We start from the raw sequence: 144179 nt of genomic DNA, 5'->3' as shown, positions 1-144179 counted from the left end.
TTGCCTTTAAATCCCTTCTATATTGGAATGGTGGAGGTTCTACTTCTGCATATATTTTCACAGTGCTTAATTTTTTTAACAAACAAACAAAAAAAGCACATCAAAATTATTTATTTATTTATTTTTGAGACAGGGTCTCACTCTGTCACCTAGGTTGGAGTCCACTAGCAGACACAGCTCACTGCAATCTCAATTTCTCAGGCTCAAGTGAGCTTCTTGCCTCAGCCTCCTGAGTAGCTGGGACTACAGGCATGCACCATCATGCCTGGCTAATTTTTTATTTTTTATGTATGGGATCTCACTATGTTGTCTAGGCTGGTCTCAAACTCTTGGGCTCAAGCAATCCTCCTGCCTTGGCCTCCTAAATTGCTGGGATTACAGGTGTGAGCTACCATGCCCAGCCTAAAAATAATATTAGTAAAAGGTTTTTATAGCATTGGAGGGATAAAAAGAAATAAGAACTACCTAACTATGCCAAAAGTGTTAATTAAATGTGGTTGATATTTTTCCTGGGCTCAAGCTATCCTCCCACCTCAGCCTCCCAAGTACCTGGGACTACTGGTGTGCATCACTATACCTGACTAATTTTTAAAAAAATTTTAAAAAATTGTTTTAAAGAGATGGTGGTGTTGCTATGTTGCCTAGGCCAGTCTCAAACTCCTGATCTCTAGCAATCTTCCTGCCTCAGCCTCCCAAAGTGCTGGGATTACAAGCATGCACCACTGTACCTGGACAGATGTGGTTGATTTTTTAAGGCTGTGATTCAACTTGTAAGCAGGGAGAGCAGAGAGAATACTAGCCTTTGAGTAAATCTGATAATACCCCCTTGGATGATGTCTTTATTGGCTTTGTTCAGCTAGCTGCAGTGGACTTTTGATCATAGGAATCTACTGTTACCTTGCCCTTGAAGAAACTGTAGAGGTCCTCTGAATGAGCCTGCCAACCTTTATATCTGCCCTATTTTTAATATTTACATGTATGTGTTGTGATTTAAATATACATACATTTAGAAAAAACTTAATACCTGGTTTTCTGTCATTTCCAGAATTTATTTTGCACTAATATTGGATCTTGCTTTAAGCAGTATCCTTAGGTACAAACAAAATGCTTGTGAAACAAATGCTGCATGTAGTAATGATGAAGGCTACAGTTTCTTGAGAGCTAGACTCTGTTCTGTGTGCTTTAAGTTTACTAGCATGTACACCCTGACAACAACCCATTTAGACAGGGGTTCTTATTATCCCCTTGATATGATTTATTTGTGTCCCCACCCAAATCTAATCTTGAATTGTAGTTCCCATAATCCCCACGTGGAGGGATCTGGTGGGGGGTAATTTAATCAAGGGGGCAGTTACCCTCATGCTGTTCTTGTGATCGTGAGTGAGTTCTCACGAGATCTGATGGTTTTATAAGGGGCTTTTCCCCCTTTGCTCAGCACTTCTCCTTGCTGCCACCCTGTGAAGAAGGACAAGTTTGCTTCCCCTTCCACCATGATTGTAAGTTTCCTGAGGCCTCCCCAGCCATGCTGAGCTGTGAGTCAATTAAACCTCTTTCCTTTATAAATTTCCCAGTCTTGGGTATATCTTTATAAACAGTGTGAGAATGGACTAATACACCCCGGTATACAAAGAGAGAAACTAAAGCACGTAAAAGTTAAGTAATTTGTCCCCGATCAACCTGATATAAGAGGCAAAGGTAATGTTGAAACACAGGTGGTCTGGCTCCATTCTCTTAGCCATTCTATTAGGCAGCTATACCCTTCACTTAGGAAACTAGTGGAAGGTTGTTTTTCAATCACAACTCTGATCGCTGTCAGTAACTTATTCTAATGTTATTCCATTGCTCACCAAAAAACAAAACAAAACAAACAAATAAAACAAAAATCTAAAAATGTACAGTCTAAATGCTAATCTCTAATATAACCCTATGTTTCACTTATTTCCAACTAAGGCCACCCTAAATGCCCTATTTCCAGAACGAGTTATTTCAGGCCTCTGTGTCTTTGTTCTTGCTCTCAGGATACCTTACCTTCTTCTCTACTTGACTAACATCTACCTAGTCTTTAAATCCTAGTTTAATGTCAATGTCTTTGGAATGCAGTCTCCAGTTTCCTAAGCAGATCTTGTCTCTGTCCTGTGTGCTCTGCAAACTCTTGTTCTGACCTTTAATTAAACACTCTCCCACTGAAGTTTAATTATCTCCCTATCAGAAGGTGTCTTGAAACTGTGATCCCCTTGTAAATAGGAATCTGATGTTCTCCTCTCTGTATTTCTCTCTCATTTCCTTCAGTTCCTAGGGGAGTAACCAGAACATATTGTGTGTTTGACAAAAGTTTTATAACTAAATGAATGAGCAAATGAATAATGAGTAAAATTGTACTTAAAGGAGTTCTGTAAATAACTTTTATTGTGAAAGCATCCACCTCCAACTTTTCTTTGGTAATGTTGATATTTGCTGCCCAAATATCACCAAGACAAGCTATGTTGGAGGTGCCCAAGACAACCACAAGGTTGTTCACCAGAAGGACTCACAGGGCTCAGATATAGTCATATTCACATCTGTGACTTACTATGGTGAAAGAATACAAAGAAAAGCAGCAAAGGGAAAAGGCACATGAAGCTAAGTCCAGAGGAAACCAGTTGTCTTCTCTCATTTGAGTCACACAGGACACTCTTAATTCCCCAAACTACAATTTGTAGCGACATATGTGAAATGATGTCTACCAAGGACGTTCATCAGGGACTCAGTACCCAGGGTTTTTATTGTGGATGGTAATGTAGGCACACTTTACCTAGCAGGTACCAAAATTCCAGACCCCCAGAAGCAAAGCAAGTGTTTAGCATAAATCATAAGATCTGCACAGTTTAGGCACAGGTTGCCATTTTTATCAGGAATGGTGGGAACCCTCCTAAAATCCAAGTTCACAACTGCAGCGAGGGACAACCCTTCCAAGCTGGCCTTTCTAAGGATAGCAGTCTCAGGTCTGCTGTGTTAACTTTTCTTTGCAACACAACCTATCAATAAGGCAAGCTGAGTTTTTGCTTACCATGGTAAGGAAGACCACCATCTTGGTAAAACTTGGCAGCATCCCAGAGAAGAAAGGGCAAGGTCAGAATGTATTGATATTGGGAGTTTTGTTCAGGTAGGTCTTTCAATGTGAGGCCTAGATTAGGATTGATGGAAACAGCAAGGCAAGGATTTTTGAGACAAAGGATTCAAAGAATTTTAGGGCTCAAACTATCTTTGTTTTTTTGTTTGTTTTCTTTTGTTTTGTTTTTTTGTTTGTTTGTTTGTTTGTTTTTAGAGACAGAGTCTCACTATGTTGCTCAGACTGATCTTGAACTCCTGGGCTCAATAAATCCTCCTGCCTTTGCCTCCCAAAGCGCTGAGTTTGCAGGTATGAGCCTCTGTGTCTAGCCTTCTGATGCTTTTTATTGAAGAGTTGGTAGGTCATTCAGAAAGTTTCTATAATGAACATTAAGTGATTTGACTAGACAAGAGTCTACTAGAATAGTAAAGTTATACCAGTGAAGACACTGAAATAGTAAAGTTCATGCAGTTAGATGTGGGAAAGTAGGTAGGTTCTTTTCTCAGTAAATATACATTTTTTAAAAAAATCAAACATCTTAATCAGAAAGTACAGTTGACCTTTGAACAACATGTGTTTGAACTGCATGGGTTCACTTACATGTGGATTTTTTTCTACCTCTGCCACCCCTGAGACAGCAAGATAAACCCCTCCTCTTTCTCCTCCTTCTCAGCCAACTCAGTGTGAAGACAAGAAGGATGAAGGTTTTTATGATGATCCACTTACACTTAAAAGAGTAGTAAATATATTTTCTCTTCCTTATGATTCTTCTCAATAACACTTTCTTTTCTCTAGTTTACTGCATTGTAAGAATACAGTAATACATATAGTATTGAATGTACTGAATACAGTAATACATATAAAATACATATACATATAGTATATGATACATAACATACCAAATATTTGCTAATTGACTGTTATCAGTAAGGCTTCTGGTCAACAGTAGGCTGTTAGTATTTAAGTTTTTGGAGAGTCAAAAATTATACTCAGATTTACAACTGTGAGGAAGGCTGGCGCCCTTAAATCCCACTTTGTTCAAGGGTCAACTGTACATTCTTTGCTAGTGAAAGTTGAAGTTAATTTATACCTGAAGTTTCTTTTTTTTTTTTGAGACAGAGTTTCAGTCTTGTTGCCCGGGCTAGAGTGCAATGGTGCAATTTTGGCTCACTGCAACCTCCACCCCCCAGGTTCAAGTGATTCTCCTGCCTCAGCCTCCCAAGTAGCTGAGATTCCAGGAACCTGCAACCACTCCTAGCTAATTTATACCTGAAGTTTCTAAGAAACAGTAATACCAGTCAACTCAATGTACTCTGTGGTCATGGGGAAATTAGACTGTTTTCTTCCAGATATTTGATATCCAATCTACCATCATTACAATCTGGGAATGACCTTCAACAACAAAGTGAATGTGTTCTTCTGATATGAAAAATGATTTGCAGGAAGAAGAGAAATTATGAACGACAACACCAAGCATTTACAGAGACCCTACAACACAACAAACACACACTTTATTATATTGCCTCCATCTTTACCCAACCCCGACAGGTAATTATCATCTTTATTTTACAGATGAGGAAGCTGAGATTCAGAGGAGCTAAATAACTCACTCATCTTCCCATAGCTAGTAAACAGAAGAATTGGGATTTGAACCCAGGTGTCTTTATACCTCCAGAGCTCATGATTAATTTGCTTTTACATAGTTACATCCCATCAACTCAGAGCACTTTGATTTTCATACATACCCACAGGTGCTGCATTGCTTGGACAATATTCAACGATGTGACTTTTCTCCACCTTCCATTTGACCTCTGCACAAAAAATTCACCTGTCCTCTGTTTGATTGGCTTATTAATAAATCACACTGTGAAAAAGGGTACCAAAATGCTAAAGCGGAGGATTTTCTTTCCACTGAACTAAACATGTATCTACCACCTATTGTGTATCAGGGACTTTATCAGGCAAAATCCTGGTCTGTGATGAGAACAGGTTCATGGAATGTGAGGCTATGGTGGTGATTAAAAATGTATATACTTAATTATAATGCATTGGTATTATACAGCTTGTGCTGTTTTATATTATTTTTAAGAAAGTTTTTAAATTTTATAACTATATAAGTATATAATTCAATTTTTGTTTGTTTTTCATTTTAACAGAAAACTAAAATATCCAAGGCTAATTTAATTTCATATGCTGGACAAATTCAGGAACTAGAGTGCAGGAACTGAGGTTTAACAAGTTATATAGGCTGGACACAGTGGCTCACGCCTATAATCCCAGCACTTTCAGAGGCTGAGGTGGGAGGATCACTTGAGCTGAGGAGTTTGAGACCAGCCTGGGCAACATGGTGAAACCCTGTATCTACAAAAAGAAAAAAAAAAAAAATTAGCTGGATGTGCTGGTGCATGCCTGTAGTCCTAGCTACTCGAGGGGCTGAGGTGGGAGGATGGCTTGAGCCTAGGGAGGTTGAGGCTGCAGTGAGCTGTGATTGTACCACCACACTCCAGCCTAGGCAACAGAGTGAGATCCTTTCTCAGAAACAACGTGTATCACTCTGCTGCTGGACTGGGTGAGAGGAAAGAGTGAGTGATGGCAGTTGCTGAAGTAAAAGGAAAATAAGCCAAATCCCTAAACCTGTGGCAGAGAGAAAGAATGGAGTGAACAGGTCTGGGCCTGCAGAGAGGCCTGTGGCTCAACCCTCGAAACCTATGTTAGTTTCCTAGGGCTGCCATAACAAATTACCACAAATTGAGTGGCTTAAAGCATCAGAAATTTATGCCCTCACAGTTGGAAATCAAGGTGTTGGCAGGACCATGCTCCCTCTGAAGGCTCTGGGGGAAAATCCTTCCTTGCTTGATGTGGTTTGCTCTGTGTCTCCACCCAAATCTCATCCTGAATTGTAATCCCCACATGTAGAGGGAGGGATCTGGTGGGAGGTGATTGGATCATGGGGGCATTTTCTTCATTTTTTTTTTTTTTTTTTTTGAGATGGAGTCTCGCTCTGTTGCCCAGGCTGGAGTGCAGTGGCGGGATCTCAGCTCACTGCAAGCTCCGCCTCCTGGGTTCACGCCATTTTCCTGCTCCAGCCTCCCAAGTAGCTGGGACTACAGGTGCCCACCACCATGCCCAGCTAGCTTTTTTTTTTTTTTTTTGTATTTTTAGTAGAGACGGGGTTTCACCGTGCTAGCCAGTATGGTCTCGATCTCCTGACCTCATGATCCGCCCGTCTCGGCCTCCCAAAGTGCTGGGATTACAGGCTTGAGCCACCGCGCCCGGTGGGGGTGTTTTCTTCTATGCTGTTCTCATGACAGTGAGTGAGGTCTGATGGTTTAAAGTGTTTTACAGTTCCCTCACTCTCTCTCTCCTGATACCTGTGAAGAAAGTGCTTGCTTCCCCTTCCCCTTCCAACATGATCATGAGTTTCCTGTGGCCTCCCCAGCCATGCAGAATTGTGAATCAATTAAACCTCTTTTCTTGGCCAGGCATGGTGGCTCACGCCTATAATCCCAGCACTTTGGGAGGCCAAGGTGGGCAGATCACTTGAGGTCAGGAGTTCAAGATCAGTCAGGCCAACATGGTGAAATCGTCACTACTAAAAATACAAAAACAAATTAGCTGGGCATGGTGGTGGGTGCCTGTAACCCCAGCTACTTGGGAGGCTGAGGCAGGAGAATCACTTGAACCTGGAACACCAAGGTTTGCAGTGAGCAGAGATTGCGCCACTGCACTCTAGCCTGGGCAATAGAAAAAGACTCCATCTCCAAAAAAAAAAAAAAAAAAAAAAGCCTCCTTTCTTTATAAATTACCCAGTCTCAGGGTGTATCTTTATAGCAGTGTGAGATCAAAACTAATACAGAAAATTGGCACCAGGATAGTGGGGTGCTGCTATAACGATAATCCAAAAATGTGGAAGTGGCTTTGGAACTGGGTAACCAGCAGAGATTAGAACAGTTTGGAGGGCTCAGAAGAAGACAGGAAGATGAAGGATGAGGGAATATTTGGAACTTTCTACAGATTTGTTGAATGGTTTTGACCAAAATGCTGACAGTGATATGAACAGTGAAGTCCAGGCTGAGGTGGTCTCAGATGGAGATGAGAAACTTCTTGGGAACTGAAGTAAAGGTCATTCTTGCTATACTTTAGCAAAGAGACTGGTGGCATTTTCCCCATTCACTAGAGATCTGTGGAAATTGAAACTTGAGAGAGATTATTTAGGGTATCTGGCGGAAGAAATTTCTAAACAGCAAAAGCGTTCAAGAGATAACCTGGCTTTTTCTAAAAGCATACAGTCATATGTGTTCACAAAGAGATGGTTTGAAATTAGAACTTAGTTCGAAAGGGAAGCAGAGCATTAAGGTTTGGAAAATTTGCAGCCTGACCTTGTGGTAGGAAAGAAAAACCCATTTTTGGCTGGGTGTGGATGGATCACCTGAGGTTGGGAGTTCGAGACCAGCCTGACCAACGTGGAGAAACCCCGTCTCTATTAAAAATACAAAACTAGCTGGGCATGATGGTGGATGCCTGTAATCCCAGCTACTCGGGAGGCTGAGGCAGGAGAATCACTTGAACCTGGGAGCTGGAGGTTGCAGTGAGCCAAGATTGCATCATTGCACTCCAGCCTGGGCAACAAGAGTGAAACTCTGTCTCAAAAAATAAAAAAAGAAAAGAAAAACTCATTTTCTGGGGAGGAATTCAAGCTGGCTGAATAAATTTGCATAAGTAATGAGGAGGCAAATGTTAATCTCCAAGACAATGGGGAAAATGTCTTCAGGGCATTTCAGACCTCTTAGCAGCAGCCCCTCCCATCACAGGCCCAGAGGTCTAGGAAAGAAAAAATAGTTTCACAGGCCAAGCCCAGGGCCCTGCTGCTCTGTGCAGCCTCAGGACGTGGTGCCCTGTGTTCCAGCCATTTCACCTCTAGCCGTGGCTAAAAGGGGCCAAAGTACAGCTTGAGCCATGGCGTCAGAGGGTCCAAGTCTCAAGCTTTGGCAGTTTCCACATGATGTTGGGCCTGCAGGTGCACAGAAGACCAGATTTGAGGTTTGAGAACCTCTGCCTAGATTACAGAGGATGTATGGAAATGCCTGAATGTCCAGGCAGAAGTCTGCTGCAGAAATGGAACTCTCATGGAGAGCCTCTCCTAGGGCAATGCAGAGGGAAAATGTGAGGTTGGAGCCCCCACAGAGTCCCCATTAGGGCACTGTCCAGTGACCTGTGAGAAGAGGGCCACCATCCTTCAGACCCCGGAATGGTAGATCCACTGACAGCTTATATCATGCACCTGGAAAAGCTTCAGGCACTCAATGCCAGCCTGGGAGCTGTACCCTGCAGAGCCACAGGGGCAGAGCTGCCCAAGACCTTGGGAGCCCAGCTCTTGTATCAGCATGCTCTGGATGTGAGACATGGAGTCAAAACAGATTATTTTGGAGCTTTAAGATTTAATGAGTGCCTGGCCAGGTTTTGGACTTGTATGGAGCCTGTGGCCCCTTTGTTTTGGCCAATTTCTCCCATTTGGAATGGGAACATTTACCCAATGCCTGTACCTGCATTGTATCTTGGAAGTAGCCAACTTGCTTTTGATTTTACTGGCTGCTGGGGGAAGGGACTTGCCTTGTGTCAAATTAGACTGTGGACTTGGACTTTTGGGTTAATGCTGGAATGAGTTAAGACTTTGGGGGACTGTTGGGAAGGCATGATTATGTTTTGAAATGTGAGAAGGACATGAGATTTGGGAGGAGCCAGGGGCAGAGTGATATGGTTTGCCTCCGTGTCCCCACCCAAATCTCATCTCAAATTGTTATCCCCACATGTTGAGGGAGAGACCTGGTAAAAGGTGATTGGATTATGGGGACCATTTCCCCCATGCTGTTCTCATGATACTGAATGAGTTCTCATGAGATATGATGGTTTGAAAGTGTTTGGCAGATCCCTCCTACCTCCTGCTGCCCTGTGAAGAAGGTGCTTGATTCCCCTTCACCTTACATCATGATTCTAAGTTTCCTGAGGCCTCCCAGTCATGCAGAACTGAGTCAATTAAACCTCCTTTCTTTATAATTACCCACTCTCAGGTAGTGTCTTTACAGCAGCATGAGAATGGCCTAACACATTGCCTCTTCCCAGCTTCTGGTGGCTCCCAGTAATCCTTGGTGTTCCCTGGCTTGTAGATAATCCCTCTAATCTCTGCTCTGTTGTTACATGGTCTTCTCCTCTCTGTGGATCTCTGTGTGTCTTCTCCTCTTCTTATAAGGAAATCAGTCATTGGATTTAGCTCCCACCTTAGTCCAGTATGACCTCATCTTAAGTAATTACATCTGCACAGACCCTATTTCCAAATAAAGTCAAGTTCTTGGGTTTCCAGGGGACATGAATGTGAGGGGGAAGCTATTCAACCCATTATAAAAACGTGTTGCAGTAACTACCTGTTATTATCAGATAGACAGTCTCATCAAAAGCCTCAGTGTGTCATTAGTATAACTTTCCTAGAATCTGTGACTATCACAGAAAGAGAACCACTGAGCAAACCTAAGAAGTGGTCACAACAAAGACAGTGAGCGTAAGAAAAAACACTTCCTGAATGTGACCAGATTTATGCTGTTTCATGGATGAAAAGATCATGATTCCAAATTCTGAGAACAAAAGCTCTTTGTTGAAAGAAACCTTCCATAAAATCTGCCTATGAAGTACTGGATACTGAATGTAGTTCCGTGAACTCTGCAGAACATCTTGGATGTGCTCAGAGCTTCATCAGCAGGGTCCCTTCCCTACTGGGTGTGTGACAGGCCTACTCCAAGGCAGGATAGGGAGAGAACAAGGTGTACACGTTTCTAAACATCCTAGACCCACGAAGATGCCCCAGCTACGCTAACAACGTGAAAATTTTCTTCTGCTAAGCTTTCTTATCAAGCTGGCTTCAGGATAAAAGAAAACTTAATTTGTCCAGGGAAGCTCTGGCAATGGAAACTGACACTCTTGGCTTCGAGGAAACACTCCACAGTGGCTGCAGAGTAGTTTCTGCTCCTTGAATTAGACTTTTGGACTCTGACATAGGTTAAAAACTAACCTTACATGATGATACTATTTTTAACTTCTAATCTCAGAGTTGGTATTATTGGGCAATGGATTAGATTAGATGCAAAAGAACATCAGAAGTACAGTCATAATCATTCCTGTTTGATAAGAAATTTTCAAATGGCATTTTAATCTATTAGTTGTCAACATGTACAGAACTTTCCTAATGACTTCATCTATATGGATCCATACATTCCTAAACCCTTAACCATGTTGATTCAACTTCTGAAATATCTTTTGAATCATCTGCTTTTCTTTCTCCCTACCACTACCACCATAGTCCAAGTCATCATCATATCTGTCCTGACCACTACAACTGTCTCTGAACTGAATCTCACTTCCACTCTAGTCCTGCAAATAGTTAGGAAGCCATGGGCAGCAAAAGCAGATATCTTGATTCCAGTTGGTTTAAAGGAAATGTATTATCTCACATAGGAGGAAGGCCAGCAATAGGGCAAGTTTGGGAGCTGGCCGACTCAGCAATTCATCATTGTCACCAGAGTCCCAGGTTCTTTCTATCTTTTAACTCATCTATGCTTAGTTTGTCATCTTTACTCTCAGGCTGCTACCCTCATGGGTCAAAGATGGCTGCAGCTGTTGTCAGCAGCTTCACACCCAGACATGGCCACATTCAGATGCAGGAAGAGACTGCCTCCTAGTGCGTTCCTATGAATGAGGATACTTTTCCCAGAAGTCTCCCACAATAGATATTCCCCTCAAAGCTCACTGGTCAAAACAGGTTCACATGCCTACTACTAAACCAATCAATTACTAACAAAGAGAATGAGACCATCTCTACTAACTTAGACCAATCAGGATTTATCCCCAGTGTTGGGAATATGATCCTATTTCTGTGAGTTATCTGGAGAAAAGATGGATACCTTAACAAAACTATAATTTTGCCTGTGAGAGCTAAGAGAGGAAAAGATATTGGACAAGAAACTAAAGGTGTCATCAAGACCCTCTGCCACAAATCTCTTTTCTGTTGAGCAAGCTTGTCCAACCTGCAGTCCGCACATGTCCGAGAATGGCTTTGAATGCAACCCAACACAAATTCATAAACTTTCTTAAAACATTATGAGGTTTTTTTGTGACTTTAAAAAAAATTTTTTTAGCTCATCAGCTATCATTCATGTGTTTTATATGTGGCCCAAGACAATTCTTCCAATGTGGCCCAGGGAAGCCAAAAGATTGGACACCCCTGCTACAGAGCAACCAGAATAATTTTCTCAACTTGTATATCCAATTATGTTCTTCCTCTGCTAAAAGCTTCAGTGGCTTCCTGTGGTACATAGAATGTAATCCTGATATCCTATTTGGGTTTACAAGGCCTTGTGGACTCTGCACACTGCTTTCCTCATTAATTATAAGCCAGTCCTTCTGGCTTCCTCTCCATCTTAGGGCTTGTGTGTATCCCTGAACTTGGACTGTACAGAAACAGAACCAATAGGATATATTAGATTGGTGCAAAAGTAATTGCAAAAGCCTCAATTACTTTTATACCAACCTATAAAAGATTTATTTCAAGGAATTGGCTTATGTGATTGTGGGGGCGGGCAAGTTCAAAATTTGTAGGGCAAGCTGGAAACTCAGGCAGGAGTTGATGCTGCAGTCTTGAGGCAGAATACCTTCCCTGAGAAACCTGTTTTTGCTCTTTTGGCCTTTCAGTAGACTGGATGAGGCCCACCTACATTGTGGAAGGTAATACCCTTTACTTAAAATTAACCAATTGTAGATGCTAACCACATCTACAAAATACCTTCACAGCAACACTTGGATTCGTGTTTGATTAGACTGGACACTATAGACTAACCAAGGTGTGATACTATTTTTTATATATATATATATATATGTATAGAATGTATATATATGTAGGTTTTTATCCATGGTTCCTGGTTTATAACTCCCATAGCCATTGTAACAGCCTTGATATAATGTTGGTTGTGTTAGTGTGTTAGGCCTCAGATTAGGCCTCAGAAAACAGAATTCGTCTCTCTAATCTTTTCCTGCCCTCCTTTCACATGCCTCAAGGCAGGATTCTAATCATTCCCCTCCTTTCTTCTGGCCTATACTCCCAACTTTGTCGGGCCCTGTAACCTGGAGGAAGGAATCCTGCCGTCATGTAGCTTCCATAATGAACCAAGAGGACTGGTTACTGGTTTTGGAGAGCTTCTGGTTAGCTAAACACATGAGGGTTCCTGGAGGGTGGGGGTTCCAAGGCACGGAAGCTCCATGCACCTTGACCATACCTCACCCTATTTGTCTCTTCATCTGTATCCTTTGAAAAATCCTTTATAATAAGCTGATAAATGTGTTTCCCTGAATTCTGTGAGCTTTTCCAGCAAACTAATTGAACCCAAAAGGAGGGTTGTGGTAATCTCAAGTCGAAGCCAGTCATCAGACATTCCACAGGCCCAGACTTGTTACTGGTGGGGAAGGGGCAGTTTTGGGGACTGAGCACCCACCCTTGGGATCTGATGCTGTCTCTTGGTGGATAGTGCTGGAATTGAATTAGAGGACTCCCAGCTGGTGTCTGCTGCTTGGTGTGTGGGTAAAACTCCCCACATTTGGTCACAGAAGTCTTCTGAGTTGATTGTTGTTGTGTTGGTGTAAGAGTAGAGGATGAGAATGGTTTGCAAGATATCCCCCTTAAAAGATATCCCCCTCAAAGCTCACTGGCCAAAACAGGTTCACATGCCCACCATGAAACCAATCAATTACTAACAAAGAGAATGAATAAGACCATGTGTATTGATTTGGATCAATCAGGATTTATCCCCAGAGTTGGGAATATGATCCCATTTCCCTGAGTTACCTGGAGGAGACATGGACACCTTAACAAAACTATAATTTTGCCTGTAAGAGCTAAGGGAGGAAAAGATATTAGACAAGCAACTAAAGGTGTCACTAATTCTTTGCCACAAATTTGTTTTCTGTAGAGCAAGCTTGTCCAATCCTAAACACAAACTGACACATAACACTAATGAAGGAAATAAAAATATTTCACCAGAAAATATAGCTCCCTGGTATAATGAGTATTTTAAGGTAAAAACCCTTAAAGATCAACAAGCTCTGGAAGGAACTTTCCCCTATTTACATAAAGATAGGACTGGCCGCCAAGAAAAACAATTGCTCCTGTTCCCCTCCTTGTTATCTTATGATCCATTACAGGAAAGAAGACCAAGAATGTAACCACACCTGAGCAGACCTTATTCAAGGTATTGACTGTCTCAAGGTGTCATATACATTCCAAGGAGAACTATTTACAAGTTAATTTTTATTCTCCTATCCAGTCATTCTCCCTAGTAATCATTTATTGCCCCTCAATGAAATTCCCCTTCTCCCCATCCCATAATCCATTTCACCAGGATCCAGGCCCCTATTCTTTCAGTAAACTCAAGATGGTACATAAGCTTCTGTACCTCATTGGGAGGTTGAGTCTTCATTCTGAAGCCTCTTGTGTTAAATAAATTTGTATGCCTTTTCTGCTATTAATCAATCTGCCTCATGTCGGTTGATTTTTCAGCTAACCTTTAGGCGGCCAAGGACTTTGGCCCTGTAAACCAAAAATAAAATTCTAAGTACCCCCAACAGGCTGAATGGACCCCTCCTCCTAGTCAAGGGAATTCCAAAGAAACCTGAAAAACTAGTTCAGGCCATGATGGGAAGAGGGGTTGAATATGCCTTATTATACTCTCCTCCCTTTGGAATTCAGGCCCATTTGACCAGCATTAATATTAAAACAGAGATCTTAAGACCGAAAAAACAGGCTCTTTTTAGCAATAAGACACCAAATTCCAACCTGACTCTAGTATAGCATCACATCATTGATGACAGGCCTTGAAAGAAATTAAAGTATTTTACCTCAAAATATATATATATATTTTTTCCTTTCTTTTTGGTTTGAGATGGAGTTTCGCTCTTGTCACTCAGGCTAGAGTGCAATGGCGCAATCTTAGCTTACTGCAACCTCCACCTCCCAGGCTCAAGTGATTCTCCTGCCTCAGCCTCCAAAGTAGCTGGGATTACAGGCACCCACCACCCTGCCCAGCTAATTTTTGTATTTTCAGTAGAGATGGGGTTTCACCATGTTGCCCAGGCTGGTCTTGAACTCCTGACCTCAGGCAATCTGCCTGCCTCAGCCTCCCAAAGTGCTGGGATTATGAGCCACCGTGCCTGGCCTCTTTTTCTTTTCTTTCTTTTCTTTTTTTTTTTTTGTTTTTTTTTTTGTTTTGAGGAAATGTCTCACTCTGTCACCCAGGCTGGAGTGCAGTGGCATAGATCATGGCTCACAGCAGCCTTAACTTCTGGGCTCATGTGATCCTCCCACCTCAGCTTCCCAAGTACCTGGGACTGTAGGTATACGCACTACCATGCCTGGTTAATTTTTTTGTATTTTTTTGTAGAGACAGGGTCTCACCATGTTGTCCAGTCTGGTCTCCAACTCCTGGGCTCAAGCAATCTGCCGAGCTCAGCCTCCCAAAGTGCTGGGATTACAGGTGTGAGTCACTGCAACAACCTCCAAAATATATTTATTTGACATATTTTGAAAGGGCCCTGCAAAGCTGTCTCTTGTGGGGGAAATTTACATTCTGTAGAGAATCCTCTTCCCTTTCCAGGTCTTTTTCTGATCCTGAAGAGATTAGCTGGGAGTGTAGCACCTTTCAAAGGTCTGAGTAGGAAACATTTGCCATCTATTGCCTCTAAGATGCAATAAGGGCAGCCACTTATGAGACTTCAGCTACATAATAACCTTGGTCTCCACAACCCAGACACTCACTTCTGTTTATTACAGGTCTTTAGATAATAACTTAACTGTTTCAACTAATTGTCAATCAGAAAAGTTTTGAATCCACTTGTGACCTGTAAGCCCCCACTGGAGTTGTCCCACCTTTCTGAATTGAACCAATGTATACCTTACATGTAGTGATTGAGGTCTTATGTCTCCTTGAAACATATAAAACCAAGCTGTACCACAACCACCTTGGGCACAGGTTCTCAGGACCTCCTGAGGCTTTGTCATTGGTCGTGGTCTCCACATTTGGCTCAGAACAAATCTCTTCAAATATTTTATAGAGTTTGGCTTTTTCATCAACAGTTCCACACTATCACATGGATTATTCTTCTTTTCTTCTGTCCTGACAGAAGATGCCCACCCACTCAATGTTGTAGACCAACATTTCCTCATCCAGGTCTTAATGTCCGCTAGGAAGACCTCTGTGAGGGTCTCCTGCCCCATCCGGATTAGGTACCCTCTTTTGGCTCCAAAGATAACTCTCTACCTCCAACATATGCTAACATTATACAATTTTTTAATAACCTGTTTACCTATCTGTACTGCCAACTATGACATAAGCCAGAAGAACCAAAAAATGATGCTTAGTTCACTGTTATGCTCCCATTAGCCAGCACAAAACTAGTCACATAGTAGTCACTCAGTAAATATTTACCAAATGAATGTATCTCATCCAATTCCATTTTCTGGTTGAAGTAATGATTTAGAGATAATAAGCCCCTTATCCATGACTACATCATACACAGTAGTTAAACTGGGTTAGAATTTGCAACTCCTGCCTATAAATGTGGGCTCTTCTCCACTTTGCTAGTCCTCTTTGTGATGGAAGGTTAAGGTTCTCCAGATGTGGTGAGGTTTATTTTTAGAGGGGTGTCTGTGTTTGTGTGTGTGTGTGTGTGTATGTGTGTGTGTGGGTATGCCCAGCTCTTTTGTATTAAAAAAGAGAGGCACACTCAGGATCCTGCAAGTAATAGGATTTTTGGGGGGAGTTTCCTTGTTTTCTTTTTGGATATACCCATGTTAAGGATAATGGAAAGCACATGTGACAAGAATTGCCATCCAGCCAGGCCAGAAGGAAACCTGACCAGGAACTAGGTTTTCTCCTTGTCCCTGAGCAGCAAAATGTCACCAGTTCCCTGCCATCCTGAGGACTCAGCTCTGCCTTATTGCTTCTGTTCTTGTTGCTGCTATCTACCAGTGACCCGCCTTCTGTGCATGCCTTCCTGATGGCTGCTGCTTAATAGGAAGATGAGCTTGCACATGCCTTCTCTTTGCAAGTTTTTATCATCTCTTATTGCTACCCAACTGATTTTCTCTTCTGTATTTTCTAATTCTAGTTTCTGATCACGCTACTCTCATTGGCTCCTTTGGCTACAGTCTTTTCTGTTTTTTTTTTTTTTTTTTTTTTTTTAATGCCTGTCCACTCCATAGGTTAGCCCATGGGCTGGTGCTTTTGCAGTCAATTGGCTATGATGTGGGAGGACAAAAGGCCGGTCATATGGAATATAACATGTTTTTTCCATGAAGATTGTAGAGGAGGCATTTTTTTCTTTCCTTGTGATTGAGAGTGAGGCAGATAACATCACTGATGTATCCAGTACAGCAAAAACCAAAAAACAAAAGAACACTTCAAACCACAGTTTTTGGATAACAGTCCAACGTATTCTCTCATGGCAAGGTATAGTAGTATCTTTAAAAGGCTCAAATGCTTTCAGGTTAAGGGCCATGTGGTGGGTCCCAGTTTTCTTTTTCAGGTTAAGGGGCTGGGGAAAAAACATGCGAGGGGTGGTGTAAAGAAAATGGAAAGTAAAATAATTCAGATTGTAACATTATTTGACTTAGACAATAACAAGTGAATTTAAATGAAGCTAGATCTCAAAGTGATTTCTATGAAAACAGACAACTAAGGTTTATTTTTCTTTCTTTTTAAAAAAGATTTTAATCTAATCTGGTAGAGTAGGAGAAAATAACTCAATGTTCTGAAAATAAATTTCCCAGAGGAAGCCATTAAGGCAGCCCTTTTGTTTCCTGTCATACTCTGAATCAGCTACAAGGACAAACTCTATTTGTTTGGGTACATTAATTTTGCTCAATGGCCTTTCTATAAAATGAGCATCAAATTGATGGGACTGGACCTCAGTAAAGAAGAAGTTCCAATTTTCTCTGGATGGATTGTTCTGGACGTGCAGTGGAAAATTATTATTAATAGCAATTCATGTTTACTATCCAGTGAGCACAAGAGAAAGATGGAGTTTAGAAACACAGCTGTATCTGACTAAGCACTGAGCACCACAGGACAAGTTACTAGGGAATGATGAGCTCATCTTTGTCTTCGGTGTTGCTAGTCTACTTGGGCCATATTGGGTATGCTGGACCACAGGTTTTCTCTGACTGTGTCTTGGTTCAGTAACTTAAGGGAAGCAAGATAGGTTTTTAATATGATCTAGTCATTTGGGTTGGGTTGTCTTGTTGCAGGTACTATATGGTGCTGATGTGCTGGATGCCTCCATGTGTTAATTTCAATCATTCAACTGGACACATGGTGAGCGACTGAACAGACATGCTTCCTTCCCTCATGGAGTTTATACTGCGATTGAATCTGGTTCCTAGACCTTCCCGATTCTGATTCAGCCTTCTAAGTTCAAACCAAAGCAGAGGTATTCAATGGCTTTTGATTTTCCTTCTCAAGTTAAGGGGTTGGAAGTAAAGCATGCTGAAAGAATGTGTGAAGAAGGAAATTAATAGAAGGAAAATAGGCCAGGCACAGTGGCTCATGCTTGTAATCCCAGCAGTTCGAGAGGCCAAGTTGGGAGATCACTTAAGGTCAGGAGTTCAAGACCAACCTGGTCAACGTGGTGCAACTCCATCTCTACTAAAAATAAAAGTATTAGCCGGGTGTAGTGGCGCATACCTGTGGTCCCAGCTACTCGGGAGGCTGAGGCAGGAGAATCGCTTGCACCCTGGAAGTGGAGGTTGCAGTGAGCCAAGATCATGCCACTGCATTCCAGCCTGGGAACAGAGCGAGACTCTGTCTAAAAAAAAAGGAAGGGAAGCAAAATAACTTCATCTTCCTGGGGCTCAGTCAGAATCCAGCAAGTTCCTGCAGACAGTGAGGTATGGAGAGCTGCTATAATTCACATTTCTCATAAATGTATAAGACTTTGCCATTTGCATTCTGTGTGCTAAGCTCATTCCTGATTCTACTTATCTTCTCTTCCATGGAAATAAACAAAGACCCACTCAAATAAGAGCAGGCAAAAGCTCGTTATTTATAGCTGGTTATAGCAAGGGAGTCAGCCGCCATCACTTGGGTTTGGCAGATTCAAAGGCAGGTAGAGGAGTGGGAAAGTTTCATGGTAACAAAAAGGGAAGGCTTCCGGTACACCCTGATGGGAGGCTGTTGGCATGGAGAAGTTGGAGGCAGCAAAGCAGAAAGAGGGCATCCTATGTGATTGATTTGGGTATCATATTTGGCTTTCTCTGGTTGGCCTTGGGTTGGAAGCAGGGATTAAAATTAGGAAAGCTGGCAGTTATTAATCAAGTCTTGGCCGTTTTGGGCCAATGGCTACAGGGGTTATTGTTTAGCTTCCTGGGCTATTGGCTAGAGATAATGGGTTGTTTACTATAGACGGTGGGTCAGGAAGTTCTACTTAAAAAAAAAATATATATATGTATATATATACACACACACATATATATACACATACACATATGTATATATGTAAAGAGAAAGACAGGGAGTGTCTCACTCTGTCACCCAGGCTGGAGTGCAGTAGCTCAATCACAGCTCACTGCAGCCTAGACCTCCTGGACTCAAGTGATCCTCCTACCTCAGCATCCCGAGTAGCTGGAACTATAGGTATGCACCACCATGCACAGCAAATTTTTTTGTATTTTTTATAGAGATGGTGTCTTACTGTGTTGTCCAGTCTGGTCTCAAACTCTTGGGCTCAAGCGATTTGCCCACCTCAGCCTCCCATAGTGCTGTGATTACAGGAATGGGCCACCGTGTCCAGCCTCAGAGCTCTACTTTGATAGATGGTCTCGCCATTGTCTTGTATATTCAATATCTCACTTATCATTTTACCTAGACTGCTTCATGTATTTTAACTTTTAAATCCTTTATCTTACGCATATCTATTCATAGCCATCAATTCCACAACCTCCATAGTACATTTTCTAAAAATCTTTAATTATAAAAAGAATACATGTTCATCAAATTAAAAGTTTTAAAGATAGAGCTAAACGAAAGGAAAAATAATTTCATAAACTCCCACCAACCACATTTCTGCTCTATGTTCTTTCTAGGCATATATATCAATATAATCCCATAGTACTTTGTATATTTGTAACTCTCTTATAAATAGTTGTCGGTGTGTGCTTCCTCCCCCTCCCTGAACTGGGGATTTGCAGAGATAGGGAGTGTTCTTCATTTAACCCTTACTCTCCAAGCCTTACATGGTGTGTTAAACCTGATAGCATGTTTAATAAGCATTAAGCACAATTGGGAAATAGAGAAATTGCATGTGGTTAAACCCAGTGGATGGATGGATAAATGGATGAATGGATGGATGGATACATTGTAATACCTTTAACCATTGTCAATTCTATTCCACATAACTAATGATTTAAACATCAAACTTTTGAATGAACATGTGGCCTCTTGACAGCAATGGAGAAAATTCTGACTTCTGCTCTCAGCTTAGTTATTTCTCACATTCGTCTATGACTGATAGTTAGCCAATTACTAAATGACAGCGTCAATCCCTTTCATCCATACGTGCATTCAACATTTTTATAAAACTGCAATCTCCCTGTCACGAGTAGATAGATCATTTTCATTTTTCAATTATTTGAGATTCAGTTTAGGACTTTGGTTAATGGTTTTGCAAGACATTGATTGGAGAGGTCCTTTTCTTTCCTGATTAAAAGCATGTATGATGTCGTCTCTCTAGCTATCTTTTATTTGTATCTAGTAATTGTGAATCTAAATATATGACTATGGTGATCTGTCACATACTATATTATGTGAATTTTTCAGGAAGCAAAATAATTCTAAAAAAATCATTTCAGAAGATTGTCATTAGTCAGACTAAGGATATTGGAAATAAATCTTACGTAAAATAAATTGTTTTCAATAAAACATTATAATGGAAAATCACTGTTGCCAACTCCTATTCAATATTCCTCCTATTATAATATCTGTGTATCATATCTAAAGAGGAGTTTCTACATAAATTGTCTCTACGGCCATTGTCCTTGGGGCTTAGTCTTTGAAAAACTACAGTTGGTAGTAGCATGGAGAAGAGTACCAAGTCAGCCATCCTGAGCTCCCTCTCATTCTAGCTATCTCTTGCAGGTTTTGTGATCTCGGATATGTTATCTTCTCTGCTGGAGTCTTACTTACCTACCCTGTACAATGGGGATCAAATGTTATCTTATAAAAGATAGTCATTCATTGTTTTATTCAGCGTACACTAACTTATGTGCCCAAGCCCTATGGTAGGCAGAGCTATTGGGTGATAGCACAACTCCATGCACAATATGTTTCTGTTGTTTTTGATGCTCTGGGGATAAGTAGGATGGAGGCAGGCAAGGGGCTTCTTCAAATCTTCTGTTGTAGTGAAATTGGCAACTCAAAGATATAAGCCAGTTCCCGGTAACAACATGCTGTAGTTGGAGGTAGGAGTACTGGGACTCAAATCTTTGGCAACTTGATATTGGGAAACTCTGAACTGTTCCCTTTCAATTCTCTCCTGGGCAAAATGTAAATAATGGTTTCTGCTTCACTTACTGTCCAGAATTCTTTAGGCAGTTATATCTGCTAACAGTTTACATTGTTACCATATTCAAATGAGATCATCAAAAGGCATTATCTCTGCACATGACCTGTGTAAACTGTAAATATATAATTGGTGATTAAAATTCTTACTTTTTTATTTTTTAACTCAGGTTGGTTTGAGGAAAGCAATGTTTTTCAGTTTTTTGGTTAAACTTTCCCAGAGGAGTTTGAAACTCTTCCCTGCACCTACCCTAGAGTTTATCCACAGCATCGCATGTTTATTGACATCAACGAGGAAGCATTTCAAAAATCCCGAGGTGTCTTGCCCTAAGCAATTGAATTGTATGTAATCTCTGGGGGTGGAGCAGTCAAAAAACTCCCCAGGTGATCCGAATGTACAGCCAGGGCAGAGAAACACAGCCTCAAGAAATGATTTTCCAGTTTAGCACCTGAAGTTCAGCCAGAAAAACTCCTAAGCATTACATCTGTTCCAGGTGGGCGGGTAGTGGTTTATCCAACCTCCCTCTCATTTTCAGGAAAGTGGAGGCTGCAGCCATTCCGGGTGCTTAGACAGGCGGATAGAGGATCTGCCTCTGCCATTACAAAATGCCATTGCCGGCATTTAATATTTTCAACAGTAGTAATAAAATCACTTTTTATAATTGAAGTGCTTCACAGATTCCAGAGTGCTTTCAAATGCATCGACTCATTGAAATAAATTTACTTTGCCCCCACCAATACAAAGAAACAAGTGCTTTTTAATAGGAATTTTAGAAAGTATAGAAAAGCTGAAAGAAGACATCAAAAAATCTTCCAAATGCCATTACTTAAAGACAATCACATTTTGTAAATTTATTTCTAATTTTTTTAACAAATTAGTTAAAATTTTTATCATAAAATTATGCATGTTTGTTGTAAAAAAAAGTTAAATACCAAATTTATAGAGCAAAAAATGAAAGTCCCTATCCTCCCTCCAACCCCTCACCTATCCCAACTCCTACCCCACCTTATTAAATTACACTCTTCAGAGTCAGATGTTGTTAATAGTCTTTGTTTGTCCAATTTAGAAGATTTAAATTTTTTTTTTCATTTTTTAAAAAGTTTCCATAGGTTATTGGGGAACAGACGGTGTTTGGTTACATGAGTAAGTTCTTCAGTGGTGATTTGTGAGATTTTGGTGCACCCATCACCTGAGCAGTATATGCTGCACCCCATTTGTAGTCTTTTATCCCATACTCCCTTTCTACCCTTTCCCCCTGAGTCTCCAAAGTCCATTGCGTCATTCTTATGCCTTTGCATCCTCACAGCTCAGTTCCCACTTATGAGTGAGAACATACGATGTTAGTTTTCTATCCCTGAGTTACTTGACTTAGAATAATAGACTCCAATCTCATCCAGGTCACCGTGAATGCCATTAATCCATTCCTTTTTGTGGCTGAGTAGTAGTCCATCATGTATACATACCACAGTTTCTTTATCTGCTCGTTGATTGATGGGCCTTTGGGTTGGTTCTATGGTTTTGCAATTGCGAATTGTGCTGCTATAAACATGCGTGTGCAAATATCTTTTTCATATGATGACTTATTTTCCTCTGAGTAGATACCCAGTAGTGGGATTGCTGGATCAAATGGTAGCTCTACTTTTAGTTCTTTAAGGAATCTCCACAGTGTTTTCCATCGTGGCTGTACTAGTTTACATTCCCATCAGTCATGCAGAAGTGTTCCCTGATCACCACATCCATGCCAACATCTACTATTTTTTGATTTTTAGATTATGGCCATTCTTGCAGGAGTAAAGTGGTATCACGTTGTGGTTTTGATTTGCATTTCCCTGATCATTAGTGATGTTGGGCATTTTTTTGTATGTTTATTGGCCATTTGTATATCTTCTTTTGAGAACTGTCTATTCATGTCCTTAGCCCACTTTTTGATGGGATCACTTTTTTTTTCTAGCTAATTTATTTGACTCCCTTGTAGATTCTGGATATTAGTCCTTTGTCAGATGTATAGATTATGAAGGTTTTTTCCCACTCTCTGGGTTGTCTCTTTACTCTGCTGACTATTCCTTTTGTCATGAGAAAGCTCCTTAGTTTAACTAAGTCCCAGCAATTTATCTTTGTTTTTATTGCATTTGCTTTTAGGTTCTTGGTCATGAAATCCTTGACTAAGCCAATGTCTAGAAGGGTTTTTCCAATGTTATCTTCTAGAATTTTTATAGTTTCAGGTCTTAGATTAAGTCCTTAATCCATCTTGAGTTGATTTTTGTATAAGGTGAGAGATAAGGATCCAGTTTTATTCTCCTGTATGTGGCTAACCAATTATCCCAGCACCATTTGTTGAAAAGGATGTCCTTTCCCCACTCTGTTTTTGTTTGCTTTGTCAAAGATCAATTGGCTGTAAGTATTTGGGTTTATTTCTGAGTTATCTGTTCTGTTCCATTGGTCTATGTGCCTATTTTTATACCAGTACCATGCTGTTTTGGTGACTATGGCCTTAGAGTATAGCTTGAAATCAGGTAATGTGATGCCTCCAGATTTGTTCCTTTTGCTTAGTATTGCTTTGGCTATGCGGGCTCTTTTTTGGTTCCATATGAGTTTTAGAATTGTTTTCTCTAATTCTGTGAAAAATGATGGTGGTATTTTGATGGGGATTGTGTTGAATTTGTAGATTGCTTTTGGCAGTATGGTCATTTTCACAATATTGATTCTACCCATCCATGAGCTCCTCCTCAACATAGTACTGGGAGTCCTAGCCTGAGCAATCAGACAACAGAATGAAATAAAGGGCATCCAAATTGATAAAGAAGAAGTCAAACTGTTGCTGTTTGTTGATGATATGATTGTTTACCTAGAAAACCCTAAAGACTCCTCCAGAAAGCTCCTATAACTGATAAAAGAATTCGGGAAAGTTTTCTGGATACAAAATTAATATACACAAATCAGCAGCTCTTCTGTACATCAACAGCGACCAAGCTGAGAATCAAATCAATAATGCAACCCCTTTTACAATAGCTGCAAAAAAAAAAAAAAAAAAAACTTAGGAATATACCTAACCAAGGAGGTGAAAGACCTCTACAAGGAAAAACTACAAAACACTGCTGAAAGAAATCATAGACAACACAAACTAATGGTCTTTACATACAAACACTTTCTGGCTTTTCCTTTCTTTGTGCATAAGTTTAAAAAGCTTCCTTTTTCATGGTTGTATTCTTAAAGTATATGCAACTTTTATTCAGTTTTACCTCAATGAAAATTATATCATAAGTTTTCTTAAGTATGATTTTTAATGGCTGCTTAATATCCTATTGAATATATGTATTATAATTTGCTTAATTATGTAGTGTTGAATAATTACTTTTTTTCTAGCTTTTGACTATTATAAATCCTGCAGTAACCGTCTTGCACATAAAGCCTTTTCTGTTCTATTTAGGCAAATTCTTTCTTTCTTTTTTTTTTTTTTTTTTTGGAATAGAGAAAGGGTTCTCACTATGTTGTCCAAGTTGGTCTTGAACTCTTGGCCTCAAGTGATTCTCCCACCTCAGCCTCCCAAAGTGTTGGAATTACAGGAGTGAGCCACCGTGCCTGGGCTCTTTCCACAATTTCTCTAGATATATCCATACTCCAGGAGAGCATTCCTGGGTTGCGTTGATGATTCTTTCTGTGACCCTGGGAAGTTGGCTATGCAGGTACCTACCCATTGAATACTAACACAGGAAGGAGCATGGGTTTTGAGGGTCAGACAAACTTGTATTCAAATCCTAGCTTTGACCAAATGTGGTAATTCACACTTGTAATCCCAGCACTTTGGAAGGCTGAGACGAGTGGATCACTTTAGGTCAAGAGTTCAAGACCAGCTTGGCCAACATGTGAAACCCTATCTCTACCAAAAATACAAAAATTATCTGGGTGTGGTGGTTGCACACCTGAAATCCCAGCTACTTGGGAGGCTGAGGCATGAGAATCGCTTGAACCTGGGAGGCAAAGGTTGCAGTGAGCTGAGATCACACCACTGCACTCCAGCCTGGGTGACAGAGCAAGACTCTGTCTTAAAAAAAGAAAAAAAAAAAAACTGGCTTTGCCATTGATTAGCTGTGTGACTTTGGAAAATAACTTAACCTCTCTGACTCTCATATTGTGCATTTGTGATACAGAGATAATAACACCTACTTAATGGTGCTACTATATTATGAAGATGATTTTGTAAAGCACTTATGGAGATAACTTCCCTGAATTAACACAGAGTAAAAGATATTTCCTGTACTTCCTTGAAAACAACAATGTTGTGGGGACTTTTAAAAAAATAAAGTGTGGCTTATATACTGTAAGGTGCACATATTTTAAACACATAACTTGACGATTTTTAAGCATATGTATAAACCTAAGTAACTACAATTCAGATCAAGAGATAGAACATTTTCATCACCCAGAAAATTCTCTTATGCCTCCCGCTTCCCCATCAGTAACCATTTTCCTTCTCAGAGGTAAGTGCTGATGTCTACCAAAATGGATTAGTTTTTTATCTTAACCTTTATTATTTTTTCTTTTATTTCTTTAAATAAAGTCTCTGATAGATTTATTTCCCCAACAATTTTGTCATTAGGATAGCATTGGCTTTCACCTAGATGACAAGACTTTTCAGCACAAATATAAAGTTTTCTGTAAGTAGCAGTCCTATGCTGAATCCAAAACCTCTTATTTTGCATGTCATTCTTTCCTAGTCTTCAGTTGCACAGCAGAAGGGGAAAAGGGTGGAATTGCAGAGGAAGAGAGGGTGCTATTTTGTCAGGGACAATGAGAGTTCAACATGGCTGGGGAGGCCTCAGGAAACTTACAATCACGGCAGAAGGCGAAGGGGAAGCAAGGCACCTTCTTCACAAGGCTGCAGGAGGGAAAATCGTCAACCTTTATTTGAAGGAATCAAACAGTATATATTTCTGTGTTTCTGGTATCTTTTGCTCAATAATTATGTTTGTAAGATTTATCCATGCTGTTGTTTTAATAGTTTGTCCTTTTATATTGTGTCATATTTCAAGCTCTGAGCATCCCAACATTTGTTTATCTATTCTGCTATTGATGGACATTTGAGCTGTTTCCGGTTTGGATCTATTATGAACACTTTGGTGCATATCTCTAGTGGACACAGAACACTCATTTTTTGGGTACATATACCTAGGAGTAAAATTGCTGGGTCATGAGGTAAGTGAATATTTAGCTTTGGTAGATATTTCTATTATCGTCTATGAAAACAGATTTCAAAAAGTTGAAGTCGGTCAGGCGCAGTGGCTCACATCTGTAATCTCAGCACTTTGGGAGGCCAAGGAGGGCGAAATACCTGAGGTCAGGAGTTCAAGAGCAGCCTGACCAAGGTGGTGAAACCCTGTCTCTACTAAAAATATTTTTAAAAATTAGCCAGGCATGGTGGCAGGCACCCGTAATCCCAGATACTCAGGAGGCTGAGGTAGGAGAATCGTTTGAACCTGGGAGATGGAGGTTGCAGTTGTGAGCCGAGATCGTGTCACTTGCACTCCAGCCTGGGCGACACAGCAAAACTGTCTCAAAAAGAAAAGAAAAGTCGCTTAATTATTTATTTGATAAATGGTAAGTGCTACCATGCATCAGCTACTGTCCTAAGTCCTGAGTTGGGGAAGTTCCATGGTTAGTCAATTGAGAGAATCAAAGACGTTAGGGACCACTTTTTCTTTTTACCCTCTTTAGAGTGTTTTAGGGCACTGAACTTCATCTCCTTATTCCTACCCTCATGGTCTTAAGATGGTTTCTGCAGTTTCAGGTATTATATTAATATAATTACAAGGTCTCATCCACAAACAAAAAGCAGGTGAGGAGGAGGGGAACAGTTCTCCTTGTGTGTGTGTTTTATTTTGTTTTTTAATCAGAAAACTTTCTCATAACTCCCCAGCAAGCTTTCCCTGTGGCCCCATTGGCTGGGTTGGGTAATATGCTCATGCCATAGCAGCAAAGTCTGGAGGAAGAGTTTCCAATGACTGGGTGCGATGGCTCATGCATGTGATTCCAGTACTTTGGGAGGCTGAGGGAGGAGGATTGCTTGAGCCCAGGAGGTCAAGGCTGCAGTGAGCCGAGATAGTGCCACTGCACTCCAGCCTGGGGTGACAGAGTGAGACCCTGTTTCAAAAATTTAAAAAAAAAAAGTTTCCAGCATTTTCTTTCTTTTTGAGTTTCCAGCATTTTAAACTTCTTTAATAAGAAGCATGTTCAGCCAGCAAAGAAGAAGAAAAATGGTTACAGACAAGCAACCAACAGCATCTGCCAAAGCTATTTTATAGCTGTTTAAACCTAGGTAAGTAACTTACTCACTTTCTGGCTTTTCCATCAGAAAAATGGGAACAATAACAATTGCTTTAAAGATTAGGATCAGTATTAAGTGAAAAAAAAACATGTGATGTGATAGGTATCAAATAAATGCTAATACCCTCCCTTCATACTATTCCCACTCCTATGGTGCTTAACATTTGTGATTTCATCAGTTGTCCAAATGAAAGACCAATTGAGAAAAGTGAAGAGAAGAAACTAAGAGAATGTATTTCATGTTGTGATATGTGTATGTAATTTATAAATTATATGGCTAGAGAAATTGTAGTTTATTATTTTAGGATGCAAAATAGAATGTGGAAATCTGAATCAGTTACAGGGAGATGTATTGCAGTTAAATGAATTGTTTTGCTTCACAAATACATGAAAAAATATAGTCATCTGAAGGATATTGGATACCAAATGGACTTTATTTTTAACTGTTTGTTTTAATAGCTCATGAAAATATGGTGGTGCTTTTATGGCTGCAATGAATTTTAGGAATAGGAGACTTCACTGCAGCTTTCTAGCACTAAATCTTTTTAGCGGAGACATAAGAGACTTAGTATGCTGGTGTCTCTCCATGCATCCTGGTGGTCAGTTCCTCCTCTGCTGCTATTCATGCTTTTCTAAACACTGGAGGCTGTGAGGATGGGTGGAAGGGGTGACAATTTTAAGAGTTGGTGCCTAGGAAAGTCGTATCATCTCTCATGAGCTTCATTTGCTTTTCTTAAGTTGATTCTCTTGATTGATTCACTTTTTTTTTTTTTTTTTTTTTTTGAGACAGAGTCTGTCTCTTGTCACCCAGGCTGGAGTGCAGTGGTGCAATTGTGGCTTACTCAGACTTGACCACCTGGGTTCAAGTGATCCTCCTGCTTCAGCCTCCTATGTAGGTGGGACTACAGGCCTATGCCATGTTACCTGACTATTTTATTACTTTTTGGTAGAGACAGGGCCTTGCTATGTTGCTCATGCTAGTCTCAAACTCCTGGCCTCAAGAGATCCTCCTGCCTCAGCCTCCCAAAGGGGTTACAGGTGTGAGCCACCACACCTGGCCAATTCTCATTTCTTAAATACAATCCTTTTCCTCTTCCTGTGTAGGATATATGATGGCTTCCTTGGAATTGAATTTAAAAGGGGGAAGATTTGGGAGGCCAAGGTGGGAGGATCACTTGAGCCCAGGAGTTGGAGGTCATAGTAAGATATGATTGTACCACTGCTCTTCAGCCTGGGTGACAGAGCAATACCTGTTAAAAAAAAAAAAAAAAAGATAAAAGGAAAAAAAAAGATAAAAGAAAAAAAGAGGGGAAGACTTTGTGGGTATATAAGATTATTTCGATATTAGAAATTCAGCTTAACTTCTTATCCATAAAAAGAGAATTGATGGCTGGGCAGGGTGGCTCATGCCTGTAATCCCAGCACTTTGGGAGGCTGAGGCGGGTGGATCATGAGATCAGGAGTTCAAGACAAGCCTGGCCAAGATGGTGAAACCCTGCCTCTACTAAAAATACAAAAATGAGCCAGCTTGGTGGCGGGTGCCTGTAATCCCAGCTACTTGAGAGGCTGAGACAGAGAATTGCTTAAACCTGGGAGGCAGAGGTTGCAGTGAGCTCAGATGGTGCCACTGCACCCCAGCCTGGGCATCAGAACGAGACTCCGTCTCAAAAAAAAAAAAAAAAAAAAAAAAGAATTAATTAGCTCACACAACTGAAAATCTAGGTCATATTTGACTTCAGGAGTGGCTAGATCCAGGAGTTCCAAAGTGTCGAAGGATTGGTTTGCCTGTTTCCTGTCTTGCCTGCTTTCCTCTAGAGTGGCTTCATTCTCAGACAAGCCAATCTCTAGAGGTGACAAAATACCTGCCACTAGTTTGTCTTCTTGGCAAACTCAGAAAAAAAATACCTTCTTTCTCCAATAGTTCCAGAAAAAGGTGTCTATTCTGGAGGGCAAGGCTAAAGACAGGGCTGATTCTGAGCCAGAGGGCACCAGTACGTACAGGTAGAACAGCAGTTTCTAGTTGGCATCAGATGGGACAGTGCTTATGCTCTATCTCTTGTTAACCACTTTGAAGTAAGACGTGGCAAACGACTTATCCTCTTGGGCTTTTGGTAACTTTCATTTCATTTCAATCATCTTCATCTTCGTTTTCCCTTACCTCTTTCTTTTGCCCTTCTAAAATCTCCGTGAATGGGTGGGTGAGATTTGATCCTAATTGGGGTAAAGTGAGGGTGATATAGTCATAGTGGTGGTGATTGTGCCTTTGGAAAGTGGGGCCTGGTTGTGCCAGTCCTAGTTTTCCACCACAAATTCCTTTGTCCCCTTTAGTTGTCTTAAAGAGCATGGGCAATAGAGCTGGAGCTCCTGGTCTTAAAACCAGGCATTTCAGCCCTGCCCTTATGAGCTGAGTGACTTTGAATTTCTAAGCTTATAAGGGTTTGCAGGGTTTTTTTTTTTTTTTACCTGTAAAATGAAGATAGCAACAGGGAATTGTTGAGCGAATTAAACAAATTAATATATATAAAATACTTATATGATAGACTCGATTTTTAATTACCTATATATAATCAGCTATGGGAAGGATGTATCTCCCCATCCCATTTGAAGTTAAACTTCATCTTTTTTTTTTAAGGCAATATCTCACTCTGTCACCCAGCCTGGGGTGCAGTGACACAATCATAGCTCACTGCAGCCTCGACTATCTGGGCTCAAGGGATCCTCCCATCTCAGCCCCACTGAGTAGCTGAGACTACAGGTGCATTGCCACCACACCAGGCTAATTTTTCAATTTTTTGTGGAGATGGGGTCCCACTATATTGCCCAGACTGGTCTTCAACTCCTGGCCTCAAGCAATCCACCTACCTTAGCCTCCTAAATTGCTGGGATTACAGGTGTGAGTCACTGTGCCTGGCCTTAGAAATTTCTTAAAGGAAGATTTACAAATGGCCAATAAGCACATGAAGATACTCAACCTCAATAGCCATCAGAGAAATGCAAACCAAAATCACAGTGAGATACCACATCATACCTACTAGTATAGTTATAATAAAAAAGCCAGATAGGTGGGGTGCTGTGGCTCATGCCTGTAATCCCAACACTTTGGAGGGCTGAGGCAGGCGGATCATTTGAGGTCAGGAGTTCGAGACCAGCCTAACTAACATGGTGAAAGCCCGTCTCTACTAAAATACAAAAATTAGCCAGGCATGTGGTGGGCACCTGTAATTCCAGCTACTCGGGAGGCTGAGGCAAGAGAATCGCTTGAACCCAGGAGGCAGAGGTTGCAGTGAGCTGAGATCACACCACTGCACTCCAGCCTGGGTGACAGAGTAAGACTCTGTCTCCAAAAAATAAAATAAAATAAAATAAAATAAAATAAAATAAAATAAAATAATAAAAGCTAGATAATAACAAGTGTTGATCAGTATGTGAAAAAATTAGAACCCTAAGTGCAATGTCTCACACCTATAATCTCTGCACTTTGGGAGACTGAGGTAAGAGGACTGCTTGAACTCAGGAGTTTGAGACCAGCCTGGGCAACATAGTAAGACTCCCATTTCTGTATTTAAAAAAAATACATGAATGAATAATTAAAAAAAAAAAAGAACCCTTATACATTGTTGAGAGCATATAAAATGGTGCAGCTGCTCTGAAAAACTGTTCAACAGTTACTATAAAAACTGTCTGGGAAACTGTGGGGCAGTTACTCTGAAAGTTAAATATAGGTTAACCAAATGACCCATCAATTTCATTCCTAGATATAGACCCAAGACAATTGAAATGATATAAATTAGTATAATATTTCTGGGATGTAATCCTATTTGACCCATAAATTCTACCTCTGGTAATATAGTCTAAGGAAGTATATATTTTCTTGTTTTTTTTTTTGTCCCAAACTATCCTCAAACTCCTGGGCTCAAGTGATCATCCCACCACATCCTCCCAAGTAGCTGGGACTAGACTAATGGCAGGCACCACTGCACACAGCTCTAATAAAATACATTCAGACAAGAGTGCAAAATATATGTATAAGATGTTTATTGATGTATTGTGTAATAAATTTGGAAATAACCTCAAAGATCTATCAATAAGAGATAAGTTATGACACAGTTTCTATTAGGCAGTGGAATACCTAGCATTTATTTAAAAGGATTTTGTTGATAGCTGAGTGTGGTGGCTCACACCTGAAATACCATCACTTTGGGAGGCCAAGGCAGGTGAATCTCCTGAGCTCAGAAGTTTGAGACCAGACTGAGCAACATGGCAAAACCCAGTGTCTACCAAAAATACAAAAAAAGAGCCGGGCGTGGTGGCAGGCATCTGTGGTCCCAGTTACTTGGGAAGCTGAAGTGGGAGGATCTCTTAAGCCTGGGAGGTGGAGGTTGCAGTGAGCCGAGATCATTTCACTGCACTCCAACCTGGGTTACAGAGTGAGACCCTATCTCAAAAAAAAAGAAGAAGAAGAAGAAGATAAGGGCAGGCCCAGTGGGTCACGCCTATAATCCCAGCACTTTGGGAGGCTAAGGCGGGCGGATCACTAGAGGCTAGGAGTTCGAGACCAGCCTGGCCGACATGGTGAAACCCCATCTCTACTACAAATACAAAAATTAGCTGGACACGGTGACTGGTGCCTGTAATTCCAGATACTTGGGAGGCTGAGGCAGGAGGATTGCTTGAACCCGGGAGGCAGAGGTTGCAGTGAGCCAAGATCGTGCCACTGCACTTGAGCCTGGACAACAGAGTGAAACTGCGTCTCCAAAAAAAAGATAAGAGGATTTTGTGTTACTGGACTGAAGAATCTTTTACCCTGTAGTTTTGATCTTGTTTGGAGATGGAATGAACAGACTAGGACAAACATCTGCTTTTCTTATTCACCCACCTCTGGGTCCACTTCCTAGAAGATACCACATATTCGAAGCAACAAAGGAGAATGTGCAATGTTTGCAAATTCCTTTTCTACAGTTCCTGGTTGTTGGAGGCTATGTTGAGTTGCTTTCTATGTTTCTATTTGACAATTGGGGGTGAAAGATTCCCTTCAGTGTCCCAAATGAGAGAAGAGAATTGTGATTGGGAGTGGCCAAGGTTCACAATTTCAGCCTGGAGGAAAGTTAAAGAGGTAAGGGCAGCTCCCACTTTGGAAAGACAATCTCCCCAGGCCTGCAGAAACAGACCTGCAGGATACCAGAGGCCCCTTGTCTGCTCCCACATCACTGAGAGAGCTTCCCTAACTTGAGGCTCAGCAACATTTGGTATCCTACACTTAGGCAGAGGGTTGCAAACAGTAGGGGAAATGCTTGAACTCTGCTTAGCACTGAGTGGTCTTTGCTACTTTTGGTCCTGAAATTTCTACCATGTTCCAATGAATCTAAGTACAATCTAGTCCCAGGGTCAGGGTGGGGTAGCCAGCCTAAATTTGGGGATTTTTGTTGTTGTTGTTTGTGTGTTTTGAGACAGAGTTTCACTCTTCTTGCCTAGGCTGGAGTGCAGTGGAGCGATCTTGGCTCACTGTAACCTCCACCTCCCAGGTTCAAACGATTCTCCTGCCTTGGCCTTTCAAAGTGCTGGGATTACAGGTGTGAGCCACCATTCCCGGCCTTTGATAGTTCTTAAGGTATCTATTTATTGAAAGGAAAGATGTCCATGATGTTAAGTAGAAAAGGAAAGCTGACTACATTAGGACATAGATATGTTCATATGCTGGACCATATTCACATGTGTATCAAAACATCACATTGTACACCTGAAATATATGCAATTGTAAAAGCTGAAAAAGAGTATGTGTGTGTATATATATACACACACACACATATATACACACACATACATATACACATATATACACACATATATATACACATATATATACACACACACATATATATAGTGATTTCTATTTTTTTTTTTTTTTGAGACGGAGTCTCACGCTGTTGCCCAGGCTGGAGTGCAGTGGCGCGATCTCGGCTCACTGCAAGCTCCGCCTCCCGGGTTCCCGCCATTCTCCTGCCTCAGCCTCCTGAGTAGCTGGGACTACAGGCGCCCGCCACCGCGCCCGGCTAATTTTTTGTATTTTTAGTAGAGACGGGGTTTCACTGTGGTCTCGATCTCCTGACCTTGTGATCCGCCCGCCTCGGCCTCCCAAAGTGCTGGGATTACAGGCTTGAGCCACCGCGCCCGGCCGATTTCTATTTTTTGTATTAAAAGCATACAAGTTGTTTGTATAGAGAAAACATTTTGATGGACATATATGCAGCATGGTAACAGTGGCTATTGCTGGGTGGTGTGTTTTGGAGGTGATCCTTTTTTTCTTTTGTATTCTTCACTAGCATTTTATTTTTATTTTGCAAAGAGCATGTATTTTATAAACAGTAGAAATAAAACTATTTTTTAAAAGATGCCAATGTGAGAGGGTCAGGTAGATACTATTGGCCTCAAAAGCTGCACTTCGGAGCTTGGCAGATCAACAGTGACACGTAGAAAAGCACATAACACAGGGTGGTTCCTGATTGCAGGGCACAGGGCGCTACTTTCTGCCCGATATTTCTCTCTCACCAGATGTTTGTGGTCATGTCTCCTCCTGCATTATATCGAAGTTAAAGGAATGTCAGAACCTGGTCTGCTAAATGGAGGATTGCTATGGGCTGAATTGTATCCTGCTCCTTCAAATTCATATGGTGAAGTCCTAACCCATAGTACTTCAGAATGTGGCCCTATTTGGAGATAGGGACTTTACACAGGTGGTTAAGTTAAGATGAGGGTATGAGGGTAGCCCCTAATCCAATCTGACTGGTGTCCTCTAAGGGAAATTTGGATACACAAAGAGACGCCAGGGATTAACCTACCCAGAGGAAAGGCCACGTGAGGACACAGCAAGAAGGTGGCCGTCTGCAAGCCAAGGAGAGAGGCCTCAGAAGAAGCCAAACCTGCTGACACCTTGGACTTCCCAGCCTTCAGATTTGTGAGAAATAAATTGCTGTTGTTTTAAGTCACCCAGTCTATGATATTTTGTTATAAGAGCCCTAGCAAACTAATACAAGGATATTCATCATTCTATGTTTTTGTGCATTGAAATGTATAAATATTTCAGCCTCAATATTTTCACAGATGCTGTCTTTTTTGTCTCCATTCAGAGTAGCTTTCTTCAACAAATATTTCATAAGAACAACTTCATAATATAAATTGTCTCTATTTATGATTCCACACAATTATGGGCTTCCACAATTTCATTTTATTCCAGTACAGAACATAAATTTATCTAATTAAAAATAGGTGCTTCAGCAAAAGATTCATCCTCCAAGTTGAGATATTCTAAAATGCAATTACAGAATTTCAGCATTAATATTGTATACTATTTGAGGGCTTATTGTTTAATTTGTTCAGTACTCACTGTGCTTATGAAAGGATAAACTTCAAGTTTCTCTGTTTGCAAATCATTTTTCCAATAACCGCATTTTGGTATTTCATTTGACAAATACTTTGATTAAAACTTTTTATAAGCATATGAAAATGTGCTCAACTTTATTATTCATCAGAAAAATACCAATGAAAACTCCAGTGAGATACCACTACATACTAGAATGGGGAATCATGAAGATTGACACTACCAAGTGTTGGCAAAGATAAGTTGCAACTGGAATTCTCAGATGTTGCTGTAGGAACACAAAATGGTATAGTAGCTGGGGCCATGGCATTATGTTATAAAGGTAAATTCATTATGGCTGGGTTTGGTGGCTCATGCCTATAATCCCAGCACTTTGGGAGGCCGAGGCAGTGGATCACCTGAGGTCGGGAGTTTGAGACCAGCCTGATCAACATGGAGAAATCCCATCTCTACTAAAAATATGAAATTAGCCAGGTATGGTGGCACATGCCTGTAATCCCAGCTACTAGGGAGGCTGAGGCAGGAGAATCGCTTGAACCGGGTAAGCGGAGGTTGCGGTGAGCCGAGATCATGCCATTGCACTCCAGTCTGGATAACAAGAGCGAAACTCTGTCTCAAAAATAAATAAAGTTAGATTCATTATCATACGATCCAGAAATTCTACTTCCAGATATTTACCCAAGAGAAATAAAAACATATGTCCGAACAAAATCATGTACGTGATAGTAGGGTGTGGTGGTGGATACCTGTAATCCCAGCTACTCAGGAAGCTGATGCAGGAGAATCGCTTGAACCTGGGAGGTGGAGGTTGCAGCGAGCCGAGATCGCGCCACTGCACTCTAGTCTGGGTGACAGAGTGGGACTCCATCTCAAAAAAAAAAAAAAAAAAAAACCCCACAAAAAAGCATATACATGAGTGTTTATAGCAGCATTATTCATAATAGCCCCAACTAGAAACAACACAAATGTCCATCACTATTAAATGGATAAACAAAGTGTGATATACTCATACCACAGAAAACTATTCAGTAATACAAAGAAAGGACATAATACAGACAATAACATGGATACATCCTAAAAATATTATGTTAAGAGAAAGAAGTCAATCACAAAATATTCTATACTCTGTGAATCTACTCATATGAAATTCTGTATTACGTAAAACTATAGGGACAGAAAGAGAATCAATGGTTGCCTGGGGCCAGGGTTAGGGGAGATAAGTGAATATATACAAGTATGAGAAAACTTTCTGGGGTGAAGAATTGCTCCATTTTTTGATTTGGTTAAATGATTAGACACAATAACCAAAATTTACCAACCTGGACACTTAAAATTAGTATAAATAGGCAGGGCATGGTGGCTCACGCCTGTCATCCTAGCATTTTGGGAGGCTGAGGCAGGTGGATCACGAGGTCAGGAGTTCAAGACTAGCCTAGCCTGACAACATGGTGAAACCCCATCTCTACTGAAAATACAAAAATTAGCTGGGCACAGTGGCAGATGCTTGTAATCCCAGCTACTTGAGAGGCTAAGGCAGGAGAATGGCTTGAACTGAGGAGGCAGAGGTTGCAGTGAGCCAAGATCGCGCCATTGCACTGTAGCCTGGGCAATACAGTGAGACTCTGTCTCAAAAAAAAAAAAAAAAAAATTAGTATAAATATTACCTTGATAAACAAAAAGGAGAAAGCAGTTTCCAACCAATTTTGAACAAAATACAACCAAAATTAAGAGGACTTGTTTGTACAAAGTTCAGTACAATGGTTGAATATCTATATTGGTTTATAAAATAGATATTAAAAGGCTTAAACATTTTTAAACATCAGACTGATGACAGGTAGCAGAGAGAAAACATATAATGCCATATTGATATATGTTTTTATATTCAATGTCAACATTGTCACATGATTTTGTAATCTAGTTATTCTGTGCATATGTAAAAATATTTGTAGATTTTGGCAATTACAGTTTTTTTTTTTTTTTTTTTTTTTGAGACAGAGTCTTGCTCTGTCCCCCAGGCTGAAGTGCAATGGCACAATCTCGGCTCACTGCAACCTCTGCCTCCTGGGTTCAAGCAATTCTCCTGCTTCAGCCTCCTGAGTAGTTGGGATTACAGTCACCTGCCACCAAATCCGGCTAATTTTTGTATTTTTAGTAGAGACGGGGTTTCACCATGTTGGTCAGGCTGGTCTTGAACTCCTGACCTCTGGTGATCCACCCACCTCAGCCTCCCAAAGTGCTGGGATTACAGGCGTGAGCCATCGCGCCCAGCCCGGCAATTGTGGTTTCTTTTTGATAATTAAAAGAATTATTTTTTTGAGAGTTTGAATATAATTATAAATTATGTGTGTACCAAATCCAAATGCAAATAAATCTCTTTAGTAAGAACACTACTTTTTTCAAAATGTGTATGTATGTTATCACCACAAACATTAGTCAATTTTCTTTAGCATTGAAATTTTTATGTTTTTAAGCTGGAGTCTTACTCTATCACCCAGGCTGGAGTGCAGTGGCGTGGTCTCGACTCACTGCAGCCTCCACATCCCAGGTTCAAGCAATTATCCTGCCTCAGCCTCCTCAGCAGCTGAGATTACAGGGACACACCACTACGCTCATCTTTTTTTAATTTTTTTTTGTATTTTTAGTGAAGACAGGTAGGCTGGTCTTGAGCTCCTGACCTCAGGGGATCCACCCACCTCAGCCTCTCAAAGTCCTGGGATTACATGCGTGAGCCACCGTGCCTGGCGTGAAAATTTTAGTTTATTATAGAATAACAGTCATAATGATTTCATACATGAAACCTTCAAGAGAATAAACTTCAAAAGCTTTACTTTGATTCTACGCACTGGATAGAAATAATTAAATAATTACTAGACTGAACTGGTTTTCCATTTGAAGCTGATGGCAATGATATACAATTAGCACCATTCAACCGTAAAATTTTTCTTCATCACGTATACTGCTATCACTTTTTCTATATACACAATAAAAAATGGGGAAAAAACGAGCAAAAATATGAATGTTGTTTGATCTAAAAGCCATGCGTCATCGAGTGACAGATAAATCCACCTTTTGCAGCTACAAACGGTCAACTCTAGGCACAGACTTAAAATAACTTCTAGCTTTAGAAACAGATGTTGATGTTTCTTCAAAAATTTGTATTTATGGCCAGGCATGATGGCTCACACCTGTAATCCCAGCACTTTGGGAGGCCAAGGCGGAGTGATCACTTGAACTCAGGAGTTTGAGACCAGCCTGAACAACAAAGAAAAAAAATAAATAACCGGGCATGGTGGCACACACCTGTGGTCTCAGCTGCATGGGAGACTAAGGCAGGAGGATCACTTGGGCCTGGGAGGTCAAGGCTGCAGTGAGCTGTGTTCATACCACTGCACTGCAGACTGGGTGACAGACTGAGACCTTGTCTCAAAACAAAAACAAAAACAAAACCCAAAAAACTTTTGTATTTATTCATATTATCAGTGATATAATTATAGCCCACATGGTGATGTAAATGTTGACATGTTATGTGCAAGTATCCTATCATCGTTAACTTTCTTAGTTAACAGATACTCATTACTTAATTTTTCATTCAATACATACTTTGCAATTCTCAAAGGGGTCAGGAAAAGGAATGGATTATTATTGGTCATTCTTCAGAATTAGGGGGAGAGTTGTCCTTTCTAGATATGCATCTCATGACTGCTAGATGAGATCATGAAAGAAGCTAGAAGTACAATGTGGAGGTTTTCCAAACCCATCCCAGTTTATCATTTTAGTGAGGTGAAATGCAAAGATTTTAAGCGTATTCCTCATACAGTTTTAACAAAGGTATATGCCCATGTAACCTGTACTCAAATAAAGCATAGAATGTTCTCATTACTCCAGAAAGCTCCTTCACTTCCCCTTCCAGTTAATTCCAACCCCTAGAGGTTACCTGTGATTTTTGTTTGTTTGCTTGTTTGAGACAGGGTTTCACTCTGTTGCCCAGGCTGGAGTGCAGTGGCATGATCTCAGCTCACTGCAATCTCAAACTCCCATAGCTCAGGTGATCCTCCTGCCTCAGCCCCTCAAGTAGCTGAGATTACAGATGCATGTCACCATGCCCGGCTAGTTTTTGTATTTTTAGTGGAGACAGGGTTTACTTATGTTGCCCAGGCTGGTCTTGAATTCCTGGGCTCAAACGATCCACCTGCCTCAACTTTCCAAAGTATTGGGATTATAGACGTGAGTCACTGTGCCCAGCCTATAGGTGACTCGTGTTCTGATTTCTATTGCCACGCATTTGTTTTGCTTGTTTAAAAACTGCATAAAAATGGAATTATACAGTATAAATTCTTGTAAGTTTGGCCTTTTTTTATCTCCTCAACATTATGAAGTAAGATTCAACTACAGTATTGCATGTATCAATACAGTGGTTTGTCCTTTTTTCTTTTTCTTTTTTTGAGACAGAGTCTTACTCTGTCACCCAGGCTCAGCTCACTGCAACCTCCGCCTCCCAGGTTCAAGCAATTCTCCTGCCTCAGCCTCCTGAGTAGCTGGGATTACAGGCACAAGTCACCACACCCAGCTAATTTTTGTATTTTTAGTAGAAATGGGTTTCACCATGTTGGTCAGGCTGGTCTTGAACTCCTGACCTCGTGATCTGCCCACCTTGGCCTCCCAAAGTGCTGGGATTACAGGCATGAGTCACTGCACCTCGACCTCTTCTTTCAATTTTTAAACTGCTGAGTGGTATTCTGTTCCATGCATCTATCACTGTTTATTTATCCATTTTCCTACTGATGGATATTTTTCTTCAGTGGTTAATACTTTTTGTGTCCTCTCTAAAAAGAGTCATTTTTTTTTTTTTTTTTTTTTTTTTTTCGAGACGGAGTCTCGCTCTGTCGCCCAGGCTGGAGTGCAGTGGCGCGATCTCGGCTCACTGCAAGCTCCACCTCCCGGGTTCACGCCATTCTCCTGCCTCGGCCTCCAGAGTAGCTGGGACTACAGGCACCTGCCACCACGCCAGGCTAATTTTTGTATTTTTAGTAGAGACGGGGTTTCATTGTGTTAGCCAGGATGGTCTTGATCTCCTGACCTCGTGATCCGCCTGCCTCGGCCTCCCAAAGTGCTGGGATTACAGGTGTGAGCCACCGCGCCCGGCCAAAAGAGTCATTTTCTTAAAAGTGTTACTGGATGAGCATAAGTTTTTAATTTTGATGAGTCTAGGGTATCAATTTTGTTTTACAGTTAGTGCTTTTGTGTTCTAAGAAATCTTTGCTTACTCCAAGGTTGCAAAGACATTGTTCTATGTTATTTTCTAGAAGCATTATAATTCTAGTTTTTATACTTAGAAGAATGATCTATCTCAAATCACTGTTTATTAGTAATGTGAGGTAGGAATTGGAATGGTTAATTTTTATCTACATTAGGCAACGTTTTTGAGCCTAATTTACCCCCTCTACAAAGTGATTAAAGGCTACCTCAGAGTAGAATTGAATATAAAGTTATTAATATTAGCATTTAGCACAGAGTAGGTGTAGAATAATGTAGTTCAATAAAGATCATCTTATATTTTTGTGGATCTCTTGAATGTCCTACAATAGTCCTGCCCATTTTCTCGTGGTCCTTTAAAAGTGTAACACCCTCAATTAGCATGAACACAAGTAATCCAAACTGGCACTTCATGTAAATTCCAGTAACTCTTTGAGCAAGTATGATCTTCATTTTGAAGATGATTAAACCGGCTGAGAAAACATAAATAACTTGCCCAAGGAAACAGTTAGTAAGTGGTAAGTGGTATTCCAAATTAGGTCCAAGTTCAAAGCTCACATCATATTCACCACATTCCTTTGACTGTTTTTTTTTTGTTTTTTTTTTTTTTTTTTTTTTTTGAGACAGGATCTCATTCTGTCACCGAGGCTAAGGGGCAGTGTGCCATCATAGCTCACTGCAGCCTCAAATGCCTGGGCTCAAGCGGTCCTCCCACCTCCGCCTCTGGAGTAGCTGGGACTACAGGCATGTACCATAACACCTGGCTAATGCCTTTGATCTCTCCATTGGGCCTGACATTCATGTTAACACGATCCTTTGGAGTCATCTGGACGTTTTTGTGATGAGCACTTAGAGATAGCCCTCATTTTCAGCCTGTTTGAAACATCGTTTTCCTGGTGCATCTTCTACCACGATCATGATGCTCTGTCAGCAGTCTGCAAATGAGCCTCGCGTGTCTTCCCTGCACCTTAGTCTTCTCCATTTGGTCACACTCCTCTCTGCTATCCATCCGTAATTCACACCCAGGGAAGTACAGCCCTCCAGGGAGGGGGTGTTTTGGACCTGCTGCACTTAGTGGGCATGGTTCAGGGATTCTGAACATCATACCGTGCAAGGAGCAGACCCACAAAAGGAGTCCTTCAGCGCAATAGGCCAATAGTATACCTTCCCTCCCATGTTTGACTAACTCCTGACTGTCTTTAGGGACCCATTTTCCTCTGTGAGGCTTTCTCTGCCCAGCCAGGCCCCAAGTCATCTCTGCCTCTTGAATGACAATCTGCTAACGCCACCTCTGCTGCTCCTATGGAGATTTCAGTCCTGTGTTTTCTGGTTTCCTTCTCTTGTGGGTGCCTTTCTGTTGAAACACATTGAAGGCACTCTGGCCTCAGGAAGCAAGTCTGCTTACTCACCTATCTAGCACTTCATGAGTGCAATGCTTCCTTTGCTCAGTCATTCAGTCAAAAAAATGATTTAAAAAGGCCTCAATCAGTAGAGCTGTAGGAATTTCTTCAGGGGTTGTAGGCAGAGAGACGTGAACAGAGGCCTTTGCACAGAATGAGTATAAATGTGTATGCTATTGATGCCTGTGAGAGGCCTGGGAGCAGGGACGGATGCAGGGGAAGGCTTCAGCCATGGCTGACCCTTGCGTGGAGCTCAAGGCAGCAACAGAGATATGAGAGAGCCGAAACCGCCTGTCAGCACTCAATTCTGCACTGGCAGTCCCTGTGATTCATGCACCAGGCCATTAATTCAGTAAGAAGCCGCTCAATGGGCAGATGAACAAAAACAGGAGGCCCTTCTGAGAGCCATAAATTCACTCTCCTAACAGCTTTATATACTTGAAAGTGAAGGGTATTCCAGGAGCACCGTGGAAACGACTCAGAGACTCAGTTTCTAACAGAAAACCAGGAAATTCTATTCTACTGCTAACAAATTAAGGACTTACTTTGTCAAGGTTGGCACAGAGATGAATAAAAAGCCAGGGTTTACTCTTTCAGGAGTTCAAAAACTGGTATTTTTTTCCTCCTCCATTCTACTTTTTCCTCCTCCACCTCCATATCTAATCCTAAGAACTATTCCCTTAATACCCTTGTATGAATCCGTTTTCACGCTGCTATAAAGAACTTTCCAAGACTGGGTAATTTATAAAGGAAAGAGGTTTAATTGACTCACAGTTTCCTATGGCTTGGGAGGCCTCAGGAAACTTACGATCATGACAGAAGGGGAAGTAGGCATGTCTTGCAAGGCAACAGGCAAGAGAGAGGGTGTGTCAGTGCAAGAGAAACTACCATTTATAAAACCATCAGATCTCATGAGAATTCACTCACTATCACAAGAACAGCATGGGGGAAACCACCCCCATAATCCAATCAGTACCCATCAGGTCTCTCCCTAAACACCTGAGGATTGCAAGTCAACATGGGATTTGGGCGAGGACACAAAACCTAACCAGATCAACCCTCTCCAGACTCTCCCCTCTTCTTCACCCCTCCGCAGCTGCCAGGCTTTCCTAATGTCTGCATGGGTGGTCTCAACACTCCTTACCTGGTTTCTCTCGCTACCCCTGCCCCATATCCTGTTTCAGCATCACACACTGGCAGATTCATGTTTCCAAAACAACAATCTGGTCCTATCGCTCAGTAACTTATATAAAGCCCTTTACTGATGCTCTGTTGTTTTAAGGAGAAAATTCAGACCCCTTACCAAAGCCCTTCCCCATCACGGCTCTGTTTGCCTCTCCGGCCTTTCGTCAATTTAAGTCTCCAGTCCAGACAAAGTGACTCTCTGGCTGGTTCCCAGACCTCTATGCTCCTGCCTGCTGCTTCCTCCCACCATGTGTCCCAGCCCCTTATTCTGCTAACTGTGCTTTCAAAATGCAGCCTGGGTGCTATCTCCTCCTCCTCCTCCCGCTCTTGTCCCGAGTGAAGGTTGCCTCCTACGTGTGCTTCCACCACCCCTACCCATTTTCACTTGTCACATGCACCATATCTGACTCCTTGTTCTTCTCTCCTAGCTGACTTTGATTTTCTCAACTAAACTTCAAGAACTAGATCCGATTCATTGTTGACTGCTCAGCACCTAGTAGAGCACCTGGCACCTGCTGGTACATTATAAGTGTTTGCTGAATGTATTTGAATGAGTGCCTATGCAAGGTCATAATAAATGAGACAAGAATGGCTTATTCAGAGATGCCTGTAATGCACATTTATCTCTCCGTGGTCCCTGGGTTGCTTCTAATACTGCACTTGGAAAAGTTGTGATGGGTAATTGAATGTCTCATTGTTCTTGAATGATGTATGGGAGTGGTATGATCTTAGAAGAGAGACAAGGTTTGTTATCTTTGGGGAAATCAAATTACAAGTCTCCAATATAATTCTGTCACACAAATGATACAAACATTCATGTTCAAAGTAATATACACATCAAAGATCTATAGGATGTAGGATGAATATTTTGGTTAAGTACTTGAGTTTGAAACATCATGTGTATTTTATTGTTATTTTTAAAATGTTTTTACTTCTCTTTTTTTTTTTAATAGAGATGGGGTTTCACCATGTTGGCCAGGCTGGTCTTGAACTCCCGGCCTGGGATCCGCCTGCCTTGGCTTCCCAAAGTGCTGGGATGACAGGTGTGAGTCAGTATGCCCTACTGAAACATCATGATTTTATTAAGCAATCTGCCTTGCTTTTGAAACAGTTTTACTTATTTGGTGGCTCCAGACATCCTTTGGTATGTGGCTGCCACTCTTTACCTTTGTCTTCACATGACCTTCTCCTCTTCTGCTCTCAATAAGGATACGCCATTGGATTTAGGTAATGACCTAGGTAATCCAGAATGATCTCATGTTGTGATACTTAATTACATCCACACAGACTCTTTTTTCAAATAGAGTCACATTCCTAGGCTCTAGAGATTGGGGTGACCATATTTTTGTGGGGGAGTGGTAGCACAATTCACTCCGTTGCTGAAAATACATTTATAAAAGCCATTGGGATGAAATTCCAAGAGTTTTCAATGATCATTTTATCTTAGTTATACATTACTATTTTGAAGTGCTCCAGAGGAGTCTTATTTCCTCAATTTGGAAGGGGCTGCTACTGGATGAGCATTGAGTATTAATATTGCACGGGGACGCCACCTACTGGTTGTTAAGATTCACAACTGATAGACGTTGGCGGTCACACTGAGCAGAATAACATGCATCAGCACAGTTAATAAACTTGATTACATGGAACCACATTTATTATTAGCACATTGAAAATATAGAATGGCTATTCAAATACAGCTCCCTTCCCTCTCTGAGCCTCAGTTTCTTTACCTGCAAAGGTGAAGATTTCCTCACTCATTCCTTCATTTACTAAGACACGATTATTTGGGTATCCACAAGGTGATAGTGACTGGCACTGCAATAAGCCTCTTACAGATTATTTCTTTTCATAGGTTTGTTGTATGGATTAAATGCAATAATTCAAATAAAGGGTCTGGTGCAGTAATTATTGTTAACTTTAAATTATATTTGATCCAAATATCTAATTAGAGTGGCCTACCTTGACATTGGGTCTTACTTGTTGAAGAGCTCTAGCTCTTTTTTTTTTTTCCTTTCTTTCTTTTGAGACAGAGTCTCGCTCTGTCACCCAGGTTGGAGTGCAGTGGCGCGATCTCAGCTCACTGCAAGCTCCGCCTCCTGGGTTCACGCCATTCTCCTGCCTCAGCCTCCCGAGTAGCTGGGACTACAGGCGCCCGCCACCTTGCCCGGCTAATTTTTTGTATTTGTAGTAGAGACGGGGTTTCACTGTGTTAGCCAGGATGGTCTCGATCTCCTGACCTTGTGATCTGCCCGCCTCGGCCTCCCAAAGTGCTGGGATTACAGGCCTGAGTCACAGCGCCCATCCTTTTTCTTTCTTTTTAAAAAACTACAAAAAAACTTTTTTAGAGACAAAGGCTCGCTATATTGCCTAGGCTATACTTGATCTCCTGGGCTCAAGGGATCTTCCTGTCTCAGCCTTCAGAGCAGCTGAGACTATAAGTTTCAGCTTCTTTTTTTTTTTAATGCTTGTTAGCTCTTCCTCTCTTCTCTTCCCTCTGACCTGCAGAAGTTACACACCACCTCATCTAGTTCAGTTAACTCTTTGGATGTGAACCAATGATTGAGTACCATGAATTTCAAAGCAAAAAGAGAGAAGGGGTCTGGCGATAACCTTTCCTTTTCCTCCTTCCACCCCATTCTAAGTTCCCCTTAGTGCCATCTAGAAGAGACCTCTCAATGTGTCAACACTATTGAATATCTTTCACACATTGGATGATATACTAAATGTTGAATATACAAAAACAATGAACTCTAGTCCTTGAGGCAAAGGACTTCCAAATGCAAGTCCTAAAAATGGACCAGGCAGAACTCAGTGTCTCCAAGAGTGCAAGAAGGATGTTTTTCACTGAACGGTTGAAGCAGTGTTTGGAAAGACACAGATCTCATGATTTTTATAAATTCAAATGCAACACAGAGTCACGTGGGCATAGAATTTTCCTGGATTTCTGAAAAATTTGCCAACCAGCTTTTTGCCTCCTCCTGTGTTCACTTTTACTTCACCTGGACGTCTCCTAGCATCCTAAGAAGGAAATGTTTCTGAGCTATAAAGAACTTGGAATGTCTTTTTCAAAAGTACATTTTTCAACATTCAAGGAATTTCAAGAAATGTACTATTTGCCTAAGGGTAGATGATTTAAAAGATCTCTCTTGTGATGCCTTCAAATAAGTTGGTGATTGGAAAGCTGATACAGGAGTAGAAGGCATTATCATTCTACATTGATGTTTCAGAGGAGGAAGCCAGTTAGGGGAATATTTTCCTCCCTAACATTTTATCCCTGCTGAAATAAGTCAAAATACCCAATGTTCTTTGTATTCAAAGGTGACACTGGTACCAGCACGACTGTCAGCTGCTGTCAATCCTCGGCTTCTAGAAGCAATGTCATGGTGCTTTAACTTGCTTTTCAGTTTGCTCAGCATGTCTTTGAAGCATCACCTTTACTCATCTCTTCCAAAGCTCGCTGTTAACCACATTGCACTATTTCAGCAGGAAGTCAGCGAAATACTTAAAAGCTAGTGGGCCAGCCTCCTTCTTGTTGAGATAGAAGCCTGTTTTTCAAAGAGCAGTCCTCAGAGAGACAGTGTCAACATGTCCTGGGTGCATGTGACACTGCAGATTCCTGGACCTTGTTCCCAGACCAACAGATTCAGAAACTCGGGGAAAAGATCAGGTAATGTACATTTTAAACAAATGCCCCTGGTGATTCCTCTGCAATGATGGCTAAGACCTTTGAGTTGAGGGCTTTGCAGTCACCAACTATAGTTTTGTTGAGCCTGCATATTCATTTACACACAGGGACATCAACAGTCTGCAGAAGCCAGTTCCCAGAAATACACCTTAGTATCTCCACAAAAGGGAGGTCTGTTCACATGATTCTAATCTTCCCAGAAGACTCTCTGAGTCTTACATATATTATGGCTTATATTTGGAAAAAGTCCCACTTGCAATTAAGTATACCTTTCCAAATGGCTACGTAGATCCTGAATAAAGAGAACACATCAAATTCAAAATGCTAACATACATTAAAAGAAGAGGAGCTTGAGTAGTGAGAATAGAATTATAACCTTCAACAGAAAGGGGGGAGAATATCCTTAGGTTGGCTGGTACACAGGCAAGAACTATTTCTGGTATATGTTGAGAAAATAAAAATAAGTGCAACATGTTGGGCATACTTTTTAAACAGGTAGATGCCCTGCCCAGGGCAGGTTGCAATTCCTTTTCTGGCTGGCTAGATACAGTGCCACTGGCTCAGGGCTCCTTTTCTATTTGCATTGATTCTACAACCAAGATAGCACTTCTGCCCAGTACGTTTTTTAAACTTTTTTTTTTTTTTTTTTTTTTTTTGAGACAGGGTCTTGCTCTGTCACCCAGGTTGGGGTGCAGTGGTGTGATCTCGGCCCACTGCAACCTCCACCTCCTGGTTTCAAGTGATTCTCCCACCTCAGCCTTCCGAATAGCTGGGATTACAGGTACCCACCACCACGCTCAGCTAATTTTTTGTATTTTTATTAGAGATGGGGTTTCACTATATTGGCCAGGCTGGTCTCAAACTCCTGACCTCGGGTGATCCGCCCATCTGGGCCTCCCAAAGTGCTGGGATTACAGGTGTGAGCCACTGCACCTGGCCAATTTCTTTTAGTTTTTGATTTTTGAAAAATTTATAGTTTTGCTGGAAATTGCTATATATATGTATTCCACATACCCTGCACCTAGCTGCCCGAATGGTAACCTCTGGCACGACTACAGCACAGGAACAAAGCCAGGAAATTGACACTGCTTATTGGTAGAATCTACAGAGTGTATTCAGATTTCACCATTTTTATATACACTGTGTGTGTGTGTGTGTGTGTGTGTGCAGCTCTGTGCAACTGTGTCACATGTATACATTAGTACAGCCACTACCACAGCCGAGCTACAGAATTGTTCCATTACCACAAGGCTCCCTCCCTTCACAGCCATACCTAGCCCCTTCCACCCATCCCTAACCCCAGCAATGGCTAATCTGTTCTTCATCTCTGTGATATTCCACAATTATTTTTAATAGCATTTTAAAGCCTTGAGGCAACTTCCAACCATGTTGAGCTTCCTGCCTGGACTGTCCAAGTTGTCTCTCAAGGTACCAATTACTGTTTAGTTAGTGCTGTAGTTACAAAGTTGCATAAATTTTTAGTGGTCTGACTATAATCCTAATATTCCTGAAAGCAGTCTTTTTAATGTTCGCTTTTGCTGAGTGTGTGTTTTTCAGCAACATCTATTCTGCATCACCGCAGAAATATTTGTTTAGTGGCTGAAACATAACAGAGGTTCATTTATTTCATTCACAGAAGAGTCCAAGGAAGATGTTCTGTCTGGCAAGCATTTTTTCTTTTTTTTTTTCTTTTGCAGTATTCTTGTCATAAACTTTCAAACCAGCTAGGTGTGGTGGCTCACGCCTGAAATCCCAGCACTTTGGGAAGCTGAGGTGAGTAGATTGCTTGAGCTCAGGAGTTCAAGACCAGCCTGGGCAACATGACAAACCTTGTCTTTACTAAAAATACAAAAAATTAGCTGGTCATAATGGCTTGCACCTATAGTCCCAGCTACTTGTGGGGCTGAGGCAGGAGGATGACTTGAACCCAGGTCATTGAGGTTTCAGTGAGCCAAGATGATGCCACTGCACTCCAAACTGGGTGACAAAGTGAGACCCTGTCTCAAAAAAACAAAAACAAAAACAAAAAAACCCCAAAACCATAAACTTTCAAACATGTTCTTTGTTATCATCAACTTTGAACCTAAACCTAATATCATTTTTTAAAAATTACACTATACAATGTGTATTTTCATTTTAACAGATGATATCATCAATCAGTCATAATTAAAGAGCATTTCTAAACCATTTAGATTTTAAGACATTTCTAGATGATGATGATGACGACTGCATTTTATAGAACATATCTGTCTCATTACCACCACCACACAAGCCTTTCTCCACTCTTAGAGATTCCTCTTATGCAGAGGCTACTCTCCCGGCTCTCTCCAGTCCATCTCTTACTCCCATCCTTTCCCCCAACCAGTCCTTTTTTCTTCCTTCTTTTTGGGGAAGGCAGGGGTGAGACTGCCCTGGGCCACAACTGGTAATGGATAAATCTGGCTAATTCTAACTGCTATAGAGGAAGCTCATTTGGCAATGTCTCTAACTTAGACTTTAACAGTGATAAAGATGATATCTTGGCTTCTATCTGTGTCATCATTTGTCTTATTTCTTAATTGGTTCAAAACCTGGATGGGAAAAGCAATTTTTATTTACTGGGGTCTACTCAAAGTTCCCAAGAAAACACACACATACACACACACACACGCACACACACACACACAGAGTTTTGTGATGATACAATTCAAAGGATAAGGGTGGCTTTTGTTTGTTTGTTTGTTTTAGTAATGCAACGGTAGGGAGCAGGTGGAAAGGAAGGGATGTTGAAGCAGCTAAAGAAGTTTTTAAAAAAAATCTAAGCAGAGTAGAAAGAATGAGGTGAGTGCTCAATGTGGATTCTGTTTTTAGGGTGGGACAGTGCCTCTCAAACTGTGATCATGCCAGAGAAATACCTGGGGATGTTGAAATTCCTATTACGATCACTAGATCTGGAGTGGGGCTTCCATGTTTCCAGTAAGCTCCAGGTGATGCTGATGCCTCCGGTCCACAGACAGCACCTAGAGCTACAAGGCTGTAAGACATCACAAATCACTACCTTTTGCAGGCAGTAATCACTCGTCAATCTATTTATCTATTTATTTATTATTATTATTATTTTCTGTGAGGAGGAGGGATAGAGGAAGGAAGAAGGGAAAAGGAGAGTAAAAAAAAAGAAGGGAAAAAGGAGGGGGAGCTCGACCTATTTATCTTGAAGCAAATTTATGCAAATAATTATTTTGCTTAATCAAATATTTACAATGCTCCAGTTTCCTAAATGTACATCCATCCGGATGGCATTTCATACCTGCCTATGTCACTCATCTGCCCCCACTTCTAATGCCCACCCCCCCCATTTTCAGCAAGCTTTCACTTCTTTCACAACCTATCCCAAAATGTAATGGCTTAAAATGACTACCATTTATTTTGGTCACAGTTCTATGCGTTACAGTTTGAACAGGGCTCAGCTGGGCTATTCTACTGGTCTTGACTGGGCTTGCATGTGAATCTATGGGCAGCTACAGAGAGCTGGATTGCCGTGTCTCTGGCAGTGCCGGCTGTTGACTGGGATGTTGGAGAGGACTGGGCCACGTGTTTCTCAGCATCACCTGGCTAGAGCAGGCTTGTTCACATGGTGACAGAAATGTGCCAAGTACCGTCAGCCCTCCGTATCCATGCGTTCCGCATCTCTGGTTTCAACCAACTGCAGATAGAAAATACTCAGGAAAAAAACTGAGTCTGTACTGAACCCGTATACATTTTTTTCTTGTCATTATTCCCAAACAATTTTATATAACAACTATTTACAGAGCATTTACATTGCATTAGGTAACATAACCAATCTAGAAATGATTTAAAGGATGCAAAAGGATGTGCATAGGTTATATGGAAACACTGCAGCATTTTATATAAGAGAACAGAGAGTCCACTGACTTTGGGAGGTCCTGGAACCAATCGCCCATGGATACGGAGGGATGACTGCACACCCTTGGAGTCAGCCCAGATGTGCAAGCCCTTTGGATGCTTCTACCTGAATCGCAGTTGCTACTCTGGCCATCCCACTGGTCACAGAGAGTTGCATAACCAAGTCCGGAGTCAGAGTGAGACAGGACTGCCTAAGGGCATGGATGCTGGGAGCAGGAAGCATTTGTGGCTGCTTTTGCAATCAGACTATTTGAGTTGAAATTGGCCTTAAAGGCCTATCAGGCTTCTTTTTATCGCCACCCTATTCCTCCTACACTTTCCTCATCCTGGAACCCCTTTTCTACCTCTCTTTGGACAGAGCCCTGGTCTACTTTTTTTTTTTTTTTTTTTTTTTTTTTGAGACAGGGTCCTTCTTTTGCCCAGGCTCTGGAGTGCAGCGGCGCGATCATGGCTCACGGCAGCCTTGAACTCCTGGGCTACAGTGATCCTCCCACCTCAGCCTCCAGAGTAGCTGGGACTACAGGGATGTGCCACCACGCTTGGCTAATCTTTTATTTTTTGTAGAGATGGTCTTTCACTATGTTGCCCAGGCTGATCTTGAACTCCTGGTGATTCTCCTGCCTCAGCCTCGCAAAGTGGTGGGATTACAAGTGTGAGCCGCCACGCCTGGCCACTATTATTTATTTATGCTAGTTACTTTATATATTTTTAATTCCATGTCAGGTGGGTTTTCTTACTGACTCCTTACAGATGAGGAAAATGAAGCACAGAAAGGTGAAGTAACTTGTCCAAGATCACACAGCTAGGAAGCTGCATAGCCAAGATTTGAACTCATATTTCTTGAACTCAAGAGGCCGGCCTTTTCAAGTAGTCTTATAATTGAAAACAAATGGTTACAAATGACCCACATGCAGACAATGAAGAATTGGCCAGAGAGTGTGTGCTTGCCCACTTGTTGGGACAGCAAATCAGGCTTTAGGGGTAGAAGAAGATCTCAGGGTTCATGGGTTTCTGGGTCTACGACTAGATTTGGACTCAGATCTTTAGGGTCACAAATTTTTCTCAGTTCTCTTAGAGATAATCAGGCTCTGTTGAACAGAATCATTGTAATCAGTCTCACAAGAGGCTAAAAAAAAAAGAGACTAGAATGCTAATTTATTACCGTCTATGGATTTAGAGAAGTAACAACCACAGCAGCACAGATGTCAGATGGTCAGAATGACCAACAGGGAAACTAAGTTGAGATGAGAAGGTTGCAGAGTGAGTTTATTTCCTGCCTCCTTGCAAAAAGGATTTAAGTCCAATGCAACGGGAGCTGCTATTTTTAAGGAATACAGTCACCACTGAGGCATGGTGAGTCACTCTCAATTAAAAGGCTGTATCTGCCAAACTGGCAGGAAGACTCATTGAGTCATCAATGCCCTATCTCTCTTGGACAATGCTGGAGAAAGTATTTTCTCTCAACTCTTCATTTTCAATATTCCATTAAAACATCAGTATCAGGTTTCACTTTATTGGCTTGAGATGGTGAAGTTGCTCTATTGACTCTAATTATTCCCTGCCCAGCATTACAGTTGCAGTTGGTGCAGCTATCACCAGGGAATGGCAATGCCTCAGGTTTAATTATGTAGGATGGGGTAACTGGTCAGTCTTTCCGTTGATGTAAATAATTCAGGAAAAGTAACACAACCAAGTGAAGTGAATGATGCTTTTTCTAGAAAAAAATATTCTCACTTATAAAAAAAAATGTGGTATACAGTGGATTGTGAAGGAAAAAAAAGCGAAAATCTGGAGTAAGAGTCAAGATTGAGGGCAGGAGAAAGAAATGCCTCAAGATGTCTTAACTTCCAAGGGATTTAATTCAGGGAATGGGCTGTTTACAAAATCACTGGAAGGTCTAAGGGTATGGGCTTTAGACTAGGTTTCTAGAAATGACTCCCAGAAAAAAGCAGAACTGACCCACCAGAAGAGCTACTACCTCTGAGGCCACCACTAGGGCTACTGATTTCAACTGTGAGACTGTGTTCCTGTATCAGGAAGCCACACTAAACAAGCAGCCTGGCTTCAAAATGGGTTTCAAGATGTAACCTTGAAGCAAACCGTAGAAGCCTTTTCCCTTAGCCTTCAAAAAAATAAACTCCACATCCTTCTCTTTCTCACTGCATACACTCCCTCCACATTTCGATAACGGTAGGCTAGTATCTAATTATGTGCCTTCTTAGAAGTTCCTCGGGCTAATCTTGAGATGGGCAGGCCAAGCCTGGAGACCCAGCTGCAAAATTCCAGAGATTATCTCAAGGTGGCTAGTGAACCACCCAGCCATTGTGGAGATGATGTCAGCCCACGCTCCAGGTAGAATGAGACCCAAGATGGCCGCTGGAATGAGACACGCGGACACCGTATTCAGCACAATTCTTGCATGCCTTCCATATCAAGTTTCCCCTTTTTAATCCCTTGCCCCTTGTCTTTCCCCACAAATTCGAATTGGTCGCTTTGGATGGGAATCCAGCCACTTCCCCATTACTAGTTTTGGTTAATAAAGTCACTTTCTTTCCACTAGACCTCACTCTTGTTGAACTCTGCAGGCAACAAGCAACCGGATCTGCATTTGGTTACAGCGCTGCTCCTCATGCTTCCTCTAGACATGCAGATGACTGGATGGAGAATGGATGCAGAACGGTTGAAAAGCCTCATGTTCCTACTACCTCGTTTGCCAATGACAACAAAGGCTTGTCATGGAACAGGAAGTTGGCCTCCACCAGATCCACCTTCCAAATCTCAGTTGAGTATAATCTTTTTTTTTTTTTTTTTTTTTTTGAGACGGAGTCTCGCTCTGTCGCCCAGGCTGGAGTGCAGTGGCCGGATCTCAGCTCACTGCAAGCTCCGCCTCCCGGGTTTACGCCATTCTCCTGCCTCAGCCTCCCGAGTAGCTGGGACTACAGGCGCCCACCACCTTGCCCGGCTAGTTTTTTGTATTTTTTAGTAGAGATGGGGTTTCACCATGTTAGCCAGGATGGTCTCGATCTCCTAACCTCGTGATCCGCCCATCTCGGCCTCCCAAAGTGCTGGGATTACAGGCTTGAGCCACCGCGCCAGGCCTCAGTTGAGTATAATCTAATGGTCAAACTTGATTTGTTTCTGGAATGCTAGTTGGGAGGGAGCCTGGATAATATAATTTGTCGTTTTGTAGCCCCTGGTATAGTCGGTTGGAATGAGTTGGAGGGAGCCAGTCCACACTCTCCACACATCTAGGATCAAGTGGCTTATTCGCCACCATGGCTACGACTAGCTGTCCCAGTTGTGATCACGAGCCCTCACATTTGACCCTCCCTACCACGTGGTCATTGCCTTCCCTCTTTATTATTAACCCCTTTCATAGAAGAATCAGCTGAAGCCTAGAGGCGTGGGATATTTTGCACAAACCTATGCTGGAGGAAGAAGGGGAGCCAGGCTTGGAACTCCATCTGTCTGATTCCAGAGACTGCACTCCCCACCAGTACTTGATCCTCCCCACAGCTGCTATCTCTCCAAGTCAAAGGCCCATGAAGCTCTCCCTCACTCTGTTTCAAGTGGCAGCAAGCTCCAGGCTCCAGCCCTGTTCACGGACTCCCAACGGATCTCCTGCAGCTTTTCTCTTGCTCCTGCTTTTACCGGAAATTATAACTATTTCAGCAGTTTTAGTGCTTGGAGGAAGCTTTCTCTACCTACCTCTCCTCCCTCTGGGGACAGGATGCTTTACTCATCCCAGGGAAGGCCTTAAATTACCTTCTGCTACATCCACAGATTTTATTTCATCTCTCTCCATTAGAAATAAAGACGAAGGCAAGACCATGGTTTCTGAGTTCTCTTAGTCTCCACAGAATATAATTACTACATTTTTTTTCTTTTTCTAATCACAGGAGACTTCTCTCAGCAACCTAGTTACTGATTCTATTACTCCCTCACTCTCCACTTCCAACTGCTCTTTGAAGCGGCTTTGGTAGGGAAGTTATTTCGCTTCAAGTTGTTTAAGAGGCCTCATTAATGAGGTTGATGACAGTCAGATCCTGCCATGCCTCTTAAGAGACTTGTCATTTCCTCTACCCTAAACATTGTAAAACAAACGCAGGTGGAATGGTAAAGCAATGTGGTCATTATTTGTCTATTTGCATCCACCATTGGAAAACATCTCCTTTTCAATTTAAAATACTCTCAAAATACGAGATGTTGCCTATTTGTTGCTGGTCCCTGCTCTCTCTCTCTCCTGTCTCCACATCTGGGTTCATTTAGTAACCATCAAAAGAAAAGCAACCCTTGGGATCCATTATTATCATTTATCCATCCAAATCTGTGAATGCTTACTATGTGCCAGGCACTGTGCTAAGTGCTCAGAAGAGTAGGTGAATAGGGTTCCTGTCTTCCAGAGGCTTCCAATCCAGACATTACACAAGCGATCAACTCATAAAATAATTTAAAGTGGGTGCTGGGTGCGGTGGCTCACGCTTGTAATCCCAGCATTCTGGGAGGTTGAAGCGGGAGGATCGCCAGAAGTAGGAGTTCAAAACCAGCCTGACCAACATGGTGAAACCCCTCTACTAAGTACACAAAAATTAGCCTGGCGTGGTGGAGGGCACCTATAATCCCAGCTACTCGGGAGGCCGAGGCAGAAGAATCGCTTAAACCCAGGAGACAGAGGTTGCAGTGAGCTGAGATTGCACCACTGCAGTCCAGCCTGGGTGCCAGGGTGAGACTATGTCTCAAAAAAAACAAAACAAAACAAACAAACAAAAAAAAAATTAAAGTGAATATATAGGGCATTTCCTCAAAACTAGGTTCCTACTTAGACGAAGTAGAAAGGGAAGGCTTCTCAGAGAAGGTGACGTTTACACTGAAGGAAAAGGAGAAAGCTGCCATGCAAAATGAAGAGAACATTTGGGACAGAAGGCACAGCATATATGAAGGTGGGAAAAGAAAACGTTGGTGTATTGCAGGTCTGCAAGGAGGCGCTCAGGATGGAAGCCCATTGGCCAGAGGGAGGCTGATCCTCGAGATCAGTGGGGCCAGACCTTGCAGGGCTTTATAGGTCAAGGAAAGGAGTTACGATCGTATGCTTAGTGTGATGGGAACCGTTGGAGAAGGGAGGAAGATGTCTACTCAAGGAATTCTCACGACTGAGTGAGGAGTGGACTGGAATGAGGGGATGATGGCAAAGAGGATGCAGAGGGCATTGCACTTGTCCAAGAGGAGCAGACAGAAGCCTGGACTAGGTGGTGGGGAGTGGAGAGGGGGAGGTGGGGGACATGAGATTTGCTGATAGCTGAGATGTGAGTGGTAGTGAAGCGGAGGAGTTAATGACGCCCTCTGCTTTTTCAGATGCTGTTTGGGGCTCAGCAGTGAGGAATCCTAGCACCAAGAAGGCAGGGGTGGGGGTTAACCACCATAGGGGGGTTAATGGGCCTTATGACTTAATAATATGCCTCTTGGCAACCTACCTTTTCTCCCCTGTGGCTATATTCTTGTAATGCCATCCACTCCTAGTAGATAGAGGCTGCATATTTACCTGCCTCAAGTCTAGAACATGAAATGCCTCTTGAATCTGACAGTATCAAGGAGTGGTTAAGCACAGTCTCTGGAGCCAGGCAGCCTCATCCGGATCCTATTTCTCTTGACTATAGGTATAATCTCACCTGGCTTCTCTGAGGCTTGGCTTCTTTAGTTGTAAATTAGTGTGATGATAATAGTACCTACCTTGTGGGATTGCTGGGAGGATTGTATGAACTCCTGCAAGGGAAGTCCTCGTAGCAATGCCTGGCACACGAGCTCAGTGTTAGCTCATATTAGAGTAAATCACAGGGGACCAGGTACTTTTGAGCTGCCTTTATTTCACTCTACACCCACCCTTATAACAGGATTTAATGCTTTAAGGCCTGCTCCAAATAGATCCAACCCCAGACTGGATTCACAAGACAAGTCTGCCTTACTAAGTATTTCTTTTTTTTTTTGAGATGGAGTCTTGCTCTGTCCCCCAGGCTGGAGTGCAGTGGCGTGATCTCCACTCACTGCAAGCTCCGCTTCGCAGGTTCACGCCATTCTCCTGCCTCAGCCTCCCGTGTAGCTGGGACTACAGGCGCCCGCCACCGCGCCCGGCTCATTTTTTTAAATGTATTTTTAGTAGAGACGGGGTTTCACCGTATTAGCCAGGATGGTCTGGATCTCCTGACCTCGTGATCTGCCCGTCTGGGCCTCCCAAAGTGCTGGTATTACAGGTGTGAGCCACCGCGCCCGGCCTTACTAAGTATTTCATAGGAAGCTGGAAGTGGGGGTTTCCTCTAGCTGCAAAGTGTTTCATTTCAAAATCCCTAATGAAAATCTGGCAGCCAGGCATGGTGGCTCATGCCCGTAAACCTAGAACTTTGGGAGGCTGAGGTGGGAGGAACGCTTGAGGCCAGGAGTTCAAGAAGAGCCTAGGCAACATGGTGAAACCCCATCTCTACAAAAAAATGCAAAAATTAGCCGGGCATGGTGGTGCATGCTGGTAGTCCTAGCTACTGGAGAGGTTGAGGTGGGAGGATCACCTGAGCCTGGGAGGCAGAGGTTGCATTGAACCAAAGATCTTACCACTGCACTCCAGCCTAGGTGACAGTGCCAGAAAATCTGGCCCCTTCTCCCTCTCTATTCACTTGCAACTGTATGCACCTCTCCCCACATTTTCCTCTTCCAGTTTTTCTGGCCCCTGGGATTATACCCCGCTTCCCACCTCACCCTTAGTCTCTTCACAGAACCCAGCTTTACTAATTCTCTCCTTGTTTTCTGCTATGGTCTGAATATGTCTCTCCCAAACTCGTATGTGAAATCCTAACCTCCAAAGTGATGGTATTAGGAGGTGGAGTCTTTGAGAAGTGAGCAGGTCAGAGGGGCTGACCTCTCATGAATGGGATTAGTGCCCTTAGAAAAGAGATCCCAGAGAGATTCCTCTCCCTTTCTGCCATGTGAGGATACAGAGAGAAGATGACCCTTTATGAACCAGGAAGTGGCCTTCATCAGACACGGACTCTGCCAGGGACTTGATCTTGGACTTCTGAGCCTCAGTAACAGTGAGAAATACATTTCTGTTATTCATCAGCCACTCAGTTTATGATATATTGTCACAGCAGCCTCTAACAGACTGAGACATTTTCTATTTCCTAATTTCTGATCTTATCTTTATTATTTGTTTTATTTAATTTCCTCTGGGTTTATTTTCCATTCTTTTTAAAACTTCCCAGTGTATATTTTCCATTATTTTACCAACTCTTGAGATGAAAATCTTAACTCATAAATGTTTAGCTTTTTTTTTTTTTTCTTTTCTGTTACATGCTTTTAAAATTATGTTTCCCACAAGCATGATTTTGGCTGCCTCTCATAAGTCTTGATGTGTGGTATTTTCATTATCATTCAGTTGAAAATACTTTATAATTTTTATTGTAACATTTTCTTTGACCTATGGATTATTTAGAATATTGCTTAATTTCTAAATAAGCCTTGCCTGTGTTACTGATTTCTAGCTTAGGTGCATTGTGTCAGAGGATGTACTTTATGTGATTTCACTGCTTTGAAATTTGTTGTGACTTGTTTTATGTTATGAAACAGCATATAGTTAATTCTGGTACATATTCCCGGTGAGCTTGAAAATATTCACTCTGCAGTTATTGGGTACAATGTTCTAGGAATGTACATTAGGTCAAGTTTGCTAAACATGGTATTTCTATATCTTTACTAATTTTGTCCGTTAACATATTCTATCAGTTTCTAAAAGGTGCCTTATAAAATTCCACTATGATTGCAGATTTGTCTATTCTTCCTTTTAGACTTTTCATTTTTTGCTTTATGTATTTTGGAACTATATTACTAAGTGTATACAAATTTAGAATTATTGTATCTTCTCATACAATAGTTGATAATGGTAAATTAAACCTTTCGTCATTATGTAGTATTATTTTTCATGGTTAGTAATGTCATTTATCTTAAAGTCTACTTTGCCTAAAATTAATAATTTATGTTAGTTTTTTTTTTTTTTTTTGAGATAGAGTCTTGCTCTGTTGCCCAGGCTGGAGTGCAGTGGCGCAATCTCGGCTCACTGCAACCTCCACCCCTCCAGGTTTAAGCAATTCTCTGCCTCAGCCTCCGGAGTAGCTGGGATTACAGGCACATGCCACCACGCCCGGCTAATTTTTTTTTTTTTTTTTTTTTTGTATTTTAGTGGAGACGGGGTTTCACCATCTTGGCCAGGCTCGTCTTGAACTCCTGACCTCGTGATCCACCCGCCTCGGCCTCCCAAAGTGCTGGGATTACAGGCGTAAGCCACCGCGCCTGGCTGTGTTAGCTTTCTTTTTGCTAGTATTTGCATGTTACATCTTTTTCCATTATTTTACTTTCAACTTTCAATATTTCTGTAGCCTTTTGTTTTAGTTACATTCCTGGTTAAAACAATATGTAATAAAAATGTTTTTCCCATAGTTTTATTGAAGACTTGTTTTTATTTGTTTGTTTGTTTTTTGAGACGGAGTCTTGCCCTTGTCCCCCAGGCTGGAGTGCAATGGCTTGATCTCGGCTCACTGCAACCTCTGCCTCCCAGGGTTCAAATGATTCTCCTGTCCCAGCCTCCCGAGTAGCTGGGATTATAGGCGCCCACCACCACGCCCAGCTAATTTTTTGTATTTTTGGTAGAGATGGGGTTTCACTATGTTGGCCAGGCTGGTCTCGAACTCCGGACCTCAGGTGATCCACCTGCCTCAGCCTCCCAAAGTGCTGGGATTACAGGCGTGAGCCACCACACCGGGACATTTTAAAGAATATAAGTAATTTGCCAGATTGGTAACATCCTGGGATTTCTATGTTACTTTGTAGAAGATCTTAATAGAACAACCCGCTGCTCTTCAGGTTATTAATAACCTAGTCTTAATGTTTCTTAGCCTTAGCATATGTGAAAAACTATAAATTGTAAATTGCTATACACATTTACATCATCTTGTATATGTAATTGTTTTTGTCTTTAAAAATCTAGTCGGATAATCATTGTCTTCTAATATGAATATTTTGCTTACTTATATTTAATTTGGTTTCTATGTATTCAATCTGTTCTGTTTCTTTTTCTTTCTTTCCTTGCTTTATTTTCAGCTGATCATTTTTTACTTTTTCAGTCTCCCCTTGTGTCTGAAAATTATGCAATCTTTTAGCATTCCTTGAGTGGTTACCATAGAGATTACAAAATAAATTCTAGATATGCAAAAATCTAGTATCAATTAGTTCTTTTACTCCCTTTTCAGATAATACACACATTTTGGGAACAATACTTCCCAAACCTTAATATGCATATGAATCACAGAGGATTTTGTTAAAACAGAAATTCTGATTCAGTGATAGTTCTGAGATGCTGCCTTCTAATAAGCTCCATGAGCCACTCTATGATTAGAAAGCCTTTAGAACACTTTACTCTCTTTAGCTCCTCTCTACTTAAATACCAATAATGTCCTTTCTCTATATTTTAAACCCTAAAACACATTACTGTAATTTTTTATATAGGTAATATTAATCTAGATTCGCCCACTTATTTATTTATTTAATGCATATTTTTTGAAATGGAGTCTTGCTCTGTCACCCAGACTGGAGTGCAGTGGCACCATCTCAGCTCACTGCAACCTCCACCTCCCAGGTTCAAGCAATTCTCCTGCCTCAGCCTTCCAAGTAGCTGGAACCACAGGTGCCCAGCACCACACCCAGCTAATTTTTTTATTTTTAGTAGAGATGGAGTTTCACCATGTTGGTCAGGCTGGTCTGGAACTCCTGACCTCAAGTGATCTGCCCACCTTGGCCGCCTAAAGTGCTGGGATTACAGGTATGAGCCACTGCACCCAGCCTCACCCACATACTTACTATTTTTATTGTTCTTCATCCCATCCTGCATTGTTGATATTTTGGGTTTTTGTTGTTGTTGTTGTTGTTTTTTGCTTTTTGGGTTTTTTGTTTGTTTGTTTTGAGACAGGTCTCACTTTGTCATCCAGGCTGGAGTGCAATGGCATGATCATGGCTCACTGCAGCCTCGACCTCCTGGGCTCAAGCAATCCTCCCACCTCAACCTCCCAAGTAGCTGGGACCACAGAAGTGCACCACCATGCCTGACTAATTTTTGTATTTTTGGTAGAGATGGGTTTTTGCCATTTTGCCCAGGCTGGTCTTGAACTCCTGGGCTCAAATGATCCACCCACCTTGGCCTCCCAAAGTGCTGGGATTACAGGCATGGGCCACAGTGGCCAGCCTTTGATATTCTGGTATTTCACATGGAACCATTTTTCTTTTGGCTTAAGAATACCTTTTAGTATTTCTTTAGTGGAGTTCTGCTGGTGAAAATTCTGTTTTTGCCTGAAAATGTCTCTAAACTTTTAATTTTGAAATATTTTTTGATTTACAGAGACAGAGCAGAGGATTCCTATATATCCTTTACTCATTTATTTTCTAATGTTAACATCGTATTTACTGTAATACATTTGTGAAAACTAAGAACTCAACATAGTTACACACTCTTGAACATACTTCAGATTTTATTTGTATTTCTCCACTCATATTTTCTTTCTGCTTCAGGATCCAATCCAGGATACTGCATTACATTTAGTTATTATGTCTCATTAGTTTCCTTTGGTCTGTAATAACTTCTCAGTCTTTTCTTGTTTTCCATGACTATGACAGTTTTGAGACATACTAGTCAGGTATAAATAGCCAGGTATTTTCTAGAGCATTTTTTTTTAAAGGGGCTCTTCGGCATAAACTGGAAAGCCTACTAGACAAATTCTGAAAGAGCTGTAACACCCTATAACATTTTTCAATTGGAGTTTGTCTGTGTATTAATTTGCTAGGGCTGCCTAACAAGACTGGATGGCTTAAACAATAGAAATTCATTTCTTCATAGTTCTAGAGATTAGTCTGAAATCAAGGTATCAGCAGGTTTGACTTCTTCTGAGGCCTCTTTCCTTGGCTTGTATATGGCTGTCTTCTCTTTCTGTCTTCGTGGTCTTTCCTTTGTGTGTGTCTGTGTCTAATCTCCTCTTATAAAGATACCAGTTATATTGGATTAGGAACCCACGCTTAGGACCTCGTTTTACCGTAATTACCTCTTTAAAGGCTGTATCTCTATATACAGTCACATTCTAAGATACCGATGGTTAAGAGTTCAACATATAAATTTTGGGGTGACACCAACATTCAGACCATATCATACACCTTTCCATGCTTTGAAAGCATGCTTTTTTTTTTTTCCATTTGTGCAAGATATGTCCCAGCATAGTGAATTCTAAATTGGCAGTTATTTATTTCAGCACTTTTCTTAGTTCATTGCCTTCTGGCTTCCATTGTTTCATCTGTGTTCCATATGTTTTTATTCTCTTACACTCTCTTCTATATTTCCATCTTCATTTTTAACTGCTATGCTTTATTCTGGATAGTTTCTTCTGGCTATCTTTCGATTCAGATTTGAGGGTACAGTAGAGTATTTGTTGAGACTAAGTAGCCTGAGTGACCGGAGGACATCCACGGGGGGTTGGGAGGATAAGCTCAGGTGAAAATTCAGGGCTTACAGAAAAAATCTAGATTCTTCAGACTGGCAAGGGAAGCCTTTTGACATAAGGCTCTAGTTTTACTTTGTAGCTTTCCCCCCTATGATTTAAGGCCAACCAGTTAGACTCATATCTTTGTGAAATACATCTTTATTTCTGATTCCAAACTGAAGTCATTTCCTCCTTTGAAGTGCTGATTTCCCCTTGTCTCTACTGAGCTAATCCTCAAAGTTTTGGCTTACGTGCCCCTTATTCAATGAAACCACTTTTGATCATTTTAGACCAGTGGCACAGGGACTCCTGCAGGCTACTTAATGTATGTTAGCTTATAGTGTTAGTTATCTTGTAATGTTTATGCCTTGTTTTTCAAATAAATAATAATACTTGAAGGAAAGGTATGTCTTGTACCTTTCAGCACCTAACACCTTAGCCTCAGTACTTAAACCCGTGTTTGGCGCATATTATGTTAATAAATTTATATTGATTGATTTTGTTTTCCTTTGTCACTCTCAATGTACTAGAGAGAGATCCTCTAGCTACATACACAATGCATTTTAGCTTTCGGTCACTTTTTTTTCTTTTGCCCAGGCTGGAGTGTGGTGGCAAGATTTTGGCTCACTGCAACCTCCGCCTCCCAGGTTCAAGTGATCCTCCTGCCCCAGCCTCCCAAGTAGCTGGGACCACAAATACAGGCCATCATGCCCAGCTAATTTTTGTATTTTTGGGAGAGATGGGCTTTCACCATGTTGCCTAGGCTGGTCTTGAACTCCTAAGCTCAAGCGATCTGCCTACCTCAGCCTCCCAAAGTGCTGGAATTTACAGGTGTGAGCCACTGTGGCCACCCTTGGTTACTTTTAATTTTATGGAAGGTGCAGAAATAAATGAAGACCATGCAAATAAGAGCAGCTAGAGGCTATTTATTCAGAACTTGCTATAGCAGGGGATCAGTCATTTTCATTTATATTTGGCAGAAGCTCAAAGATAATGAGGACAAGGGGAGTGGAGAAACTTTATGATAGAAAAAAGGAAAGGGTTAGGTATGTGCCATATGGAGGCTGTCGGCACCAAGAAGCTGGAGGCAGGTTAACTAGAAATGGGGCATCCTATGCAATTGGTTTGGGGAGCACATTTGGCTTTCTTTGGTTGGTGCTGAGTTGGAAGTGGAGGCGAAATAAAGAAAGCTGGTGGTTACAGGCCAAGTCCTAATTGTTTGGGGATGATCACTGCAGAGTATGGTTTGGCTTCCTGCTGGTTGCTGCAGAGGTTATGGGTCAGAGTTTTATTGTCATATCTCCTGGCTATTGTTCACCTGTATATTCAGTCCCTCAGTCTCCGTTTTGGCCACTGTCTTACTTGGAAGAGTGTGACCAGTTGAAGGAAGGCTAGTGATCCAGATCTCCAGATCTTGGGGATTGTTTAGTCGCCTCCACAATCAATCTTATTGTGAGATCTTTTGGACTTTTTTGTGTTTTACCATTATGGTGATAATCTGGTAAGAGGGTGCCTGTACAGAAGAATTTAAGACTCTGGATAGAATGCAAAGGGCCTCAGGTTGAAGCATCTTTTTAGATTAACATTTCGATTGTATAGAATTCTAAATTGCTTCTTTAGTTGTGAAATGTGAACCCAGGGATTGACTTCCTGGAGTTTAATTGTTGTGTTTGCTATTAACTCTGCTAGATGAGGTTCAAGAACAGTTTCTTTCTGTTATCACTTCCAAATACATAAAATTTCCTGTTGAAGATCATGAAGAGGCTGTTTAGGAAGATGTTGTGGGGATACTGGCATAATGATCTTGGTGATAGAACTGGGTATGGTACATGAGTTCCTTGAAATATTTTGTCATTTTTGTGTGCAGTAGGACAGAGTCTATTATCTAAAGTGAAATATCTCAATGCATGGGTCTTCTAGTTACCAGTTCTCAGGGGAATATATTCCCAAGGGAATAATGAACCATGTAACCATAAAGGCTAGTGAAAGCGGGAGTAGCTTTGGTGAAGGGAGCTCGAAGATTTCTGAAAGTTCTGCTAATTTAAATTTAAGAATGCCATTGGTTTTTTTTAACCTGTCCAGAAGATTGTGGGTGGCAAGGATAGTGTAGTTTGGAGTAAGGCGTAGTTATTTTATAATAGTTCCCATAAAGTGTTTGCTTTAGTCATTTGATATAAAAGTTGTCATGCCCCAGGTTGGAAACATAAAACCATGCAGCTTTTTTAGAGACTGTAAGGACCGTAGCTTTTTGGCAGAAAAATGCTGCAGTCTACTCTGAAAATAGACATACAATAAAAACATTTTAAAAATCCATTTGAAGGTGTGCAAAAGGGTGTTGAGGCCTTGGTTCTTGGCCATGTCTCACCTTTACAGATTATTCAGGATTATGTGTTGACAGGTGACACATGACTCCAAAATAACCTCAGCTGTCTTTTTCAAGTTTCCCAACTAATGTCCATATAAGGGAGTAGGCAATTTGTCTGTGCCATGATGAGCAGTTTTCATGGCGAAATTAAGCTAACTTCCACTTGAAGTCATCTGATGTCACCAAACCACTGTCTTGGGAATTCCAGCGATGACGCAAACAGATATTTTTCATTCTTCCTTTTCAAAGATTTGGCCTAAACATTGATATTTTATTTTATTTTGAGATGGAGTTTTACTCTTTCGCCCAGGCTGGAGTGCAGCGGCGTGATCTCAGCTCACTGCAACCTCCGCCTCCCTGGTTCAAGTGATTCTCCTGCCCCAGTCTCCTGAGTAGCTGGGATTACAGGTGCCTGCCACCACACCTGGCTAATTTTTGTATTTTCAGTAGAGACAGGGTTTCGCCAGGCTGGTCTGGAACTCCTGACCTCAGGTGATTCACCCACTCCCAAAGTGCTAGGATTATAGGCATGAGTCACTGCACCTGCCAACATTGATATTTTATAATTGTCTCTTTGGATACCTCCAGAAATTTATCCTCTGAGGGCTGAGATAGGATCATATACTGGTTAAATCTGCTTGTTTGTCACAATGAGCTGCTAGAGCATTTCCTTTAAGTTTCATATTTTCTCTTTTTGCATGAGCATTTACATTATAATGACCACCACTCAAAGGAACAGGAGTGCATCGAAAAGTACATTACCTTGTTGTCTATTTTTCTGGGAGTTTTGATAGAGATGAGAAACTCCCCACTTTTTTTTTTCTCAAAGAATCTCAAAGTCATGTACTATTCCAAAAGCATATTTGCTTTCTGTACATTTGTTTACTCTTTGGTCTTCAACTAATTGACAAAGTGTAATACATGCATTATGTTCTGGCATTTGTGCTGACTTTTACCCAGGTAGAGAACACTATATTCTAAAGAGAAATTAGTCATACCATAACCTGCTTGATAACCTCCAGTATCAGTTTTTGTTTTTGAGATGGGATCTTGCCCTGTCACTCAGGCTGGAGTGTAGTGGCATGATCATGGCTCACTGCAGCCTTGACCTCCTAGAGTCAAGAGATCCTCCTGCCTCAGCCTTGTGAGTAGTTGAAACTACAAACATGTACCACCTTACATGGCTAATTTTTTCTTTTTGTAGAGACAAGATTTCACTCTGTTGCTCAGGCTGGTCTTGAACTTCTGGGCTCAAGCAATCCTCCCACCTCGGCCAGTTTCAGTTTTGAGGTATGATCCATTAACAAATAGTATTAGGTCAGGGTTCTCAGTGGGAGTCCCTGATAAATATGAATACAGAAAATTTCCTAGCTAAGGTGAGACTATTGTGAGGCTCCCTTTCTGGTTAGGGGCAGAAAGAGTGGCAGGATTCAGGGTGCTGCAGTAGTGAATGGTAATGTGAGAGGGAGAGTAGCAATATCCTAGGAAGTTAATCAGCTGGCTGAAAAGTGTTGTGTGTTTTCAGTCAGTAGTAATGTCAGTACTATATGAGGGACCATGAGATCAAGTGGGGAAACTAGAACTATTTCAGCAGAAGTATGGATAAGTAATTTTTGTTTTTTTCTTAATTGCAGCTTTCAACACAGATGAGAGGAAAGCCTTTACAACCAGATCAAAGGTAAGGCTATATATAGTAAGTCATGAGTTTTGATGGTTCCCATCAAGTTGAGTTAAAACTCCAAGGGCTTATCCATATAGCTTATGCATAAATAGACCAAAGGGATTTTTGTAGTTAAAGATACCCAGTGAAAGAAGCTGTTGAAGAACTTTCTTCAGGCTGCAGAAAGCCTATTCCAAGTTTGGGTTTCCAGAAGAAAAAGTCTCTTCCTGAGGTCTGAATCAAGTCATAAAGGGATATTACGATCTCAGAAAATGTGTATGCAATATCTAGTTAAACCTAGAAGTCCTATCAACTGTCATTTAGTGAGAGGTCTAAAATAAGTTTGGATAATCTTTTGCCTAATGAGAGAATGTTTTTCCCTCTTTAGACACACCATGTTCTAAATAATGGATTGTACTTTGGAAAAGTTGAAATGTATCTGTTGAAACTTTGTTCCTTCTCTGTTAATGCTGAGAGCAAGTAAATGGAACCCTTTTACAAGTTTTCTTGTTCTATGAATAAAGTAGATCATCTACATATGATATCAGAACTAAATCACAAGAGAAATTCAGATCTTTTAAGAATTGTTTGAGGAATTGGGAAAAACAGGAGGGGGCTTCAATAAAACCCTAGGACATAATTGTTCAGGTATATTGTTATCTTCTCCAGGTGAAAGCTAAAAGGTATTGACTGCCCTAGAAGTGGTCTAGAGGCACATCCAATAAATAAATAAATAAATAAATAAATAAATAAATAAAAAGGTAGAGCAAAAATACACTACAGTGAAACAAGTGGCTTCAGGTAGAATTGATGCCAAGATGGTATCTGAATTAGGTACTACTGGGAAGCAAGGAACAAAAATTTTGTTGATTATCCTGAGGTCTTGAAAAATGGATATTCTCACTTATTTGGTTTCTTTACTGGCAAGACTAGAGTGTTACAATCGCTAGTGCAGGGTATGAAAAGACCATTAGATATAAGGCCTTCAAATACAGCTTTGAAATCTTCCTTTGCTCTGTCTTCAAGGGATATTGGGGATGATTGGGTAACAGTTTGGTACAACCTATCTTCTCTTCGGTTTCTACTACAGTTATTTTTTTCTATGTCCGTAGACTTTTAAGGCCACAGAATGTCAGGTACAGTGTCAAGACCTTCATGCGGGGGTATGCATCAAAGATAATGCAGGAGGCAAAGGTATATCCACAGTAGGCACAACTTGATTATGAATAGAGGAGTCTTCTGGAACTTTAAGAAACAATTCCTCTCTTGCACATTTAATATTATGATTCCATTTGCAAAGAGGAGGCTATTAAATTTGCAGGGGTAGTTTCACAGACCAGGAAGGGATATTTTCACTCAAGGGCCCAGGGGTTACAATTAAGGGCTGGGAGATAGAAAAAATCTGTGGGTTATTTGAGAGACCTACCACTTGTGTGTATGTTTACTCTGAGGAGGAAGCTCAGCAAAGGTGGTGAAGTTTAATGCAGAAAGAGCAGCGCACGTACCTACCAGGAATTGATGAGATTGACCATCTGTCTTCGTTCATTTATGCTACTGTGACAGAATACTGGGTAATTTATATAGAACAGAAATGTATTTCTCATGGTTCTGGAGGCTGGGAAGTCCAAGATCAAGGCGCTGGTATCTGGTAGTTTGTTGGGGGCCTTCTTCCTATGGTACTCACATGGCAGAAGGTGGAAGGGCAAGTGGGGGCAAATGTGTCCTCACATGGCAGAAGAGAAAAAAGAATGAACTTACTCTGTGAGTTCTTTTTATAGTTGCATTCATTCATTCCTGAAGTAGAACCCTCATGACCTAAATATCTCCCATTAGTCCCCATTCCCCAACACATTTGCCTTGGGGATTAAGTTTCTAACATATAGATTCTGGGGAACACATTCAGACTATACCATCATCTATACAGTTAATTCACTTGAGTGTTTAAGAACAAAGCAGGATACTGGGAGCATTTTTCTTCTTCTGAGAGCACTCTCATTGATTGGAATTGAGGGATTTTTTTTTGTCTTGGTTTTTCTTTTATAAGATAGGACAATATTTTTTTCTGGTTTACAATATCTGTAAGTGTCCTTGTCAAAATGGCTGATGAGAAGAGGGCCACTTACCTGTTTGATCTGTAAGACCATAGTTTATTTTGGGCCTTGTGTCGTTTTTGTTCTAAAGCCCTTTCAAAATGTTCTAAGAGGTGTTTAGTTCAGGTAAAGAGCTATTTTCCATTCTAATTTCTACTTTTGAATTAGCCTTCTAGTTTTGGATTTAACTCCATTGACAAAATAAGACGAAAGGGCTGCTGTTACACTGGCACTGTTGTTAACTCCTGAATATTGTCAGGAGGTATGTTATAGTCTATCCTGAAAATCTCCTATAGTTTCATCTTGTCTCTGTTTGCATTACTGAATTATGATACAAAAGATTTTTATAGAAAACGTTTGGGATATTGCTTTTAGGAGGCTTTGTTCTACTTTTCAGGGCATTGTTTTGTTTTCTGTTTTTTGTTTTTTTTCATACTCTAAGTTTATTGGGGAAAGAGCGATCCTTGTAGATCCCTTCTCATGTCAGTCCAATCAGCTTTTCTTTAAATCCAAGATTTAACACCTGAGGATCTGGCCCATATATGTATACATTGATATATTTAGGTTAGGTAACCCTGAATCATATGCATTCAAATGAATCCTAAATTCTTTTATAAATAGTTGCTGGTCTTATCCCAGCACTCTGGGAGGCCGAGACGGGCGGATCACGAGGTCAGGAGATCGAGACCATCCTGGCTAACACGGTGAAACCCCGTCTCTACTAAAAAATACAAAAAACTAGCCAGGCAAGGTGGCGGGCTCCTGTAGTCCCAGCTACTCGGGAGGCTAAGGCAGGAGAATGGCGTAAACTCGGGAGGCAGAGCTTGCAGTGAGCTGAGATCCGGCCACTGCACTCCAGCCTGGGCGACAGAGCGAGACTCTGTCTCAAAAAAAAAAAAAAAAAAAAAAAAAATAGTTGCTGATCTTGTTTGGAAGTAGGGAAATCCTTGATTATTGCTCTTAATTCATCTTGGGTGCAAAGTTTAAATTCTGCAGTTGCCTGCATACCTGGCTTTTGAGGGGAAATGGATCTTTAGAAGCAATTAACATTTTCGAGTTTTAGGAGAGTTGTTGGGAAAATGCAGGAGGCCTGGACAAGAGGAAGAGAAGGGGTTTGTTGATGGAAGTGAAGAAAGAGAGATATCAGAAGGCTAAGGGATAAAAGGGACATCTGGATATAGGGAGTCAACCCAAAGGGGAAGATTTACTAGGAAATGAGTCTAGTTTGTTGTTGCTTAAGTTGTCAAATTGCTTGTTTGCTTTAGCCAAAGCATCTTTTAGTGGAATAATTCTTGAATCAGAATTTCCTTTGGAGGCCTCTGTGTACCACTCAAAACCTGTTGCCCATCAGACCTAAGAAATCTTAATTTCCTTTCTTTTCTAAGTTGCCCATCAAATAAAAAATTTTGTCAAGTCAAGTGTTTCCCAGAGTGGCCATTGAAGGCCCAACTCCGCATTGACAAAGTTATCCCACTTAGAGAGATAGGCACAGGCATTAGGATTGTAATGAGAGTATGTATAAGCAGCAGCAGTTTTTCCTGGTAGAGAGGATTTAGATTTGGAGCACCCCATGCATGCTGGCTATGGTGTTGAAAGTTATGCTCGTGCTTATCCTGTCTCAGCCCCCGGTCTGATTTTTGCCCCTTTTGAACACAGACCGGATAATCTGTGCCCCCTGGCAGGCAGAATATCAGAATGACCTCTTTCTTTGGATCAAAAGCAAGCCCTCAGAACAAAAAATCAAGATGAAGGGAGAACTTCCTCCAGTTTTATTGGTGACCCACAACAAAATTTGTCCAAACGGATGTAGTCTGGTGAGAACTGCAAACTCATCGGTCTGTGAAACTGGCTTAAACAACAGGGTTGTAGGGCCCATGGCCATGTTCTACCATATGATTCTCCTTCTTATGGAAAACAACACTTTTAGATAGCACAATACAAAATAGAAGTACAAAGGACAGCGCCAAGGATGAAAAGGAATTGCCTGATTCCACTAAGGATGCAAATAGGAACCAGTAACAAAATCTGAGTACCAGACTTCAAATGAATAGCTTAGGAACTCAAGGCAAACAGGGAGGAGTTCCAGGCCAGCACTGACTTACCAAGTTGGCATGGACTTGCCAAGCCATAGGCAACAAGGCACAAGGAGCCCCTGTGGGCATCACAAGTGGCCTAAGGCTGAGGTCCACTGCCAGGGACAGCACAGACCATGTTTCAGTGAAGTCTCCGGGAAAACTGGAAATTCAGAGCTTGCTAGAGAAAGGAGTCAGTCACCATCATTTGCATGTGTCAGTCGCAAAGGCAGGCAGGAGAGTGGGAAAGCTTTATAGTGAAAGATTCAGGTACAGGGAAGAATTCAGGTGTGCCGATTGGAGGTTGTTGGCAAGGAGAAGCTAGAGGTTGGCTAAGTAGAAACAGGGCATCTTATGTAATTTGTTTAAGGAGGATATTTGGCTTTCTTTGGTTGGTCTTAAGTTAGAAACGAGTAATAAAAGAGAAGCTGGCAGTCATTGTCCAAGTCTTAACCATTCTTGCCTGATTGCTGCAGAGGTGGTGGTTTGGAAGGTTAGTTGCTACAGAGGTTGTGGGTGAGAGTTCTGTTATCATATATGATCTGGCCATTGTCCATTTGTATAGTCAGTCTATCAAGAGGAAGATGTCATTGAGCAATTACCTGTCATTTAATCATCGTAACTGTCTCTTCCATATCCCTATTTTACAGATGAGGAAAGCAAAGCTCAGGAAGTTTGAGTAATGTATTTAAGGTTATACAATTAGTGACACTAGCAGAATTTAAACCTGTGTGTTCTGGACCTATTTTAAATGATGCTTCATCTTGTAAAGACCATGAGGTTATTTTGATGTTGCCCTATCTATTAAAAATAGTAATTACATACTATTATTAAAAATAGTAATTACATACTATTTGAAATAGTAGTTACAAACTATTTACTATTTTAAAATAGTAATTATATACTTTTATTAAAAATAGGGATTACATACTATTTTAAATAGTAGTTACAAACTATTTACTATTTTAAAATAGTAATTACATACTATTTTTAATAGATAGGCAACATCAGAATAACATGGTCTTTACAAGATGAAGCATCATTTAAAATAGGTCGAGAACACACAGATTTAAATTCTGCTAGTGTCACTAGTTGTATAACCTTAAATACATTACTCAAACTTCCTGAGCTTTGCTTTCCTCATCTGTAAAATGGGGATATGGATAAATACTTGTTGGATGAGTGAATGGATGAAAGTAATTTTAGAATACTTCTCTTGAAATTGCTTCCAAAGCTGGTATCTTTTGAATACCTTTAATGAATGCATATCTTGACAATGATTAACTTTTGGAAACAGACAAACATTTTCCTGAAGATGGTGAATAAGGTGAGAGAACAAGCTGGCTCAAAAACCTCGTGTGTCCATTCAGTAATGGGATTAATTTTGGGATTTTTGCACATTTTGCATGTGATTGACAAAGCAGCTTTGAAGGCTTTTCCAAAGACAAAGTTGCAAAAATAGTTGCATTTTGAGAATAAGAACTCAAGTTTCCAAAAGTTTGAAAGATAATACTCATTTTAGAAAGAAAGCTAAATTCTTGTTGTTTTGTGGTTTACCTGTCTGTTTAGTTTTAAGTAGTTAAATAGTCTATGTCATTCAACAAATATTTATCAAACACCTATTATGTATTTAGTGCTGTGCTTTGAACACAGATATCAATATAGCCCTTGTCAACCAGGGGCTCACAGTCTAGTTGAGACAGAAAATTAACAATTGAAATGCAATTCAACAAATACCATAAATACACTGATATATATTAATAGCTGGATGCCCTGGGAACATGCAGTAGAAACAGTGATGAGCTCGTGTATGTTGAACGACTGACTTCTAGGGGAGTGGGTTGGAGGGTAAGGGCCTGATTTGCAGTGTTTACTGATTTCCATGGCGTAAATGCTTCCACCTTGGCCAACGTGACATCATCAAAAGGGGAGTTGGAAGATGTGCAGTAGTATAACATTATATTGAATTTCTACCATATAGATAAAATGCATGTAAATAACCTGAAGAGCATAGATAATAGTAAAATGTAAAATAATTAGGAAGTGATGAATTTTGAGTATTTTTACTTTGGCTTTTAATACAATATTTGAGTGGCTGTATTTAAAAACTGGCTCACAAAATTCCTGAACATTTAACAAGCAGCTCTTGCAGGTGGGTGTGAATCAGTGCAAGTGGGCATACCACCAGGTGAAAGCAATGTCAGGAGTTACTGTAGGCTCACCTAAGATGAAGATTGTAAAGAAACTGAAGGCAGGGATCTCCAGCAGTGAACCTCTAGGTTGTTGAATTGTTACAGGACTGCCAGGTTTCTATGTCAGTCGTGCAGGAACAGACCAATACTCCGACAGCAGGCTTGCAGCAGAGAAAGAGTTTTAATAATCACAAGTTACAAGCCAGGAAACAGGAAGAGTTCTCAAGCTTCAATTCGTTTCATCGAGGGGTTCTAGGCTAAGGTGTTTAAGGGGATTTGTGGAGGGTGAGGGGCTGGAAAATTTGGGGTTATCGATTTGTTGGGGTAAGGGAGATGAAATCATCAGGATGTGACAATTGCATTCCTCCATGAATCAGTTTTTTATTGGGCCTTCCAGACAAGCTGGCATCCTTAGTTTTGTTGGTATGCAGGACCTAAAGAAGCAATGCAAACGAAAGCTTCTCTTCTCACAGTGTCTTAGATTTTATCTATAGAGCAGAAAAAGAATGAAATGTCTTGTGATAGGCGCCACATTCTCCTGGGGGTAGTAAGTAGCAACCAGATACAATTAAGTCGGCCATACTGCAAACTGGCTTAATAACAGCAGCTGTAAGCCTAGTTGGATTTTTTTTCCTCCCTTAATCAATTTTACAAAATGTTCTTGGGGATAGTTTCCGAATGGTCAAACTAATTCATTAATTCAATATCAATTTCTTTTTTTAGGCCCTACTTTATGCTGGGCACTGTTTTAGGTGCCCGGGGGAGGGGGGCACCGCAGCAAAAACCGAGGCCCTGCCGTTAGGTTAGAGAGTTTACATTCATGGGTGCGTGTGTGTGTGTGTGTGTGTGTGTGTGTGTGTGTGTGAGTATAAACAAACGTCTGGGATGTCACGTGGTGAGTGGTAAGTGCTATGGCTAAACATTCAGTAGTACAAAGGGGAAAAGGAGTAGGGCACTGCTATTTCCTATGGGGTTGTGTGGCAGTAATAAGTGTGGAAATGTATCAAAGTAAAGATTGAAGGTTCTGGCATCTGACAAACAGTTTGAATAAGGCGGAAGCACAGACCCTGCACAGATCTCAACCATCCAACAGGACTGGAACACAGAACTTAGAAAACCCCACGTACCTAGTTTTCACTCTGCTCGCCCGGTCTGCACAAGTGCAAAATCCTTTCCTGAAGTTCCTATTAGGAACACCAGGGTTTAACCAGACCAATCAGCTGCAGCAGGGCGGGGCTCATTTCAGTACCTCCTTTGCCTGAAGTCACCTAAAAGCGCGGACTCCCTCGCGCATGCTCAAACACGCCAACTTCCTCCTGGAGCGCCGAGACGGTCTGCGCATGTGCAGAATCGATAAGTGTTCTTTTTTTTTTTTTTTGTCCCAAGGCGTTGCCGTACAGTGCAGGAGGCGAGTTGCATTCTGGTTCCATCGTGAGTCTGGCGTGTGGAGCTGGTGCTCCCGCTTATTCGCCACTGTCGCCACCGCTGTCATGAACCGCGAGAGCTTCGCGGCGGGCGAGCGGCTGGTGTCACCGGCTTACGTGCGGCAGGGCTGTGAGGCCCGCCGCTCGCATGAGCACCTCATACGGCTGCTTCTGGAGAAGGTACCGAGCTGTCGGTCCCCTCCCCAGCCGCCGCGACCCCGGGGCTCTGGCTCCGCCCGCCGTTCCCGCTGGTGCTGCCCCACCGGCAGCTCTTTGCTGCTTGAGACTAGTCCCAAGTCTGTCTTAGCTTGGCTTGCCCTAGCTGACCGACTGCGGTCTGTGCCGTCTCAGCCTTGCCAAAGCCAGTGAAAGCCAAAGGGTGTTCTTAGGAGGGGGCTTTGGGGTCGGGGTTTTGAGTCCCTCTTTCTAACTTCGGGATGCGGAAGTGAGGGAAAGTCCCAGTGTACTTTTTTATTCGCGGAAAGGGCAAAGTTCGCATCTCCATCTTGCACCACGCTCAATGACTCAGAGCATATGTGGTGTTTGTAGACCACTGTATGCTAACTCGAACCACGAGGTTTCTGCCGAACCTCACAGGTCTGCCTCCTGCCAGCGTTCCTGAATTTTAATTTCATTAAAAGTTTTGTTGTGTTTTGTTTTTTGAGTCTCGCTCTTTCGCCCAGGCTGGAGTGCAGTGGCGCGATCTCGGCTCACTGCAACCTCCGCCTCCCGGGTTCACGCCATTCTCCTGTCTCAGCCTCCCGAGTAGCTGGGACTACAGGCGCCCGCCACCACGCCTGGCTAATGTTTGCATTTTTAGTAGAGACGGAGTTTCACCATTTTGGCCAGGCTGGTCTCAAAGTCCTGACTTCAAGTGATCCGCCCTTCTCGGCCTTCCAAAGTGCTTACAGGCGTGAGCTACCGAGCCTGGCCAATATTTCATTGAAGTTTGACAACTACCGCCCTTCTCCACGTCCCCCCGCCCCAATCGTAAAGCCCTGGTTTGAAGCATCTTCATTGGGGATGTGGTGTATTGGTGTTCAATTAGTTTAGCTTACGGAAATTTAAGTATCTGAGTAGATCTCATTGTATACATTTATCATCACTTCTCGAAATCTATAAATAGTTGTAATCAAATGTATAAACTTTTTGTCTCCTTGCTGTCTCTATATAGTGCTCAATTTATGCCTGAATTTTAGAAAACAAGGAGCATGGCAAAATACACATTAAAAAGTGAAAATGTATTCCTGTAGTGTTCTAGAGAACGATAGTTTTATTAAATATAATCATAAGTTTTTTTTTTTTTTTTTTTTTTTTTTAAGGGCAAGTGTCCAGAGAATGGCTGGGATGAAAGTACACTTGAACTCTTTTTACATGAACTTGCAATCATGGACAGCAACAATTTCTTAGGCAATTGTGGTGTGGGAGAAAGGGAAGGGAGAGTGGCATCTGCATTAGTTGCTCGTCGTCATTACAGGTATCTTTTTTTAAGTAGTATGGGAGACATCGTTTATTTATTTTTGGTTCAAAATAATGGCAGCAGTTTTCATTGTTAGATTATCAAATGTCTGTAAACCACTTTTTCCCTGCTCAAATGGATATGTAAACCAAATGCAACAGGGAGATGGAAACAATTTTATCTCAGCAGGTGCTTTTCAAAGACAATAGAGTAAAAATATGTGGGGGTTACCCCGTCAGGTTCTGGGTGACTAACACAGGCTATACATTTTCTGAGGAATGGTAACCCTAATAAACATATCTGGTTGTAAGAGTTTAAAAATTCGTTAAGGTTGTTTATAGTTTTCCATGTTTGTTTTCTAACATTGGCAGTGTTTTGTTTTGTTCTGTTTTTTGAGAATGGTTTGCAGTTAGAACTTTAAACTTTGTTTTAAACTGAATCCCATTTTATAAATACCTCTCTGTTGCAATAGATACAGGGAAAGGTGTATTAGATTATTGAGTGATTTTTTTCTTTTGCATTATTGGAGAAAGCTTTTCATCAATTCTGATAATGATTTAATTGGTAGTTCCAAATATGATCACTCATTGCTCTGTCCACCAACCTTTCTGTGAAGTGTAAACTCTTTTAAACAAAACTCCTCTCTTCCATGCTTTTACATTATAATGAAAATTTCCTGGGCATAGTAGAATTTGTATTTCAGTAAAAATCACTGCAGTCAAAACTGATGATAATGCCTAACTTGGATGAAAATTTCAGTTAACAGTTTGCTGATAACATGGTTGATAATATATGTAAGAAATGTTTTGTAAATGAGATTTCAGTGGTGAGGAAGTACAACATTAGTATTCTTCAATAATCTGCCTATACAGAATTTCTGAAATATTTGACTGTCAATTAGAAATTACTCAGGTTACAAAAGGGTTTTTTATTTTAAAGAGTATTGAGAAATATCTTTAAACAATGTATAATATCGTCTAATTTAAAATGAGTAAGATTTGCACACTGATTTTCTAGGAGCACATAGTTCTTTTAAAATTAAGGCAATATTTGAACCATCATTGGAACTTAGCCCACTGTGTGATTAGGGGAAAAGGAAAGAAAAAAGATAATTTGACTGGGCGCTTTGGCTCACGCCTGTAATCCCAGAATTTTGGGAGGCCAAGGCGGGCGCATCACGAGGTCAGGAGATCCAGAGCATCCTAGCTAACAAGGTGAGACCCGTCTCTACTAAAAATACAAAAAAATTAGTCCAGCGTGGTGGCGGGCGCCTGTATTCCCAGCTACTCTGGAGGCTGAGGCAGGAGAGTGGCGGGAACCTGGGAGGCAGAGCTTGCAGTGAGCTGAGGTCGGGCCAATGCACTCCAGCCTGGGCGACAGAGCAAGACTCCGTCTCAAAAAGAAAAAAAAAAGATAATTTATTGTTTCATATATTTCAGTTTTCTATTGCTACAGAACAAACCACCCTAAAATTAAGTGGCTAAAAACAATTACTTATTATTACCTCTCATAGTTTTTTGGATTAACTGGGCTTAGCAGGGTGAGTATTGCTTTGGGTCTCTCTTGTAGTTGCAGTGAGATACTAGCTGAGAGTTTAGTCATCTGAAGGTTTGCCTAGCATGAAAATTTCACACAGTCACTTCTGCTAGATTCTTCCTGGCCAAGCAAGTCACTAAGTTCAGCCCAGATGCAAGTGGAGAGGAAGTAGACTCCATCTCTTGGTGTGGGAGTAGGATGTGGGCACAGGGAGAAAAATAATTGATGGGGGCCGTCATTGAAAACTAGCTATCACAGCATAATTGATGAAGTTGTTTCAGTTTAAGTAGGAGAGTTCCACATCATTAATAGTTTGTGACATATATCTGTAACAGCCAAATATTGCTCCTGTGTTTTTTGGGTTATTATATTTGCATATTTGTACATTGTATTACTTAGAATGCTGAATGTATTTGTCCAGTTTTTGGCCCATTTTTTGCTTAGGTTCATTCATGGCATTGGACGATCGGGTGATATTTCTGCTGTGCAACCAAAAGCTGCAGGCTCTAGCCTTTTGAACAAAATTACCAATTCTTTGGTCCTGGACATTATAAAGCTGGCTGGTATGTACGGTCTTAATCATAATACTTTTGGCTGACTGGACACACACACACCCACCCCATTGACTATTTCCTTTATTATTGCCCCTTTCCAGAAAGAGTATGAGTGGCTTTTGAAAAGACTTTTTCTAAAAATAAAAAGTCTTTAGAACAAGATAGAAAATCAGAGCCATAAGCTCAGAAGTTGAATTTGGCATTGAGCTTCCCAAGAGTGAGTACAGAAACAGAAGCACTAGGGCTACGACTCTTATTATTTTTTAGATGAAATATATTATTTCCTCAAGAAGGATGCTGGGTGCTTAGCGGGATAACAGATTTCTGTTTTGCTGCTTATTTGTAGGTGTCCATACAGTAGCCAACTGCTTTGTAGTTCCTATGGCAACTGGCATGAGTCTAACTCTGTGTTTCTTAACATTACGACACAAAAGACCAAAGGCAAAGTATATTATATGGCCACGAATAGACCAGAAGTCCTGCTTTAAATCCATGATCACTGCAGGTAAGAGAAGAAAAGTGTTGTGTATAATGTTTTAAACATCACAATTAGAAAATTCAAATTTCTTATATAAAGATAAATGAAAAATTAACTCTGTTCCCTATTGCTTTTTTAAAAGAAAAAATTGTGGTAAAATAAATGTGACAAAATTTAATGTTTGTATTGCTTTATACAACTTTTAAGTTTATGGATACCTAAATATATATGGTTCCATAATTATTATTTGTTGCCGGGCCTTTGTTTATATACTAATTAAGTGTGCTGTTTTAATAGAAAAATGTGAAAACACTTTTTATCTTTAAATTATGCAAAATTTACTGTATACATTTTGTTTTCATAGGAGGCTTTTGTAGGCTATGCGATGGATCAGTGATCCTTAGGCTGCTGAAATTTATTACGTTTTTCTTTAGAGGTAAAACATTGAGTAGATGATTGTGATTTGTTTCAGCAAGTGAATTGTATTATTATTAATGTCCATCTCTGAAATAAAGTGAACTTTAAAATAAAACAGAAATATTGCCAGAGAATGAGTGGACTTACTTTTCTGTGGATTGAAATTGAACTGGATTAAAGTGATCCTTTTTGTCATCAGTGTCCATGTTATTACTTCTCTAGATATCCAACATTTGTTTTCCTTACTTTCTAGATTTCATTCTTGTCATATCCTAGTGTTAAATAGACTTATGGTCCTAAAATTGTGTATTCGTCCTTCACATTATTTTGACCTGCCTTTGACTAATACCAGTACTGAGCTGTGTATTTATTACCAGAGGAAGGTTAATCTACCAAAATAAATATTAAGAGTTCTTGGGTAGAATAGCATGCTTCCTAGAGTTTCAGGATCTTCCCTTATTTTAGTTCACACTAACATTTTTTTTTCTGATTGGTTTGGTTAGGTTTTGAGCCTGTGGTGATAGAAAATGTTTTGGAAGGTGACGAGCTGCGTACAGACCTGAAAGCAGTGGAGGCTAAAGTCCAGGAACTTGGGCCTGATTACATTCTGTGTATTCATTCTACTACATCATGTTTTGCTCCAAGGGTGCCTGATAGGTAAATTATTTGTGAATATTGTCCTTAAGTTATCAGTCTTTTAAATAAAATATGATATACTAATTCTCAAATATGCTTAAATAACACTTCGTAATAAATAAGTGAATGATCTGTTCTAAGAGAATAGATTGACCTTGTGAAGAAATAGCGTAATGGCTTGAGAAAACAACCATTTGAAATAGAACAAGGGAAAACAACTAGTACAGGGTGGGGAGCTCCCTTTATCGATTGAGTAGATACAGACTGTCTCTGTTTTCTTGCTCTTTGTCCTGTTTCTGATCTCTTAGCATGTTTTTTCTTATTATTTAATAGAAGTTTCTCTTCTAAGCTAAATGTTGAATTTACTTCTTTTCATTGCTATCCGTATTAATAAATTAAAAATTTAGGATTGTTTATTTTCAAATTGCTGTAGTTGGAAGATTAACTCAGATGTATACTTATGTGTGCTTAGTGGTTGTCATTGTCTGCATTTTGAGAATAATACAAATATTTAAGAAAATAAAAGCAAAAAGGAAAGAAAAAGCAAAGGTTTACTCTTCTAAAGGATAGCCACACATTTTTCTTCTGAAAATGTAATAGGCTCAGGTCTAGTAATATAGATTTCTGTTTTTGACTACAATTTTTTTTTTTTGTTTCATTTTAACATTTTGAATGGAAGAGGTAATAATTCATAGGAACTATATTGACTTTGGGCTTTTCTTGTAGCATCGAGTTATACCTTGGTTTTAATTCATGGAAGTACATTATTTGGCAGTAATGAATGCCATGTTGGCTTTTGTTATCTTACAGGCAAATTGTAAGAGACAATTTTTTAACTATGCTCTTAAAAATTTACCTTACTACATTCATGAGCCTGTGAACTCTATTTTAAGATTACTTTGCATATGCTGCTGTGGTTTATTCATTACTTACCAGATTTCAAATTTATATTGAAATATTAAATAAACATCATTCTTTATTGGTGGTTTTGATATATATATATTTTTTAATGTGATAGAAATCACATTTTGAAAAACAGCTAATGGATGTTTGTATTAGTTGGATTATTTATCCTTGTGGATACTTTGCTTTTGTTTCATTTTGACTAATGTCTTTCGGATGTTTACAGTATGCCTGGCACAGTGTTAAGTGTTTTACCCGTATTATCTCCTTTAGAAAAAATTTAATAAAGCTTTTTATCAGTCAGAAAAATTCTTGTTTGTCACTGTTGTGTAATGAATATTTCTGAATAAGAGTGAAGTTTAGGAAGAGGGTGGTGCACAGTAATGTTTGAATTTCTGACTTTATTAAATTTTAAAACTACATTTTGATTTTTTTTACATCAAGCTTCATTCCTTTATAGTCTTAATTTTTTGGGTACAGTATACATTTTGTTTTTGTTAGTTAATTAGACAAAAAGTAGAGGAAATTCATTTAAGGGAAATGTTGCAAAAAAGAAGGGTATTATTTCTTCTAAGTGATAAACACATTAAATTGGCTTCTAAGTTAGAAAACAATTTGATATATATGAAAAATATTTTTTCTGCTTCTCCTTTCATTTAATACATTTGTTTTTTAAACACACCCTAACCATTAACAGATTTAGGTAATTCAGATTATTTAAAAGTACTCTCAAGTTTTTTTTTTTTTTTTCTTTTAAAAATAGAGCTTAATGTTATGGAGCTTTATTTTCAAAGTTTTTTATTAAGGAATATTTTCATTAGAACACACACATATGAAAGTACCTTTTATTTTATGAAGAAAATACTTGTGTGTATCCCGGAAGGTCTATTTTGTTAAAAACATCATCTGATTAGTTTGAAGTAACAAAAAGAATTTCTATATCAATTTGTAGGGTTTGTGAAAATGAATGATAAAATGAGTTTTTAATTCATGAGACTTCAAGCAAGCAAATTGATAACTTGTTTTTGGTCTGAGGCAAACTGGATAAAAAAAAGAAAACTTGTAACAGATGAACATAATGGTATTCCTGCTTACAGTTAAAAATATATTAATGACATCTACTAGAAATAGTACATGTATTATACATAAATCGGTAATTCAAACTGTATATTTGAAATATATTCTGTCAAAAAGGACTTTACTTGTATAAAAATGCTTTCAAATTCTTTATACTTTAGAAAGAAAACTTTAATAGTTTTACTAAAACATAGGATTTAGTTTTAGTTTCATAGCATGAAGACATTTCTATTAAAGATGAGCTCAGTCACAAGAAGTATTTGGCTTTGTGAAAGAACATCTATTTATTATGCTGCCACTGAAATTTGTTACCTTACTTTGCATAAAGTTAGACTCTCAGATTAATATGAGAGGTGTAAAATGAAAAAGTAAGAGTAGATAAGGGTGGATTTAAAACCAGGAGCTATTTAAAAGATTCCTCAGTATCCAAGTTGTTGGAAAATGTTAGTTATTTTGGTAATGACACATTTTAATGTTCTGTATTTTTTAATACATTAAAGTCTATTTGAGTATGCATTTTTTATTTTATGAGATGTTTAATGTAAGATTTCTTAAGATTCCAGATATGCTAATTATTTTGCAGATACTAGCTTCAGTATGGTAAGCAAACAAAAGTGAAAAAAAAGAGCATACCACCTTGTGAGGGGTCATTATACATAAATCTTCTGGCTTTCTATTTAGGGAATTTTTAATTTTAAAATGATTTACCATCTACATAAATTTTTGTATTTTTTTCATATATTGATAACATTAATTTAAAAGCCTTTTAAGGTTTATTCAAAAGCGCTTGCTCTGTATTTCCAAGCTGCTGTATTACATGTCAAAATACTGCAATAGAAATTTCAGTATTTGTCGTTTTTTTCCCTTGATGTACATTAAGGATAACTAGTAAATTTTTTAAAAAGTTTCTGCACTAGCATTTATAAAGCACAGTGTGAGTATGTCTTTCTATTGAATATTTACGTTTATAGATTAGAAGAACTGGCTGTGATTTGTGCTAATTATGGCATTCCACATATAGTCAATAATGCTTATGGAGTGCAGTCTTCAAAGTGTATGCACCTCATTCAGCAGGTAAGAGAGTTTAAAATATATATGTCAAGGAAAAATTCAGTTTAACATATTATAGGATTATTACTTTTTCTTACAATCTGATATCGTAAAAACAGTTATTTATGACCATCTGCTTCAGGTTGTGTTAGGAACTTGCATCTGATAATCTCAATAAAAGTAATTATTCTTTGGTACTATGGTGGTAATTGGACTGAAAGCTTTGGTAGGCTAGAATCAACATGGAAATACTTTAGTAGTTTAGCTTTTAACTTTCTGAGACTGTTTCATTACCAGGATTCTCATTTTTCTAATATACTGGATTATATCATTTTAAAAAATATGTGATTTATTCTATATTTAAGGAATTATTGTACCTTATTATCTTAGACTAGAAGTGACTTCATTTATAAACATTCTAGTATATACCTGTGGAATTGGCAGGTTTTTTGTTTTTTTTTTTTAAGCATCAGCTAGATCCTGGTCATTTGTTTGAGGTTCTACTTTTGAAAATATGTCTTTGTTTCCCATGTCACTTGTAAGAACTATGGCCTACAGGCTTTGTGTATTCAGGCCTTTGCTGATTTGCTGATTTCATTTTCTGCTTTCCTTTTGCTTGCTGTGCTCCAACCACCCTTGCTGCCTTACTTTTTTTCCATTTTGTCACATGCCTGCACTTCCAGGCCTTTGCTCTTGCTCATCCCACTCACTGGATTGCTCTTCTAGAGAGTCGCGTAGTTTTCTTTTCATCAGTGAGACTTCCTCAGAAACTCTATCAATTTTTGTCATTATTGACAATCAATAACCGGTTACTGGACAAAGTGAATGAATAAATGAAATATTGTATTTATTTATGCATGTATGATACAGGCTATATAGTTTGTGTGCATAATTATGTTAATATACATACTCAGTTTTGGCAAACATGTCAAATCCTATCTAACATCTCCCCCTTCCTCACTAGCATTTTCTACTTTTTTATTTTTTTGAGATAGGGGTTCACTCTCTTGTCCAGGTTGGAGTGCAGTGGTGCAGCCACAGTTCACTGCAGCCTCAACCTCCCATGCTCAAGTCATCCTCCTACATTAGCCTCCCGGGTAGCTGGGACCACAGGTGTGCGCTATCACGCTCAGCTAACTTGTATTTTTTTCTAGAAACGGGATTTTGTCATGCAGCCCAGGCTGGTCTCAAACTCCTGGGCTCAAGCCAGCCTCCCACCTCTGCCCCCCAAAGTACTGGGAATACAGGTGTGAGCCACTGTGCCCAGCCCTTGCTAGCATTTTCTATCCCTCTTTTTGCTTTTTTACCATGTTCATTGATTTTAAGATGCAGTGTTCTATATTTTGACATCTGAAATTGTGATGTCTTATAATCAGTGGTGTCTTACAATGTTAATAGGCAATTTTTTTTAATGTAGTGACATATAAAATAATGATGTTTCTTATAATTAATGGCTCCTTGCTATTTTTCTCCAGAACACTTATCACCGTTTGATATAATGTTTGTTATTGACAGTAATTATAATTAAGGTTCTGTTGGGGTAGAACTTTATTTTGTTCACTGCTGTGCCCTCAATACTTAAGACAGTATCTGGTACATAATGGACAATCAATAACTGGTTACTGAACAAAGTCAGTGAATAAATGAATTATTGTATTTATGCATGTATGATATGGACTACATAATTTGTATGCATAATGATGTTAATATACGCATTCAGTTTTGACATACATGTGATTTGTGTTATGTGGGCATAAGTTATTTGCAGTTGCCTGTGGCCTGCTCCGATATGATAAATGCTCTGAAGCACAACAGATACTATCTAGTACATTTTTTTGTCTTCTATATTATTTTTCGTATACTAGTATCATCTTTTACATAAATGTGGTTTATATGAAATAGTAATCGCAGATTTGCTTAATTTCTTTACTCACCTTTGTATCAGTTAGGATGTCATTGGCAGCAAGTAACAGAAACCCAACTCAAGTTGGCTTAAACCAATAAGGAAATGGATTAATTTATGTAGCAAGTCCAGAGGTGGAGTGGGTTGTAGGCATGGTGTGTCGGGATTTCTTAAAACCTTTAGAGAAAGACTGTTTGCCACTTCCTTGGTATTTCTTTTCGTTATTCTTTAACTTTTTAAGGCTTCTTCACTTATTCTGGACTAGGTTATTTCTAATTTGTATGGTCATAGAGGAAGGGTGTACTATTTTCTACACTGGAAATCTTGAAAAACATTTTATTTCAGTGATTGATTTTTATTCCTCCTTTCCCTTTCCCCCTTGCTCCTCTTCTCTGTAATTTTTAGCAGCTTCTCTTCTTTTAAAAGTCAAATACCATCAGCATTACTAAAAGTTTAGGAAAATGAGGAAGGAGTAGAAGATCACTCATAACGCTATTACCCTAACAAATATCCTTAACAATTTATGTATTTACTTTTTCTCTTTTTGTATGCATATTGTTTTTACATAGTTATATTCATTGTGTACATTTAATTTTTTTAGTGTTATATTTCTGTACCCTTCAGATGCCTATAAAGTTTTCGTAATGATCATTTTAATGATACAACATATTTTTAAATACTAGAAAATTTGGTGGTGCACTTGAAGAGGTTAAAACTAAAAGAGGCTGGGTGTGGTGGCTCATCTCTGTAATTCCAGCACTTTGGAAGGTTGAAGCTTGTGGATCACTTGAAGCCAGAAGTTTGAGACCTCCCTGGGCAACAAAGCGAGACTCCATCTCTACAAAACTAAAATTAAAGAAAACATTGGGTGATGTGGTGGTTTGTACTTGTAGTCCCAGCTATTTGGGAGGCTGAGGCAGGCGAATGGGATAAACCCAGGAGGCGGAGCTTGCAGTGAACCGAGATAGCGATAGCGCCACTGCACCCAGCCTGTGTGACAGAGCGAGACTCCGCCTGAAAAAAAAAAGAGCTCCAGAATACAATAAGAAAGGTGCCCTTGGAGTTGCACATCCCTAATACTCTGCTTTGTCATTACCTCTCTGCATTTGGGAGGTGGTTTTACTAAAATTTTAACCAAAAAATAAAACTATAAGATGGGTGAATAAACTTTTAAATGCAGATACTGTTGCAGATAATGTATTACCTTCTAAAGTTGACATTTCTTTAAAAAAATTTCTTTGATACATAATATTTAGATATATTTATGGAGTGCATATGATATTTTGATACATGTACAGATGGTGGGATGATTAAGTCAGAGTATTTAGGCTATCCATTACCTGGCATTTATTACATCCTTTTGTGTTGGGAACATTTCACATCCTCTCTTCTAGGTATTTTGAAATATACAATACATTGTTGTTAACTATAGTCACTGTACTGTGCTATTGAGCATTAGAACTTACTAAAATGGATATTTCTTTAAAACCAAAAAGCAAATATATAAAGATTCTATTTTTCCCAAATTGGCCTTCACCAAAAGATGTTGTGGCACTATTGATTTAAATCAAATGAATACTTGAGTCTTGTTGAGTGCAGGTTGCTGTTTCATGACATTCTAAAAAATTAAAGTTAGCTTTAATTCATCTCAATAGTCCTTATTGTTGATATATACCATTTACTACACACTTTCCATGTGTCAGCCATCCTACTAGGCTTTTAAAGTTATTAACTGAATCCTGACAATTTAAGTGTACTTCTTATTCCCATTCTGCACATGGAGAAATAAAATAAGTGAGATTAAGTGACTTACCCAAGGTCCTATAGCTACAAAACAGCCCATCTAGTTCAGTGTGACTCCAAAGTCCCATTTTTCTGTTAAAAAACAAAATACTAAAGTACTAATACTCTAAGTCTCTTCTTGAGAAAATAATATTGCAATAATCAATCAATGAAGGAAAACTATAAATGTTTTTAAATTTTTATTGTTTTAACATTATGTTTTTAACTTTTTTATTTTTAAGGTGAGACCCTAGAATGCCTTAATGCTGAGCCTGTAGAGTATTCTTTATGCTCATGTAGCCCCCCTAGGGAAATTAGTTTTGAATAACCTATATTTCTGTTTATATTTACTAAAATGAATTTAAGAGATTCATGGATTATGGATGTTAGGATAGATTAATGGAGAGGGATATAGTAGAGTCCCAAAAATATGTGTATAAGACTAATTATTTTGAGTCAGAATAGATTGTAAAGCTCCAAAAGTGTGGGAAGCGGCAACTTTGCCTATTAAGAATTTGGGAGAAGTAGGTGTTACTACTGTTTATTCACAAACCTAATTGCCTCTTCATTCAACAAATACTTTCTGGGTTCCTACTTGTGTACCAGGCACCAGGGTAGGAACTAGAGATGGAATAGTGAATGCGACAAAGTCTTTAACCCTCATGGAGCATTCTATTTTTTGTGGGAAAGCAGAGAGTAAACCTTGAGTATGACAAGTCTTGGATAAATGCTCTGGTATTTGGGGAGGACGGATGTCATTAGATGGAGTGATCTAGGAATGGAGCTCTGAATGACATGAAGGAGGAGGCTTTGCAGCTCTCTAGAGAGATTCTAGACAGAAGCTAATAGCCAAGACTCTGAGGGAGGAGTGTGCTTGGAATGTGTGAGAAATAGCAAGGAGGCCAGTATGGCTGAACCATAATGAACAAGGTGAACAGTGGTTGTAGAGCTTTGAGGTGTGTTAAGGGTTTGGGATTTTATTCTTGGTATGATCATTGGCCATGGAAGGATTTCAAGCAGGAAAGAGTGACATGCTATGTGGGAAATAGACTAGGGAGACAAGAGTGGAAGGCTGTTGCAGCAACCCATATGAGATTTGTTTGTGGCTTTGGCCAGGGTGGTAGTTGTGAAGGTGGTAATAAATGCTTTTATTCAGATGTATTTTGAGAGTGGATTTTAGAGCATGTACTGGTGACTTAGATGTAGCTGAAAAAAGGGGGCTCTGTACCATTTCTGAGATTGGGTCTGGCCTGTTTGTTTTCTTGCCATAGAATGTGCTGCTTTTTAAATGCTTTCTGTGTTTTAGTGATGGAAGGGTTCTAACAAAGTCTGATGCACTGATTCCTCTAGTATTTCTGCTTCCAATTTAGGTTCCTGTTTCTCTCAGGAGGCCTTGGACAGTACTATAATATTAATACAAAGGCAACTGTCACTGTTCCACTTATTTTTATGTGCTGCTACTTCCCATGTTTTCCAGTTTTTTTTTTTTTATTCTGTTAGTCTTATATGCGTCTCTCTGTTTTCCTGTGATATGGTGAGATTTTCTCTGATCATGGTTTATTAGGAAATTAGAAGAGGAAGAGGAAGGTTAAAATTTGAACAGTTGTATAATGGCCTCCAGAGCAGCCGCTCCTCTTCCCTGCTTCAGCTGCTTCCACCTGTTGCCTGGATCTGGACTCTTAGATTAGGCCAGCTATCTGCTCCTTCTATTCTCCCTCAGATAGCAAGATGTGAAAAGGAAGGTCAAATATGGTTATAATATTAATAGGAATGCAGATTGTGAATACAGATTGAAAATCTGTGGCTACAGATAAAGAAAAAGGCTATCTTAGTTGTAATTTAGATAGTATCTGTATTTTTAAGAGGAGAAAATCGAAGCACATTAGACAGAAGGTCATAGACTGTGTTGGACGAGGACCGAACTTACTTTTACATTTCTAGTAGGTAAGTATTCAATTTTTCACCAGAATATTAGATTTTCACTGGAAGTTCATTTGCAATGGAATAAAGTCATCTAAGTTTACAATATTAGGGAGCAGGAGTTATGTAGAAACGTTGCTTCTAAACTTGCCAAGAGTATACAAATAAAATTTCCATTAAGTGATGTTAAAAGTAAAACTTTGCATTTCTTTTTTGTTATCTGAGTGCTTAAAATGGTCATACAGGTAGTAGATTGTGCAAGCATTAAAGAGAGGCACACGTATAATTAACTGTTTGGCAACTCGGATGGCTATAGTCCCTTAGGTTATGGTGGCCATCCTCGAACTTACAGAGGGTGTTTAAAACCACTTAATAGTTACAGAACCCATTGTAGACATTTGTTGTCAAAAAGGAGCACAGATGAGACGCATGGGATGAATCCATTCTCTTTTTTTTTTGAGATGGAGTCTCGCTCTGTCGCCCAGGCTGGAGTGCAGTGGTGAGATCTCGGCTCAGTGCAAGCTCTGCCTCCTGGGTTCATGCCATTCCCTTGCTTCAGCCTCCCGAGTAGCTGGGACTACAGGCGCATGCCACCACGTCTGGCTAATTTTTTGTTTTTTTAGTAGAGATGGGGTTTCACCGTGTTAGCCAGGATGGTGTCGATCTCCTGACCTCATGATCCGCCCGCCTTGGCCTCCCAAAGTGCTGGGATAACAGGCGTGAGCCACTGCGCCCGGCCAAATCCATTCTTTCTTATCAAATTTTAAGGTGTAAAATTTTGTTTCATTAAAGTTCCCACCTGAGCTGATACTGAAACCATGCTTACCTCACAGAGTTGTTATGAAGATTAAATGATTTATGTGTGAAAGCACGTTGTAAGCTTAAAGTTCCACATATAAGCAGCACCATTAAAAATTTTGTTTTAATACTTAAAAACGTTTTCTTGGCATATTACAAAGAAAATAAAAATAAACATTTTCAATCGGTTTTTCTGTGCATTGTTTTAATGGTGTTTATTTTTATTCTAAGAGAGTTGACAAAAATTGTGTATTTTTATGGTGTACAATTTGATGTTTTGATGCATGTATATATCGTGAAATGGTTAAATCAGGCTAATATATTAATTAACTCAAATAGTTATAATTTTTCATTGTGGTATGTATTTGTTAATAGCAATTGTCTGTTTTCCTAGCAACTAATATGTAATATTGATTCTAGGGGGCTCGAGTTGGTAGAATAGATGCTTTTGTTCAGAGCTTGGACAAAAATTTTATGGTTCCAGTAGGTGGCGCTATAATTGCTGGCTTTAATGATTCCTTCATTCAGGAAATCAGCAGGATGTATCCAGGTAAATAAATAAGTTGCTTTTCAGAAAAAGTAACTAACAAAAATCCATTTGTACATAGGCTACTGTAATAAATCTTAATTTCTACAGCTACCCCCCCCATCTTCTTAATGTAACTTACTCTTCTTATTTCAGGAAGAGCTTCAGCTTCACCTTCTTTAGATGTGCTTATTACTTTATTGTCACTTGGATCAAATGGCTATAAAAAGCTACTAAAAGAAAGAAAGGTAAGCTTTCCCTTTATATATCGAATAACATTCTCGACGAGAACCATGCTCCAAATCTTTGGTGTTTCTGCTTATTGGTTTCTTGCATTGGGAGGGAGACATCTAGTATGGTCTGACACTATTTATTCAGATCGATTTATTCAGATCTGTTATTCAGTTTCCTATTAGTTTTTGTCAGCCTGTCTATCCAGATATTACGAGGAATCTTGGTTAGGTGATTTTACTTTTATTTATTTACTTTTTAGAAACTCCTGCATTAGGGACTCCTATTCAGTAAAATTCAGTTCATTTATCACTTAAAGGTAGAAGCTCTTAAAAGACAAATGGACAATTCATCTTTTTAGTTTTTGGAAACGTGAAAATTGTTTAGGGGTGAGATGTCAGTCACAGGTCAGAAGTTAGCTCTATCTTTTTATACTAAAATAGTAAATTTATCTTTGTCTTTTTTTTTTTTTTGAGAGGAGTCTTGGGCTGGAGTGCAATGGCACAATCTTGGCTCACTGCAATTTCCGCCTCCTGGGTTCAATCAATTCTCCTGCCTCAGTCTCCTGAGTAGCTGGGATTACAGGCGTGTAATTTTTTGTATTTTTAGTAGAGATTAAAATTGGCCAGGCTGGTCTCCAACTCCTGACCTCGTGATCCACCCGCATCAGCCTCCCAGAGTGCTGGGATTACAGGCATGAGGCACCGCTCCCGGCCTATTTCTTGTCACTATCGAATGCTGAACTCATTGGTTATATTGGTTGTGAAAAGAAGTTACATTTATGCTTGAAAACAGAACTTTATCTCCAACACAACTAGCTTAATTCAGGACACCTCCAAAAGACAGAGATCGTATAGCTAGGGCGGGCAGTGTTTTATTCATCTTCTATCTGGGAGAGAGTGAATCCTCTGGTGCAGTTTTTAAATCTGATAACTTTCTAGCACTTAATAACAATTGTAGTCCCTTATATTTATAATAGTACTTTATATATTCTAAAGCATTTTCATATGTATTATCTCATAGATCTTCTCACAGCCTTAGGATGAATACATAACAAGTTTAAAAATCTTGTGCTCTGTTTTACCCCGGTCCTCCTTCCCCTACTAATTCATTCCATGGGAAAGTAATTGTTTAATTGTGAGGACATTTCTTAAGATCTATGTGATATAGGAAAAGATGCTCAATGTTATTAGTAATTAGGGAAATGCAAATTTAAAACCACAATGAAATACCACTACACACCTTTTAGAATGGCTAATGTACCGAAATATGCAATAAGATAATGACTTTCAAATGCATTATGCTAAGTGAAAGAAGCCAGACTCAAAAGGCTACGTATTGTACAGTTTCATTTATATGCCATCCTGGAAAAGGTAAAAAATATAAGGAAAGAAGAAAGATTAATGGTTGCTAAAGGCTAGGGATTGGGGAGGGAACTTTTTAGGGTGATGAAACGTTTTATGTCATGATAGTGGTAGTGGTTTCCTGACTGTATACATTTGTCAAAATTCATAGAAGTGGGCACCAAAAAAAGAGACACTCCGAATTTTACTATATGTGAATGAATTATACTTCAGGAAGTCTGACAATGAATTTTCATACAATAAGAATAAAACTCTGGTTTTATGAACTCCAAATTGTAATCATTCATGGTCGTAGATTGTTGTAGCCAAGAGAAGACTGTGGCAAATCTTTCAAGGAACCAGATCCATATGTCAGATGACAACTCTCTATAGATGAGGAAAATCTGTCATCTGCTTATATGTGAGTTTAGTTGTTTCAGATGCCAGTGGTTCTTAGCTCTCCTATAACTAGTCATTTCGTCCTGGAAAAGTTTTAAAGATTTTATTTCCCCATTTCATTTGTGAAAGACACAATTGACATCTCAGGCCACTTTTAGTTTTAAAAGACTCTGGAATATTTCTTGAAAGAGTTACTTTCTGGACTTTGGACATAGTAATCATGAGAACTGGCCTGTAATTTAGTAATCCACTATAAGGCATATTGGTAATATAAATTGGACATTTTGGAAATTTGAGTTTCTCTTTTTAACACAATGGTCTCTTCAGTTTCATGTTACCTCATACCCGTTTTTACCCTCATCAAGCTGTCTTGGCTTTCCTCCCTGCATCTGAATAAGCCAATTTTAAATAGCGGAGTCTAAAGTATGGAAATGCAAAGGTAAAGTTGAATGTGGGATAAGATTCATTGAGTAAATATTTAACTTACTGTGTATTTATTGACCACACGTAATGTGTCAGGCATATAGCTATAGATAGATACAGCAGTCAATACAGTAGATAAAGATACTTGCTCTTGGGGAGCACACATTGCCTATGGGGGAAACCAGCAATAAAACAGGCAACATAATACAGAAATTACAAAGTTTGCTTGAAGGTGATAAATGCTATGGAAAAAAAGCAAGATTAAGGAGAATTTGGGATGATGAGGTGGTGGTGGGAACTGATTTTTAAATATAGTGGTTAGGGCAGGCCTCGTTGAGAAGGTGACTTTTTTTTTTTTTTTTTGAAGACAGAGTCTCACTCTCTCCACCAGGCTGGAGTACAGTGGCGTGATCTTGGCTCACTGCAACCTCTGCCACCTCAGACTCCTGAGTAGCTGGGATTACAGGCATGTGCCACCACGCCCGGCTAATTTTTATATTTTTAGTAGAGACAGGGTTTTGCCATGTTGGCCAGGCTGGTCTTGAACTCCTGACCTCACGTGATCCACCTGCCTTGGCCTCACAGAGTGCTGGCATTACAGACGTGAGCCTCCATGCCTAGCCCAATACCCTGACATTCAGTGAACTTGAAGTTTGAGGGGAATATACACATATGATGGTGAAGTGCGTTTCAGGCAGAAAGCCAGTATCAGGACTCTAGGCCAGATGTGGACCTTGTGTATCTGAGAAGCAGCAAGGAGGCCATTGTGGCTGCAGCAAAAAGAGCAAGGAGGAGAACTGTGGGAGTTGAGGTCAGGGTGGTAATGAGGGTGGGGCTGATCATGTGGGGCCTTTTAGGTCACAGTAAGGTCCGTGACTGAAATAGGAAACCATTGGAGGTTTGAATTGAGTAGAATGATCTGACACATGCTTTGAATGCTCACATTGATTGCTGTTTTGATAATAGATTGGGGGGCAAGGGCAGAAGCTGGATGGATACCTGTTAGGAGCCTTTTATAGTGGTTAAGAAGTGATATTGGCTGGGAGCTAGATGGTGGCAATGGAGGTAGTAAGAAGTGGTTAGAGTCTAGGTTTGTGTTGAAGATTGAGCGAATAGGAGTTCCTGATGGATGGTAGAGAAAAGTAAAGAGTAACTCTGAGATTTTTGACCTGAGCAGTTGGAAGGATGGAACAGCCATTAGCTATGATGGGGAAGCTATAGGTTTTGGGGGAAGACTAGGAGTTCAGTTTTGGACAAAATTGAATTTGAATTGATCTTAAGATAGAGTTGCAAAGTGGAGAGTAGGATATACAAGTCTAGGATTGAGAGAGAACTGGGCTGGAAATAAAAATCTGGGAGTTAATTGGCCAAGAGACTAGATGAGATTGCAAGAGAGTAAGTCTAAACAGAAAAGAGGTATAAGGACTGAGCTCTGGGCACTACAGCATTAAGAGGTCTGAGAAAAGCAACCAGCAAAGGAGACTTCGAAGGAACATTCAGTTACGAGGAAGACTAAGAATGATATCCTAAGTCATCCCTTGGTATCACTCAGATACCAAAATCTGTAGATGCTGAAGTCCCGTATATAAAATGACATAGTATTTTCATATAAATTATGCACATCCTCCTGTATTCCTTAAATCAACTCTAGATTGCTTGTAATATTGAATACAATGTAAATGTTATATAAGTAGTTTTTATACTGTATTGTTTGGGAAATAATGACGAGAAAAACTGCATATTCAGCACAGATGTAATTTTTTTTTTTTCAAATATTTTCAAACTGTGTATTAAGGAGGAGGGAGCGATTAGCATAGCTAATGGCACTGATAGGTCAAGTAGGGTGAGCATTAAGATTTGACCATTGGTTAGAAAGGTTTCATGTAAAATTCGTTCTTAACATAGTCTTTCCATGCAAGGTTTGTGTTTATACAAATACCATATACGTCCTTATACATTTATATACATATGAAATAATTACACGTAATACTGAGCACTATGTGGAAGGCACTCTTCTAAGTACCTTTTTTTTTTTTTTTTTTTGAGACGGAGTCTCACTCTGTTGCCCAGGCTGGAGTGCAGTGGCGCGATCTCAGCTCACTGCAAGCTCCGCCTCCCGGGTTCACGCCATTCTCCTGCCTCAGCCTCCCGAGTAGCTGGGACTACAGGCGCCCACAACCGCGCCCGGCTAATTTTTTTTTGTATTTTTAGTAGAGACGGGGTTTCACCATGGTCTCGATCTCCTGACCTTGTGATCCGCCCGCCTCGGCCTCCCAAAGTGCTGGGATTACAGGCGTGAGCCACCGCGCCCGGCCTAAGTACCTTTTTATGTATACATTTAATCCTCAAAATATTCTTACGAGGTGTTGTTATTCTCATTTTCATAGGAAATGGAGATTTGTATGAGGTGAATTGTGGAATATGGACTGAAATCTAGGCAATTGGGTCTCCTGTTCTCTTTCTTAACTTATAAATTCTACTTGCCTTTTTAAATATAGATGATAATCTAGCCTGGTGGCTATGGAGCTGTTTATATGTCCGTAAAGCTCAAGATATGGGTCTACTGATATCTAAAGGAGACGAAGACAGTGAATAAATCTAGCTACTCTGGCCAAAAAACTCAGTTATATTTTAGAGAGGATAATATGTTGTTTGCTTGTGCAGAATCGCTGTCATTGGAGAACTGCTCCTCCCTGACTCCAGGTGGTCCTGTTGAGTCTGTCAATCAGTGTCCCTTCTTCTTCTTTCATAGGTTGGGCAGATGATCTGGCTAGTCTGGTTCACAGGCATGTGGAGATAGTATCCTTCCAGTAGATTTGATTGATCTTTTAGAGACGGGACCTCTTGCTTTGCAGATAGTAAGCTGTAAGGATATAATCTTACAATTGTCAGCTGCCATATTTCTAGCCATGCCAAGAGAGACTTCTCAACACTAGGGACTATAAGAAGGAAAACAGAATTAAGTCATTTGAGACTCTCTCCAGTCATGCCTGCTTGTGGACTGGGCTCTGAGATGAAGCAGTAAATTCCCTTCTCTGTTATAAACTTTCTAATGCTGATACTTTTGATTCCTTTTATACCTTAAGCCCTTATATCATTAAGTCCTTCACAGTGTTTCCAACATTCATTTCTTTCCATTTCCACTGCTACCCCTCCCTAATTTAAGTCCTTAACACATCACACCTGATGGTTACAATAATTTACTCACATTTCTTTTTTTTTTTTTTTTGAGAGGGAGTCTGGCTCTGTCGCCCAGGCTGGAGTGCAGTGGCCGGATCTCAGCTCACTGCAAGCTCCGCCTCCCGGGTTTACGCCATTCTCCTGCCTCAGCCTCCCGAGTAGCTGGGACTACAGGCGCCCGCCACCTCGCCCGGCTAGTTTTTTTTTTTGTATTTTTTAGTAGAGATGGGGTTTCACCGTGTTAGCCAGGATGGTCTTGATCTCCTGACCTCGTGATCCGCCCGTCTCGGCCTCCCAAAGTGCTGGGATTACAGGCTTGAGCCACCGCGCCCGGCCGTTCACATTTCAACTGTTCCCCCACCTTGGTCTACTCTGTCACATTGTAGAGCAATGCCAGGTTAATATTCTAAAGACACAACTTTCGGAGGCCGAGGCGGGCAGATCACAAGGTCAAGAGATCAAAACCATCCTGGCCAACATGGTGAAACCCCGTCTTTACTAAAAATACAAAAATTAGCTGGGTGTGGTGGCATACATCTGTAGTCCCAGCTTCTCAGGAGGCTGAGTCATGAGAATCACTTGAACCTGGGAGGCGGAGGTTGCATTGAGCCGAGGTTAGGTTGCATTGAGCCGAGATCGCGCCACTGCGCTCCAGCCTGACAACAGAGGGAGACTCTATCTCAAAAAAAAAAAAAAAAAAAGACACAACTTTCTTCAAGTTCTTTTGCTTGGTTCTGGTTGCCTACAAGACAAAGTTCAAACTCCTTAGCCTACCATAATCTGATCCTTTATAATCTGATTCCTTTTTTAAAAACAGTATTGGCCCCTGCTCGTTCGTTTATTCATTCAAACAAATATTTATGTGTAGGCCCTAAAGCTAAATCCACAAACAAGATTGACTTAGTCTTTACCTCCATGGAAATTATAGTTTGGGGAGGAAATCTAGATATTAAATAGTTACAAATCTGATGAGAATTGTGAAAGGAAAGCAGAGTGTATGAGAGCATCTATTACCAAACCCAACTGGGACACCTACCCCAGCTCTGGAAGGATCAGGTAAAATCTCCCTGGAAAAAAGACAGTGCATTTATACATTGACATTCGTGGTGTGGTCCTATGGTAGTACTGATGGCTAATACAACTATAGAACTATGAAAGGGTGTTTTAAACTGAGTCTAGAAAGCCAAGTACTGTGCAGTTATTTGAGAGTTTATGTTTTGAGTCACTTTATAAAATTAGCTTTCCTTTAGGATAGATTCAGATTCATTAGGTCAGAAGGAGGGCTTAGACAACTGTATTTTTAACAAAATTTTCCTAGTGAATTTTGGTGCAGATTCATGTTTGATACCCCTTGTTTAGGGGCACATAGGTCACTTGTATATATAACAGAAACTTGGAGAGGAAACATACAGTGTCATAGCATTTTAACACTTATACATAGGTGGATAATATTTCATGGCATTTGAGATGGAATGCATAAATATCCCAAATATCAAAACTTGGAAATATAGCATTAGTTATCTGTATTTATTTCTGATCTTTTATAGTCTTTTTTTCTTAGATTTTTTTTTCTTTTTTCTTAGCTGCTTTTTGTTTTATATTGAGCACTCCTCAGATTTGGCTAAAATCATAAATTTATTTATTTATTTATTTATTTATTTAATTTTTAAGTAGAGATGGGGTCTTCCTATGTTGCCTAGGCTGGTCACGAACTCCTGGACTCAAGCCATTCTCCTGCCTTGGCCTCCCAAAGTGTTGGGATTACAGGCCTAAGTTTATTTTTAAACTAAATAAATGGAATATATTATAACTCTAACAATAAGACCTTTATACAGAGTTATAAGTCATTTTAAAAGTATACTTTATTATATAGATGGTAACTTTTAAGATTTAAAAAAAAATTTATTTTAGGTTCTGGGGTACATGTACAGGACGTGCAGGTTTGTTACATAGGTAAACGTGTGCCATGGTGGTTTGCTGCCCCTGTCAACCCATCACATAAGTATTAAGCCCAGCATGCATTAGCTATTTTTTCTGATGCTCTCCCTCTCCCTGCATCCGTCTGACAGGCCCCAGTGTGTAGTGTTCCACTCCTTGTGTTCGTGTGTTCTCATTGTTCAGCTCCCACTTAGGGTGAGACCACGCAGAATTTGGTTTTCTGTTCCTGCTTTAGTTTTCTAAGGATAGTCTTCCAGCTGCATCCATGTCCCTGCAAAGGACATGATGTCATTTCTTTTTAAGGCTGCATAGTATTCCATGGTGTAGATATGCCACATTTTCTTTATCCAGTCTATCATTGATGAGCATTTGGATTGATTCCATGTCTTTGCTATTGTGAATAGTGCTGCATTGAACATATGTGTGCATATATCTTTATAATAGAATAATTTATATTCCTTTGGATATATATCCAGTAATGGGATTGCTGGATCGAATGGCGTTTCTGGTTCTAGATCTTTGAGGAATACCCACGCTGTTTTCCACAATGGTTGAACTAATTTACATTTCCACCAACAGTGTAAAAGTGTTCCTATTTCTCTGCAACCTTGCCAGCATCTGTTGTTTCTTGACTTTTTAATAATCACCATTCTGTCTGGCATGAGATGGTATCTTGTGGTTTTGATTTGCATTTCTCTCATGATCAGTGATGGTGAGTTTTTTTTCATATGTTTGTTGGTTGTATGGATGCCTTCTTTTGAGGAGTGTCTGTTCATGTCCTTTACCCACTTTTTAATGGGGTCGTTCGATTTTTTTTCTTGTAAATTTGTTTAAGTTCATTGTAGACTCTGGATATCAGACCTTTGTCAGATGGAAAGTTGCAAAATTTTTTTCCCATTCTGTGGGTTGTTAGTTCACTCTGATGGTAGTTTCTTTTGCTGTGCAGTAGCTGTTTAGTTTAATTAAATCACATTTGTCAATGTTTGCTTTTGTTGCAATTGCTTTTGACATTTTCGTCTTGAAATTTTTGCCTGTGCCAATGTCCTGTATGGTATTGCCTAGATTTTCTTCTACGGTTTTTATAATTTGAGGGTTTACATTTAAGTCTTTAATCCATCTTGAGTTAATTTTTGTGTAAGGTGAAAGGAAGGGTTTCAGTTTCAAGTTTCTGCATATGGCTAGCCAGTTTTCCCAGCACCATTTATTAAATAGGGAATCCTTTCCCCATTGCTTGTTTTTGTCAGGTTTGCCAAAGATCAGATGGTTTTAGATGCGTGGTCTTATTTCTGAGTTATCTATTCTGTTTCATTGGCCTATGTGTCTGTTTTTGTACCAGTACCATGCTGTTTTGGTTACTAGAGCCTTGTAGTATAGTTTGAAGTTGGGTAGGATGATATATCCAGCTTTGTTCTTTTTGCTTAGGATTGTCTTGGCTATTTGGACTCTTTTTTGGTTCCATATGAATTTTTAAATAGTTTTTTTCTAATTCTGTGAAGAATGCCAATGGTAGTTTGATGGAAATAACGTTGACTCTATAAATACTTTGGACAGTGTGGCCGTTTTCATGATAATGGTTCTTCCTATCCGTAGTATGGAATGTTTTTACATTTGTTTGTGTCCTCTCTAATTTCCTTGAGCAGTGGTTTGTAGTTTCCCTTGAAGAGTTCCTTCACTTCCCTAGTTAGCTGTATTCCTAGGTATTTTATTTTCTTTGCAGTAATTGTGAATGGGAGTTCATTCATGATTTGGCTCTCTCTTTGTTTGTTGTTGTATAGAAATGCTTGTGATTTTTGCACATTGATTTTGTATCCTGAGACTTTGCTAAAATTGCTTATCAGCTTACGAAACTTTTGGGCCGAGACAATGGGGTTTTCTAGATATAGTATCATGTCATCTGCAAACAGAGACAGGTTGACTTCCTCTCTTCCTATTTAAATACTATTTATTTCTTTCCCTTGCCTGATTGCCCTGACCAGATATTCCAATGCTATGTTGAATAGGAGTGGTGAGAGAGGGCATCCTTGTCTTGAGCTGGTTTTCAAGGGGAATGCTTGCAGCTTTTGCCCGTTCAGTATGATATTGGCTGTGGGTTTGTCATAAATGGTTGTTATTATTTTGAGATATGTTCCTTCAATACCTAATTTATTGAGGGTTTTTAACATGAAGAGATGTTGAATTTTATCAAAGGTATTTTCTGCATCTATTGAGTTAATCATGTGGTTTTTGTCTTTAGTTCTGTTTATTTGATGAATTACATTTATTGATTTGCGTATGTTGAACCAGCCTTGCATCCTGGGGATGAAGCCTACTGAGTTGTGGTGGATAAGCGTTTTGATATGCTGCTGGATGTGCTCCCGGTTTGCCAGGAATTTATTGAGGATTTTTGCATTGATGTTCATCAGGGATACTGGCATGAAGATTTTTTTTTTTTTTTTTTTTAATTTCTGCCAGGTTTTGATATCAGGATGATGCTGGCCTCATAAAATGAGTTAAGGAGTCCCTCCTTTTCAATTGTTTGGAATAGTTTCAGAAGAAATGGTACTAGCTTCTCTTTGTACCTCTGGTGGAATTCAGCTGTAAATCCTTCTGGCCCTGGGCTTTCTTTGGTTGGTAGGCTATTAATTACCACCTCAATTTCAGAACTTGTTGGTCTATTCAGGGACTCAGCTTCTTCCTGGTCAGTCTTGGGAGGATGTATATATGCAGGAATTTATCCATTTCTTCTTCATTTTCTAGTTTATTTTCATAGCGGTGTTTATAGTATTCTCTGATGGTTGGTTGTTTTTCTGTGGGTCAGTGGTGATACCCCATTTATCATTTTTTATTGTGTCTATTTGATTCTTCTTTCTTTTCTTATTAGTCTAGCTAACAATCTACCTATTTTTTATTAATTGTTTTTAAAAAACCAGCTCCTGGATTTGTTGATTTTTTTTTTTTTTTTAATGGTTTTTCGTGTCTGTCTCCTTCAGTTCCACTGTGATCTTGGTTGTTTCTTGTCTTCTGCTAGCTTTGGGATTTGTTTCCTCTTGGTTCTCTACTTCTTTTAGTTGATGTTAGAATGTCAATTTGGGGTCTTTCTGGCTTTTTGATGTGAGCATTTAGTGCTATAAATTTCCCTCTTAACACTGCTTTAGCTGTATCCCAGAGATTCCAGTATGTTACCTCTTTTTCCTCACTAGTTTCAAAGAACTTATTTATTTCTGCCTTAATTTCATTATTTACCCAGGAGTCATTCAAGGCAGGTTGTTCAGTTTCAGTAGCATGGTTTTGAGTGAGTTTCTTAACGTTGAGTTATAATTTAGTTGTGCTGTGGTCTGAGAGACTGTTATGATTTCAGTTTTTTTGCATTTGCATAAGGTTGAAACTTTTAAGATTTCTATATGCTGTCATTATAATTCCAAATAAGCATGTTATTTAGTATTTCTTGCTTTTGTTCTTGAATTCGAAACCATAAATAAAAATAATAATATGCAATATTTACTACAATAAACTAATATAAGTCTTGAGTAATTTTGTAGTTAAACTTATTTAATTAGCAAATTAAACTAAGAGTTTGAGTGTATTCTTCTAAAAAATTACTATTATGTGTCTGAAATGAAACTTGGTCCTTAATTATGAGTACTTTGGTAGACTAATGCCCCCCTTGGAATTTGCCATCCATCCCTCTATTCTTAGCATCCCTTACTCGATATATAGTAGATGCTCATCATATGTTTGTTGAATGTATGGACACAGGGTATTTAAGAACACCTGGATCAAATGTTGTATAATCTCATATTTTATATAGAATAAGTATCTTTCTGGAAAATTAATTTTACACACACACACACACACACACACATATTTTTAAAGATATGGGGTGTTCCTATGCTGCCCAGGCTGGACTTGAACTCCTGAGCTCAAGCAGTCCTCCCACCTCAGCCTCCCAAGTAGCTAAGACTATAGGTATGTACCTCTGTGTCCAGTTGCAAATAATATTTTGATACCGATTTCCATTGTGAATTATATGTTCTTTTTTTTTTTGAGATGGGGTCTCATTCTGTCACCCAGGCTGGAGTGTATTGGCATGATCATGGCTCACTGCAACCTTGTCCTCCCTGGGGTCAGATGATCTTCCCACCTCAGCCTCCTGAGTAACTGGTTTCCACAGGTGCACACCACCTTGCCCATCTAAATTTTTTTTTTTTTTTTTTTTTTTTTTACTTTTTGTAGAGACACAAGATTTTGCCATGTTGCCCAGTTTGGTCTCGAACTCCTGAGCTCAAGCAATCCTCTTGCCTCAGCCTCCCAGAGTGCTGGGATACAGGCGTAAGCTACTACACCCAGCCTTTTTTTTTTTTTTTAAAGGGAATAATCTACTGTATATTTCTATGTTCTTATAGAAACATTTCTCTAAATATTCAACTATATGGATATAGTCGAAAACTTGTGAAAAGGAATGGTGATTACCTGTTGTATATAACAGGCATTGTACTTCCTGCTTAGCAGAAGCACTTTTCTAACCTTAAGATTTTGGAATTGTTGATTTTAGGGATTTTGTCATCTTTTTGAAATTTCTGTTATGTCTTCATTGTTCTGTCTTGTGACATTTAGGTTTTTGACTTTAAGATTTTTGACAACTTGTAGATGATTGATTCCAAAGGCCCATGCCTGTGTACATTTTGCTTAGCGTGAGTGAAAATCCACCTCCTTTGAGGATGACCTGCAGGAATTGTAGCTCAGCTAGTGAATGAATCCAGCAGGCAGCTCACTTTCATTGGGATTTTGTTCTTTATTATCACTGGGTAAACACTTTATGGGAGAAATTTTATGTTGGAGTAGTATTCATGAATTGGATGCCTTCATCTCAGATGTCAGGAGGTAATTCTCTTTGTAACATTCAGAACTTTGTTCTTTTCCTTTTATCTAGATATATAGAGTAGAGTAGAATAAACAGGAACAGGACAAGAACAGGATTATAGCTACAGTGTATTATCATGTGTCTGTAGGAGTCCTGCTAGCTAACTGTAGTTTTTTTAATCCTGAAAACTCTTTTAGACTAGGGGAAAAATAGGTGGGTGGGGAGCTAACGTTTTTATGAATGTCTCTGCTGTATGCGAGGAACTGTGCTAGATTCATTGTATTTATTATTTCCTGTAATACCCAGAGCAAGTGTGTGAGGTAGGAATTATCCCCATTTTGCAGATAAAATTGAGACCCAGGGGAGTTAAGTATTCGCCCAAGTACCACATATAAGTACCAGAATTGCCATTGAAAGCCAGGTCTGTGTGATGCTAAAGTCTCTCGCGCTTTCTACTCTCTTCTCACTACTCTCTTCTCACTACTTCTAGTCACTCATCCATTGTTGAGGGAGTGATCACTTGCTCTGTGCTAGACATTTGAGCCATAAAGATGGTGATCTTGTGACCCTCCCACTCTATCTAGTGGAGGTATGTAAAACCCCAAAGGCTCTGTAATGTACTAATTGGTTTTATTTAAAATTCTATGTATATAATTTATAAGAGAGAATATCTCTAGGAGTAATTTTCAAAGTATTAAGATGCCCATTTGAGAACTCTGTCACTGTAAGTTAAAGTTTGCTTTTTTAATAACTTCATTCAGTAGGCAGGTTTTTCTGTTGAAAAATGTGGATGTCTTCCATAAACCATAATTGCATATGTGTAGCATAAATATTGTTTTTTTAATTGGATTTGTTGCAGAAATAAGGGCCTCTTTTGTTTAAATGGACTTGCTTTTGAACTGTGAAAATTTAATCATGATAGTTTATTGGTTCAGCTCTGGAGAAGCTGAGGCAAAGCTATTTTGCTCCAGCCAGAGCTATTTATATACCATCACTGAGAGTTCCTTTTTATATTATTGGTGTTATTGTGTACTAAAAAAAGGAATGTTAGTAGAAAACTTAGGATTTTTTTCATTCTATGTCCTTATTCACCACAATGATATTTTTAGAGGTTATTTCATCTAGCTTTATCTCTTCCGAAAAAGCTTTTTCTTTTTCACAGTAGTGGCAGACAAGAACTCAGCTTGAAGCCATTCCTTCTTAAGCTTTCTTTTTTGAAGGGTGAAAGGATCAGAGAGAGTGGAGCTCTGTGTGTGAATTGAGCCTCTTTGCCCTTATCCCCTTCCTGATCAACACATTTGCTTCATTGAGGGGAGAAATAACCATGAATTTAACCCCTTTTAAAAAAGGGGTTAAAACGTAAGGCTGTATCTTTTAGTTTGTCTATGCAGAAAGAAAGTCTATGGTCTTAGAAGTTTATCCTCACTTTTGTTTCGCTTCTGGAGAAGATCATTATTCCGTTTAGCTTTCCTTTTAGAAGAGTGCTTTGCTGAACAGGGAAGGCAGGTAATCGTTTATTGTTGCAAATATCTGCTAAATTGGATAAGTGGAAGAAGAATAACAGCACTATGGCTGCTCGGTGGCTAGAATTTGTGAGCTAAAAACTGGGGGACAAACTAAGTTTTAAAAGAACGTTATACACTTCAGTGTCCTTATAGCAGAGCTAAGTTTGGAAACACTACTAGATCTGCAGCCCTGTAAGTGGAGTGGTTCAATCTCTGCAGAAGCATCTGATTTCAGGCCTACATATGGGGCCTTAACAACTTGAATGCAAATGGGTGTAGCCTCTGAAGCAAGATTTGCCAAGTGTGCCTGGATCCTTTTAGCTGACCACAGTCAGGGACAGCAGCATGTCATATTTAGTACTGTTTTCCTCCAATATGGACATCTGTCTGCTTCAGTATTTACCTACTGTCAGTCATCCATCCATCCATTCATTCATGTTATCTTTGAAATAGTAGACTAGTGGGTATGTTTCTTTTGGTTTGTTACCTGCCTTGTGAAACATATTGTAATAATATGTGAGGTTCCATCTTTATTTTATCCTATAACTTGAAACAGTATGTTTTCAAAGACATGATTACATAAGACCGTTTCACTTAAAATTTAGTGAATTATGCACATCTTTGGATTCTGGGAGAGACAGGCTAAATGTCGAATTTCATGACTGCAAATCAATTTGCAAAAGGCCATATGAAAGATAATGCTTAATATCATTCAGCTTCTCTTCCATTAACATCTTGAACTATGGTGTAAAGTTTTGTATTTTTATTCTAGAAATATAGCTGACATTAGCATTCAGGTATACAGTTCAGTTTATCTCTAGTGAAAAGTCTCTTAAAATTAAGTTAAATACAGTACAGAGAACACGGAAAATCAATAATATTTCATTTCTTTTAAGTAAGATCTTTCTATATACATTTGCTTGGGTTGCTTATAAATTTCTTTCTTTACAGAAGTATTTTATAATAAATGTCAGTTATAGATTTAACTGTAGCAAAAAATAGTACAGGTTCTGTAGTAGCTTTAATATATCAGGTAAAAAACTGCTTAGCTAAGTATTAGTGTAGAATAGTGGAATAGTCTCCTAAATGATATTTTTAAAATGTAGTAATATTAATAGGAGAGCATTTAGGAGCTTAACATGTAGAATATTATAGAATTTAGCATATTGTGCTTTAAGATATTTAAAACATTTGCTTATTGGTTTACTTATAACCCTTTACACAGAGTAAATATATTATAAATATTTGTTGATGGATGTGAACTTGCTTCAAATTTTTTTATATCTAATTACTCCCATACTAGTGATATAAGATTTAATTACTTTAGTGTTATCTTCATAGTCTAAAAATAGTATCCTAATACTACCTACGGTTCAAACGGAATTCTAGTGGCATTAGCAAGTGATTGATAGAACTGGTAAAAACTAATTTGTTAAAGTATTAGAAGTTGAACATTGGGCAAATTCACTTTTTAATAGCCATGTATGCATCAGTAAGTTTAAAAGCACCCCCTCTAGGGGTGTTGCTTAGGAAACATTTTCTCTTTTTTCAGAAATAGCTAACCTGAGTATAAATTAAGTACTCATCGGGTTCAGCTTATTCACAGATGTGACCACATTGGTATTTAATGTGGCTGCCAAAGTAGATAGAATAATATTTTAAATTGTTTTCACCACTGAAATATGTAAACTGGAAAAAATTTTGCTTCATGAATATATGCTTGAGGATAAATGAAGGATGGGTGTGGGTTATGTTGTTGTTAGGTGGTTTGTAGGGGGTAGGGCTCTGTAAAAGGCATTTCCTGCCTATGAGGTTTGTTTGTGCCTTTGGGAGTTTGATGAATTTCAGAGTAAATTGGAAAGACGGAGGCCATTTAAGACTTTGGTGAATAATATAAGTGAAGAAAAATCAGCATTTAATATCTAAATGAAAATATGTGACTGCTTTAAAAAAATAGCATTTAAATTAGTAACCTAATTACTTTATAGGAGACGAAAATGTATGGATGAAACCCAGGAATTCTCCTCTTTATTAACCCTGGTGTGTTACTAAAAAATTATGAATTGTTCTGATTGCTGGAAAAACTGTTGATTGGTTCCATTTGATTATCTTCTTGTTTCACCTTTTGTAGTATGGGAATATTGGGTTAAGAAGGAGGGACGAGGGCCGGATATAATCCTAGCACTTTGGGAGGCTAAGGCAGGTGGATCACCTGAGGTCAGGAGTTCGAGACCAGCCTGACCAACATTGGGAAGCTGGCGCAATCTTGGCTCACTGCAACCTCCGCCTCCCGGACTCAAGTGAATCTCATGCCTCAGCCTCCTGAGTAGCTGGGATTACAGGCTGACACCACCATGCCTGGCTAATTTTGTATTTTCAGTAGATAAGGGGTTTCACCATGTTGGCCAGGCTGGTCTTGAACTCCTAACCTCAAGTGATCCACCGGCCTCAGCCTCCCAAAAATGCTGGGATTACAGGCGTGAGCCACCACATTCAGCCCAGGATATTTTTATATGTCTAAGGAAAGATGCTTTTTTGTTTGTTTCTGGAAATAATGCCATTTGTCTCCTTAAATATTTCTCTATACTTTAAATAACAAAAGAGAAAGGCTTATCTCATGTAACAGTAACGTTTATTAATAGCTTCATTAAGTATGGCCACTGTAGATGTTAACTTTTTGAATATAAAAGGAATGAATTTATTTTAGTGATCTAAGATTTTTGTAATTCCAACATTCTGAGAATTAATATTACAAAGTATCCTAAAATTTAAAAATGATTATTCAAAAATTTTAGGTGAGAATATAAAATATATGTACTGGGTTGACAGAAGTGAAACTGTTTGTGGTCTTAAGTAGTCTCATTAATAATTCATAAACCTGATAGGAGTTTTCCTCTTAATCTTTACCTAACAAAAGATGGAGTTAATCATCTGTGTGCTTCAGACATGAAAAAATTCCTCTGGGACTCAGTGTGGGATCAGGGTATCTTGGCCTTTGAGGTTGGAGAAGTGTCATTTCTTGCTGTCTCTGCTTGGGCACTCTGTTAGCCCCTGGCTGTTTGGTGTATTCTTAGAGTTTATATGTTTTGTCTGTGATTAGAGGAGCTCAGTGCAAATGGGTTTGTTTAGCTGCAGTTGTAGTTGGGCAGATACTGATTTCAACACTTTTTAAAGGTCTTGTGAGGAGAAGAAAGTAAAATTTTAGGTCAAGTAGTTGCCAACTTAATATTTACTTGTAACTGTTAAACTGCCACTTATATACATGTGACATTTGATACTTGTAAAATATATTTTTATTATATTTTCTACTATTGAATATATTTTATTTTTCAGAGTGGGACAATTTTTAGTTTTAGTTGCCTTTTTTTTGTTTTTGTTTTTGTTTTGTTACCCAGGCTGGTGTTGACCTCCTGGGCTCAAGCTTGGACTGTAGGAGTTGCTGTATTCTTTTAATTGAAGTAAGGGAATTGTTCACTTTAATGTTGTGTGATTTAAAGGAAATACATTTATAAACTACCTTTTCCTAAATAACTTGTGTACTAAAGTCTGGCACATTTTTCTTGGTGTTGGGGCAACGGTGGTGAAGAAGACAAAGTCCTTGTGGTCAAGGAGTTTTTCCCCTGTAATATATAGTAATAGGCAATACTGATTTAAGCAAATACATGAGATAATTTCAGATTGTGGCACGTATAGTGAAGGAACCAAAATAGGTAATATGTTGGAAGGAGATTGGGATTGGGAAGAAGATTGGCAGAGTTGGAAAGCTGCTTTAATAGGGAAGTTAACAAAGGCGGGTGTCTTTAGCATTTGACAAGAGGGACCACTTGGGGAATGATCTAGGAAATTCAGGGAAAGCAAGCACAAAGATTTGAACACTAGAATGATTGGAAAGGAGGCTAATGTGACTGGTGTGTAGTGACTAGGGGAAATGATAGTCACTAGGTTGAGTATATTGGCTGGGTCACATTATGTGGGGCCTTAGAAATGAAGAGTGTGGTTTTCTAATAGTTACTGGAGGAAGTCGTCAGGGGAGAGGCATGAACTGGTATGCTTTTGAAAGACCTCTCTAGTCTCTGAGTGTAGAACCGATTATAGAACGGTGGAGAACAGGCAGACAAATCATTTAGGATCTATTGCTGTGTCCAGGGAAGAGGTTGATAGCTACGAGTTCCAGAGTGGTAGATCTGGAAGTTCTGAGAAGAAGATGGATTTGTGATAGATACATACTAGTGAAGGGAGAAAGTGTGCTGGTTCTTTGCCTTTACTAAAATCCTGTGGCTTCTGATAGTTGTGGCAGCTTTGAATTTCACTGTGTTGTGGCAAAGGAGAGAATTGGTGTTAAGGCACATGGGTGGGTTCATTTACAATGTAGACTTCATACCAATCAGATTTTTGTCTTATTAAATCTGGCAGTAGATATTTGATTTGTTTTAAATGTGACATTTTATTGTTGCAGGAAATGTTTTCATATTTGTCCAACCAAATAAAGAAGTTGTCAGAAGCCTACAATGAAAGACTGTTGCATACACCTCACAATCCCATATCTTTAGGTAATTTCTTTTTTCCTAAAGAAAAACAAATACTTATGATCCATCTCTAGGAGGAAGCTGGTACTTCTAGAAAGAGAGAAAACTCTTTCTAGTTATAATGATATTTCTAAATTCATCACAGTATTTTAATTTGTAAATTGAAAAAGTTTAGTTAGGCTTTTGAAATATTTTAATATATTTCTAAGATAAAGCCTATACACTGAGAGAATCAGAGTCAATATTAAGTATTATAATGAAAATGCAGAAAATAATACTTAAAGTCCTGTTTCTAACCAGTACTCTATTTATAAATAATTAAAGCTTTCTCCAGGTCGGGTGTGCCTGTAATCTTAGCACTTTGGGAGGCTGAGGCGGGAGATCACTTAAGCTCAGGAGCTCAGAACCAGCCTGGGCGACATAGTGAGACCTTGTCTCTATTATTTAAACCAAACAAATAAACAAAACTTTCTCCAGTTAACAGAACCCCAACATACCAGAAATTAAATCTTATGTTGTTTTTAATGTCATTATTGCTTGTTTTCTTTAGCCTATGGATGTTAAAGAAATTTGTATTTATGGTATTTTCATTTGTGTATATAAGGACTATGTTTTTGTCATGTAATATAGGGGTTACTAAAAACAATAATGTGAATATTGACTTTTATGAACTTAATTATCTTTTAAGCTTCATAATTACCCCCTTTTAAATTGTGAATATATGTAATATAATGTTTCATATTTCACAGATATCTGAAGAAAGGAAAGTGAATCATTTGTAGCCGAAGCCTTTTTTAGGAATGGGCTTCTGTGGAATACCATTTGAACACCAATATATAATAAAAACCACCCCAATTAGTCCTTTGCTGATTTATGATCTATGTAGATGTTATAGAAGGTGATATTGTGTAGCTTGAATTCTGAATCTTCCATGTCCTAGCCTCTGACCTCCTTTTCCCTCACATGCAAAATTGTTTAATGATTGGTTGAGATTGTTTGTGAAGCATGTAGTATGGTGAGTCCTTAGTAAATGGTAGCTACGAGTGGTGCTATGTATGCAATCCAGTTTACCCACACAGCCTTAGAACGATCAATTCCATTTCTATATGCAGAATTTGATCTTACTTAGTTTTGTATATGTACTGAAATATATCCCACATTTTTTAAAAACTTTACAAGTTTTTAAAACTTGGTTGAATTTGAATAAACAGCCATACTGATCGTGTTATTGTTCCATCTCTTTAGTTGGAAAAATTTACTCTCCTGAAGGATGATATGGAAATTCTGTTTCGTATTCTGAGATGTTAATTTACATTAAAATATTTTTGTCTGATATATAAAGAAATCCCTATGATTTATTAAGTACGTTACAGTGAAATTGTGCCACTTGACAATGAATCAAAAGTAATGTCTTCATCATTATTATTGTTATTATTTGAATTATTTTTATGCCAGTAAACCAGCGCTTATTAGGGTACTTTTTTCTTTTTCAGCTATGACACTTAAAACACTAGATGAACACCATGACGAAGCTGTCACTCAGCTCGGCTCGATGCTTTTTACCAGACAGGTTTCTGGAGCCAGGTAAGTATGTTTAAAATAGATGTGGGTTTCTTTGGCTTTTCAAAGTTAACTCCAATAAAATACCTTTCCTCAACAATAGTCCCCCAAGTATATGCTGAACTATACCTGCGAATTTATCATGGAGTAAAGAATGATGAGTTAGAGAATCTGTAAGGCTACTGTATGCCCACCTGTTGACTGCTTATGCCTGAAATAGTCACAAAAAGACATGAATCTTGTTTTCATAGATGTACAGAAACAAAGTTTTATTACCTCTCTATATAGATATTTTGTCTTTATTTCCTTTGTTAGATGATCTTCGGCGTGTCACATTATGGTATTAGAAATAAACCATCTTCATCACTAAATTGAAGTGAAAGTGTTGTTAAGGAAAAGCCTTCTTCCTAAACTAAAAAAAAAAAAAGAGTGTGCAATCCTTGCCTATGTAAGAGAAAATTGTACTTTTTCCTCTTCTGTATACATGGCCTGAAAAATGAATCTCGTTTTTCATTTTAGATTTGATGAGGTCAGAGAAAAATGACTTGAAAATATCTTGCTGTAAATACTTTACATGCTTCTATTAAAGAATTTTTCTGTAGCTACCAGAGGATAGAGATTTTATATCACAGTACAACTTTTTAAAAGTAAAATCTTAGATTAATTTACTTTTTACCTTGATGAACTCTTACCTATATACAATATAGTTTTGACACTTCTAAAATGGATTTCTTGACATTGCTTTTAGTATTGCCACTATTTGTCTTTATGTTTAAGTTGAGCCTCATTGACTTCTTTAAAACATAGCTAAATGATTAGAGTATTAGAAATCTGCTTATATCTAACATGCCAGTGAAATCGAGCTTTAAAAATGCAGGTGCCTTTGCTGAATATTACTGTTTGCTGACCACCACCCCACTATAAACAGTTACATAACTTCTTCTGTATCTTGGCTTTAAAACTATCCGTTGCATAGCACTGATCAGATAGTTAGACTCTTAGTTTGTTGATTATTTGAGGTAACACGACAATTACAGTGGTTTGACTTGCAAATTTCAATATTTCAGTGAAGGGTGTATATATGAAGTCATATTCCAGATTTGACACAAAACCAAATCATTTTCTTTTTACTTCTTTAAAGAAGATGTAGAGGTGTTTAAGATTCCTAGAGCTTCAGGTAAAGAGAAAAATATACTGGCAAAAGTAAAATAAAAAGAGATTCCTAGAGCTTATAGGTCTTTAATAGGAGATAAGTAAACGATAATCAGATAAGTAAACGGTAGGCAGGACTTTTCTATGTAAAAAAGCAGTGTGTTATAGAATTTCATTTTAAAGTTGATACAGTCTATTTTCGTAGGCCATGATTTATTCCTGTTTTAAACTTCTTAATAAGTGGATGTAAGACTTTGTAACACATATCTTTTGTTTATGGGTGACATTGTGTTACCATTACCAGACATATTAAATTGGTAAATCTTTCTTCTTTCAGGGTTGTGCCTCTTGGGTCTGTGCAAACTGTGAGTGGCTATACTTTCAGAGGCTTTATGTCACATACAAATAATTACCCTTGTGCTTACCTAAATGCTGCATCAGCCATCGGAATGAAGATGCAGGATGTGGACCTGTTCATAAAGAGACTTGACAAGTGTTTAAAGGCAGTAAGAAAAGAACAAAGTAAAGAGAGTGATGACAATTATGACAAAACTGAAGATGTGGATATTGAAGAAATGGCTTTAAAACCAGATAATGTCCTTCTTGACACATACCAGGATGCTTCTTCATGACATGCGAAGGGTTTCTTCTTGATCTTTGCAAATACACGTGCAAAGGTGTATTTGAAAGAAATGATAAAGGCTGTAGTACAAGCAAGCAGTTTAAAGATAAGACTTGAGATTTTTGAATTGAGAATTTCATGGAGAATATTCAGTCAAGGAGTAGACTGTGGTCTGAACTAACCATTGATGATTGTTAAGTTTCCCATTCTTAGACTGCATCAATCCTTGTGATCCTTAACAGGTTATAATATACAGCTAGCATTTTTCTAATTGTTAAAATATCTGTTAATTAAGCATCATGACTCAGATAATTTTTACTAGTGTAACGACAGTAAAATTACCTTCAATTCTCTTTGAAATGTAGAGTGCTTCCTCCTAACCATTCTTTACCTTTTCTGATCACACAGAATTGAGAAAGATTCCTTATGCCACTAGTTACTAGTTGTTTGTTGAGATGTGTAAGTCACAGTGTGCCTGTAAAATGGACATTCCCCAGGGAAGCAGAGTCAAGGTATAAACTTCCATTTTGACCCAAAAGCAATGGCTCTCAACTGGGGTTGATTCGCTTATCTGAACAGCATCTGCAGCCATTTTTGGTTGTCACAACTGGTGGGATGCTGTTAATATCTAGAGGATAGAGGCCAGGGTGCTGCTCAACATTCTACAATGCACCGGACAACTCTCCACAACAAAGAATTACCCAGCCCAAAATGTCATTAGTGCTGAGGCTGAGAAATACACCTCTAAAGTAGATAAACTCCTTGAGTAAAGAGAAGGTTACCATAGCAACTTTCAGTAGTACTTCAAAGAAGATAGCTTTATAAATGTCATCAAACTATACTATATGGAGAATCTTAAGTGATAACCAGGGTCACAGGTTCCAAGCATGTCATTATAAATTGTTTTATATGGCACTGGTGCATTTTTCCTTTTGGGTAAGGGAAAACATTATTCCACTTACTGTTTTTGCTTTAAGCAACCTGCATATATTGGTTAGTTTGTTCAGATGTTGTGCACAGACATCATCAAAATTAGCTAACATGAGTATTTTTGAACATATGTTTGCTAGGAAGGTAAAAATCACATAGTATAATAAACAGGTGTGTTCCCCCCTCCTTGCCCATGTGCTCATTTTTCTGAGTCTGAAATTCCAGACATACTGGCTTTAACAATAATTCTGTTGTTAATTTAAGAAATAGACTGATATGTCATAGCCTGAAGATTTACTGAAGCTTCTAAACATGCCACCATGCCAAAGCTATGTTTCTCAAAACCAGCTCTGTGGCTTCTGTTCCTAGAAGATGCTCATGGGGAGAAAGTGTTTACAAATAATTCTGGGAGCCGCCTTTGCAAACCTGCCTGTTGGCATATAGAAGGCTCTAAGAATTCCTTCACTAAATAACCAGTTTCAATATATCCTTATCCAACGAGAAACTCATTTTTTTAAAGTGAAATATTTGTTAACAGCCCATTGAACATACTTTTAAAAACACTATGGTAGAGAATGCTGTGTTGCCTTCTGGGCTGCATTTTTCTTATTGATTTGGCATTGTAACCTATGTATGAGAAAGAGATTTTCTGGTATTTTGGTGACATTGTACATTGTTCCGGACTGTAAACGTGAGCTCAGACAGACACCACTTCCTTTAATGTGTAAGGTAGACTCCTGTGGTCACTGGCTTGACCACCTTGGAAGTCAGTGACTATTTTGAGATGAAGTATTTAACTATGAATATCATAAAGGTTATTTTAAAATGTATTTATTTTATCTTTGGGGTTCAAACATTAAAAAAAATTTACATAGCTATAGTAACTCATTTCAAGGGAATAAATGCTGGATTAAAAGTGTAAATTTTTAATGAGAATTTAGGACTAAATTGCAGGACCCGTAAAACTGAAGAGTTGCAACCTCTAGATCCAAAAAAAGGGATGAAATGTTGTCGCAAATGTAAATTCTGGCAGCACGGCTTGCTGTACATGTAAGCCAAAATTGTTTTATAGAACAAGTGATCTATATTATTGTGATCATCACTTAGCTTAAGAAAGGCCGGAGCTGGGAGAGTAGCAAATGTTTTCTCATCTGCAGTGTATCAGCAGTTCTTGGGCTTCAGCTGCTGAATAGATAATAATTCTAATTGAAGATAAATTACATGAACTCACATGTGAATGATAGATATGTTACAACATTTCATTCCTGATGCAGAAAATCAGCTGTGGTTTTTATTATTAACCCTTTCTTTCTCAGTGGTTTTGGAATTCTAGCTCTATTCCTCCTGGCTTAAAATTTGACTCTGAGGGCATAAAATTCACAAGTTTTTGAAGAGTTCTGTCTATTCAGGCTTTCCTTTGTCCCCATCCTAGTGTCATTTTCACTCACTCCTATTTCCACACATAAGTATTAAAAAGGATGTGTTTATTATAATTTGCTAGTACTGATTGGTAAGCCTCATAATTGGCCTTTGTTATCTTTGTTCTGTGACGAAGGCAGTGGATGATACATTACCAGTCATTGCTGAAGATAACCTCTTCTATCTTTGCGACCCAACAATCCTTATTAAAACTATCAGGTAAAATATTGGAGTTAGGTTTGTAAAGTCATTGGGCTGTGGCAGCCTGCTTAGAAAAGAAAATTGTGTAACAGAATATTCTTTTGGTCACTACACAATGTGTTACTTATACATGGCAGGGAAAGGAATTTTAAATCAAACTCGCAGTTTGGTTCTTAGGTCCTCTGTTGATGAATTCTCGCTCTATCAGGGAATGATATGTGACGCCAGCCTTAGGAACCTGGTGTTCAACTGTAAATCTTTCTATTTAGCTTTTTGTATTAGTTGAATAAAGTTACAGATATGAATTATTGAATACAGTTCTGTTCAGCCAATAGGCACTTGATATACAGAATGGTAAATTTAAATATGAATTAAATTTTTCTATTATTATGATCACCACTTCACTGTGGTTCTGTGTCTTTAACCACCTCATAATAAGAACTGTTATTGAGGACTGGGCTACAGAATGTGCTTGTATTTTTAGACTACGTCTATGGCTTCCATAGATTTTAGTAAAATTTAAACAAAGATAATTTGTGTTTACTGCTGATGTTACTTTAATGTTGAGTTAGTAGTTCATCGTGAGAGTTATATTTCACAGAGGAAAATAACCAACAGCTGAAAACAACAACAGGAAAACTCTTGTGAGTCTGAGTCATACTCGGAGAAAGTTTTTGGAATACATACACATTTGGTGCATGTAAGAGTTGGGTTTCCTTTTCCCACTTTCTGAGATGTACTAACTTCTGCCAAACCCTTAAATGATTTTGTTATGTTTTACATTTTTGAGGCCAACCTTATTTTGTAACTGAAAGAAAGTCCAGTTTTGCATACACAGAAATTTGGTCATTTTAGAAGCCTCATAACCTGAATAGTTTGATAATAATTGAATATGCTATTAACAGCTTTTAAAAATAAGGTTCTATTAGTCAGTTTTTTCCTTGTCTGTCATATTATGTTGGTTAATGTCTCTTATGGCCAATCTTGGGAGACAGACCTAACACTCACTGCATCCTTTTGTGCCTTACTTTTTACTTTCCTTTTGCCTTTTTGGTATGTGCACATGTAAGATGGTAAGTTTAAGGCTAATGAATATATGTTTGTAATTTCCTACTCACTACTCTGCAGTTAAAGCTAAGGCCTTAGGCAAAATCTAGAAATGTTTATATTGTTTTGTTTTTTATCAAGTGGTGTCAACTTGAGAAATACAAAGAAAAGCTATGCTTAACTGTATAATTGTGGGGGATTTTAGCCATGAGAATATGAAGCTGATGTCAGCCTGCTAACCTGTTTTACCAAAAGGAAAAGATGTTTCCAAAAATGTTTTCGGTGTAGACTGTTTAAAGATAAAAATAAATTATATAATTTGTTACATGAAATAAATTTTTAATAAGTCACTGACAGTACATTATTTTACCTAATCATTACGATAGATAAAATCTGAAAGTACAAATAACTGACACTAAATTACTTGCCCGTTTTTGATTCAGTCATCAGTATCAGCTTGTCTAGAAATCAGCAAGAAAAGTCATACCTTAATGAGAAGCATGAGTCATGGCTGGGGGTTAAATTAAAAAAAAAAAAAAAAGAGACGATATTCCTGCAACCATTTTGCAAAGGATCTATTGACTGTAGAAAGTACTTAGAAGCATTTAATCTTTTCTAAAAGAAACACTGTCCTTTATTTGAAAGTAGATTAATATCACTTTCTCCTTTAGATTTCACATCTAAATTGTGCTATTTGAATTTTGCAGATAGTGGCCTTTGATTTGGAATTTGATCTCTGCACTAGCACTTATTAACCATGTGAGGTCACATATTCAGCCTCTTTGAGTCTCAGTCTCATCAAATATAAAATAGATACAACCTTATAGGAGTGAAGATTAAATGAGATAATATATGGCAACGTAATTAACTCAGTATCTATGCATAAAGTACTTACTGTTAATAACTGCTATTATGCTCCATAAAAAGCTATACTGTCCTAAGTTGTACTATATTTAAATTTAAATGTATTCATTATTGTGTAGTTTATTCAGTAGAACTTTTTTCGAAGGGAATCATCAATGAATTTTGTCCATTTGCCAGTGGAAATTAAGTTAAAAGTATTCAGTTGATTTTAGATGACCGTTATTTTTTATTTTCAGGGTTTTTCTATTTTGGCTTTTATAGATTTCCTTTTGTTTTGCATTTTTGAGAAGTTTTTTAAACCCGTATTTAAAGTGCATTGACTAATTACCTGAAATTTCAGATCACAACCCAGGAAAGATATACCGAAGAAGTTCACATCACAATCCTTCCATAATGATTATATTATCTGACCAAAATGTATGGTATAATAGGCATATCTACAGGCACGGCAAATGTTCAGTATATATAGCCCTATTCTTACGTGACTTTATAGTAGAATGGCTGATCATGGCTCCCAAATGGATATCTTTAGCAGACTTCTTTCCTGAACCCCGCACTTGTATGCAACTGCCTAGTCAACATCTTTTGCGTGTCTGATGGACATCTCAACCTCCACATGCCACAGGGTTATTCCTTGATCTTCTCCCCTAAAAATCTGTTCACCCACAGCCTTCCTCACCTCAGATCACACTTCTCTTCAGTTGATTAGGCCAGAAACCTTGGAGTTATCCTCCACTTTTCTCTCTCACATCCTACGCCAAATCCATCAAGAGATCATGTTATATCTATTTACTGATTTACACAGAATCAAGCCATTTCCCCCCTACTCTGTAACCAACCAGTTCTGAACTCCCAGTCTGGATTATGACAGTACCGTTGGTTCCCCTGGTTCTTCCCATGTCCCTTTACCATCTGTTCTCACAGCCAGAGTGATCCTCTGGAAACATAGGTCCTGTCACTTGTCTGTTCAAACTCCTGCAGTAGCTCCCATGTCACTCAGAGAATAAGCCCAAGGCCTTGCTGTGTCCCGTAAGGCCCCACAGCACTGGCCATAGTAACCATTCCCCCTTTATCTTTCTGAACCGACTCTTCATCCTTGCCCACTCCATTCCAACCAAACTGGCCATCTTGCTGTTCCTCAGACACTCCAGGCATGCTTTGCCTTAGAGCCTTGGCTCAAGCTAGTTCCTCTGCCTGAAACGTCTCTTAACCCAGATGCTTGGCTAACTCAATTCCTTCATACTGTTTACCAGAGTTCTCCCTTTTCAATGAGCTCTACTTCGACTACCCTTTTTAATACTGTAGCTGTCTCCCCCTCCCCCTACTCCCACTTACCATTGTGTAAAAATGGTCTTAAAATTGAGGGTGGGGCCCGTAAGAATCATCTGGAGTTGTTAAAATGCAGATTCAAATTCACTAGGTCTAGGGTGGGGCAGCATCTCTAGCAAATCCCTAGGGCCTGCCCACACTGCTGGCCCATGAGCACACTGAGGAGCAGAGGTCCGACATAGCGTGTCATCTCCGTACTTACTATGTTGTACTGTTTGTCTCCCTCTCTGGCTATAGCATAAACGCCACTGAAGCAGAATCTTTGTTTTGTTCACTCATGTATCCCAAGCACCTAAACAGCACCTGGAACGTGACAGACCCTCAAATATTTATTGCATGAATGATTCAATAGGTATTATTAAATATTCATGTAACTATGTATGAAATCTCATCGTGTCTGATTGAAACTACTCAGTGGTTTTCCATCTCTCCTAGAATAGAGCTCTACAAATTTTACTTGGGTGGTAGACACAAAGAGGTTCTGTTCAGATCTTGCACAGAAAGACTCCTACCCAGTTGCAAGGAGTGTGCTTAGCTGACAGCCTCCCTGCTATCAGCACCTTCAAGGTTAGCTCAAGCCTGTGTTTGAGCCAAAGTCATGGCCTTCAGCCAGTTTCTGAGCAAGGCCCAGATACAAAGACCGAGCCATTTCCACCGAGTGCAGCTCTGGAACTCCCTGCTGGACTGGCAGACACTTGGTTGGGTCTGCTTCACAGTCCGAGGGCTCCCCCTGCCCTGGCCTGCTTCCCCTCTTTTCTTTTTCAGGTGTTACTCCCCAACAAACCTTTTGCGGTCCTAACTTCGCCTCAGTATGTACCTCCCAGAGAATCCAGCCTTCGATACCCGTGGCCAACAGAATGATCTACACTCTTCTGCACACCTTTCTACTCATTCTTCTCTCCCTTGCTCTAAACGTGTCTGCTAAACCCGATTGCACCCACTTGGTACTATTCCAGTGACACCAATCCTCAGTAAGGATCATTAGCCTCATGAATCTTTTCTGTGTTGGCTATCACAGATTATGCCATTGTTTTCATCTGGCTTTTTTTTTTTTTTTTTTTTTTTAGCTATTTTATGATTTTAAACACTACTATTTTGAGGAATGGTTCATGACTTAATGATTTAGCACACCTTTGGTAAGTGGTCATATGCCGTGAGAAGGTGAATCCGTTGTTCAGTGACCACCCTTCAGGAAGAGGTTTCTCCTGGGCACTACAGTGATCACAAAGTGAGAGGCCAGACTTCAACCCTGGCTCTGCCACTTAGTGGCCGAGTGATCTTGCATAAGTTACTTTTGACTCATCAGTAAAATGGGGTAATATCTCACAGGATTGAAATAAAGATCAAATGGAAGAATCTATCGTATATAAAGTACTTAGCAAAAAGTCTCATATATAGCAAGTGGTCTGATAGTAGCTGTTATTAAATGAATCTTACTTAAAATTATTAAATGGTTGTTAAAAAAAAAAAAAAAAAAAACTGGGAAAGATCTTCAATAAAATAGCACCAGAAACAGTCTTTGGAAAATGTAGTTGTGTTTGTTGGCCTGATCTTTATTAAATCCTGTTCTGATAAAGAAAGAAAATTGAGGCTGGAACTCTCTTCAGAGCGCTTGGCTTCAGTGGCGTTTTTGGAGGTTCCCTCCTCTTTGCTCCTGCCTGACTTGCACTGTTGGATTCATTTCTTTGTCTTAAGGCTTTTTCTCCTGTTAAATGCAGATGCCTCTGGAAATAGATAACTGCTATTTATCCTTATTAGTTGGTGACATCTTACTTTGGATGTATTTATCAGATGTTTCCTTAAGAGTGGGCTTTTTGTTAAAAAACAAACACTTTTTATTATAGAAACTTTCAAGCATATGCCAAAAAATGTGATGACGCCTAGTAGCCATTAATCAGCTTGGGCACATACCAAGTCCAATTTTGTTTCACCTACAGCACCAGCCAGTCCTCCCCTCTATCGCTTCAAGCAAGTCTCATCATTTCTGGGTGTAGCTCACATTTCAATACATGTCACCAAAGGAAAGGACTAATTTTTGTTTTTTAAGTCACAATACCATTATCACACCTGAAAAATTTAACAATAATGTCTTGATGTCATAAAATACGCTGTCAGTTTCATTTCTGTAACGACCTTTCTTTTACCCTTTAGTCAGGATCCAAATAAGATCACCTAAGGGTAGATTTTAGTGGAAAAAGGGTAAGAGGAGGGAATCAGGAAGCATTAGGAACCAGTGGCAATTAGAGAAGTGCAGAGAGGGGAGATTGAAAGTACTTGAGACAGTGTTTGTTTGTTTTTAAACAGCTTTCCCCTGGGTTAATACTGGATTTACAGGAGATGTTTATACCTGCACGCAGGCTCCCAAAGATCTTTCAGGATGGTGGAGAAATTACAGTTCGACATGCTTCAAGTTTCGCTGGTTAGCATGAGAAATGGACTTGAGTACACACTGGTGTGTAATAATTCACTTTTAATGCCAACTTTCCCAACGTGAGGCTTTAAGTTAGAACCCCAAATAGGATTAGGTCTGTAATATGCTGGTGGTGGGGTGGTAATCGTTGTAGCTATATAGAGCTAACTTTTATTCTAAAATGGATTGAAGACAAAGCAAGCTATGCTGGGCTCCCACCAGCTAGGCTCAATGAGCCGAGAAGGCAGAGCGCCATCTCAAAACCAGCGTTCAGAGCAAACGGGGGCAGAGAGGCACCCCCGGGGTGGAGCAGAGGAGCTGACTGTGGTGCTCCTGGTGGAAGAGTCCATCTGATGCGCTTCATGGATCACATGAGAGAGACGAAGGAGCTTTCTGGGAGAACTTGGAGCTTCTGACCAGATCCGAAGCTGAGAGAGTTCTATTCCCACCCTCCCTCCAAAAAACTTGGTCATGAGCAATAAGTGGGTCCTTTACACCACAGTGGCAGAAGATACTTTTAGTTAGAAACCAAGCCAAACCTCACTTTGGAGACGTTAACCTGGAAATGTAAGATCCAGAGTCCCTAGGAATCCATTGGTCTAATGAAATTCCCCATTTTAGCTTTCCCAGGTAATAAAACATTCTAAGAAAGACAACCCAAAGCCACATAGCCCCTTCACGACAGCACTGAGGCAGGTTTCAGGCTGCAGCCAACCACAGGCCGATGACGGCCAAGGGCAGGTCTAAAGGAGGTAGAGAAACCTTTTGCAAGACAAAAAGTTGATCCAGAAAACGTTTTCCCCATTTTCGGATCAACTTTTCTTTTGTTTCCTTAGAAAATTCATCGATTTCTTCAGTTTCCAGTGCCTCTCTCACCACATCCAGTTGATGTGCTGTTCTGTCCTTGCCTGGTGACTCAGACCTTCCTGGAGTGGGAGAGGTGAGGGTGGTGGCCGGCAGGAGCTTTTGAACAGTAATCCCTGCTAACTTTTCTTGAAGGCCAGTAAAAACACTCATCAGTTTTTATCTTCTAATGAAAAGCAAATGGACCTTTTAACATTAGGAAATTCAGCATTTTTTGGGTTTGCATTTATGATCATTGTCTATTTTCCATTTATTACTATCTATTTGCAATAAGTGTATTTTAGGGCCAACTTGGTTTATGCTGTTCCCAGGGAAAAAAAAAGTAAAACCCACAACCAACCAAACTGCTTTATAGATCCATCCCCATGGAGCACAGAGCTTCCTAGGCATGAAATTGACTGACGCACACAGAGGCAGCAGGTGCGGGGCCACATGCCACTTGCCGCCTTTTTTTTAGTGTGTGTTTATAATCAGTAAATGGCTGTAGATGTTTAAATGGTTGCCTAATACTGATGGAGAGCGGATGCCATTATAACTTGAACTTGTATTGCCACGCAGATGGTGGAAATAAACATCCAATTCTGCACACAGTTTTGTTTGTTTCTCACTTTTAAAAGATCAGCTGAGTGTCAGGCATCCATGGTGCCAGCAGGGGGGCTGCGGCTGGGGGTGGGGAGCGATAGGAGAGCTGGGCTGCTGTCGAGTTCAGATTGGCTTTTGTGCTGACAGTCAAAAACAGCAGGCTCCGCTGTAAATGGGAGGGGGTTCATGGCAGCAGTGGACTCCACCCCGGAGTTACCAGGCAGCAGCTCCAAATATCCCTTCACACACAGTCAAAATGTGCCTCCACAAAACTTAGCTCTGGGGCTCTGCTGCCTCTCACCCTTCTCCATCGTAGGATTCCAGCCCTAACCGTGCCTGTGGGAACTCTTGCTACACCTTCTTTTCTTTCTCTCTTCTCTTTCTTAAACACCTCGAAAAATGGAGCTGGTTGGACACAGGGGTGACAACACCTGATTCGGTTTCACCCTCCTAGCTTCCCCATCTGTCCCTCGAATGCCCATTGGTCTCCTACATTTTGTGGGACCTTAGCAAATATTTCTTGAACAAATGATCAACCGATTTGTTCACACTCTAGAAATAACCAACAGGGTTTAATGATAGCCTAGTCCAGAAATATTTGTTTTAACAGATTTGGAATAATCAGAGAAATGAATCTCTGTGAAATTTTGCAAATCAGTGGGCAGAAAAGAGCAGAGTGAATCTGGGGACAGGGAAGTCTTCTTAGTACCTTAAAATTGCCTTGTGGGGGAAGCCCACACCTTGGGAAGAAGCCCAAACCTGTGAATGCCCTGCAAGCCATTTCTCTGGGACAGTGACACTGGCTCCAAATGTAAATGTTTAAGAGATGAATCCATGCTTCAGGGTCAAAGAATATGCTCCATCGGGGAGCAAGGGCACAGGGTTTATGACAAAGGCCATTCCCAACAGGCTTGGTCTGTTTTATTAATGAATCCTGCAAAAGCAAGGCAAACCCGCCCCCACCTCCTCCAGTTGGCTTCTTTCCTTCATACCAGCCCTCTTTCTCTCAATCAAATAATGCAGTGATCCTTCCCATTTCTGTAGAGTGCTTTCTGGATTACAAAATGCTTTCATGTACATTATTTTGTTTTCATCTTCTGACAGTTTTAGGAGCCAGGCAGGGCGTGATGATTATCCTTATTTTGCACTTAAGCCCCAGAGAAGTTTGGTGACTTCCATGGCTTGTCTTGTCTGGCGTCATTCCGAGGGTAAGGTCTGGAAACCCTGACGCTCACAGCTCTGATGCCAGTCTTGGCGCTTTCTTGGAACATTAAAACATGGGGTAGGAGCCTTTGCTTTAGAGCAGGAGTGGTCACCAAACTTTCTCTGTAAAGGGCCAGGCAGTAAATATTTTAGGCTTTGCTGGCCATACCATTTCCGTTGCAACTACTCGAAAGCAGCCACAATCTGTAAATGAATGGCCACAGCAGTGTCCCAATAAAGCTTTATTTATGGACACTGACATTTGAAATTCATATAATTTTCATGAGTCGTGAAATATTCTTCTTTGGTTGCTTTTTTTCCCCCCCAATCCCCTAAAAGTGTAAGAACTATTCTCAGCTCACGGGCCATGCAAAAATAGGCGGCTGGTTGGATCTCACTTGTGGGCTGTGGTTTGCCAACCCTCCTTTAGAGCTGGTTCTGCTGTTTATCAAGTGTGTAATCTTGGATAGGTTCCCTGCATAAACCTCAGTGTCCTCAGCTACAAGATGGGAAAAGGAAGGAGGAGTTCCTCCGTCAGGGACTGGGGGATGCCATGGAATAACTGTGAAGTGTTTAGCATGATACTTACGTAGATCGCTCTTGGGAGTGGGAGGTGTCATGATAAGATGATGCTGAGTCCCTTCAAGTTGTTTGTCCTCCTGAAATATACTGATGGGGGGCTTGTCACTGTATAACAACCTCAGCCTTTTTTGCACTTATTGCTAGTGAGAAGTTGAGGGAAAATCCAACCATGCCAACAGGACAGAAATACTTTTTTTTTTTAAACTAAAGAAAAGCCTTTTTTAAAAATAGCAACTTATCAAGGACAAGAAATGCCCAGACTAAATGAGAGCAGGCTGCACACTGGAACTGCTGACATGAAGCCAGGGCAAGGTGCTTCCCTACTCTGGCCTCAGTTTCCTCCTCTGTGGAGGAGGAAAAAATGAGAATTTTGGATTTGGTCCTCCCCCAGGTCAGTCCCCCTCTAACACTGTGTCATGCCAGGTGACAACCAAAATATCTAGATCCAGAATTCATGTCTGCAATGCTCTTGCTATTGCTAATAAGGCCCCTGCCACCAAGGGGAGATCACACGTTTTCTAGATGTCCTTTTTTACCTCCCCGCAGGGTCAGTGAGGCTTCCCTGTAGGTGAGGTCCTTGGGCAAGTCTACCTCTCTACACCTCAGTTTCCTCATCTGTGAAATGGGGATAATAACAATGGTCTCGACAGCACAGGGTTGAGGGGAAAACGAAATAGGATGCTAGGTGCAAAGCACATAGCATATGGGACAAGCACTCTGCCAAGGCCGATGAAGAACTCAGTGTTCTGCAGGTCATTGGTGCCCGCCTCCATGCTCAGGTCCTCAAGAGACCCGTGACGGTCTTCCCTTGATCTTGGCTTTTGTGTTGGTGATGGCGGTGAGGAATCATCTAGTAGCCAAGTAGAACCTTCTATTCCTGAGGACTAATGAGACTGTGAACTTTGCGCATCCTCCACTCCTAGCAGCCAGAAGATGCAGCCCAGGCCAGAGGTCATGGTCTGTGGGGCTCTGGTGGTCAGCAGAAGAGGCCAGGATAGAGCGAGGTGGACAATGACTGCGAGCACAGCAAGCTGCAGAGGAGCAGGATCCAGGTAGGAGCCAGAGTCTGTCCACTCAGCATGTGTGAACCTGGCCTAGATTTGCCCAAATCCGGCTCCATGCTCTCTCCTTTCAGAAGCAGAAGCTTGTGACTTGGCACCTGTTTCTGGAACCCACTATGGCCCAACCTTCTCAGAAGATTTTGCACCTTGAGCCAAAGAGGATGCAGGGCTCTTGGGACCCAAGAGGCTGAGTAGGGCTCCTGCCCTCCCTCTCCAGCCTGAAGTTTCCCATTCATCAGCTGGAACCTTCACACGTGCCCAGAGGACTGCTGACTCCCACTGACGGTGGCCACAAGGTGACAGCTTGTGTCCTGTGGGGGTAGATGGTGATAACCATCTGGTAACCAAGCAGATGAAGTCCTGGGGTGACGAAGTCCTAGGAAATAAAGAAGATTGGTCTTGTCCTTAGCCATCCTCACTCCCTTGGAGCAAGCCTCCAAAGTCCCCGCCCCAGCAGGCCCTGGGCATGGAAGGGATGACTGATGACTGTCATTGTCAAGGACGGGTAGGTCAAGGATGGAAGAGTGGCTCCTTCTGCCTTGCACTATCCCCCTCTCCTGAGCCAGCCTCCTTCCTGCCTTTTGACTCCCTCTCAGGCAGTAGTCACAGCCTTCTGGAGACGAAGCTGACACAAATCACAGGTCAGCTGGCCTGCAGGGCAGTGGGAACCCCCAGGGCATGGGTGGAAAGGGTGGAGGCTGGCTGGACCATTTATCTGTCTGTCTGAGATTTACTGAGCACTGGCCAGAGACTGCTCATTTCTTCTCAATATTTCCTTCTGTCCCTTAGAACCCTAACTTTAACTGGGAATAATGCTGCCCTTCCCAGGGGGAATAACACTGGCCTTCCCAGTAGGGTAAGCTTCCTAGCTGATGTAACCGTGCATTAAGGTTAGGCCAATGAGATGTAAACTGAATTATTGTATAGAACTGCTGGAAATTTTCCCTAAAAGAAACGTGGTATGCCTTTTTGCGCCTTTTTGTTCCTGACACAGAATTCAAATGTGATGGCTGGAGCTTAAGCAGCCATCATGGACCATGAAGTAGACACACTAAACCTGCTGCAGGAGCAAGGTGGAAGGAGTCCGGACCTCTGACGACGACAGCTTCACAAAACTTTTCCTGGGGTGTACACCTCCAGACACCTCTGGTTCCTGAGAGGCAGATAAACTGCTCCCTTTTAAAGCCACTGTTGTTTCGAGTTGATCCGTTACACATAGTCAGACCTGATCCAAACCCGAAAATAAAAGAAAAAGCAAAAAAACCTGATTCAAACTGATTCAAGTCCGTGCTGTGTGACAGACACTCTTTGAGGTTGTGGTGACCCAGCAGTGAGGATAGGATGGTCCCCAGCACAGTGGCCATGGTGCCTGCCCTGTACAGCCACATTCTAGTGGAGAGAAAGCTATATATGAGGAAACAGTAATTCTATGAAATAATCGGTGGCATGGAATAAAGAAAACAGGTGATACTGAGTGAGACACAGTTCTGAGACTGTCTCATGTATTAACTAATCTAATTTTCACATCAATTCTGTGAGGTGATATCATACCCATTTTACAGAGGAAAAAGGAAGCCCGGTGGGGGGGTAACATTGTGTGCGGAAGGACACACGCCAATGAGCAGAGGAAGCAGCATGTGACTCCCAGCACTCAACCTTCAGAGCTCACACTCCTAGCAGCTCCCCCAGCTGCTTCCATAGCAGGGGTAGAGCAAGGAACCACTTCTCAGGAACTATGGCCTGACCAGCGCTGGGCCCATTGACTCTGACCCAGTAGTCATTTTTTTTTTTTTTTTTTTTGAGACAGAGTCTGGCTCTGTTGCCCAGGCTGGAGAGAAGTGGCACAATCTCAGCTCACTGTAACCTCCGCCTCCCAGGTTCACGTGATTCTCCTGCCTCAGCCTCCCTAGTAGCTGGGACTACAGATGCATGACACCACGCCTGGCTAATTTTTGTATTTTTAGTAGAGACAGGGGGTTCACCACATTGGCCAGGCTGGTCTCAAACTCCTGACCTCAAGTGATCTGCCCGCCTTGGCCTCCCAAAGTGCTGGGATTACAAGCGTGAGCCACTGTGCCTGACCCTATCCAGTAGTCTTTATAACAACACTATTCCCTTCAGGTGTGACCTTTCGACCATGATGATCCTGGGACATGAGACTTAGTGGTAGCTGTCCCCAAGAGCACGCCTGGCAAGAGTACCAGCTGGAAACTGCATGACCTTTCTGGGATGAGACACACGGCCTTTCTTCCATTGCTTTTTATTGGTAACAAGTAAGTCACAAAGGCTGACCCAGTCTCAGGAGGAGGGGACACAGACTCCCGCCTTTCTCAAAGAATGTATAGGTTTGTTTAGAACCATCACATGAATCAGACATGTTCTCAGTGATGGTCACTGGGTAGGGAGGCCCCTAGGAAGCAACTGGAACACAGACATGGTAGCTGGAGCTCAAGCAACCATCTTGGACCACGAGGACTCCACGGACAGACACCAGGAGCCAACAGCACTGCACAGACAGTAGTGACTATGCACGGTGAGTGGAATCTCAACCTGATGTGGGTGAGTCCTAGGGGCTGGGAGCTGAGGAGGCCTTGTGTTTCTCTGGGCATCAATAGCAGTGGTCAGTGCTGGCTGGGTCTCCTCCCTGTCTATGAGGGCTCTGTGGGCTGCCGACCACTGCAGCAGCTGACTTGGGAAGCACCAAGGGGCTGGTCCAGGGCAGATACGCCCAGGCAGGTGGAGGTGTCTGCGTGGGGCAGGGCCGGCCCTGGAGCTGCACTGGCCCCTAGGTAGGCCAGGTCGAGTGAGCTGGTGGGATCCTCAGTGGATTGCTTCTAACCATTGACATCTTAGAGAGGGAGGTTTTGAAGTCAACTTCCCTTTATAGGAACCGGCCCAATTGCGGAACAGCTTTCTGGAGGGTCCCAAAAGTTGTGGAATTGCCTGAGGTCTGGGGAATATGGACCAGGGCAGGAGAAACTCAGGGACTTGCTCCAAAAGTCTTCCGATCTGTCCCACAGCCATCACCCCAACCACCACCTAGGAAACAGGAAACCACTCCCCCAAGAAGGGTCAACAGATGGCTCATGGAACAGCAAACATAGGAACACTTGCTGTTCAGTAAGGGCCTAGGCTTTTCCTGTAGTATCCTACGTTATCTCCTTTCACCTTCACAACAGCTCTGCAAGAGAATATCACTATTCACCTTCTACAGAGGAGGAGACTGAAATTCAGAAAGATGAAGTCATGTGCCTAAGATCACATGACAAGTGGCAGGGACAAGCCTGAAAGCCAAACCTGCCTGGCCGTGAATCTTACTTTCTTTTCTCTGCCCTATCCTAACTCTCACCTCTAGATACAGCACTGGGAGTTGGGCTTGGACACGCTCCGGGATCCTTGAGTGACAGCAGAAATATGTCTGCGGCTGCCTCAGGCCATTCAGGAGTAAGCTCAGCTGGTTCCAGGACAAATCCTGTAGGAGGGGAGCACTCTCAATGCTTGGAGGCCCCATGGGGGTTCCACCAGACGCTGCCCAGACCATCTGCAGCTGGGACAGCTGGGGGGCCCAGCCGCTGGGAAAATGACTGTGGAACCATTTCCCAGAGAAGAACAATGGAAAATGGGGCTTATTAGTGGGGAAAAGGGAGGAGTAAGGAAATAAAAGAAGGACTGGATTTTCCATACGAAGGCTTCTCTCCCTCTCATTCTTCATCTTGCTCTGATTGTGAACAAAGCCCTGTCTTTTTCTAGGTTGAACAAATGGTTTGTCCTCAATGCTTTCTTGGGAACCCATGGCCCAAAACTCACCTTGGATGAGACCTGAGAACACAACAGCAGGGGAAAGGCTCTCCGCCCCGGGCATTTTGCCTTCTTAGAAACGAGAAGTGTGAGCAGACTCCATGTTAGCCTGGCTTGGACTGCAGAGGCGCCATAACAGAGCCACGCTCCATGAACATCCTCCTAAGTCCAAAATCCTCTGCAAACCTAAAGCTTAAGAAAATCTGACCCTACTCCAACTATGCGAGGCTCTTTCTAGTCTTTGTTTATCTCACAATTGTGTGAATGTACATACATTTTTGCTGCAGAAATGCCAATGTGTGTTTGTGTACAGGAGGCTGCCCCCAGGTGGGTACTGTGCCCCACAGTACCCTCCTTAAAAATCCCCAGATTCTGAATATGGAAAACACCTGATCCCAAGAAGATCAGACCAGGAATTGTGAATCCACATCAGAAAAATGCATATTCTTCTTGTCCTTCTCTCATTCTTTGTCCTTTTTCTCTCTTTTCTCTCCCTTTTCACTCCTCCTCTTATTTTTTAAAACATTCTGCTTCTTTACCTTCCCTCTCTGCTTTTCATCTTCGTAGTTTTTGTGGTTGCTGTTGTTTGTTTTTTGAGACACAGTCTTGCTGTGTCACTCAGGCTGGGGTGCAGTGATGCAATCATAGCTCACTGTAACCTTGAACTCCTGGGCTCAAGCAATCCTCCCTTCTCAGCCTCCCAAGTAGCTGAGACTGTAGATGCATGCCACTACAACTGGCTTATTTTTTTACTTTTTGCACAGACGGGGTCTTGCTTTGTTGCACAGGCTGGTCTTGAACACCTGGTCTCAAGATAGCCCTCCACCTTGGCCTCCCAAAATGTTGGAATTACAGGCATGAGCCACCACACCTGGCTTCATCTTCATAGCTCTTTGGCTCTTGTTTTTTTCCTATACACACATGATCCATCCATCCACCTAACAGATGTGTACGGTGGCCCCGGCATGTCACTTGGCCATGCAGATACAATGGGGGGCCAGTGGGCATGTCCTGACTTCAGTCTGGTCCTGAGGGTGAGTCTAGTGGGGGAGCCAAGAAAGAGACGATCTTCAGGCCACGCGATGGGAGGGAGGACGGAGGAAGCCTAAGGAGCTAAGGCAGGAAACATGTGGAAGGAGTAGCTTACCCGGACCTGGGGCAGGATGGAGTCTAATGGGGGCCTCGGAGGTGCCTTTATTTCCTCCTAGCCTCACAAGCTTTCCACCAAAGGCACCACAAATAAACATACTAGCATGTTATCCCTGCAACACCATATCAACGCCACATCCTGGTCTTCTCTTCTGCCAGCAAGTTCCGCCAGTCCCCTCTTCTGTAGGGCCACGGTCAATGGCTCTGGAAAGGTTTCCCAAAAGAAGAGAATCTAAGAGGAGAGCTGGAGGATTTTGTTAACTGGCATTTTCTTTTTTCCTCTTTATCATGTGATATTCAGTGTATTCCTGCCCTAGGGTTGTGTAACTAAGTACCACAAACTGGGTGGTATAATCAACAGAAGTGTATTACCTCCTAATTCTGGAGGCTGGAAGCCCAGGTCAACGTGTCAGCTGAGCTGGTTCCTTCTGAGGCTGTGAGGCAGCGTCTGTTCCATGCCCCTCCCTAGCTCCTGGTGGTTTACTGGCAGTCTTTGGTGTTCCTTGGCTTGTAGAAGCATCACCCCATCTCTGCCTTCATCTTCCCATGGCGTTCTCTGTGTGTAGATCTGTGTTCAAATTTCCCCTTTCTCTAAGGACACCAGTCTCATTGGACTGGGCCCACTCAACTCCACTATGACCTCATCTTAATTAATTACATCTGCAATGACCCTATTTCTAAGTAAGGTCACATTCTAAGGAGCTGGGAGTTAGGGCTTCAACATATGAATTTGAGGGGACAGAATTCAACTCATAATATCAAGTCTTTTCTTGGAGTCACCATGTTTCCAGGGGAGAGTCTTTGGTCCTTACCATCCAGCTCCATTGGGCCTGTGGCTCCCGAAAGGACTGATGGGGGATGAGTCAGGAGGCAGACAAGGAGCCGGATGGGCTTTGCCACTGCAGAGTGAAGAAGGCAGTAGTCCCGTGACTGATGCTCTCAACCAGGGAGAGCCTGAAAGAGGCAGGGAGGCCAGGGGCTGGTAGAGGAAGGCTCGGGCTCCATGAAGGCTGGGGCCAGTTGGGGTGCTAGAGCTATCTCAAAGGGCTTTAAAAACAACCATTTGATGCAAAACACTTGAACAGAAAAGAGAAAATCATTTCCCATAATTCTGCCTGCCAATCATGAAGGACTTTTCAAGCTAAGCTCAAAAAAAGTGACAAGGAACAGATCAGTGTAGCATGGTGGTTCAGGATGGGGTTGCATGCCAGCTCTGCCACTTAGGAGCTGTGTGACCTTGGCAAAGTTACCCTCTTTGTGCCTCAGTTTTCTCATCTGCACAAAAGGGTAAACAGCTGTATCTACTGCATAGAGTTGTTGCAAGGATTCCTTGTGAGTCCTATGAGCAGAGCTCTCAGCACAGCGCCTGACGCACTCTGCTCTGTTAGCATTTAGAGTGTAAGTGTTGAAGCCCAGAACAGACTAGAACCACACTAAGTCTGCTTTTAGATGTTTCAGAGAAGCTTACCTTTAAAGCAACTATTTAGGGAACAAGCAAACTGATCCTTTGGACCGGGAGGATAGTGAAAAAATGTCTAGCTCCTTTAAATTAGTGCCATCCACGTCCAAAGCTCAGCTAAATTGCACCCCAGGACACTGAAAAACTTACTGATATGGCCACAGAACTGCTGTGAGTATTCCCTGGGGAATCATGAGGTATGGGAGTGGCATGAGAGAGCCGGGGATGGAAAGAGCTTTTTTAGTTCCTTTTCAAGGAAAAAAGGGTAAATTCCAGAAACTCCAGACGGGAGGGTGTTAATCCCTTATAAAATTATTAGGCAGTTTGGCACACTGGTAGAAGAAAAGAGTAAAAATCACCCAGGACTTTCATGGGCTCACTGTCTCTTTTGGGATGTGGTTAATATGGATTTGCGAAATGCTCCAGACCTGGTGGACCCTGATCTTGTGAGATGTTATCAGAGATCCTCACAATAATCCTTTTGGACAGGAAGGAGAAGCGTGATCTGGCACAGGTAGGTCGATTTGTTCTTGGTTGTAGGCAAAGGATGTTGAGTAACAGTTTGAAAGGAAGATCTTGAGAGTTGAGTCCTGGGTTCAAAGGTCTCCCTGTTGCCTTTTAAAAATAGATAACATCCTTCCCAGCACTGGATCGAATCTCCTCTCCCTCCCCACCCCTCTGAATATAGTTTTGACGTTTTCTTGTTTGTTTGTAGAAACACATTAAAATACTAACAACAAACATAGGATAATTTTGTCTTTGCATTTTTTTCCTTAAATTTCACTCCAATGGTGAAATGTATCATCAAAATTCAAACCATTTGGTAATCATTTCACATTTCAGGGGATACTGAAGTCCTGAGTCTTGGTGATGAAGAAGGAAGCTAGTTGGTCAATAGGCGTTCTTTTCTGCTCATGTTTTCACACACACACACACACACACACACACAGGCACACACCCCACCCCCCCACCATTTTCCTGCTTAATATCAACTATGTGCCCAGCACTGTGTTAGAACCAAAAGACTCAGAATCATAAAATCAGAAGGAACCTGGATATTTTTGAGAACAAGTGCAAAAGCCGTTTTCCTGATAATATAGGACTTGCAGAAGCATTTTAATGAAAGCTCTTGCTATACAGCCATCCTCAAAAGGTTTGCAAGCTTCCTTACCCTTTGTGCTGGGGTTTTACTTTTGAAATAAAAGCCGATCTCCTGGGAAAGGCCATAAAGACAAAATTGCAGTCCAGGCTTTTTTTTTTTTTTTTTTTTTTTTAAAGCAAGGAAGAATGTTCAGAGAGGAACTCCTGAATGATTATATTCAGCCAACCTCTGGGAAAAAAAACCAAATAACTCCCATCCCCTCCTCCAACAACTACAAAACCAGCTGGCCCCAGGATGTGGAAGGCTGGCTCATGCCCTATCTCAGCCAGGCCCTTTCCTGGCCCTTGCTGCGCTGTGTGGTGGGCCCAGCTGTGTACACTGTACCCGGCGTTTCACGGGGAAATTTGTTCTTGTAAGTGGAGTGGAACAGAACATGGATCATAGCCGTGACAAGCCAGGAGCCGATGTTCCCCAGTGTTTCCCAAAGCAGCTGCTTTCTGTTCTTTCATAGTACTATAAAGCGTGTTTTCTAAAAATGGCAGGCCCAATAAAAAAGAGAGCTTCTCCTCTTCTCACCTAGTCCATTCCTCACCCCTCACTCACTTCCTTTAAATCAGATCTCAGTTCCATCCATCAGGAGCCGGCCGAGATTGGGTAGGTAATCTAAAGGGAGGTGTCTACTGAAACGTGGGGTTGCCCCGAGCTGCTGGGAGTTTGGGAGGTTGGTGTCACATGATTTTTGTGCAAATGCCTGAAACTGCTTTACAGAAATACGAGCTTCATCCCACATGCCCTGACGAGTGGCTGTTGATCCTGGCTGCCTGTTTGCAGTACTTTGGGAGCACTGAAAAAATTCTGGTGTCTGGGCCCCTACCCCAGACCTAGGGAACCCAGATCTCTAGGGGTTGGCCTGGATCTCTTAATTTAAAAAATCCAGTATTTCTTTCTTTCTTTTTCCTTTTCTTTTCTTTTTTTTTTTTTTTGAGGCAGAGTCTGTCTCTCTGTCACCCAGGTTGGCGTGGAGTGGCGCAATCTCAGCTCACTGCAACCTCCGCCTCCCGGATTCAAGCGATTCTGCCTCCTCAGCCTCCCCAGTAGCTGGGGCTATAGATGTGCGCCACCACACCTGGCTAATTTTTGTGTTTTTAGTAGAGATGGGATTTCACTATGTTGCCCAGGCTGGTCTTGAACTCCTGACCTCAGGTGATCCACCCGCCTCGGCCTCCCAAAATGCTGCGATTTACAGGCATAAGTCACCACACCCGGCCTCTTTCCAGGTATTTCTGAACCACTTAGGCAGCAAGAGCTCAGAGTTCAACATCTGAGAGACCTGGGTTTGAAACTTGATTTCACTGCTGACTTGTGAGGGGGCCCTTGATTCTTGTTTCTTAAATTTTTTTTTTTTTTTTTTGAGGCAGTTTTCTCAGCTGTAAAATGAGAGATCATAGTAACTACCCTTGAAGGTTGAAAGGATTAAATACAATATTAGTGCTTGATACATGGTAAGTGCTTAATAAACATTGGATGTTAAGATGATTATCATGGTTTTGAATCACTGACAGGTGCTTGTGGATTTGGACTCATGCTTTCTGTGTCACAGCCTCCTCCATGTGCTGTGGGCTGGATTTGAAGTAACCAGGACCCATCTTCTCTCTGTTTCTCTGCTCTGCCCATGAATGTATTTGGCTTCAGTCTCAAACTGAACATGGGACATTGTCTCCACTCCTACCACCTCTAGTATTCAGGATGAGAGCAGAAGAGTGAAAATACAGCAATAGGCTTGCAGTGTATAATTGGTTCCAGTGATGTCATTGTTCTTGACCAATCTCCCTGGCAGTGAGGGTGTGAGGCTGTGATTGGCTTAGGACTGCATCACATGGCCCATCTAGAGCCAGTGATGAAGTACAAACTGAAGAGTATGAGCTGGAGATTGGAGAGGGAAACCATGGTTGGGTTTAGTGGATGCTGGGGCAAACACTGTAATGCTTGCCTCTTACAACCTGGCTCACCCATTGTTAGCTATAACTGTGCAAAGAAACAAGACCACTTATTACAGGAATGGGACAGGAAAGAAGATCAAAACCCTGTGCTACCGCTGAGGCTGATATCTAGCCGGTATGCACCAACAGGGTGCAATGGCCTGTGTCTACTCTGTTGGCTGCCATATTGCTTGTTAATTCTTTCAGTATTTCCTCTGCCTGTAAGTACAATGACCTCCTGGATGCTCCCTGTACAGATTCTAATCTCTCTTTGTTCATGCTCGTCCATCTAACTGGTGTCATGTTCCTCCCTCTATGTGCATGTGCACCCATCCAAATCCTACCTACTCTTCAAGATCCCACTCAAATCCTCCTTTTCCAGAAAGCCCCTTGCTCCTTCACTTCCTCCCATGACTAAAGGAAATGCATTCAGGTTTCTAGAACTTTCATCTATGTCTATTTTATAGCATGCATCACTTTCAATCTTGTACAATTATTCTAGCACATACCATTGCTTCCACTACTAGCCTAGGACCTTCTAGAGGGCTAGGTTTATTCAGCTCAGTGCCTTCATTACTGTGATGGTTAATTTTATCCATCGGATGAAGGTTGGAAGGCTCGGAAGGGTGAGGAGGTGGAAGTGGGGAGAATGAAGAGAAATTGATCAATGATTACAATATACATTATTTGGGTGACGGATACCCTAACATCCCTGACTCGACCACTATGCAATGTATGTATGTAACAAAATGGCACATGTACCCCATCAATTTGTACAAATAAAAAGGATAATAAGCAAATAAAAAGGATTATCCATTAGCTTAGCTGGGCCATGATGCCCCACTATTTGGCCAAATATTTTCCTGGATGTTTCTGCGAGGGTGTTTTTAGATGAGATGAACATTTAAATCAGTGAACTTCGAATAAAGCAAACTGCCCTCCATAATGTGGGTGTGCCTCATTCAATTAGTTGAAGGTCTGAATAAAACAGAGACTGACCTCCTATGAGCAAGAAGGGCTCTGACAGCCAATGACCTTTGAATTAACTGCAAATTGGCTCTTCCTGGATCTCCAGCCTCCTGGCCCACCCTCCAAAATGTGGCCTTGCCAGCCTCCGTAATTTTGTGAGTGAATTCTTCAAATAAACCTCCCCCTTTATATACGCACATCTTATTGGTTCTGTTTCTCTGTAGAATGTTGGTGAATATAGTTACCTAGCGGAGTGCCTGGCAAAAAGTAAGTCTTTGTGCATAAGTGAATGAATGAATGAATAAATGAATAAACGGATCCTGCATGGCCCTTGGGTGCTCTGGATCTAAGGGAAAGCCTGTTTTTTTTAAATTACAGTTGATGGGATTATGTATGGAAACAGGCTTTATAAAGGGTAGAGCTTCACACAGATGTTTGTGGTTCCAATTGTTACTTCTCCCACCACTACTGGTTCTAGAACTTTGGCCACTGCTGGCCTTCAAGTGGTTGGCAGCTCTTGCCCACATCACCTGACACCTTATTCCAAGTAACCTCCACCTCATCCTCTTTCTCCAGCTGCCTAATACTGACTTGGTCAACTGGTGTGTAATTTCGTGTCTCCCTCCCCTATCTGGGCCACACCCTTTGAAGTCGTGCCTCAGTTTGTTGGAAGAAAGCCATGAGGAAGGGGCCTTCACTGTTTTCTTTTTCATGGGCAAATCATGCATCCATTGAAGAACTGAATGAATTGGCAGCTAGAGGGGGGCTTTTTGCTAGTGCGTCTGGTGGTAGGAGGAAACCAGTTCTTCAAACTCAGTGTTTTTGCCAAGACATGTTACTGTTGCCACTGAAAAGCCTGTGCTGAATGAGAACAGTTTCTGAAACCAGTGACAAGCCCCAGATGAGAAATTGCCCCAATTTACTGCAAGTCCAAACAGCTTGGCTCCGAGGAGTTGGCTGGCACCACGTTTGAAGAACAGCTGTGAGATCAATTTGGGTATGGGTTTATTAGTCATGAACTGGGTTTGGAAGGGTGTCTGTGGGGAGAAGGATCTTGGACAGGGGACCCAAACTGCTGTGAATAATCCTGACAGCCACATGTATCGCTCAGGAAGATTTCACTGCCTCAGCTGTGCCTCGTCAGTTGGCCAGTTCAACGAAGCCTCAGTAGATAAGAAAGAACAACCCAGGCCCGGGGCCAGCCGGCCAAATCCCAGCCTGGCGTTGGGCCCGGGTTGATTGTACATGTTGTCAGATGGCAGTCCTGGCCTCTGAGATTCTCAAGTTGGAAGACAGAAGCCCAGGAAGGTCATGGAGCACTTGTCAGGTTATAGGAGACCCATGAGTCTTTCTGGGGTACAAGTGTTTCATCTCAGAACACAGCAGGAGGACAGCAGCCACAACAAAGGGACAAACTGTTATCAGATCCCCACCATGTGCCAGCCCCACTCCTACCCTCCATGAACTGAAATCCTGCAGGGCAAATAGCACGCGAGGCAGTGTGAGGAGTACCAGGCTTACCAAGAGGCTGCTTCACCCTCTGAGGCTGTTAGCACCTTGGTTGGGTTTTGGTGCTGTTTTCCTTCCCTCCCTCCCTTCCTTCCTTCCTTCCTTCCTTCCTTCCTTCCTTCCTTCCTTCCTTCCTTCCTTCCTTCCTTCCTTCCTTCCTTCCTTCCCTCCCTCCCTCCCTCCCTCCTTCCTTCCTTCTTTCCTCTCACTTTCTCTTCTTTCTTTCTTTCTTTTTCTTTCTTTCTTTTTCTTTCTTTCTTTCTTTCTTTCTTTCTTTTTTTCTTTCTTTCTTTCTTTCTTTCTTTTTCTTTTTCTTTCTTTTGTTCATTAATTCATTCTGCTTGCAAAGATAATATTTGCATTCTGGCTCCATTCTGTTGTAGAAAATTCAAAAACAGAAAGGTAGAAAGAGGAATGTGCTGGAAACAAATTATTTGAACATCTGACATCTGACAGATGATATCTTCCACACCTTTCTCCTATGTATATACTCATGTAGACATTTATATGTAATTTTACATAACGAGAATTTTTGGTTTCCTAATTTGCTTTTTTTACTCAACGATGTCATAGAGAGCCTCCTCCAACAATAACTGTAGATATACACATCAACATTTTATTATTATTATTATTATTTATTATTATTTTGAGACAGCATCTTGCTCTGTCTCCCAGGCTGGAGTGCAGTGGTATGATCTTGGCTCACTGCAACCTCTGCCTCTCGGGATCAAGCAATTCTCTTGCCTCAGCCTCCCGACTAGCTGGGATTACAGGCATGTGCCAACACACTCAGCTAAATTTTGTATTTTTAGTAGAGATGGGGTTTCACCATGTTGGCCAGGTTGGTCTTGAACTCCTGACCTCAAGTGATCCACCTGCCTCAGCCTCCCAAAGTGCTAGGATTACAGGCATGAGCCACCATGCCCGGCCCACCTCAAGATGGAAAAAATTATTATTATTATTATTATATATTTTTTGAGATGGAGTCTTACTCTGTTGCCCAGGCTAGAGTGCAGTGGCACGATCTCGGGTTCAAGTGATTCTCCTGCCTCAGCCTCCCGAGTAGCTGGGATTACAGGAGCCTGCCACCGTGCCCAGCTAATTTTTGTATTTTTAGTAGAGACAGGGTTTCACCATCTTGGCCAGGCTGGTCTCGAGCTCCTGACCTCGTGCTCCACCCACCTCGGCCTCCCAAAGTGCTGGGATTACAGGCGTGAGCCACCACGCCTGGCCTATTTATTACTTTTATAGAGACAGGGTCTTACTATGTTGCCCAGGCTGGTCTTGAACTCCTGGCCTCAAGAGATCCTCTCACCTCAGCCTCCCAAAGTGTTGGGATTATAGGCGTGAACTTCCAAGCCTGGCTCACATCAACATTTTAAATGATGGCTTAATATTCTGTTACATGGCTGTATCAAAATGAATGGACTCAGACACCCATGCATGGACTCTTAGGTTGTTGCCACTTTTTTGCTCTCAGAGACCCCACCAAAGTGATCCTCTCTGCACCCATCCACTCTCGGACATCCTCTTGCTTGTTTCATTTCTACTCTGTGCCTAGTACCTAGCACCTGCCTTGTGTCTGGTAGGTTCTCCGTAGATGTTTGAGGAATAACTCGAGCAAACAGCTTCATGTCCTTGTTCTGTTATCTCCTTAGGAAAAGCATCTAGAATTAGAATTGTGGAAACAAAGGGAGCAGACATTTTAATTTTGGTCACACATTGCCCACTTGCCTTCCAGAACAGTCCTGCCCACTTATGGTCCTCCATACGTTGTGGGAGTTTCCTCCTTGCTGCACCGCGCCTGGGTCTTCTTTTTTTCAATCTTTGCCAATCAAATAGGTTTGATGCTTTATACTTAAAGCTCCATTTATCAATCTGAGTTAAAATTATTCGTCTCCCTTCTTTCTTTTCTTTACCAGCAGCTAGCACAGAGCCTGAAGCAAGGGCGGTACTTAATAAATATGTAATGCAGTTGCTTCAGAATGACTGTAAAACTCGTCACCGTCCTAGACACCCAAGAACATGCAGAGAAACATGTCATTGATTCTGCTGCTGGCCACATGGAGACCTGATGTGTTATCTTACATGGTTGGCATCCACCTTTGGAAAGAAACAAGCAATGCTGTGGGAGGGAGAACACAGGAAAATGAAGGTCCCCCACGGGATAGGTTACAGAGGGCGTGTCCTGGGAGCCGACACAATGTCTAAGGTGGAAAGTAGGAAGCGCAGGGCAGTGAGACCTCCCTCAACGAGGCAGGCACTCACTCACTGCATTGGCGGTTGGCATCCTAGCCTCACCCCTCAGGGAGAGAGTCCATGAAGGAGGAAGGGACTCTGGGCAGTGGCTGCGGTTTCTTAACCTACAGCTGAGAACTACCTGCAAGAGAACCCTGAACGAATATTTATTAAAAGTGCATTTTCCTGTCTTCACCACAAAGCAATCTCGGAGCTCCTGAGATTGGGCAGGTCCTGACACCTCCAACAGGAAATTCCTTGACGTGGCGAAACTTGGGAGCCATGGCTCGGGACAACACCCACCTAGTAGATGTTGGAGTGAAATAGAGAAGGGGGATTTAGGGTTTGCCTCAAAACAAATAACCCGTTCATCTAGCACCCTCCCTGCCCTTTACACCCTCACATCAGCCCCTTTGTTCTGGTGTCAGGAGGCGAAATCACTCTCCCTGGTTCTTGTGTGACCTCGCTGTGGGAGAACATTCTTTGGTCTGCGGGATTTAGAGAACTGGCTAAGCGTGGCAGCTGACGTGTCCGTCCGCCAGCCGCCATGGGAATCTTTGTGGCTAAGTTGTCCATGAAATGCGAAATTCTCTTGGGATTTTTCAGTATTCTCAGGGGAGGACTTCCATTTGCCTACTCGGTGGCCGCAGAGGAGAGCACGCTCTTGCTGTTCTCTATCCGAGTGACCGTCCCCTTGCCTGGGTCGGGCAACTCCCCCCCTGCCCGGGGGAGTTCCCCAGGGCAGGGCATTGGAAGCAGTGGCAGCTGCTGGAACCTTCCCAGGTCGTTGCCTCTAGACCTGAAGAATGGGCCTCCCCAAAACGTGCACTGTGGAAAATGCAGTTTCTGCTTCTTGCCTCCTGCGGCTTCAACGGCTGCAGAGTTAAAGCCCGGAAGAGCTATGGACATGTCAGAAAGCAATCGAGGCGGCTAAATCCTGGCTATCACCATACAGGCGCGCCTAAGTCCCGATCTTGCTTTACCCACGGTCTTGGCTCAGGCCCCCGCTCCTGATGGAGCACGGGGTTGGGGGGTGCAGAGGGAGCTGTGATTTCCAAGAGGCTGCCAGATGGTGGCGAGAGGCCCGGCGCACACATGTCACGCCGACTGACAGCCTCGGAAATGATGCAGATGGAGCAGGAGCCCTTTAGCCACAGTGGATGGCATTTATGCCATTCACTGAATGCTTAGGCGGGAAGTAATGCGTCCTGATAACCCGCCGGAACCGCTCACTAGAGCTCTGATAGGCTGAGACCGGCGCATTTCCAGCGGCGCAGGGCTGGTGCAGTCAGCGTATGGGTGTAATGTGCGTCGGAACCATCATTCCCTGGAACCAGATAAAGCAGTTGCTCTTGATGTTGCTGACTTAAGGCCAGATGAGTGGAGGACAGGCGAAGAGCAAGCGGCTGTGCCCAGGACCACTCACTCCTCCGGGTTATTCTCTGCCACCTCCCACCAAGAAAACACTCTTCCTCTCCCTTAACCAGCGAACCCACCCCCACCTTTAAGAAGCCTTCCCGGATTTACCAAGGGCAAAAGGCCACCCGCCCTTTCCTTAGGATGCACTTTTCAAACCAGGAAGCTTCCAATACCAGAATCTCTGTTGTTTCACCCACTGACTGCGTGGCCTTAGGCAACTCTCCGGGCTGCTGGGGAGATGAAGCCAGGTAATATGCAAAGAATGTAGACCTGGCTGGGCACTGTGGCTCACGCCTGTAATCCTAGCACTTTGGGAGGCCGAGGCGGGCGGATGAAGATGTCAGGAGCTCCAGACCAGTCTGGCCAACATGGTGAAACCCCCTCTCTACTAAAAATACAAAAATTAGCCAGGCATGATGGCGCAGGCCTGTAATCCCAGCTACTCAGGAGGCTGAGGCAGGAGAATTGCTTGAACCCGGGAGGCAGAGGTTGCGGTGAACCGAGATCGCGCCATTGCACTCCAGCTTGGGTGACGCAGAGAGACTCTGTCTCAAAAAAAAGAAAAAGGAATGTAGACCTGTGCCTGGAACAAAGGAAGGCTCATTATCAGAATTATTATACATAATATATAATCCATATGTTATTACACATATTACATATACACATATTATAATATATAATATACATATACATAAAATATGTACATTGTATATATAATTTATCTATATATGCAATTTAGTATATCTGCATGTGTGCAATTATATATTGTAATATATAATCCATATGTTATATACACATGTTACATATACACGTTAAAATATACATATACATAAAATATGTACATGGTATATATAGTATATCTGTGTATATGTATTTAGTATATCTGTATGTTTGCAATATATAATAGGTATTATATACAGGTATACTACATATACAATTTATAATACATAATATTAATAATTATGATTAGATTAACAAATACTAACCACCTACTATGTACCAAGCATGGTTCTCCCATTCCTGTCAATGTGTGACAAACACCCAGAAAGGGAGTGGGCCATGTGTGCAACTTGCTCTAACATAAAGTCAAATAAAATACTTTCTAAGCAGAGCCGTCAGGGGATGAGGCTCAGGGAGAGGCCCACCAAGAAAGAAGGAGCTCCCCAAGTCCTGACTGCCAGAAAGGAAGAGAGGGCTTACTGGAAAACAGGAGTGTGTGCTGGACCCAGAAGGACAAGTAAGGTTTGCCAGGAAGAATGAGCATCCTAGGGTATGGGGGCAGAGCGAGAGGAGGGGGCAGAGGCCTTCGCTTATCTAGAGAGCAGCTGGTGAGTGCCCACTGTTTGCCCAGGACCCTACCAGGCCCTGGGAATGGAGCAGTGACCAATACAAACCACCATGGCTTAGCTAGGGTTAAGAAAAAGAAAATATAACATAAAGGGGATGGGAATCCCTTGTCTGTATTGGGTCATTTTCACATTTTTATAAAGAAATACCTGAGACTGGGTACTTTCTAAAGAAATTTCTAAAGAAAGGGATTTAATTGGGTCACAGTTCTGCAGGCTGTACAGGAAGCATGATGCTAGCATCTGCTTGGCTTCTGGGAGGCCTCAGGAAACTTAAAATCATGGTGGAAGGAGAAGACGGAGTGGGCATCTCACATGGTGAAAGCAAGAGTAAGCAGGTGGAGGTGCCACACACTTTTAAATGACCAGATCTCGAGAGAGCTCACGATCATGAGGACAGCATCAAGAAAATGGTGCTAAACCATTCATAAGAAATCCACCTCTGTTATCCAATCACCTCCCACCAGGCCCCACCTTCAACAATGGGGATTCCATTTCAGCATGAGATTTGGGCAGGGACACACGTCAACACTGTATCACCTTCCGTCTGTCCCTGGGGGGTGGGAGACAGTGGTTGTGGGAGAGAAATGGCAATAGAGAGAGATTGAAAAGGTCATGTACTGGGGTCTTTGTTTTTCCATTCCCAGAAGCCATGGCTGGAGTGGGTAGCTCTAGGAATATCCAGACAGGCATGAGTGTGATAGAACACGCAGAGCTTGCACCTTTTCCACTGGGTAGTCAGGGCTCAGGAGAGGCTACAGGCCCCCAAGGGAACCCAACCCACAGCCTGTTCACAACTCGGCTCTGGAGCGATGATGAAGCAGAGGAGGGAGGGGGAGCCGGCCACCACACAAGCCTGAGGTGGTGCTTTCCAGCTTCTTGCCCTCTTTTGTTTTGAAAAAACCAAGCCCTGAAGGGAGAGAAATTGCTCTTTTTTCTAAATTCCTTCATTTCACTATTTAACATAGGCCGGAAAATGGGCAGTCACAGGAAGAAAGGGACACAGGCTGCTGGTTAGACTGTGAATTTTCTAAAGACCTATGTTTTTCTTCTGCCTCACAACCCAGGGTACATTTGGAGAGACAAAGCTTGGAGGAAGAGAAAGTGAGCCTTCAACCAGCAGTGTGGAAGCCAAGCCCAGCTGCAGAGGCCCAGAAGCTCTGGAGCTTAGGCCTGTCCAGTGGCCTGCATGTGGAAGTACAGGAGTGTCAGGGTTTGTTTCTCAGTCTGCTTTCCTGAGCTGTGTGGGTTGGACCCAGAGGTTCCAGCAAACCATGGATAAGGAAACTTGGAAGCAAGCTAAGTGCCAGTGCATCTATCTTCCAGGGTCAAGGAAGGCAGTCAAGGCCAGCAGGTGGATGCAGAAATGTTTTCTCAGCTGCAATCCCACTCCTGATACCCCTTTCCCACTCTCCACTGAGGAGAGAGCCCTGATTTTTCTTTCAGGTAGTAGTAGGTAGAGCCCCAGGGGTAGAACGATGATTGACCTCAGCCCATCATGGTAATCCCATCCTCCTTTGCTAAGTATTAAATTTACCAGCCTCTCTTGCAGCTAGGTGTGACCATTGTTTTAGCTGGGCCAATGAGATGTAAAGGAAAGTCTGTTGGGGAAATTTTGAGAAAGAGAGGAAGAGCAAGCCAAGGAAGAAGTTCTGAGAGTCAAGGAAGAAGAGATTCTGGCTTTCCGCTTTTGAATGTAGTCATGATATCTGGAACAATAGTAGTCATCTTGCTACCATGAGGTAACAAGCATGAGGATGAAAAGACAACCACCCATAGATGGCAGAGTAGGAAGATAGAACTTGGATCTTTTGTTGAGAAACTAAACCGAACTCCAGACTGTTAACCTCCAGGCCTTTTCTTGAGTAAATTGTAAATTACCTTACGGTTTAATTCACCAATAGTTGGGTATCTGATACTTGCAGCAGAGTGTATTTTTGTTGATATACTAAATATTAGGGTTCAGTCAGGAAAACAGAAACTACATCTATTTTTTCTTTTTTTGAGACAGAGTTTTGCTCTGTTGCCCAGGCTGGAATGCTGTAGTGTGATCTTGGCTCACTGCAGCCTGCACCTCCAAGGTTCAAGTGATTCTTCTGCCTCAGCCTCCTGAGTAGCTGGGATTAGAGACTTATGCCACCATGCCTGGCTAAATTTTGTATTTTTAGTAGTGATGGGGTTTCTCCATATTGGCCAGGCTGGTCTCCAACTCCTGACCTCAAATGATCCACGCACCTCAGCCTCCCAAAGTGCTGGGATTACGTGCATGAGCTACTGTGCCTGGCCACATCTATTATTTTAACAGAGATAGTTTAATACAAGGAAGTAGTTGAACCGAGTATTGAAAAGGCAAAATGGGACCACTGAGATCTCAAAGGGGTAGTAACTAAAGGAAGCAGCTTCCATCCTTAAGACTGGAGAATCAGAAGAGGTCGGGGTTATGAGGACTTAGAGGCATGGAGGAGGTGCCCTGTAAAGCTGGTATCCAGGCTGGCTCTGGAAGGGTAGGAGAAAGCTGGAACCAACCACTGCTGCAAGGCTGAAGACTGCGGCTGAGGCTGTGCAGATGGAAACAGGAAGAAAACAAGAGGAAACAAGCTCCTTTTCTCTGCTCCTCTGCCTTGCGGTTTCCCCTGAGAAAAAGAAAAGAACTTCTATCTGAGGAATGCAAGTCCTTTTAAATGATCAAGCCCAGAGAGACAAGACAATGAGACAGCACTCACATCTTACACTTCACTTTGAGCTATGCATTCATCTCTTGAAACTGCTTGCTATTACCACAAGGAACTGTAAATTAACCTAGTAATGCCACACCAGACACTATAACCCATACCCTATAGCTTCACAATGTATAGCCAATCCCTAATCAATGTTATTTCTGTAAACCAGTGAGGATTCCTGACAGTGTTGTAGCAGCCCTCTCCCTCCCTGTCCCCCTTCTTTGCCTTTAAAAACCTGCTTTTAAGAAAGGCAGAATGAAGCGCATAGCCTAGGTTACTTGGGTCTGAGTCTTCTGGGCAGCTGTCCTCACTTTGGCTTAAGCAAACTTTTAAAATTATATTTCATGCTTCAACCTCTTCCTTTAAGGCCAACACTGTCAACCAATGGAATGTGGCAGAAGTGACAAGTAGGTAGGTTCCGGAGCCTGGACCTTGGAAGGCCTTGTGCTTCCATCCTGCCCATCTTGGAATATTGCCCTGACATGGCCATGCCATGAAGAATGAGCAGTGAAAGACCATATGGAGAGAGATGCTCAGCCCAGACAGCCAGAGCCCAGCTGCCTCACCAGCTGCTAGCTGACTGCAGCTGCATGAGTGAGCCCAGGTGAGTCCAGCAGCCAAACCACCCAGCCAACCCCACGAACTGGGAGAACTAAATGTTAGAGTTTGTTATGCAGTGATAATAGATAACTGAAACAATGTACAATGAAGACAAGAGTCAACTAAAGCAGGGCACCCAGCAACAGGTCTTGATGGTGCTAGGGCAGATAGGAGGGGAGACAGGGGAGGAGGAAGGGGCAGGGATAGGTGAGAAGGAAGGGCCTGGGTCTCTCTTCTGACCTTTTATAATTATGACTATTACTTTTGAGACAGGTCTTCTCTGTTGCCCAGGCTGGAGTGCAGTGCTTCGATCACAGCTCACTGCAGCCTCAAACTCCCAGGCTCAAGTGATCCTCGCACCTCAGCCTCCTGATAGCTGGGACCATAGGTATGCACCATCACACCTGGCTTATTTTTAAATTTTTTTTGTAGAAATGAGATCTCAGTATGTTGCCCAGCCTGGCCTCAAACTCCTGGACTCAAGTGATCCTCCCACCTCAGCCTCTCAAAATGCTGAGATTATAGGCATCACCCATGGCACCTGGCCCTGACCTCTTATTATTGAGGCTCAATGAAACCACAGCTGTTAGTTTGTTTCTTTGAGCAACAAACCCATGACAATGTGGCTCCAAACATAGTCCAGTCCTGCTCCCTGGAATGCTGTTCCCTGGCTCCTCATCTAACTAATGTTATGCACCCTAATCCTCAGCTTCTATTGTCGTGTCTTTAAAGCAGTCCTTCCTGACCCTCAATCAGGACCCGCTGTGTGCTCTCTGAAGGCACACTGAGTTTCCCTACAGAACACTCATCTACATTTATAATTATTTATTGTTGTATTTCAGAGGATCCAGGCCCACAAAACCAAAAGAACTGATGCATCAAGACCCTATGAGACATGATGAGTAATTGCAGAACTTCCCAGTCCCTCATCCTATGTATGAATTTCTTTAGACCAGCGGTTCTCCAAATGTGGTCTGGAAATCAACATCACTTGGCATCATCTGGGAACTTGTTAGGAATGTAAATTCCTGGGCCCTAATCCCAGTGATACTGAATTAAACTCCGCGGGTGGAGCTCAAGCAGTCTGGGATCCATCCTGGTGATATTGATGGTACTAAAATTTGAGAACGACTAAGCTAGACATCAGGGAGAAAGGTGAGTTGGGGAGAAGCAAGGAATGAGATGAGATCCTGAGACAAGATAGCCCTATGCCAGGTCCCTCCCTGCCTAGTGTGCCCAAAGGAGGAGGGTGGTGTCAGAAATGCGCAGGAGGTTTGGAGGGGATTGGTCTGAATACACAAGGATCTATGCCCAGTTTCCCAAAGAGATCTCAGATGAGGCATGACCGCATGCTGGACCCAGAAAGCCACCCACTGGCCCACTGTCAACAGGGCTTTGGGACATGTTGGGAAGACCTCTTAAGT

The 144179-nt window shown here is 40.9% G+C and overlaps 1 protein-coding gene, 1 long non-coding RNA gene and 1 other non-coding gene across 8 annotated transcripts; 1 reads left to right on the top strand and 2 right to left on the bottom strand.

Moving 5' to 3' along the window:
* Positions 1-25258: 25258 nt before the first annotated feature.
* On the bottom strand, positions 25259-73077 carry LOC123573553 (uncharacterized). Its single transcript, XR_006698155.2, has 2 exons — positions 72921-73077; positions 25259-26280 (listed from the first exon to the last, which is right to left on the bottom strand). It is a non-coding gene; the product is annotated as an uncharacterized lncRNA (long non-coding RNA).
* Positions 60621-60682, bottom strand: LOC123573765 (U7 small nuclear RNA). Its single transcript, XR_006698499.1, has one exon. It is a non-coding gene; the product is annotated as a U7 small nuclear RNA (small nuclear RNA).
* Positions 73078-73203: 126 nt separating the features above from the next.
* SEPSECS (Sep (O-phosphoserine) tRNA:Sec (selenocysteine) tRNA synthase) lies at positions 73204-113922 on the top strand. Of its 6 annotated transcripts, XR_012434753.1 has the most exons (12): positions 73204-73397; positions 74540-74694; positions 76657-76775; positions 77113-77271; positions 78165-78318; positions 81249-81351; positions 88151-88280; positions 88413-88504; positions 106572-106665; positions 108135-108225; positions 108517-108649; positions 109691-112921. XR_012434753.1 is itself a non-coding variant. In XM_005554601.5 (11 exons), the coding sequence occupies exons 1-11, from the start codon at positions 73284-73286 to the stop codon at positions 109983-109985; spliced, it is 1506 nt and encodes a 501-aa protein (XP_005554658.2). In that variant the 5' UTR covers positions 73204-73283; the 3' UTR covers positions 109986-113922. The 6 variants fall into 6 exon arrangements, 1 of the variants encoding a protein (XP_005554658.2); XM_005554601.5 differs by lacking the exon at positions 108517-108649 and having other exon boundaries at positions 109691-113922; XR_012434757.1 differs by lacking the exons at positions 81249-81351; positions 88151-88280 and having other exon boundaries at positions 109691-111091.
* Positions 113923-144179: the final 30257 nt, after the last annotated feature.

The sequence above is a fragment of the Macaca fascicularis genome, chromosome 5 (assembly GCF_037993035.2).
Source record: "Macaca fascicularis isolate 582-1 chromosome 5, T2T-MFA8v1.1".
Lineage (NCBI taxonomy): Eukaryota > Metazoa > Chordata > Mammalia > Primates > Cercopithecidae > Macaca > Macaca fascicularis.
This window is presented reverse-complemented; position numbering and strand designations above follow the sequence as displayed.

Excerpts from the sequence above, each read along its gene's own strand:
- SEPSECS (XM_005554601.5), top strand. The coding sequence starts at position 73,284 with ATGAACCGCGAGAGCTTCGCGGCGGGCGAGCGGCTGGTGTCACCGGCT. Across the intron at positions 78,319-81,248 it reads GCTCCAAGGGTGCCTGATAG|ATTAGAAGAACTGGCTGTGA; the intron begins GTAAATTATTTG and ends TTACGTTTATAG. Across the intron at positions 88,281-88,412 it reads AATCAGCAGGATGTATCCAG|GAAGAGCTTCAGCTTCACCT; the intron begins GTAAATAAATAA and ends TTCTTATTTCAG.